General features: G+C 39.3%; 6 protein-coding genes across 8 annotated transcripts; 4 read left to right on the top strand and 2 right to left on the bottom strand.

The window, feature by feature from the left end:
- The first annotated feature begins 28,091 nt into the window (after positions 1-28,091).
- Positions 28,092-33,440, top strand: LOC135471542 (inactive pancreatic lipase-related protein 1-like). The gene is made up of 9 exons (XM_064750810.1): positions 28,092-28,192; positions 28,803-28,947; positions 29,552-29,720; positions 29,961-30,189; positions 30,574-30,825; positions 31,798-32,028; positions 32,198-32,303; positions 32,600-32,785; positions 33,304-33,440. The coding sequence occupies exons 1-9, from the start codon at positions 28,150-28,152 to the stop codon at positions 33,371-33,373; spliced, it is 1,431 nt and encodes a 476-aa protein (XP_064606880.1). The 5' UTR covers positions 28,092-28,149; the 3' UTR covers positions 33,374-33,440.
- Positions 33,441-46,495: 13,055 nt separating this feature from the next.
- Positions 46,496-102,630, top strand: LOC135469990 (regulator of G-protein signaling 17-like). Of its 2 annotated transcripts, XM_064748670.1 has the most exons (7): positions 46,496-46,703; positions 80,841-80,906; positions 95,157-95,338; positions 96,979-97,053; positions 97,850-97,911; positions 98,124-98,287; positions 98,554-102,630. In XM_064748670.1, exons 3-7 carry the CDS (start codon positions 95,157-95,159, stop codon positions 98,722-98,724), a joined length of 654 nt encoding a protein of 217 aa, XP_064604740.1. In that variant the 5' UTR covers positions 46,496-46,703; positions 80,841-80,906; the 3' UTR covers positions 98,725-102,630. The 2 variants fall into 2 exon arrangements, with proteins under 2 accessions (XP_064604740.1, XP_064604739.1); XM_064748669.1 differs by lacking the exons at positions 46,496-46,703; positions 80,841-80,906 and adding an exon at positions 93,591-93,727.
- Positions 102,631-107,795: 5,165 nt separating this feature from the next.
- On the bottom strand, positions 107,796-120,886 carry LOC135470549 (uncharacterized). Of its 2 annotated transcripts, none has more exons than XM_064749560.1 (13): positions 120,754-120,886; positions 120,125-120,307; positions 115,913-115,988; positions 114,287-114,395; positions 113,461-114,070; positions 113,063-113,176; positions 112,308-112,468; positions 111,933-112,034; positions 110,699-110,818; positions 110,200-110,295; positions 109,017-109,270; positions 108,733-108,815; positions 107,796-108,585 (listed from the first exon to the last, which is right to left on the bottom strand). In XM_064749560.1, exons 2-13 carry the CDS (start codon positions 120,290-120,292, stop codon positions 108,565-108,567), a joined length of 1,914 nt encoding a protein of 637 aa, XP_064605630.1. In that variant the 5' UTR covers positions 120,293-120,307; positions 120,754-120,886; the 3' UTR covers positions 107,796-108,564. The 2 variants fall into 2 exon arrangements, with proteins under 2 accessions (XP_064605630.1, XP_064605631.1); XM_064749561.1 differs by having other exon boundaries at positions 109,077-109,270.
- A 4,308-nt stretch (positions 120,887-125,194) lies between these two features.
- On the top strand, positions 125,195-125,512 carry LOC135470861 (histone-lysine N-methyltransferase PRDM9-like). The gene has a single exon (XM_064749907.1). It carries the CDS (start codon positions 125,195-125,197, stop codon positions 125,510-125,512), a length of 318 nt encoding a protein of 105 aa, XP_064605977.1.
- An 8,526-nt stretch (positions 125,513-134,038) lies between these two features.
- Positions 134,039-135,927, top strand: LOC135470860 (zinc finger protein 343-like). Its single transcript, XM_064749906.1, has 2 exons — positions 134,039-134,488; positions 135,916-135,927. Exons 1-2 carry the CDS (start codon positions 134,039-134,041, stop codon positions 135,925-135,927), a joined length of 462 nt encoding a protein of 153 aa, XP_064605976.1.
- Positions 135,928-136,206: 279 nt separating this feature from the next.
- On the bottom strand, positions 136,207-137,400 carry LOC135470859 (uncharacterized). Its single transcript, XM_064749905.1, has one exon. It carries the CDS (start codon positions 137,398-137,400, stop codon positions 136,207-136,209), a length of 1,194 nt encoding a protein of 397 aa, XP_064605975.1.
- Positions 137,401-144,179: the final 6,779 nt, after the last annotated feature.

Genomic DNA, 144,179 nt, shown 5'->3' with positions numbered 1-144,179 from the left:
GTTGAATAGCAAACCATGAACAAGTTCTATATTTTTATGACGATGGTGCCTAGAGCTATACAAGTATTAGTCACAAAAACTTTTGTCAAAACGTTTACTTTAAGGATGAACAGTGAATGAAGTCAACGCGGAAGAGATTCGACAAGATCTCACTGCAAGTTGCCGGCGAAAATATTTTTTTCTCTGTGAATGATGTAAGGGATTAACAAAAACATGTAATAATGGGTTAAGGAAACCAATGTTTTGGGAGACGTAGATATATAATACATGCATTATGAAAAAGAAACAATACTTCTGATATTCACTATGCTAGAGTCTGTACCATGTGTCTACTATTTTCATTTGTTAGACCACAACCAGTAAAGATTTAAGATAGTAACACGTAAAGCAGCTTACAGTAGATCAAACGCTTTGTTACCTGGCAAAGTGCTATGGTTTTGGTTGCTCTTTGTCCATTTTCTTGTTCAAATAAACTTGGCAGAGGTTATGTGAGCGAAATCATACTTATCGATTCAATCAAATGTATACAAGGTGAATAAAATGTTTTAGATTAAATCTGTATCCTTTCAAACACCAACGGCCGTTTTTAGGCGGGGCTGACATTCTACCCGTAATAAATGTATATTGCATATACTTATACGTTAAAAAATATATGATAGTGTGAATATATAACAGATAAAACTACTGAAGTTGATTATACAGACAGTGTTTGTTCGAAGAAAGGATGAAGATCTTATTTCAAGCTGCCCAGCAGAGAAACTGTACTTACGGTACGATATTGGTATGACGGTGGAAATATGCAATAAAAGGTGCTCAGATCACATAAATAAAGTTGCAGCGCGAAATGAACAAAAACAGCAAAAGAACTGCTTTAAGGTTTTCATGCCGAGTATACATTTCCATTTATTAATTATTAAATTACATGTTAAAACCCTTATTCTACAATAATTGCCCATAAATTATTCCATATAACTTGAAGAGACATACTGCCGACGGCGAAAAAATTATGCTGTTATTTGAGACTTAATCTTCATGAAGATGAGATTTTCAGATGTTTACTGACATGTGAGTGAACAATCGAACGTATATGCGGGGTTTCCGTTCTACCATCAACTCGCTCAAATCTATATTTAGAAACATAGCCGAAGACCGACTTTTTGACTGGGTTACCTCCCCTCTTTGCTAGACGAAAGGCGTTGCAAGACACGGTATCGTGTTGTATTTATGCGACCTACCATGTAACTTCAATTCTGCCGCACAGATCGTTGAGAATTACGAACACTTTATAATACATTATCCATAGAAATGAAGATCACATTTGGTTTACTATACTGATAATCAGCTATAATCGGATTTACCTTTATAATTCTTTTAATTGACATTTTTCAGAAAATATAGGCCCAGAACGTTTAGTTAGGAGTCAGATGCAACCCATTTTTGTATTAGGTCAACCAACTAAAAAGTCTGAATTTTTTTCGGCGGCATGTCGGTTTAAAAATATGTTACATCAAAGATATTTTTTTTTAAATTGCTCTAATTATAAGTATAAATCAATCAGTTGGAAAGCCAGGTATATACATTCTGGTTATGGTTTGACGAGTGACTTTGAACCTATAGGTTTGACTTGCATCAAGATTTGTCTATAAAGTCAAATTAATTGTAATGTGAGCCATGGTGTAAGGTAAAATTGTACACTTATCGGTAATGAACTTCTAAACAGGATATTACTATTTTAGTAACAAACCAATTTTTTCCTAAATGACCGTTATGGGTCTAGTGATCTCCAAAAATAATGGTCAAAGCTATAGTATAGCGTTCTGAAGTGCAGGGCACTTGGGCTAGCAAGCATACATAAGAGATAACTATCTAAACATCTAAACATAATAAAACTAGTCATTAGAAAATGATACGTCCTATCGAACACCCCAAACCCGGTGGCTCTTGCAAATAGTTAAATCTCTGGGTCGCTGCCACCACTATTAGGCCCTGAACCAGCAACGTCGAAGGTCGGCTGTTTACTCCGGAGAATCTGGATTCCTCCGCCCATATGACTGCAGTCATATACCCGAAAAATTTTTGAGCACAACTCCAACAAATAAATAAGTAAATAAATAAATCTTTTCAATGTTAATTGTTGACGAACTTGTACATAAATTTACGAGATCAACGCAAACGAGAATAGGTGTGAACGTGAAACTGTAAATGTCTATCTACGTAATTGCGCACTCTGGGCTTTCAACGGTTTATGTGCCACGATACTACTCTCAATAACTGGGGTGTGTACACGCTACACGAACTAAAGCTTTGATATCGAATTCGCTTGAAGATTTGGAAAAGAAGAAAGAGTTAGTGTCTAGGTTTTAGGACAGTCCCCCTCATGAAACTCTACACCTCACCTATTATATTGGGGTTTACTTTGAGTAGAGTTTTACATTGTAGTGGGAACAATAAACCAACCCACGCATTATTACTACCCACGGCCTCTAGGTGTAGGCTTGTCCATGGCATCAATGTCCACATACTGCACCTACAGCACTATTCTTTTTAAATGAAAGACTGCTAAGAAATATATAAATGGCCTCATTTATACTAATCACGAAGAACACTTTGTGGTAAAGGCTGTAATTTAAGCTAATATAGTCTCTATCCCACATTCTCAGTTTTTACACTAAACAACCGACGGAACTAGTGGCTAAAGGGAAAGAAACATAATGAAAATACACGCCACTGTATACGAATCAGCTGTACGCGGGTCGTCCTTTGGGACAAAACTACTGTTTACTTCTCTACTAAATATGTATACGATTTATGTCACAGATAAATCCATAGAGTATTTAACTTCCTGTGGATCGTGAAAAGGAACAATCAAGTGATTTATCAAGGGTTAATGAATGTGTTACCTGTACGTACAGCAACAAAGGCATATTAGAATTTCTGCAACTTGGTGTTTTATCATCAGGTCTGTGTACACCCTATGTTTACACCCTGTTAAGATATGTAATACAATTTGTACAAATGATTAATCGTAAGGCATAGTTATTTTGACTCACGCCGAGGAATTTAGCTGAATCACGATGATTTCTTGGTATACTATAACATATATATTAAGCCGATATTCCATTTCATCGGGAAGACGATACTCCATGTGTTCTACTGACCATAGGATGTCCCCAAGTTTATAATCTGACACCGTTTATTTCATGACCTCAAACCTGAGAAAAGTATTTCTTTGGCAGTGCTTGTTAAAAGGAACATATCACTTGATATATATCAGATGTTATCTTATTGCAGTTCATGGGTAAATTTGACTTCTACCCCGATAACTCTAATAGAGCTTGAGTGACCTTCTGAGTTGTAAATACCCTATAGTTTCTGACAAGATGGAGTGGTAAACACTGCACCCATACTGTGTCCCTTTCTCCAACATAACAATGATGTAATTAGCAAACTCCCTGGGATAACTTGAGCAAGCAGTTAAATTCGCGAGGTTCAGTCGTATTACAGTCAGGGAACAAAGATTACCTGTTTAACTCAATGAATTAATATAACAGAGGCTTAGTAGCAATCAGTCAATGAGTATCACAAACTGCCTGAAGAAAAGCATTAATCTTAACTTAAAGCATTCCCTGCTTTCAAACAGCAACCTGAATAAAACGTTAAAACATTTCTCTATATTATTAAATGTGTATACAGATAACAAAATTAGCCAGAAGTTTTAGCTTTAGTTTTAGCAGTCCTTTAGTAACAGTTAGGCATATATGCATATCCCATGTTATGCAACACTTGCACTATTTAATTTAAAATTTTAAAAGTTATCCGACAAACTTCAGCCACAAAGTTTACCAAATGGACAGGCGTTGCGTTGCAGAAATATATCTTCGGCCGAGAACGGTGTTGAATAACCCGTCAAAATATATTAATTAAAAGTGTGTTAGGGGGTTATAGTTTTACCAAAAGATAATTTTTTGAATACTAGCTTTAAATATTTACATGAAATTGGAGAAACACAATAATTTCTTTTCTTCGCTCGGGCCAGTAGTCAATGATCTTGGAAGGTATGCACGTGGAGAGAAATATAGTTGTAATAAGTCTAAGAACTAAAGAAGAAATAATATATTTTATCTTACCTGTGTCAGGGAATGGGCAACACACCTTGGTTTTGCACTCTATTCCGTGAATATGAAACATCATTTTATAAAAAAGTTACCCATATGTATAAAGTCGACCAATGTGGAAAAGCAGAGTTAAATGACTAAAGTAATTCTAAAGACAATATTACCGCCTTTTACTTTCGGTTTAAAACCGATAGTAAAAATTACATGTACGCTATGACAGCAACGACATCCTCTTCCGTCACCATGTAAACTCCCAGTAGCTTTCTGCTCGGAATCAACTCAGGTAGACTTACATGTACATGTGTATGTTGCGAGTGTACTGATAACTACAAGTCATCGGTGTACAGTTCTACCAAAGCGTTTCTAATCACACTTAAACATGAAAGTCTCACATAAAAGCCTGTACCTTGTTGAGCAGATGACATTGTCCTGAATTCGGTCTACTATATTGAGCGTTTGTACCTTCGTATTATTATCCACTCGATACACACAGGACTTGCAGTTGACAGGGGAGTGTTGTAAACGTAAAAGAAACTGTTAATAGGTACATGCCAAAACTAGGTATGTTTGTCCACCACACATATCTATAAACTACACAAAGTCGTGGTTGCAAAGGTTGCCAATCGTAAACCGCGACAAGTTATATACAGTGGGGAAATACGAGGGGGCGATATGCTAGCATTTACTGTGTAGTTGGCTCTATCCCGGCCCACTTGTGATTTATGGATAAACCATTGATTTTGTTATCTCACCTATATCCAGGACCCACGCAACAGGTAGGCGCTGGTGCACTAAGTCAAGTCTCTGGAATTAAGTCGGACATTCCAGAAGTTTACTTATTCAAACTAAGTAACCTGTTGTACTCCTCCCCTGGGTCCAGTATGCCGTAGAATTACTTATTATAATTATAGTATTTTTTATGTTTTCATATAGGGCTGAAGGAATAAAACCTTTTTCTAATAGTAGGTTTCGTTTCCAGCAAAACTAATGATCGAGCGACTGTCTTCAATTTATTTAACAATTTAAATTAATATATTGATCTGTAGATCATACTAGAATGCCAGTATATGAAACAACACAAACAGTTAATATGTTTAAAGTGTGCACGACTTGAACATCGTGTTTCTAGCACTAATATAGCTATCACCACAAGCACCTCCATATATGAACAGTTGCAATTAATGCACAAATGAGATACCTACTTTGATTATACACAGCTTATAAACTAAAATGGTACACTATTTGGATACTGATTTCATTCATTCCTTATCAACATTCCTACTGTTTGCACGAATCCGTCGTAATTTCGTACTTTATATACTTTCTTAGTTCTTTAGTGTTTTGTGTTGAACGGCGTTTTGGGAATTGGTCTATAGATTATAGACACGGAACGTCCATTTTGGTTGAGAGCTGGTATACCAATGTCTGTTTCGACGCATAGATATACATTGTCACTGCAGACCGTATTCGGACAACTTTCGTTGCATTTGGTGACGGTGACAAATAAAGAATGGAATAAGAAACATCTGCACTGTATTTTGTTGTGGCTTTTCGCACGATGTATTGCTCAGTCTTCAGAGTTCACATGAACGACTTTGGTTTACCCTGTTCTGAGCTCTGGCCTATATGTACCGGGGGTGATCGAGTGAATCTTTTTCCCCCTCCCCATCCAGGTTATGAAGAGGTCATGAATACATCCCCCTACCCCCGCCTCTCCCCCCCCCCACCCCCGCCCCCTGAGATTTTGCTTAGGAAAACTAAGCTGGTACTAAGTTAGACGACCTCTGCCACCATGGGTTAACCTGTATCAGGCAAAAGAAGCAGGCATTGAGGTTAATTGTAGTGTATTAGACGGCACATGAATTCGTGAAACTGGTAGCCTAACTCTTTCACCCTTCTTTATCAACATTATGAAGATAAAACTCTAAATGTCCGCAGTCAAATTGACAAATGTAGTGCTATTTAGACTTCTTGTTTATTAATATTCCTTAACCATACAAAGACACATTACTTCATAAATGTGATGTCCAGAATAGGTTTGCCAACGTTGAATTACATGCAAGAACTGGTGTACAAGAAAATCACGAAAAGAAAGAGAGCTACCCATAACAGGTATTTATCCCTAAAGTTTACTTTATAGTCTAAATTTACACTCACTTTACACATGACTAATACGAAATCGAGGAGATTACATCATGCCAGCATTAGCTTAACTGACTAAGATAAGTATAGACTACAATGGATTCATCAAATTCTGACACACCGCAAAAGTCCCCGTTGTCTTTCCTACGGCATCAGCATTACAAGAGAGGAGGTCCTAAAGGCCAATAATATCCGTTATGATACAACTTATATGAAGTATTTCTTATTTTCAAAAATAAAATACATAAATATGGTTAATTAACTAGATTCACGACTACTACAAGTAATTTTTGGACTGGGAGTTCCAAAATTCTTACAGAATGAACTCGTTATTCCTTTTCATGTAAAGGCAACCTATCGTGGAGCATTATCCTTATCACCATTGAGCTTCTACTGGTTGCTATATAAATTGTTTTTCGTTAAGATGACACATCCAAATTGGTTATCCGTCGAGTGGACAATATCGCTTTGAGTAATTCTGCAGATTACCGTCTTTATAACAGCTCCAAAGCTCGTTGCCTACATGTTGCATTTTCCTACAGCGCTAATGACAGTGGACATGAGCGCGCAGGGGAGCACTTTGCTGGGACAGGATAACACTTCATGGTCGAGAAGTTAAAACCCCATCTCTGCGAGTTTGATATTAAATTTTATCCTGTTTCCTGACGAAAATGCCACATTCAGGATCAAAACAAGCAGGGATTGGGTAAAGAATTTATTTCTACGATTTACGCTTTAAAATAAACACGGTGTAGGCTATGAGCATTGCGGCGCTAAAATGTAACCTAAAAGATCTTGATTTCAGAAAAATACGGTTTAAATTGTTGAAATTAGCGTATAATGTATGTTCAAAACTGTAAACTGCACAGAAAAGGGACGTTACCAAAAAACAAAGCGGTATTTGAGACATTTCACAACGTATGAACTGATAAACTGATTTCAAACAGCACACTTATTCTCGTTAAGCGCTTCGCTTTCATGAGAAATGGAGTAGAGTACTGTACAAGCAATCAAAGAATTTACCCAATCTTAGTAAATCTATGTCCATATATTAGCCTGACCTGTAAATTAATCGTCAAGTTCAACTTCTGCGAGATACAAATGTAAAAGGATAGCGCACTTTTTTGTGTCACAATTTTGTGGCCGTGGATATTCAATTTAATGATGTTACATCCGAAGACTAGCAGCAACAGATGTGGTTGTCTCGGTTGTCTCAGAAATAAAAAACAGTAATCTGAGTAGAGGTAGGTCGAGGTACCCATGCAACCGGTAAATTTCTTCAAAACTGCTGCGTTTAGCTGAAGTTTAAAATTCGGCTACTTTTCTTTCTTGTACTGAATTGTAATTGTTCTATATAATACAGGCATATTTTAATTGCTTTGGATAATGTTTTTGACTTGAGCACACTTTATTTTCGTCTAGATTTGGAAATTATTGTCACTTTCAAATGGATTGACAGCTCCTTTTGAAGGAGCCACGCGAGTACAGTTTGGTATGAACATTTACCCCCCCCCCCCCCCCCCACTGCACGTGACTTGACTGCTCTCAACCAGTGGCAAGCCTAGAATCTTCTGCGTGTAGAAATATATAAAGTTGACACTAGGTCAGACAGGGTGGTATTAGTTCTGTCACGTAAAGTTCTGAGATGTATTGGGCAGCATAGGACGATACCGAGCGGTACTAGAGTGACCGGATGGTATGAGATGGATTTTAATCATATCGCTTCGTGCGAGCCTTCCCTTGCTCCACCTGTGCGAGCCTGGTAATTTTGAGCCACAATCTCTTGGAGCTCTTGCTCAACACCCATAAAATGTATCCCACGATTCTGTCTCAGCTGACAAACAGGTTCAACAATACTCAACAATCTTGATCCAATCTTCATGTCTTTTTAGAACTGCAATCATTGACTCAAACACCGTTGGCCTTCAACCCATTGGTCGCTATTTTATGACCTTGATGTTGTAAATAGCAACACCAATGTGGTTATAAGATGATTCATAGGGGATAATGCTAGGGTATCAAAGATTCGACGTGAATGCTAGCAGTTCCAATGAAACACGAATTCGTAGTAGGCCTTTAACACCCACCAAGGGATACAGTCGACATGCTGATATTGTAATTTTTGTGTTCTGTCCGGTCACTTTCTCATAACTACATACTGATTCAAAGAAGACTAACTTTTTTTACACCAACTTCAGGATAACATTTTCTGTCTTATCGAAGTTCTCAGTATTTACTGTTTCATCAACAGCAACATTGACCCTCTTTTTAACATTGGTTAAACTTTGTCTTGACATCTGGATTGCAAGACAAATAGCAACAGCTCTCTTCATACGATATCTAATTGAAAAGCGTTAGCACCTATTAGGATGAAGAGGGATCTGCGAATATCGTTAATAACATAGCCCAACACCTCTTTGCTATCTGTCAAAAAGCATTCCTGGACATTCTCCAAATCCAGCTGACGTTTCAAAAATGCACTAATCTTGGTTGATACGAGAGTTGCAAGGGTAGGCACATGCTTTAAAGGCGCCAACCTTGCGTTACCTATTATAAATCAGCTATACACCTGTCGTTCATCATTTGTGAACCGCAGGCTCAAAAACCGTGGAATTCTATCAAACAAATATGATAAAAGTTTGCTGACATCAAATAGCGTTACATACGTGTTCTAAACAAAACAAATTGAATCATTGTCTTCACGTGAGCTTTCTTAGTTGATATGCATTATAAGCTCTTTAGTCATTTGTGTTGAATGTTGTGTTTGGAAATTGATTTTATGATTATTGACCCAGAGGGTCCCTTGACGTCGACCACTGGTGAACGAATGTCTGTTTCGATGTCTACATCCACTGTATATGCATCAATCCAAACAATCTTGATATAGCTCGTGTAGTATCTGTTTGTCATAGGGTTACAGATTAAATCGTTGCGCGCTACCAAATAATAAAGATTCTGTATTCCTGGAGAATGCAGGTACGACTTTGAGTTGGAGACAAACGTGTGCAAACGCAGTTCTCCTTCTCTGCTTCTGGTCACAGACCCCCATTAATTTTCCATAAGCGACAATGTTAACGTTTAGCACTGTAGCTCAGCCTGTGAGAAATAAGCCATTAAAATTTTGACATAGGTTGACAGTCAAAATCTGGACATTTCCATGCCGGCAGCTGGGAGGGGTGCCCAGCAAAGCCAAGGAGACGACACTCGCAGCCTCATCACCATCTATCTCCTTGTGTCCTCTCCTCCCAGAATTTAAAACTTTCATCAGTAAAACTCATACCTGCCCAAGCTTAGACAATTTCCATCATTTTGATACCAAGCATACACCTGTACACAACAACGGCTGGCTGACAGCAAAAAAAACACCCTAAAATACACAGAATTACATTAGTCACTCCGAAAAACGGAAGTTGCAATGGCGGTCTGTGTCCTTCTGCAGATCACTTCGGTTGCTCTTTCATCGATCGTGGTCGACATATAAATAGGCATAATGAAAGCAACAGGGATGAGACGAAACGGGATCACCACTACAGAAATGGTAGAGAATAATAACTTCATGTCCTGTTCCAGGTAGTCCAAGTTGTTCTTTGTTTTGTTCAGAATGTGATACATGGGATAATAATGTGGGGAATTCTCGTGTTAGAGATGTGGATGAAATGGGATTTGTAATAGCAGTGTGTTCATCCTGTATACTAGCTTGCTTATTACGCATATTGCAATCTGAGGTGAAGAAGGATGTCGCTTTCTGCTCTTTTATGCACGTAATCCTTTGTTTTCAAAAGTTAACCCTGTGAATCGTCGAATCACGACATCCCAAAGAACTGGCTTGGAATTGTTGTCCGAAGGTTTTGCATTCTTCTAGATGATACGGATTTCGCCTCAGACAATGCTTCGTCCCTTTATCCACTTTAACACCATCCTTGTCCCGACACCAGTACCAGCTCGCAGTAAGAGTATGGACACTGATTTATTGTTTCAACTGTTACCGTGAGACATATCTGTTGTACTTCCTTTATTTCCTGTGTGCATAATATGCATTGAAAATATGCCCGTTGTAGTGGTGACGAACTTTTAAAACCTATATCTGCACTACATGCAAACCAACCGGACTATTTTATATTGTCAGATGTAGCCTGTTGAGAATGACGGACAAAATCACAAACACCTGCTTCTGTTTCAGAAATGACATAATGTCTGGCTCTGGCTATATCTAACTCCTAGGACGAGAAGATTGTCTAACTTTAATCATTTGTGAACTTATGAATCATTTAACAGATAAGTAAAAAAAGATATTATCTTAGAGACTCGCTTAATTCGTCATAATATTTAGTCACACGCTCGAATACATTTCTCAGAGAGTCGCGTTCGTTTCTATAAAATTACCCCACAAATTTTCACCGGAATGGCAGACTTTTTTTTAGGTTAATACTGTTGTCTTGCAATTGTATTCCCGGGGCATGTCAGCAAATTCCAACTATTTAAGTACGCTTACTTCGAACATTGCAGATGAGATGGACATTCCAGAAGAAAAATGTACGGCTCTTCCATTTCCAGTTTCTATATAGTAGACTGGCTTAATTGAGGCCATTGAATTGAATATAAAACTAACGCAGTGCACGTGTCCTTGTTCAGTGTTCAGTGCTATGTTTCAGGTTCCACGATCATGCACTGTCCAAAACTCTAACTGACAGGTTTGATTTACCTTGAGTTTGTTCATTTACATCTACCGTACCTAAAACGAAAAGAAATGTTAAATGACATTAAAGAGGTCATATAAAAAACCTTTGGCATAAAAGGTAATAAATAAAAATGAATTTGAGGGAGATGTGTCAATTAAATATGTCCAAACCCAGTTGCATTGTCGAGTTTCGTTGTCAGTTTGACACTAAATTTATTCCTTTTCTCTGTCTAAGCACAATTGGTCATTTCATGAGAGAGCGTATCTTAAGTGATGCGAGTAGGCGAGGCTAATTGGGACTCGACGTCTTAAGACGGACAGCTTCCTGTACATCTAATGCACTCACTTCATCACCACGTCAACTTGTACAAATGATTCCAGTTTGTCAGACATCTCTTCTATTTGTTTATAGCCGACTTGTTTATATTTGCCAATGAAGTGACTCAGGCGGCGTATATAAACTTGTGGCACCTCCCTGCCGTCTTGCTATATTTTTTTTTCTCCGTGGCAATTAGCATTTTCTATTTTCACTTTGCCAACAGCACCTAGAGCACGTTTCTATCGTTGAATTAAATGTATGTGGAAGACGATACTCTGATAAAGGCCAGTCACTTAGCCGTAAAGACTGGACCCATTCGCACGATCTCGAATTAAGCAGGAAAACAGCGGGTTCTGGAAAATACAAGAACAGTTTTATGTTGTAGAAATTCTATAAATAATTAGTGTCATTATTCTATCGTTAAAAAAGAACATAAATCAATATAACCGTCTACGCTGTTTTGAAATTCACCATCAAAAGTTATCATCTTTTGTTCAGTGGAGCGTTTAAGCAAAAGGTATTTCTCACAGTTGTACCCCTTGAAACGCCTTAGAATAAACGTTTAAAGTTAATTATGACTGGCGTCTGTATGAATCATTTAATACTCATAATGACGCAATCCAGATTTTTAAACAGTCTGTCACAATCGTGTTTCAACAAAGGAAAGTAGTAAAAAAGATTTAGTACAATACCACAGAAAGCCTAAAAGCTCCTTTTGCGTAAAACTCGTTATTGTATACCTTAAGTAACATGCAGTCCAGCACCAATCCCCTCCTTTCACTCGACAATTGGCCATGCTTTTATCAAAAGATCATAAAGGAAATAAATGAATTTTTGATAGATATGTTATTTTGATGCTATGATTGGCGTTTATCGTAGTAGACGAAATTATTTCATCTAAGCCAGGACGGGGTCTGAATCGTGCTTCACGAGCGGTTAAAGATAACATCGGATTAAACCACTAGCTTGACCAATGAAATCGCTTGTTAGCATCCAGGTTGTTTGATTGGTAGCGTTCTTATACCAGGAAGCTTGGCATTTGCTATGAGCCTAGAAACACTCATATAAGTGAAATATTCTTAAGTATGTTCTTAACTATCCATAAAATAGAGGTAGTAAGCAAGTGTAAACTATGAGAGTCTGAATAATTGAGGTAAGCCGAAGAAACGCCCGGTAGTACTGCTGGCCAAGTGCCTGACAAACTTCTTGGTATGAAAGTACAAAAGAATCATCTTTAGTTCCATAAATGTTTTATATATTCACTTCAACATTTACTTGATGTTTTACATTTCAAATTCTGAAAAATTGATCACTTGCATGTCTATTTAATTATATAATGCTTTTAGACACACCATTGTGATATACCATTGTCGTAGGTTTCCCCGAGCTCTGTGCGGTTTCCTCCCACCGTAACGCTGGCCGACGTTCAGTAACTGAAATATTCTTGAGTACGGCGTAAAACAACCATGAAATAAAGTAAATAAATAAATTTGTGATATACACGATATACTTCCTGCCTTAAAAATGCGGCCGAGACAGCTTAAATTGGATTCGAAAACTCGACCGCATTGGCCAGATGACAAGTCTAGATCGATTTTTTTGTTTGTTTGTTTGTTTGTTTTGGGGGGTTTTTTGTTGCTTTTGTTGTTGTATTCAACCTAGTTGCTGCTAGTATCTGTTGATAAGTAAATCTTCAAACCAGCTGTTAGTAAACACATGAAAAGACAACCATTTCTTCCAGACTGTTGTGAGGAATTCTTTAGATTTTGTTTTCCAACTTACATTTCCTTGATCATAGATCGCCGTTTCAGTCGATAGCTATCTTTAAGATTTTTATCCTCTATGTTCTTCCTAAGCTTTCTCAACACACTGTATTGTTTTAACTAAGGCGAATAAGTTCCTAAGTATGTTCCACCTAGAGAGGCTAGAAAACCTATGCCTCCCATCCTTCAAAATCCTGGACATTTGCATGCACTGTCTATAAATAATCAATTGTTATTACTGAGTGTCATAGGAAGGATTAGACTCAAGTTCCGATGAGACATTTTTCAGTAAGAAATCTTTCTTTGATTTTTAATAACAAGGTAAGACATTAAAAAATGGCTAGTGCGCTGTGCTAAAAATTAAGTCAGATTGTTTACTCTGAAAGGTCAAAGGTAAAATATTTTATGTGCCCCTGTTCTGTGGACGGCCTATTGTCTTAAGTGACTCGCGAAAAACTATTAGCGTGATGAAAATAAAACACATTTAGTTCAATTCTTTTTACCTCCTCGGCGCCTAAATCAAGCCATAATAACTGTAGCTGTCTGACAACACCCAGGTCCTTTTTACGAATGAAGAGTAATTTGTACTAAAATTTAACCCGCTTGACATTACACATAAATCATCGATAACGTCTCAATGGACGCGTGTTGGCAAAGTCCATTCTAAGAGTTCTATTTCGATGGAGAGATTTGATTAAGAGTAAAGTACTGTGCTTATACCATGATGATTCACGGCAGAACGTCAGATAAGTGGCCATAACCTCCTACAAGCGGCATCTGAACACTAAATTTAAATATTTTTAAAAGAATAGTGTAACGTGAAGACTGCTAGGAGTGGTCCCTATCACCGTAGCCTTGACATTATCCAAATTGCAATAACAATGGAGAAAAAGTAGTCCGTAATGTGTAAGGAAGGGCTCATCAGTTGAAAGGCCTATAATAATAGGACCGTCTGAGGTAGAGAGCTGTCCTACTCATATTTTTTACTAATTTTTTTTCTTTCTCCTCTAAAACTTGATTATGAAAACGTTGACGATAGTAAAATTCTTCTAATATAACGATAGGTCAAGTATATTTTCTAGAACTTAAAGTACCCTGGAAACATAAACAAATGCTCAAAATACTATACGGAGTCAAGTCATGTTGAATCTCTCACATCTATATCCAGGGACATTGTCCTTGATACGGCATTACAACAACTGTCATGTTGTTTTTCTGCAGATTGATTAATCATTGCCACCGCTTCCTGTCTACCGAGAAAGACTCTGGGGAAAAACTCCTACGATAAATTACTTTATAAACGATTGTTTACTTCGTCAGGTTACATCACTGATGAGCAGCCTGTGTTTGACAGCGATTGCGGATTGCCGGAGATGGACAATTTGGGTGGTCAGTAAAAAACAAGGCCAACAGTTAGGCTCAATATCTAAAATCCGAGAACAAAAAAGTGGAGCTAAAGTATTTTGACATTCATACTATTAAAGGAAATGCACTGAAAATAAAACTGGTAAAACTATACTGATACCTCTCCTTCTCAGTCAGTCATTCTACCAGAAGATAACACTGATTTGTGAACGAAACTTCGTTCAGACATACAGGGCGTTTCAGTATAATGTCATTAAACTAGTGAAGTCTCCATAATTGTGGCTTTATTTGTAAGGATCGTGGCTTTGAACGCGGAAATGATGTTTTGTTTTCATCCGTCCCGACATAATGAGATCAAAGGAGAGGAATTCAATTAAGACATATATGTATACTATATGAACACATATGTAGACCATAAAAAGGTGTGTTCCCTGGAGATGTGGGCTTTAGTGAACTGAACAGACCTTTCTAGAACGTCCTTCATTTTTCTATCTCAGGCATTCATCTCTGACGTATGTAATAAGTGAAATACATATTTTTTCTCTTCAGATAAGGTTGAATTGCCAAAATACTTCACAGCACATCGTACACAAACAATAGTGTCAAATTAACTTAAATATGATACATTTCGCTAACTCAGTCTATCCAGTTACACAGATAAAACTATTTTTTTATATAAATAGCATCACGTTGAACCTGGGAAGATGAGTCAAAAAAATGATAAATCCTCAAAGATGACGTTAAATATTGCAACGTACCAAGTTTGTTCTTCTACAATAGAAAACAAAATAAAATTAAGGTGGAAATATATCGACTCTCATTTTAATCCCCGTAAAATCACCTCAGCATTTATTGTAAATAGCAATAAGGTGACATTGTGAAATGGGACACATACTGTTTAGTCTCTCTGGTTCTGATGGGGAAAGGGCTAGTTTGACCATCAGGTACAAAATGAGGAAGCGTGTTCGAATCCAGTTATGGGCCATAATTCAAGAGAATTGTCATGTATCTGTTAAAGGTATGTGGTTTACTCCGAACTCTTCGATTTCCTCCAACCATAAATCTGACTCTTGTCATAAAAGCGGAAAATCTTTGAGCATGGTGTCGAACATTAATGAAATAAATGACTTATAAAGACAAACGGTTACACCCCTTATCATCGTAGAAAATGTGATACTGGTAACCAAACGTCTTGTGCATTTACCTCAGTGTTAAATTACAACTGTTCATGTAAATGCTTTAAAGTAGCAACTTAAAGGCTACCTAACACCATTGCTTAGGCGAAATTAGGTAAGGAAAATATATGCTGTGGTTTTGATTGCAATTTATACATGTCACAGATCTAGAATCACTCAAAATACATTTTCAAAAAAAAATGATGGGAAGGAACAAATCTAGGGGAGTTCACTAGCAGAATCCTGATTTATGCAGGTAGGTCCAGGACATAAAAGATTACAACCAAGAGGGTAAATCCAGAGCAACGACGACAGTTTGATAGTTGGTGGAACTCAGCCTATTGTTGTACTGGGCTTTATTCTAACTGTTCATGTAAAGGTAACAACTTACAAAGCATAATGGCTTAGGCAGAATGAGGTTTAAACCATGGCAGACCCCACAGCGAGAATGCTCTTCATGTAATTCCGAGTCAGTTAAGACCAAAGACCTGATAATCCACATCCTAGGTATTTCCTGGCTTTATGTTGAGCATAAAGAAATAGGCTATAACTAAAAGCTGCTGGAGGAGTGATGGATAAACTTGTTCAGCCGCTTAGACTTGCAGAAATGTAAGCACTGGTGACGAAATGATCGAATACGACGTCACAGATATGTCATACACTATTGTGTTGAAAATCGGAAGCACAAATGAATGTTAGATCACATGTAGATACACTACACCTGCAACCCCACCAACATAAGTAGTCTTTGCAATATTTTTCTTTATCTCACCCGAAAGACACTTGTCCATAATAAAACTCTTCATAGCTACGTATCACCTAAAGATAGAACGCCGCTTTCTTAAAAGATCTCCAGTGTGTGTGTTACCTTGCAACAATCAATTAACATCAAAATACACTGAGTTTGTGCTGACAAGGATTAGAACACACACTGACCTAGATTTCTCAGATGAACAGGTTTTTCGTAGTAAATAATTAACTCGATGATTTTCTTCGAATTCTGTGGTATCTAAATATAGTGGAGTACTTTTATATGCCAATCACTGATCACATGTAACATACACAAGCCCGGGGGACCTTTTGTTTACGCGGTCAAATTTTACAGTGGAGCAAATCAAGATCTTTTTTGTTTGAGGAATATTTCATGATTGTCGCGAGATATACATGTAAGCGACTAAAGTGAAACAGAGCAGTGAAGACGGTGTGATACATGTAGTTGAAAATGGTCACTTGTAACGGGTGAAATCTGGCAGCTCAGTTAGGTTTTTATTCTAACTTTTCATGTAAATGCTTAAATAGTAGCAACAGATTCGCTCTCTATAGCATTATGTCCTGAGAAATATTAGACATATATAAAACGTGATAATGTTAATCACAAGTTATTAGACTATATTAGGTCTAGAATTACTCAAACTGTTTTTTTGTTATCATTTTAAATAATTAAATACATGAAAACAAAAACAAAGGTACAGGTCTTGGCGATGCTGTCTACCAGCTTAAGATTTTTGCATTTCGTTTAATACATTAAATAACTCTCCACAGAATGGCAACGTATACCTAACATTTGTAATTCGCGGTATGAATAAACAAGAGCGTATTTCTCATGAGAGTGATGGTTAACAAAATCTAGCCTAAGTCTTAGGCTTGGCATTTCGAAGTTTTTCTTTTATTCCATCACCTTTACGTCAGTCTTGGAATAAAATGTGTTAATTTTTAGGTAATACTGATAATGTTCAGACATTTCCTAAGTTGTCTTTGGCTAGCAATGGTTAATGTAAGATCTTGTCAAATTTGCTTCGTGCGTTTGGAAAATTGCACATTTTTGTTGAAAAGTCTGAAATAGTACAATGCTTAACGTCAATGTTAAGTATCAGATTTAAGTAAGAAAGGTTACATTTTATCACAAACCAAACAATATAAATGCTCGGGAAATACTTTTGTTGTATAGTTTTGCGTAATGTATGGTACGATAATGTTTTCTTTTGTGCTTCTCTGTGAACAGGTTTAGGGCACTCTAATGATGTGACTTAAATTGTACACTAAATTAACTGGAAAGGTCAAGGTCATCTGAATCATGATCGGAGAGTCAATAAATCAGATGACTCATTGGTCGCTCTTAATTATCGCTTAAGAATATGTGACTAACCACTTACGGGTCACGAACTTATTTGGTCTGTTTGGTGTGGGAATTAGAACACAGCTAGTTAGCTTTTCAAACACACCTCGCTTAATACTCTGCGTGGAAGAGCGATTTGAATCTTTAAATACATTTAAAAATAACTTGCTTATTTAAACAGTTCGTCACTTTCCCAAGCGTTGGCATAGATATATTCTGCCAAACTTTTTAGACATATGAAAAGCAATTGCTTGTAAGAGTTTATCTAATTTCACGCATAGTTATTAAAAACAAGTTTAAAGTTTAGCTTATACTGGCAATATGTATTAATTTGTTATCTGTCCCAACAAAATGCATTCATTAGCGTTATGCATAGTAAAGACATGTGACATGATACTGTAGGGCTAAAAGAGGTGTGTTATTAATGAATTAAGGTTTGCAAACTATGAACTATATCATATTCCACTTGATCTAGTATTAGGAAGTTCAGCAACGCTGGCGCCAAGAGTGGTTGCAAAAACTAATAGTGTTAAAAAACACTCGCATGCTTTGTTTCAAATATAACTCAATTAATGCGCCAATAAATGTTATTAATGACCAAGACGGGTGTTTTTCATACTGTCAGCATATTTTGATTGTGTAATTACTGTTCTTTTTGATGCCTAAATTCTTTTTCCTCCCAGGTTGTCAACAATACCAAATTAACTTACATCTCCATGCTTTTTGCAGAGTCTTTGTCTTCCGTGACATCTCACTATCACATTAAAGTGAGACTTTGACAATCGGAGTGTTCCTCTTCAGCATTCGTAAACTGGTAGTGTAAACCAGTTTATGCAATTATCCGATAAACATTACATATCTTTCACCGTATTTTATTAACTCGCTCTGCATCTTTCGGAGGTTTCTTTTTCTCTCCACAAGTTTTTCTTTTTTCGCATATATATCTGTCTATTATGTCCGTGCTAATCTGCTTTGCTAGTTTTCGTTTCATCATCTCTGTGCTATTATATGGCTCTTTTGTGCGGAGTTGTAATTTTTTTAGGGAAGAGCCTTTTCATTTTTAAACAAATCCGACGAACGTGGGCGTTTAGCAAGCGACCGATTAATTATTAACCGGCACGCTTATAAGGTTTTGTAAGAAAACTTTCTACATGGCATTTTGTAAGGACTTCTTGGTTAATGTCTTACCTGAGACGTCTTAATGTAGTTAAATATGCAAATGCATTCTAGAGACGCTAGTCCTACCGAAGCAAAACCTACGTCACACTTTCACCAACATTAATAACATTTTGACATTCACGAGCCATAATGCACTTATGTACATTTATGATTTATTTACGTCATTCACCTTTTGTTTTCCTGTATGTATTTGTGCTTTTTTTTTTCTTGAAACATATGACAAACAGCCTTTTAAATTGTCTCTGAAGTGCTACAGGGAATGTGTGTAACGTCGGAGTCTCTTGATAACTTTCGAGATTGCCTGCAGTTTATTTATACTCTCAACCAAAATCTCTACTCCAGTACCGTTTAAAGGTCTAGCGTTACCTATCATCACTTTCACATGAGGGGAGGGAGGGGGGGAGATTAATTTGCAATGGCGTTTCCCCATCCAAGTTGAATGATGCCCTTTCACAGGAACATCGCGGAAAAGGTTTTAAATGACAATGGAAACAATGACAAGAAAAATTCGAAAGTTTTGTACATACAGGGCGGACAACGATTTATCTGGACTAATGATTTTAGATGCCTCTGATAAAGTACATGTGCATCAACTTAAAGCCAGTGTGATCCTCTTACACTTCCATGCAGTTTGTACACACTGTATTCATTTATGGTTTTCAGAAATAGTGCGTAAAATGTGACGGGCCTGCATGGTGATTTGGGATTATGATGAAGGACGCTCATTACAATCGAAGGCATGTCTCCATCGTAAACTCAACCGATAGCTAAATAATTGTTTCAAAACGCAAATCAATAAACATCAGAGCGTATATACTGGTGAAAAACTGGTCTACACTGAACCTTTGAAGCGATTTAGATGTCACTCAGTAAAAGAAGGGTAACAAGATATGTCGTCATCATCCATTGTGTGTATATCTTTTGTCATTTGTAGCTCTTTTTCCATTTCTCCATTAAATGTGGTCACAGGACGACTGCGTGGGTGGATTGGGTGAGCAAATATCGGTAGAGCGACGCGATCATACATTTTATCAATGTCGTTGAGTCTTCCTCACAGACGACACAGTTAAGTTTTATTGCTGTCTTTGAAGACAGAATTTTTAGAGACGCGCTTAGGGTGCAAAAAGATGTGTCCAACATTAACTATGTCAAAACGGAAAGGGAACATAAGTATTACGCAAATACAATGTCGCTTGCTTATCCGTTCCATATAGGTATAAACATGAGAACGAAGTTTGATGGACTACCTTAAAGTTCTTAAAGTCAAAATTTGTCACTTTATAATAACCAGGAATTTGTGCCTTCAAGAGCTATCAATCTGTAGAAGACAGAAGCTCATTGTTTGAAACTTCTCTGGAAAAATTGATGCGGATTTTATAGCAAAAAATGGGCTCCTAAACCATCCTTCATTCTTTGTTGCCTTTTTTTCACCCGTACTTAAAATACTTAAATTTGATTTTAACGAGCATACTTCTAAGCACTGAGGAACCTGAATGCCGTAACGCCATTGCGGTATAGTCATTAGATATATTTACAACAGACACGCGCTAGTGTTGTTTTTTTATGTGTATGAGAAAAAAACAACAATAAATCTTGCAGAGAATAGTGTCATTTACAATTGTAAACAATTCATAAATTAAAGTAAAAGAAACCTAAAATACGAAGTAAGGTTCTTCATGAAAACAGCTGAAAAGTGCATAAAAATACATTCATTTATTTTTTTCGGATTTTTTTAACGGTGTTTAAAAGCATTAAAATATTTGAATACTTCGGTGGGCTTTGTGAGTCATACTGACTGTATCTAGGAACTCTGACGTCATGTAATTTTTTCCCAGAAGGAAGGAACTTTGGGAACATATTTTGATACCCTCTGATAGTATGATCCATAAAGCTCACCTTAGAATTCAAATGTTTGGGCACGTTTAACTCTTTTCACAAAAATATAAGAAAAATAAATGAAAGTATATTTATGCATAGTTTGAAGCGATGTATTTAGTGATGCATACTTGAATTTTTAAAAGTATTTTCCTTTATGGGCACCCTTAAAAGAAGAACACTCATACACCCCTGATCAAACTAATCTTCAAACAAAGGAATAGTTTTGCCTCATTTTTCATCACAAAATCATACGAGCTTACACAATGTGTTAATCTGCAATTGGAGGCAGCCATTTTGGTAACAATGGCGCTAAGTCTTTCTTATTAACATCGACAGCTTATGTCATATGTATGTTGGGTTTAAGTCTTCCTTGAAAAGACACTCTCTGTATTTGTCGCTTGGCTCTAAAATATCTCACACGTGTATCTCCATGTACCATTCGTCTATCTCATACATACAGGTACATTTGCTGTCAGGTTTCTATGTTGCCTTCAAACAATGGTAACATTCACAACGAAATATGTCTTCATATATAAACGCCAGGCTGAAAATATATGTACCATACGACTTCACTATGGGTCTACCGTCTACGCACATCTGAGAATAAACGTATGAGGTAATCTGCGTTCTGTTCCTTTATAATTTTACCCACACGAATATTATCCCATTAAGTCGAACATAAAATTTGGATTAATTTCTGTCGTTAAATTTGACATAATCTTATTGTTAAGTCTTGTTCGTCCAGCATTGGGGAATATGTGGTCAACCAATCCCAAGATTTCGTTAATTAAGGGCTAATTTCGTGGAGAACCGCCTTGTCTGACAAAATTAACAGATTTTAGTAAATACGCATTCAGTCGTGATTTATCGGTGACATCTACGTAAAATGTATAGTTTGTCGTCTGGCCACAAAGCCACATGATACAAACCAAGCATATCAAAAGATAAATGTCACTCGTGCACTTATTTACCCCGTTATGTGGCAAAGCCATAACTCATATAACTACATGTCGAAGGTCTGGGGGTCAACTTTTCTTCTAAATTTGATTCTGAAACACACACTTCTGACGTGCGTGAGCATGAGATAAAGTTTGGCCTCCTTAGGCCCTAAAACAAGTTTTAACAACAAAAATGTACATACAGGTATACATTTTGAGGGGTGTCTCAGATGAGTATATTAATAATAAATGTGAAGAACTATTGTGACAGATTCCTCTATTAACATAGCCTATAGAACAACACACACAAGCAGTAATCACTGCTAAGTCAATGCTTATATTGCCTAATGGTACTGGTTATAGGTTCACCGCCTGCATGGTTAAAATACCTGTGTGTACGGCGTATGCTAAAGTCTACGTTTTGCTACTTGATAGGCCTGAGTGTTTGAGTCGCATTATTGTAACAAAATCGAGTGGCTCGCTGGCTCAGATGATGAAGGCTCTGGTTCACGGCGACAAGCAGAACCTTGATCATTGAAGTTTTCGAATCCAGCACTCCATGTTTCGGCCGCGGATTTGAGCCAGGAGGTTTTTCAGATATTTGTCGAGGTCGGCGGTGGCTGTCTTCAAACAGTCTTTAGATAAATATGGTAATCATGTTCTGAACACTTAGCTTTGTTTGCTCTAAAAGTTCCAGACTGCTTTTTTCTACTTCCTAAACGGCAACTGAGAATTGGTCATATTGCCTGAAAAAATCTTTTTTTCAGAAAGTTAAGTTAGTGAATTGGCCTACCCCCGTATTTTTATACGCGTAGTTATCTCTTGTGAAATATGATGAATCATAAAAGTCCTGTAAGTTATACCAGCGTGTTGTGTTAGTATAAAGCCTGATATTTCATCGAGATGATCAATATTTTTACGAACGCGAAGGGCGATTGGAAATATTGATCTTCGGGAGAGAGGATGGGAGGAGGATTGCTCAGATGGTTAAACCGGCGAGTCCCTGCAACCACAAAGCGCTTGATCATACACTCGCTCGATGCAGGCACTTGAATCAAGCTTTCCCTGCATCCGTTGAGGCATCTAGTCAGGAGGTTTATCCGGTACCGGTATTTAACGAAGGGCTACAGTTTACTCCTCGACCTATAAACGTGGTCACCGTCATCTAAGAGAAGAAAAGCTGGATTGTAGCATTACGCAACAAGCAAATCAGTTTAAAGAATCTAATGATATTCGATCGGGTATTTGATCCGGTTTCTAACAACTAGTTTTCTAGTTCAACTACATACACTGAAATATTTCCACGAAAACATACTTTACAAGCTAAATTACTAATGATTAAGTTTATGTCTCAGTATTTAAAGGCGTTTGATGCATGCAAGTTTACACTTCAACGACCTTTTCTCATATTTCTTGCTTGAAAGTTGAACTGGTAAGGAATGATGACACTATACCCTCCCGTCTCGTGTCATTTAGTATTTTTGTTGTTGGAAACCAAGTCACTTCTGATCTTGCCTCTTATAAGACGCTTAAATAGGTGCATGTTGCTTTAGAAATGCTGAGTTTTTTAGAAATATGGAGGATTATGCTACAACTGTATATGGAATACATCACAATAAAAGGGATACAAGAAGGCCCTAGAGTATCAATTGTCACACTCGTGTCTGATTTTGCCCAAGAATCTTTCCAAATGACCTACCTCCGATTCTCGATATCTAAATTCCTCTGTTAGATTCGAAAAAGATATTAGAACAAATATAGAAAACTAGTAAAAACCATATGTACATTATGTTAATGAAAAATCATCGCTGATTGTAATAAAACTCTATCTGCTTTGAAGCTATTTTGAGTGTGCGTACTTAAGGTTTATGCTATAATTTAAATAATGGCATGCTATGGCGGGTTTCATATGCCATCCATAAAGCTTCAATTTAGCTGGAGATGGTGTATTTCTAATAGGTATGTAGTGCTGAAGTGCATGTGTGCGTGATGCCCTAAATCAGAGTAAACAGTTACAACCCAGTGACCACTTTACAAAACTTTCATATCTCATATAATTTATACTTCTAGTCACTCTTTTCGTAAACGTTATGAAATATTAATTTATGAAAGTGAGCTCTTTTGTGAAGGTGAACCATGACTGCGTTGAAGGTTTGTTACATGCAAGTAGCATCACTTAATACGTTATGTTTAGTGACTAGATATTACTTATGCGTTTTACAAACCTTTTGTGATGTTAGGTCAAGCCCATTTACCATGGTGAGGTATGTCTTCACCAGTTACACGTTTTAATGACGTTATACTTACGACATGTTTCACAACAAATCCATGGATAGCCTTACATTAACCTAAAAGCTACTCTAGCATACGAAGCCAAGTATAAAAGTATAGCCTTTATGCATATTATGAAAGCACCAAAATTATTACAGTTGAAATCGTGTTTAAAACAAATTTACTACTAGCCGTTATGTCTTCCTTACATATGGTTTATACACAAATACTGAGTCGTCAACAAACCTCCTTGCTATTCACTGGAAACACGAGGTCTTAAATACGAAAGCTGAAGGTTATAGCATCAGCCTGCGGCGGGTTTTGTGAAATATTACATATTAAAGTACCGTACATAATAAGGCCAATCTCACCCCCCTCCCCCCCCCCCCGAGCACGAAAACACTGCGAGATACTGACAGGGGCGGTGTTTAATTTCGGGAACATTTAATTGTATTATAATTTATAACTGTAATAGCTACAATCGGTGTGAATGTTCGTGTAGGTAATTTTACGCTCGGTGTAATCAAGCAACGCTTTATTAAATTAACTTACAGCTATGGGGCAAAGTCTGATCTTTATCATTGGAAGTCTGTACCAAATATTGTTTCACCGATTATTACAATGTCTGTCTACCGTTTACGCCGTTTAAACAAGACCGAGGTGTTTATGCCGGCAGCTCTAGAAGTAATAACTGCTTCACTTTGTAGTAATTATTTAGTTTTGTTGACGTCAGCCATGATAAACGTACTTGTTCACGTAACCAGCACTATATATTCAACAAATGTTTTAACTGTGAGACTTCCCCATCTTCTCTTTCTTGACTGTTTCCGGTATGTAAGATATGTTTTAAAAACCGTCAAATCTTACCTGTAAGCCTCGTACGTCTGCCCAACTTTAATAAACGTTTATCAAGTAAAACACTACCAACACTATTACGACTAATGGGAGAAAATTCAACCCAAATTTCGAACTCCGACGAACAAAATGCATGGTTATTTCCCTTGAACTGAACAGTTCCCACGTGTATCAGTAGCACACATGGCCATTTTAGCGGATAAGTCAGGTACATTATTATTATTGATGACCTTCCGGGGGTCTACGGGTAAATATTTGGCTGAGGTCGATAATATTTTTCAGAGGCCAAGCCGAGGAAAAAATATTAACGGATCAAGCCAAATGTCCCAGCGGAAACAGGATTCATCCCACTGCAAAGTTGTCTCCCTTTTTACTCACATTTTGCATCTGCGCGTCTGGTGTTGACTCCATGGATATATTCGCGCATGATGCTTTCACTCCGGGAAAATGCCCGCAGTTCCGTCATATTCGGTCTCATTTGTTTGGCATTTCAAACAATCAAATCAGTAGCATTTTCTCTGATTGGTGATATGACAATTCAGTCATGACAATAATGACAATAATTCAGTCAACAAAAGCACTCATTTAACAAGCCCTTCGTTGTTTTACAACATCTTGTTCAGCTGCCTTTGGCAAGCTTTGCTCTTGGTACATCCGCTGAAATTTGTGATAATTGTGATTTCCATATTTTACTCATTCTAAAAGTAAAACACTATAGCATAGAGAATAAAACCAGAGCAGCGGCGACAGTGTGATAGTTGGCAAACGGTCACACGCAACCGGTTAATTATGGTGAATTATCAGTTTACCTCTGTTATGGTTTTTATTTTTACTGTCGATGTATATACTTCAATAGCAGCAATTTACACGACTTCTCGCACCTTAGCTTAGCTTAAGTAAAACAATTCTGGTGATGTTAATTGCAGTTCATTAGACGTTATTGGTCTAGAATGACTCAAATCGCATTTAACATATAAAAACATTAAAACCATACAAAGGGACCAATCTTATGGGTGGTTTTTAGATAAAAAGATACAAAAACTTTATCTTTTGAAAAATTATCAGCAAAATATCGAGTAGTATTACCTAACGCAGTAACTGTACCTTATCACAGTTGCAAGAGGATATATTTTCATCCTGCTGAATAAGAGCATTCGACACATGAACAGTTGCATCTGCAACAATCAACTGAGATACATGCTTTGATTAAGGGCAACTTATGGACTAGCATTGTACACTATCTGGATATCGATTTAACATCCCTTGCATCTTTCTGTTATCGGGTGAAAACTGTCTGTTGCTTTCATTTGTGCAAATCCACTCTAATGACTTATACTTTCTTAGTTCTTTAATTGTGCGGTATGTGTTGAACATTGCTTTGGAAATTGGCTGACGCCTGGCAGACGAATGTCTTTTTCGAGATCCAGATTTAGTTAATGCAGAAACTGGTGACCATAATATATGTCAATGTAAAAAAGATAATACGATTCTACATGAATATATACACATATGATACAAGCTTGATGAAACTGCTTATTGGCTTCAAGAGATATCATGTTTACACATTCTCTCCAATGACTTCTAGGGAATGGCCAAGCTCACAGAATGGGGCTCCTCAAAATATCTAAGTTTGGTGAACCTTTTTACATGTGTTCTGCACGATAGTGTTTATAAGCCAATGGAGACCATTGCTCACAGATTTTAAAAAAAACTAGATCAAGGTCAGTGAAAAACAACAGATTCTTCTACGTAAATGCATGCATACGTGATAGAGGTTAAATGGAAATTTCTTAAAGATATTGTGTTTACAGCCCTGGTTGAATTTATAACTTAAATGATCCCAAAGACCGTAAAGGTCGCCGAAAAAAGCATTCTTCCCACTGATTAAGTGTACATGTGGCATGTTTCGTAAATGTGGCTATAAATGTCCAAGAAATAGAGTGTTCACAAGCTATGGACTGACTGACAGCTGAATAAGCTGATGGACGAACAGACTGACGCCACTGACCACTACTACACAGGGTCAAAACTGGATGGCGTGTCTCTTATGTTTTCTTTGCGGATAATAAATTTAAAAAATAGCTGTTTAGTTGCCTGTGTTGCTGAAGAAAAAACGGTATAGATACATTCCGAGCAATGTCAGGAAATAAATCAAAACGATATTTTGACTGACGGGAGATAACTATTCTTAAATTTCCAATACGATTCCACAGATGGGGTGGTTGTTGCCCTCGAAAAGTGTAGATCTTGCAAATATGTTACACTTTCTTTAAAAGAAAAGAAAACCCTGTTTTGAACTTTGGCCATATAAGCGATGGGCACGAGTGACACGATATCGCGTTTCCGGGATCTCTGACGTGGAGTATACAATGGCCTCTTGAGAATTCCAGATTAGAAGAGAGTTTATAGAATAACCAAACAACCCAGAAGATATGGCTGTGGCCGATTAGGACAGTTTCCACCTCTCTACTCAAACAACTCCTTCCTCTTTACTCTTTACTACTTTTTTTCTTTATTTAATTCCACTATCATAGATCGCCGAACAGGTCATCCCTAGCAGGCCATCTTGTGGGATAAAAGAGGCAACATACACAGCAAAATTTGTTCCGCTGTTAATCGTTGTGCTGCCACATACATAGAAGGTCAAGAATTCAGCAAAATGAGTGTAGAGAAGAACTTTATGTCTATCTACACTTTCAGAAACCCAAAAGAAGTGATATCTGGCAAGGATTTGCTTGGTGGGAAAGACACCATATGCCAGTACATGGTGTGAGCAGAGGGTATAGTAGGTATAAGTTACCGTGTGAGATAAGAGGCAGTAAGTGGGACGGCCTGTTTTACCTCACCCATGTGAATAATATGTCTCAAAGGCTGTAAAACCTGCATTCCTAGAAGTTTTGAGATTCTGGTGGTGAATATAGTGTATAACTTGAGATTTTAAATCGTATGCAGAAAAAGGCGAAAGCAACTATCTGAGGCTGTCCCAGGTCCTCGAAAAAATTTCAAGAATATTTTTACTATATTCGTGAAATATATTTTGAAGATATAGATTTTTTTCAAGTTTAGAGCATGTACATGTCATCAGACAAGCAATATTTTAGATGTACTTTGTAGTATATGACTACGCAAATCCATCAATACACAGGAGCTAAAAGCAGAAATACAGAAGATGGCACTATTCAATTAAGTTTTTTATACTACTGATTTCTCATGCATTTGATATGCTTGCATAAAGCCCTCACCAGATGCTAGCCATATCCAGACGAACTGCGCAGCGATTTATCGCAGACGTTGACCCATTTTCAGTACAGTAAAGCTTCTCACGCGTGTGCTTGTCCGGAAGCCTTGATCCAAGATGACGTGGTTTGCCTTTGTCTGTTTTCTTGGCGTTTCACATGGTAAGTAAACTGTTTCACGTGAATGTAAACGGAATGTTCACCATTTGACTAGCACTCTGTGAGGAACTCTCACATTAACAAGTGAGGATGTCTTCCCATTGTTTGTCAATATCAAATTAAGGCATTATTACCTTTAGTGTTACACGACCAAGTGCCACTGCAACATGCACAATAAGGTGGTAAGGTGACATCATTCCAATGGCATGATACTTCATAACAGATATAGAACTGGTGTTGTATATGTCTGTACTGTTGATTTCTAGTGTGAGGTGTTAAATTGTATCATTCTGTGGTGAACTTCTCTAGGTATATCATAAAAAAAAATAGGTAAAAGCATTACAATTTTGATTGTTCTGCTAAATTCTATTCAACTTATCTGGGATAAATCAAAGGTCATATATCACAGTTTATCGTTCAGTATCACCAGACAGATACTGCAACTTTTGCAAGTGCAACGAAACGATATGGCTGTATCCCTAAACTTTCGATATTCTCGGTTTTCTAAAAGTACATCAATTTATGTTTGATGTCTGGCCTATTCTTTTGTAATTGGAATCTCATCGTTGCATCAAAGCATTTGTTATGTTCTGCTCTAATCTTTTCCTTTTAGCTTTCCTTCTGGAGACAAGTCGTGTGTGTTATGGTGAGCTGGGGTGTTTTGAGGACGGGTCACCCTTCTGGAGCACCCACCGTCCCCTTTCCGTTCTACCAGCCAGTCCTGCTGACATCGGCACCAGGTTCTTCCTGTACACCAGGTCAATATACCCCATGTCATACAGTAATCTCGGTCACAAGCTCTAAGCTATCCCCAGTGTTCACGACCTTTGAGGAAAAAGTAAAGCGGCATATTTATGTGAGACTTTCTGAATCTCTTAAATCAGGGTGGAGGAACCCTGAGTTATATGGTATGTAGAAATATGTGACGAAGATTGTACATGTGACGTAGAGAAGTGATGATATGAACATCGACCGCTTGTAGTCATCAAGGCCCCAGAAAGAGTAAGAACGTGGAATCTACGAATTCGTTGTCCAAGGGTGGGTTTGAGCCATGCAGGCCCCGCTTGTCCTAGAAAATGGAAGAAATTCTTAATCTCCCCATGTGATACAGAAGGACATTGTGTATATAGACCTATCAGGTAAATGAAAAGAAACTCGTTATAGCTGAAATGCAGTCATATGAACTGTAAAACCAGATTAAGACTCAAATAGGAAATGTAAAATCGAGATGATTAATTCATAATTGTGAAACAACTTCTTTAAAAACCTCCTTATACTCAGCAATGTATTTTCCATTTCTATATTTACTTCTGTTTATAGAGATAACCCGACGGTTTTATGTCGTTGTTTACTTTTGTTCAGAGATAACCCAACGGTGGCGACAGAGGGAGAAGTATTTTATGGCTTTCCCGACAGCATTACGAATTCTACATTCAATGCCAAACTTCCAATCAAGATCATTGTACATGGTTATACAGACAACGCACATCTGGAGTGGGTTATGAACATGGTGACTGAGTTACTGAAACAGGTGAATTGTAGATTTATTGCAATTTGCTGAACGGAAAATTATGTACTATATATGGTCTCGAGAGGGCATATAAAATTTATTATGCATTGAACATGCACACGAAAAGAACTTGTATGTAAAGTTAAGTGTATGAACTCAGAGATTTCTTTTACTTATTCCTTAATTCTTTGTACTCATTGAAGAGAGGTGTTTTGCCAAGATAATGGTGTCCCACAGAGAAAATTACACCTTGATTTGTAGGCCCCGATGAACGTGATAACAGTTGACTGGGAAAAGGGCGCGGCAATACCGTACACGACCGCCACAGCCAACACGCGTGTAGTCGGGGCGCAGATAGCACAGCTGATCAACTACATCATGAAGCTGACTGAATGCTCAAGTTCTCAGTTCCACGTGATCGGACACAGTCTCGGCGCACATATCGGAGGATACATTGGTGAGAGGGTCACTCACCTGGGCAGGATAACAGGTGAGTGAACAAAACCGGGTCTCATTCAAAAAACATTCCGATTTATTAAATTTCTCGTTTTTGTATTTCGTAAATGACGTTCTACCGCCATAATGCGAAGTGATTTACAAAGACAATTTCCAGATATTAACTTACGAAGTTTTGTGAAAATATATTTGGTATTAAATCTGACTTCTTATGCATGTCCTGAGCTGGGTAAGGCAGGTTTTCGTCTATTTTTTCTTAATATACAAAACTTCATAGATAAAAATTTGAATCACATGCATGTATATGTCAGCCTTAAAAAAGGGGACACTTTTCGTTGTGGATCTAAATACAACACATTACATAAAGAAACATTCAAGATTTTCATCGTAACACAAAATTTATCATCCGCTTTCTAAGGCTTGGATCCAGCTGGACCATTTTTCGACAACACCCACCCTGCCGTTCGATTAGACCCCTCCGATGCCGACTTCGTTGACTGTATCCACACGGACGGCTCCAGCATCTTCAGTCTTGGACTCGGCACACCGGAACCTATGGGCCATGTGGATTTCTATCCAAATGGTGGTTTCCATCAACCTGGATGTAAAAATTCTCTGGGCGATAAAATTACGGGCACGGCATGGAATGCAATCACCATTGGCCTTCTTGGTAGGAATACTACTTGTAATGGTTAAAAAAAGCATTTTATGATATGTATTCAGTTAAGTATAATAGAGTTAAGACGAGAAAAGAAAGCAGCGACAAGAGTGTGATTAAATTAGATTCGATTGAAGTTCGAAGTTTATGTCCAAATTTCTTTTATTAGTTGATTAATAATTAAGCTATACTACACATTTTGCTGATTATAGCCTTATATATGAAAGTTTTAAATTCAAAATATATCTGCTAGAAAAAAAACATACGTTATCCATACTCATCTGAACTTGAATTCAAAAAAACGACATACAGGATAGAGAGTAAAATGCGAGCAATGGCGATAGTGTGAAACTTGGCAAATAGTCACATATAATCCGGCAACTTGTCAATTTACTTCAGTTATAGTTTTATTCTAACTCTTAATGTGTATATATGACTCAAAAGTATAACAACTTACACGCCACCTAGCTTCGTGGCTTAAACAAAATTAGAAAAAAAGCATTGATGATAGTTACTATTATACAAATTATTAGAGGTCACTAGCGTAGAACTAATCAAAATGCAATGCTGACATCACCTTTAACATACAATAAATGCGTAGAATGCTGGTTTATGCAGGAATACGATATAAAAAACGACTTACAGCATAGAGAGTAAAGAGAGGGTAGTGACGGCACCAATATCGATTATTTAAAAATATGCCCTGATGTATTTCCAACACGGTTGGGCTTTGAGCATTTTGACGTCTTTCAATTATTTATCTACTATATTTTCAAAAAGCATGTAATATTTTAACTCCGTTAGTTCAGTCAGAGATGTTAAAGATGTTAAAGACATTTTCTTCGAAACGTGTTACATGTTTCTGACTGAACTTATTTTGTAAAACATTTTACAATATTTTTTACTATAAGGGTGCATTTTCATAAAGAGCCTAACTTGCATTTGAAGAAGCCTTAACTGATACTGTTCACTTTGAAATTTCAGGTGCAAAAAAGGTTGCTTCTTGCAGCCACTTGGCTTCTTTTAGGTACTTCACCGAATCTATCAACACCCACTGTCCTTTCAAAGCTTATCCATGTGCTAGCCCTGAGAACTTTTTGGAGGGAAAGTGCCTGGAATGTCACGGACAGTGTTCTGCCATGGGTTATCACTCTGACAAGGGTCAAGGACGTGGGTCACTTTATTTAGCGACACAGGGGACTGTTCCGTATTGCAGTAAGTTCCACCATTGCAATATTTTGCAGAGCGAAGCTTAAAAATATATGCATGGATTACTGAAGAAATTTGTATAATTTGTCATAATAATATATGCATGCTTTTGGCAGCAGCCCAAAGAACCTCACACAGTTTTGTTGTCAGCGAGCTGTGGATTTAAACTTTACAGGTTATCATTACGACGTGAAGTTAATGTTTGCGGAAAATTTCAACGGTAAAATGACAGTGACACTTCATGGGACGACTGGAGATACACATCGCATAACAGTGAGCAAGTAAGGAGACATTTTGTCATAAAAGAGACCTAATGCATACCGCTTACTGACAGGTACAAATCTTTTTAAAATGTCTCCGGCGCAAAACTGTGTTCTTTTAATGTTGTTTATAAGCTTACACCCCCAAGTATAATCAATGTTATATAATCAATAGTTTGAAATTACTCTCGAAAGTAGACAAATTCTAACCCATACTTTCGTAAATTGGAAACAGTCGTTGAGATGCTATTTTTCCCAAGGAAATTTTGGTAAAGCAATCGTCAGTCAGTACATAGCTTAAACTTTCATTTTGTCAGGAACGATGAAGTTCTCGCGCCCGGGAAAGAAATGTCTCACATGGTGATAACTCCGTCATCCATTGGTCAGATTAAGTCTGTAACACTGAGCTATGACAAAACAGCCAGCCTGTTGACAGCTTGGCTATACCCGGACACAATCCACCTTACGGTCATTCACATTTACCAAGGAGAAACTCAGACCATGTAAGTTACACATCTTTGTTTAAATGTACTCACATTTAGATCAAAACTATGTATGTGACAAAACTAATTTGTACATACCCTAAGGATATGTACTATTTACACATCTGGTCTGTCATCATCCTGCGGATGGTTGTGACTTTCCCCCGGGCTCTGCCCAGTTTCCTGCTACCATAATGCTGGCCGCCGTCGTATAAAAGAAATACTGTTGAGTACGGCGTAAAACAATAATCAAATAAATATTAACACATTATGTATAAATAAACATGGTACATGACTAGTGTAACTCCTAAAAGTTGTGAATCTCGCTTTCTTAGTCAAACTGTTCGCGTATTATGTTAAGTGGGTCGAAAGAATGTTAATACCTTTCTGTCTTTTTCGATAGCGAAAAATTAGTGTAAACTTTTATTGAAGCGGGAGATTTTGTAATTATAAAACATAGTTGGTGCCGAAAGCCTAGCATGGCACCACACTTAAAGCAATGGTCCTAAATTTGAATTCATTTTCATTTTAAATAACAGGGCATCATTCTGTTCAAATGGAAAGCAAGTGATGTCTCATGGAGAAACAACGTTCACTGCAGGATGTTGACTAAGAGCTGATCGCGTATGTAAAGATCTTGTTTGTCATAGATTTCCAGCTAATAAAGCATAAAATAAGCTGCGTGTTATTTTCATTTATTCACTTGTATCACACCATTTCTTGAAACGTCTGACTGCCAGTTTTATTGTGCTCCGCATTAGTGACCATGCACCGCATTCATTTCCTCGTTTCTTTCGGCGTCTTATCACCTTTCTATCTGCTCAGTGCAAATTCCATTGAACAGCTTTCGGTTTCGCTTTACAGTACAGTTATGTACGCTTAGTGTTAATTTCACCGTTAAACCTTCGGATTCACTCCAGAGGAATGTATATGTATCTGACTGCTACTGCAGGTTTCGGACAACAGTTGTACTTGTTGTCATATAATAAAACCCGTCAGTGACGACACCGTACATACTTGCTCATTACTGGTGAATGCCACCTGTTCTATTTTGTGGTCGGGGTGATGGTAGGATAGCTTTGAAAAGAATTTAGGATTCTCTCCCCACAAACGGCAGAAACTACTTGTCTACGGTACATTGGGGAAAAATTGTTAGAGCATTTGAAGGAATTACTCCCAAGAAGTCAATAAACACCATCGTGGTGACAAATATACATGTATAGCCTTTGTATATAAGTTTGCTCATGAAAACTTGTAACCTACATATGTAAATTTATATTAATTTACGAATTTATTAACAAACTGACTGACATATTTAATGGTAGATAATTGACGTTTAGCAGCACTAAACCATGCATATACAACTGTATCGGAGTCAATTACAGTCGAACCCGGAACAAATTTTTTGGCCAGCAAATAAACCTAGAAAATTATGGCATCGATAAATATGAGGTATGTGTGTCATGGATATTGTTTAAATGTTGACGTTGTTATCTTTTGTCCAATTAGTAGTTAATTTTGTACAGTTAGGTAATCTGCATTGGAATCTCAATGACTTTCGATTCCCTTATTATCATGTTTTCCGAAAATTACTCAGTTTTTAAGTATGTATCATTATGCTTTTTCTCTATTATTATCTCACTTATTCACTGGCCTTTCCCTGACATTTATTAGTTACTTCATATATTTGTCAGAGTGCATACACTATCGTCTTTGTGTTCGTCTTTCATTGCATTATAAGCACTTTTTGGGGTTTCCACTTAAATGCACGTGTTAACACGATAACATTGGACTGTGCGTGGAAGCACCTGGGCTTTTAAGTGTTATATTACATGTCCACGAGAATATTTATAACATAAAACGGTCATACACGGCCGCTACACAGAAAGTGGTTAATCTTATGAATGCAATTGCTTATGTTCATGTTCTTAATAATATTAAGTAATCCCTTACGCTGGGGAGGAGAAAGATCGAAAAGGTCTAGGCTAGGAGGAGTGAGAGTTACTTAGCTTTTCCAGAAGTATTCCCCTGGGAAAGAAATTCGGATAACCCAGAACCACTACAAGCGACGGGAGAGAGGAGTCATTACAGGTTTTTAAAAAAATTATGTGTGGCGTTTGAGTACTGAATTGTGGGTACGAGCTCATCGCATGGCATGTGTCATACATGCTCTCGAAGTAGACAAGCTAAGTCTAAATGTGCGTGACTAGGTACATGTAAATGTGGTTTTTAGCAGAGAGTTGTGATGAATTCGTGAAGTAGGGATGAGTCAGTGACTGGGATAAAGACCACAAGGTGTCCGCACCGAAAGTAAAACAACATTAGTTTCGTTGAACTGACTGGTTATTAAACATTATTTCTGCTAATAACTTCTCATCAATTTGTATGTTTTGCCAGAAATTCCAGTACCGGTACAACATTTTGTAGACTGGTGCTGTTATGCTATTATTCCAGCTTGAGGTAATACTATGACCGAGATTTGTGCTTGAAACTACAAGTGAGTACTTGGGTGAGGTGTATCTGGTAGATTAACTTTACCAGCTCATAAGCTCAATAAAGTGAACATTGTCACTACATCTCTTTGCATGAGAGAATAATATGGGTTGTTTTTTATCTGAAAAGACTGTCCATAATCATTCACATACACAGTACATCCAAGTGTTAACAACTGATCCACCACAAGCGAAGGCATAACAAGTTGCCATTCTTGGTAACACATCACCATGAGTCGATGGACTATAATACGAGTAGATTCAGTTTGGATCTAAGCGTCGTAACAGACATTCGAATAGTCGTTAGCCATTCCGGACGTTCCGGATTAGTAATTGCAAGACCAGTTTCTAAACTAACGTTGAACAGAATCCACCAAAGAACAAAGGAAGTATATAAAGTGAGAAATTATGACAGATTCACGCAAAGAGCAACAGTGAACAATTTTCATTGATGAAATGTTCTAGGCGAATAATTTAATTAGTATTCGGTACTATGCTAGTTGATAAGTTGTCCATGATCAGAAATGTATCTCAGTTGCGCTTTGATTGCAACTGTTCATATATCCAACGTGGCGATCTAATTCAACATGATGAATAGATCGATGGCACTGATTCCTTATAAATTTTGAACATTAACCTTGTTAAGCCATTTTAAATTTAAGAGCAGATACATGTACATGAGTATGTTCACTAAATGCAAAAGCACTTTAATAACTTAATAAAAGCAATGTTTAGAATTTATATGAATTGAATGTGGTCCATGTTTGGTTAGTTGACAGATAATGGCAGAAATACATGTACACAGACTCTGGATGTGGTGACTGATATATAGCTATTGATGGTCAACATACTAGACGGCTTTGCCCCTTTTCTTAAGTATCAGACGCATAAATAATTACATTAATGACAGAAGACTTCGTAATTAATCGAAATATAACATTTGTATCTCTTGGCGAACAGATTTCGTCTCCTATTTTGTTTCTTTGAAAACGATTATATATAGATACAGAGATAGGAGATAAAAACCAAGTGATCAAAAGTCTGTATGACAATCACTATACGCTGCCAAATGGCTGCTTGTTGCTGGGTTACGATATACTCTGCCCGCTTCGGGCTATAATCGGTGTGATAGGCTCTTGACCGATTTGTCACTATGCGGTGATAAATATAACCCCTTGTTGTTTTGTCTAACTGAATTAATGCTTTAAAGACGCGCGTTATCAAGAAATGGCGGCGTGACAAAAACCAAAATTGAGAAAAGATTGAAGGAAATCAGAAAGACTTGAACCAACAGGCTAGGAGATAAATCGCAGAAAGCCGACATGTGCCGTTGACATTGTGGAACTGCTTAAACTTGGCTAGTGCTCTAATAATAGCTCTAGACGATCCAGATATAACCTACCCGTATACATGCTTTCGATCGTCTCTCAGCGCTCAAATAAAAATCGTTGCGACTCAAGCGTGTATCCGATTATTTTCCGGGTCCTATTTTGGGACACTACCTGATGGAAGGTCAACTTTGTGGTCAGAGGCAATTGCCAACGAATGCCAAAGTGATATTTATGAAATTAAACGAAGTAAAAAGAATGATTCATTCACTCTTCGATAAATGACAAAACGAAAGCTTAGGAAGGCCTCCAAGAACTACAAATAGACTGCTAGTCAAGTTGGTTGTAAAACTGCTTACACCTGATCAAGCAAAAAGGCGTATATTATCCATGCGTAGGAGGCGAAAAAAAATTCAAAAGGTACAACCAAGATTTCAAATCCTTTATCCGACAAGACTTCCATTAACGGAAAGGCTTCTACCAGTCCCGGGGGAAATGACGTGCGATTTTTCTATATCAGGGTTCATATGTACCCTGTTAGGTGTCAAAATAACCCCAGGTCATATTCATTAGATATAACGCCTACTTCGGTCACTGTGTATTCACATGACATTCATACACTGCCCTTGATTTGGCTTGACTTTACAAAGTACTAAGGGACAAGCGCGAAAAACGCTCTAGTTGATGATTTACTGGGGGGTGGGGGGAAGAGGAAACGAATATCCGACTATAATGCTAATAATGATTAATAATGACCGACTCAAGAAGTTTGACTGAATATACACGCATTCTCGTGACTACTGAACTGTGTTTTATAATAACTGTATAAAACTGGTAGAAAAAACAAGAAGCGTCACCACAGTAACCATTCATTACCACAAATAGCATGACTGTCCCTTACTGAATCCACATGTCGAAGTAGACACTCGTATGCAAGCCGTCAAAAAAAGGCACGTTGTAGTCAACCATATCAAGTCAATACCCAAAACGATATTTAAGAGACTAATTTAAGATTAATGGATTTAATCCCCACGTGAATGCCAGCAATAGAACCACTGTCCCTTCCTCAAGGCTAAAAGAATTAATTATACCATTAACACTAACCGAACCACAGTCCTTTCCTCAAGACTAAAAAAATTAATTAGTCCATTAACACCAATAGAACCACTGTCCCTTCCTCAAGACTAAAAGAACCACTGTCCCTTCCTCAAGACTAAAAGAATTAATTAGTCCATAAGCACCAATAGAACCACTGTCCCTTCCTCAAGACTAAAAGAACCACTGTCCCTTCCTCAAGACTAAAAGAATTAATTAGCCCATAAGCACCAATAGAACAACTGTCTCTTCCTCAAGACTACAAGAATTACTTACTCCATTAGCACCAATAGAACCGCTGTCAATTCCTCAAGACTAAAAGGATCACTTCCTCACTTAGCACAGATAGAACCACTTGTCCCTTCCTCAAGATTAAAAGAATTACTCAATTAGCACCAATAGAACCAATGCCCCTTCCTTAAGAACAATACCACAGCTGTCCGTTTCTCTAGAATAGTGGTATTACTTATCTCATTACTAAACCTGCCTAGTCCTCAAGAAGAATAGATATTAATACCACCATGATTCTTTGTGTTGGTTCTTTCATTAACACCACAAACAATCACTGTCACTTCTACATGAAGAACAGCACCAGTTTCCTCATTAACACCACAAACCAATACTGTCACTCTCTCACGAAGAATAGTATCATTTTCCTCATTAACACCACAAACCACATCTGCCACTCCCTCATGAAGAACAGCATTAGTTCCCTCATTAAGACCACAAAGCACCAATGTCACTTTCTCACGAAGAATAGCATTAGTTCTTCATCAGCTTCACAAAACACCACTGCCACTCCTCATGAAGAACAGCATCGGTTCCCTCATTACGACCACATAGTCACTCTTTCACGAAGAATAGCATTAGTTCTTCATTAACCTCACAAAACACCATTGTCACTCCCTCAAGGAGAAAAGTGTTAGTTGCTTCATTCACACCTCAAACCACCACTGCCACTCCGTCATGAAGAATATTGAAACATAGCGTTAGTACTTCATTAACACCAGAAATCATCATTGCCACTCCATAGTAGTAGTTCTTCATTAACACCACAAAGTACAGGTGCCACTCCCTGATGTACAATAGCATCAGTTCGATCATTAGCACCGCAAACCACCACTGTCATATTGGTGGTCGACAATTTGTCTTCAGCGAAGGTTAGACTGTGCAAACGGCCACACCAGCACAGTCAACCTCCTATCGTCACCAAGTTCCCGCAAACAATTACAGTAGGGTAATCTACAAACTTCCTGCATGTTGTTTGTCGAAGCATTTCTATAGCAAGTATCCCCTTCACTATCCTTTGAACCAGGTAAAAGTTATTTATATGTTTGAAATTAAAACTTATATATGAAATGAGCGTAAGAGTGACCTGCTCTCCTGTAGCAAGAATGCTTTAGAAAAAACAATAATGATTTTGAGGAATGGTAACACATATATTGAGATAGAGATTGTAACTCATTTCTTGGCACACCAGAATTTACTTTAAAACTAACACCATTGTCTAGCAACACCCTTAAATCACTACCCTGATCAACGTGGACTTAAATACCATCGCAATAATTATCTTCACAGCAATGTCAATAACTATCAGCATTATTATCCTCAAAATAATAATCCATTATACAAAGTACTGTCCTTATGAACAATTACCACTGTCTCACCATCACCGGTCATGTGTGACTACTAACCTTGGCAACCAATGTAACCCGCTGTATACAGTGTACATGTACTTTGACTAATAAACCGCTACTCTGCACAGGGCATCCAAAACCACCGCTGTCTTAATCATCACAGTATTAAAGTGTGACTACCCTACCTTGGTTTCAAGTTCCTCACTTCCAATCCAAAATTAAAAATCCACTCATTATCACAGTTAAACGAACAAATGATATGCAAATAACCGCCCACTGGGTTCAATTCTGCTCCCTGTTTATCCAAAAGTATCATTATATCCCCATTAAAACATTGAATAATATAACTAACATCAAATCAACTCGGATGTCACTGGTTCATCTGACATCTCACTGCTAGAAACAAAGGTACCACTTCCAACATCACAGTAAACAGACTCAACTAGTTTCTGGATGTCTGAAATACCCCCATCGATCCCACAACTTTTCCAAAGATAAAGAAAAACCTTAAAAGAAATAATAGGACTTAATGTTGTTTAGTTTGGCTTTATATAGATTGTTTCATGGGCCATTCGTGATGTGTATTGATTCCTTTACTGGTACATCCAGTTTGAATGCAGTCGTGGAAATGAGGTGTCAGTACTTTAGGTTTTTGGTTGGAGGGACAAAATCTTATTACAAGGAAAAGCACTGTTACGTAAAGTCCTAAATAGGCGTACTTATGTATAATAATTACCCGATTGTCAGTGAATTCAAACATGCATAAGTTCAGATGATAGCAAGATGTGTGGTAAGTTTAATCCAAGTATTTGGAAGAAGATGCATGGAAAAGTCGTGTCTACAGACAGACAAACACAAATGGTTACCGACAACCAATGCCCAATGGTTAAATATTGACAAGTACTACCCGACTCACCATCATCACTGTAAATGTTGTACTATCAAAACATATCAAACTAGTCACTATAATCCACAAGGAACATTAATAAGTTCACTGTCTCATTCCGATATTCAGAAGATGGCTACCAAACACTATAATATCCCAAAGTACCACTTGTCTTCATCACAGTAAATGGTGCCACTAACCAGCAAACTACCGCCTTTGGTCCTGCTGTCTTCTTCAATGATATCCCAAAGTACCACTAGTCTTCATCACAGTAAATGGTGCCACCAACCAGCAATCTACCGCCTTTGGTCCTCCTGTCTTCCTCATGACATCCTAAAATACACCTAGTCTACATCACAGTAAATGGAGTCCACTAACCAGCAAATTACCGCCTTTGGTCCTGCTGTCTTCTCATGATATCCTACAGTGCCACTAGTCTACATCACAGTAAATGGTGCACTAGCCAGCAATCTACCGCCTTTGGTCCTGCTGTCTTCTTCATGATGTCCCACAGTACCACTAGTCTTCATCACAGTAAATCTAGTCACTAACCAGCAAACTACCGCCTTTGGTCCTGCTGTCTTCTTCATGATATCCCAAAATACCACTTGTCATCATCACAGTAAATGATGCCACTGACCAGCAAACTACTGCCTTTGGTCCTGCTGTCCTTTTCATGATATCCTACAGTGTCACTAGTCTTCATCACTGTAAATAGAGCCCACTAACCAGCAAACTACTGCCTTTGGTCCTCCTGTCTTCTTCATGACATCCCAAAGTACCACTAGTCTTCATCACAGTAAATGGAGCCACTAACCAGCAAATTACCGCCTTTGGTCCTGCTGTATTTTTCATGATAACCCAAAATACCACTAGTCTACACCACAGTAAATGGTGTCACTAACCGGTAAACTACCGCCTTTGGTCCTGCTGTCCTCTTCATGATATCCCAAAGTACCACTCGTCTTCATCACAGTAAATGGTGCCACTAACCAGCAAATTACCGCCTTTGGTCCTGCTGTCTTCTTCATGATATCCTACAGTGCCACTAGTCTTCATCACAGTAAATGATGCCACTAACCAGCAAATTACCGCCTTTGGCCCTGCTGTCTTCTTCATGATATCCTACAGTGCCACTAGTCTTCATCACAGTAAATGGTGTCACTAACCAGCAATCTACCGCCTTTGGTCCTGCTGTCCTCTTCATGATATCCTACAGTGCCACTAGTCTTCATCACAGTAAATGGTGCCACTAACCAGCAAACTACTGCCTTTGGTCCTGCTGTCTTCTTCATGATATCTCAAAGTACCACTTGTCTTCATCACAGTAAATGGTGTCACTAACCAGTAAACTGCTGCTTCTGACGGTACCACCAGCAACGATCCTGTTAAAACAAATGATCGTTCCACCTTTATCAAACCCATAGAAACGAACGGTGTTTCTGTTGACAGTGCATATCTGGAAGTAAAATTAGTTAGTTGTACTGAAATTTAAACAGTCATTGAAAATACCAGACAGTCAAACATATGGATGATTAATCAACCAAAACGTGCTAAACTTTAATTAATTAATTTCCCGTGCAATTTTGACAATTATTTACACTATCTATACATGGGTGTTTTCATGTGAGAGGAATAGTAAAGTATTTGATGTAGCTCAAAGTATTTGATATACTCTAGCATCTATCCTCTCCCTTTGACCTTTTTTCATGGTTTTATCTTTATTTGCTGTTTTACTTGTCTTTCTTCTGTTAGCTTTTACGGCTTCAGCTTTTATTGTTTTAATTAGAATTTATCGATATCTACAAAGTTCAGAGTGATATCGCAATGGCTATCGCTGCATGGTTAACTCATACAAAAGACTACACCATGGAGAGTAAACAAGAGCAGTGATGACAGTGCGATTGTTGGCAAATGATCACACATAACCGGTGAAATAAGGCCACTTGCCAATGTGAGGCAATTACGGTTTTATTCTAACTATTTATATATGTCTGAAAACGTGCACTCTCCCTAACTCCATGGCTTTCGCAGATTGAGATAAAAAAATATAGAATGATGTTGATTCAACTTATAAGACGTGAATGTGCTGAAGGCCGATGAGCAATTTCCATATTACCAGTAAATTTTGTTGTATGACTGTTATTGCGGTGTATATTGTGACGCTTCACTTGGCCAGATATAGAGCCTTAAAGGTGCATCTTACTACCATGACATGAGCTTTGTGCACAGTATCAGTTGGAAAACACAAACAGTTTTCAGAAAATGGATTTGAGAAGCTATGTAAATATTTTTAATGCTACATAATTTTACACTAGTCGCGTTAAATTGCATTTAAATGAACAGTTGAAAAAAAACCCCTTAACTGAGGTAAACTGGCAAGAGGTGAAGATTGATGAAACAATGCCTATCACCAGCAAAATATACACTGTCTGCCTTGGTGATGCTACCCCAAATGATTTTTATTTACATAATGCAAGTCCACTTGATGTACAATCAGTTATAGCGGATCTTGAATCTGCAGCCCGTGGAGTAGATGATAAAAAGATGTCACTAGTTAAATTAGTTTCGGAACCACTATCTCAACCTCTTGCCGATATTAAGAGTTATCATTTACTTCTGGATAAGTTCCAGACATTTTAAAATCCGCTAAGGTAACTCCTTTGTATAAGTCTAATTAATTACAGAACTTCCAAAATTATCATTCTATTTCAATTCTGTCTTGCTTTAGCAAAAGAAAAGTTATTGAAAGAGTATCTAATGTTAAATTTCCCGATATAATCTTTAGCGACAAGTTAAATTGGAAAAATAAATATTCATATGAACTATGGAAAATTTTGTATAAACATTGGTATCATTAATTGCATTAAATTCTCAATTATTTAGAAGTGTCTGTTTATTTTGTACTATTCCCTGATTTATTAGTACCTTTCTTTTTACGGCAATACCCTTTGAGGTAACAGTTTTCCATCTCATCTTAGTTTCTCCGGATATTTTCAGAGGCAATCAGATGTCTACCAATACAATGTGCGTGGTCAGCCACTAAACTCACGTAAGCCTATTTTAAAGTCTACCTTTTCGTCTTACTAACGTAAAATAGTTGGACCGCGTGAATGGAATGAGTTGTCTCTGTTACTTAAAATAAAACAATTTTCTTCCTTATTTAAATCTCTTGTCTAAATTCGTCCTTATTATAATTATTATTTCCATGCAGATTACTTTCCCCCAGGTTGTCACAGGTTAAATTTCTCTGCTACCAGCTGGCGAAGGTCACTGGTGTACTCTGGGCACTCCGGTTGTCTAAACCTATATACCTGATCGCCGTCGTCACATAAGTGAGCATGGCTTTAAAGACAAACTGAATAAATACAATGTTTGATGCAGTTCAAACAAATTGGTAAATAAGAAATGTATGGTTGAGTAAACTGCAGCCGGAAGATAGGTTTTAAATAATGCTGACTCACGAAAATAAATTAGGGGGTAGCATTCTATTATAACATATTTTGCAAGACTCTGCGGACAGCAGTGTCTTTGCATGATACATTTGGCGGCATGCGTTTTACTATATTCATATGCATATACAACTTTGGGTAAACACTACAGTGAGGCTTTAAAAAACAAGTAAAAGAGAGTGGTTCATTCGTTTCATCATGAAGAAACTTTCCATCATGACAAAATCTTGGTTGGCCATGAAGCATTGAGCATAGAGCACAAAATGTTTTTTTAGTAATTCTAAAAGTATGTTACTTTGACCGCCTTTTGAACAAAGCTCGATAGGCATGACTTACTAAGTTTGTGAATAAAGTACACATGTAGAATGTGCACAAATGTACCCATCTGAAAAGTGATGCGATTACAGAAGTCGTTAAGTTTTGCTGATAAGCACAACGTACTTAACATTTAAAACATGTGTTCTTAGAGCAACTAGCAACTCTATACCAACGTGCATTAACGTCAAGTCATACTTAAACATGTGTTTCCCATTGTTGGTTTTGGTTTCTATATAGTGTGGACATATCATGAACAACTTTTGTTGGAGCCAACTTCGTGTAGTATCTTCTTGTCCAACAAATGTTGAATAAAATCTGCGAAGAGTTTTCAGATAAGTAGTTCGTCAGTAAAAATATTTTGTTAATTTTGGATATTTTAATATATAAGTATCTTTAATATTTCCAATGGTACTGATGCATTTTACCCCATGCAAATTCAACAAAAAGGTAAATTCAACAAAGATGGCTGCATCTGTTACCCCTATTTGGGAATATATAATTGCCTTATTAATGCAATTAACAACGTCCTGAGTATGGACGCTTCTTTAGTCGCTTGTGAATTCAAGTTTACGAAAATAGTGATGCAATGTGCCTAGTAATCCCCTATAAACATCATGTGCATATATGGCCACAATGTCCGTTTGTCCCTCCCTATGTCTCAAGAGGAAAGTACTTTCTTTACGAAGTTAAACCCTTCAGTAAACATGTTGGGCTTCCTCGCTACTGTAATATCATTAATCCCTTTTGCGAATTTGGATGCTTCTGGGTTTTTGAATTGTACATGCAGATTTATGTCGAGTTAATTTACGTCCTTATTTAAAAATGGTTAACACATTCCTGGTGTTCATGAAAATGCAGTATCAGTAATAGTGATTCACAGAAGAGGTGGACAATAAAGAAGCCATATGACGTTTCAGGGTGGGTTTTGAAATTTCGGACATATGGCGGGTTCACATATTGCGTTGAATTGTACCATTATTTGACAACTTTCTTTCAAAACAAATGTCTGCTTCCATGACAATATAAATAGTTTAAAAAAATTTATAGGATTGCAGAGAAAGATGTAAAAGCCATGGCATTTTGAATAAAGGTCGATTTGATTTTTTTATTGTGTTTTAGTGGACATTTCTATGTGAACAAGTCGTTCAAATCAGATCTTTTTACAAAGACAGTATAGGAGGAGCACTAAAAGTGAAAAGGGTCTTTTAGGTCTACGTAAAGTAGATATAACAGTCAAACAATCTGATATATGGCTTTCAACTTATTTAAGTAGATTTGTGATAATGTAGTGTTTCCGGAATGACAACATTCCAGACAAGTTTCTGGTTTCCATGTCAACCATCACTCCCATTCTGGCTATTTAACTCTAGGCAGTGTGGCTAGAGTACATCTGTAGGAATTTCTTTGTAGTGAGCGTTGAGCCTTAATTATTGCATCCATTTTCCCAATTAATATATTCTGATGGTTATATGTTCTCTATGATATTTCCACATGTCATTACCTCAGTTCATCAATGACATCCGTCATGTCATTTTTTAACTGAGAACACGTTTTCCTGATTTGTGTAAGAATGTCGTTGACAGAGTTAAGAGCAAACCGATTTCACGCGGAAAGCAGCGACATAAACGGTGTTTGCTGAACAAATGGTAAGTTGTTTCGCCTGTCCCTGGTACCAATTCATGTCATTCTCATACATACTGGAAGTGCAGTGAAATCATTAGTTACTGATGTGAAACCCACTCTGACAGAAACTGGGCGCTATCCTCTTTGCAATAAAGTCGAAAAGTTAAATACTGCACTCATAGGCTTACATATAAAAAGTTTACGAAACAGAAAGCTATCTTATGAAAGCCACATGTTGGACGAGTCAACCGAGAGAAATGGGTAGGGGAAAAGAGACATTCCGAATCATGGTAATGCAGCCTTGTACAAAGCTCTATCATACGAAGGTGTATCCTGCATCTGTAAAGTTTACATTTTCACAGTTATGTTATATTTGTCTACGTGGTATCAAATTTTATGTATGTATGGCTTAAACATTTGAAAACTGGGCGTATATCGTTAGAAAAATGCACAGTGTCCGGTTTGTGGTGGTGTTCGGGATGCAGTGAACGGTTAAGTTCAGTAGTAGATGAAGCAGTCTGAACAGTAGAGTGAAGTGATGAAATCCAATATATTTTGATCAGCGGACCCGGTCATGTTGTTGTAACATTAGATGTCATACAGGACACGGGTGTATAAAGTGACCTGGATAACGGTGCGCCTGGGCGGAGCAGTCCGATACCGACTCACAGCCGCACCGTTGCAGACAGTAACCGCCACTAGTCCTTCTGACGACGAAATCACAGCCTGCTGCGTTAACCACTGGGCGCGAGGAGGCCAGCAGATGCGTGTGCAGGGTGTATGTGTACAGTACAGAGCTCCGCACATCAGCAGTGCATGGGAGTCTGCGCCTCTGGTACCGGCTGCGGCTACAGCCTCGTTTTCGCAGTCTGGCTGATGATTTATTCAGGGCCGATGGTCTCACAGCTTCACGAGATCGATGGCTGTTTCTAGTCGTATGGTGAAATCGGCTTGATAAGGGAGACCGTGAATAGTCGGGCCTCCTTTGCGAGACCCTTGCCCATTCTAGCTGGATTTATGTTTGGCTTGGATCTACATGTGCCAAAATGAGATTGGATTTAAACTCAGTAGGATAGTCGCAACACGGATACTGCCTTCTCATTTATAGGTGAGTTTTTGCTTTACATTACGATCCTTATTGTAAACGTTTCATGTATGCGCTACTGTTGAGTCCATCACTAAACGTACCTACTACGAATAAGGGCGCTCATCCCCTCACTCTGGGGTCAGTATTTGAGTAGCGTTGGCTCATCAGACGGTCGTTAGATTTTGGGGTATCAGTGCTCATTATAAATTAAAAGCGCTATTCCTTTCTGGCACTGAGAAAGACCTGTCAAGCCTGGCGTACCCTGACACCAACAAACGCGACACTACTCCATTGCCAGCCACCGACTGATGTCAGATCGGAGTGCCACGGCTGGGGATAAACCCGAGGTTAAACCATTATGCACTGTGCAATATTATCCCCATTGGAAAACAGCAGAGTAACACGGGTAGACGCATACACAATTGTGATTTCGTGGTACCCATTTTCGTATACCTATATCGTCACGTTTTGTACCCCCTATACCCTTCAGCGAATACCGGATATAACCGAGTAAACTGGCATAGAATCGAGTACATATACGACTGATGTAACGTCCCTTCATGTGTCAATGTGGCATGTTACTTTCATCTTCTTGTTTCCATTTCCTTATTCCTGTTTTAATAGTGGCATAATTGTTTGAATTATTCGAATCTGCATTGCTTATAAAACTACTTGCACATACATGTGCACCTGCACGTAAGGCAGTCACTAGCTTCACGGGGTCATTTGCAGTTTTAAAGTGCAGATTTTGGTATATCTTTGGTAACATTTGTCTGTGTGCTATTCATACAACACAGAATGTTATGTCATAATAAATAAGTGTGTTTGAACATCATGTTAGGCTACAGTGCATTGTTGTACACACCATGATTTACAACACCTCCACGCGCCACTCTCGCGAAATCACATGTTCCCGGGTAAGTCGACACGCTTATGCTAATTAGGTATTAGCTCCACAGCTGATCAGGGTCTGTACCGTTGAGTCAACCTCGCTAGCTTCAGATGCTGACATACAATTAAGATAATGATCGGGTAGGATTATATTCCTTTTTAACTGATTGGCATGTTATCAAATAAAACAAAGGATAGAAATATTATTGAATACCAAAGAATATACCTGATTTTACAAAGCTGATCGACCTGTGTGTGATTTAAAATGCAGTATAGCTATATTTATATATACACTGCACTGAAAATAGACAACAAACAGTGGCACTAACACACGATGTGTTTAATTCTGAGGGCTTTGTGATTTCAGATGACAACTCCGGTGATTATTATCGGCATGAGCTGATGTACACAGCATGTATGTTTTGTCATTATGTCTGGGTTATCGATGGCGTCTTTCAACGCGGTCGGTCGGACCTGACACACTCGTCTGCTCTGCTTGCACCGAAGGTTGCAGCTGGCTGGAGTCGGGTCTAAGCCGGGTAGGCTTGTAAACGGTTTGCCACAGATACTCGATCAGCCCCGTGCCATCTCACTGCTGTCATTTGCTATTCAAAATGGCGGTTCTGTGTCGTGTCAATAGACCAGTCTTTAACATGGCTGATAGAGAACCAGTCTGTATTTCCTCTGTGCCTTTACTCCCTCCCCCAGCACACTCTGTGTCCGAGGGTCAACTACCTATCTCTCCTTTGATGGTTCCTTGGTGCATAGCGTACATCGGCTTACCGACTCTGATCCTCCATAGTTCTTTCCCAGCAAATCGATTCAGGTGGTTACCAGGACGATGCACGCGGATGCTAAACAGCTGGAGGTCAATATCAAAATATATATGGCATATTGTGCTTGAGAGCGTGTCTGTCTAATGGTCACGCGCTCCGTTATACAGATGCACATGCCATCGGGTGAGATTCTGTGTCAGTTTGCAGCACAGTTTGATACATGACATGAGGCAGCGCCATTTCATCTTAAATGTTGTATGAAAATCCACTGTTATGGATCCTGTTATATTTAAACAGATCGTGTCCACTTGATAATAAAATTTACAATCACTCAAGCATGTGGATCTATGGAACAAGTAGATAATCAATCCCTCATTCACATGCATTAACCATGTAAAATTTTTCTTTTATTACCCTAAATACGAGGACAGATGAGTAAACTTAATCACTGAATGAATTCAATAAGAGTAAATAACATAACAGTGTAGTTATGTGAAGCGCAGTGTGCACTGCAACACGTAAAGGTTAGTTCGATTACTCACTTCGACTGGGTGGAAGTGTTTTAGAACGTTCGCATGGGCGGCAGTATATGTTGGAGACTCATGCTTGTCATCCTTTAGTCATACAAAATTAACTTTAAACTTCCCTGTTCATGTGTAACGCAATCTAATGGATTATTTCTGAAAACACATACAATATAGGCATCTGTAGATCTGTTCGAAGTATCTTTGTCCCATGCGGCGTTGAGATTTTCCCCTTATCAAAGTCATACATTAAATATGTTTCGCTTACTGAAAATTGTATCCAAGGTTAACTTAATTATTATATCTGCTATCTTTATTGAGAACAGTGGTCCGGGGTGAAATCTCATCATATAACATGTAACACGATAAGCGTTTAAATGTGCTTGACGGTCATCTTATTATTCTTTATCTGTTTACACATTCATGTGCTAGTTGATCAGGCAAAAAGGCTGTCCTATAGAGTGGAAAGACAAATTTCCTGTTTAGCAAGGAAATCTGGTTAGGGAAATAACCACTTACAACTGGTGTTGTGTATCCAAAACCAAGCCCAGCCACTACAGTATACATGCAGACGTTTTTGTTTCATATACTAGTGATATGTCTCAATACAAGTACTGTAAAATTTGCTTGAAGGATATATTTGCTTCTGCCATAGCAGCATCAACAAACAGCGAACAATGTCAAGAGAACGGTTGACTATGTAAGGATATATATATATATATATATATATATATATATATATATATATATATATATATATATATATATACAAGATGCAGACTGGCAGATTGTTGTTGCGTATATGTCATATTTTTATGAAACTTTTGTATGTAGGTTACATGCTGGGGTCTTAATAAACAGAATGAAACTGCTTTGTGAGTGATGTACTCGTACACAGGTAGTCAGTCTAAGTTTTGATACTGATTTGAGTTGAAAAGCACACAATACTCATTACGCAAATCTAAGGGTTAACTTACACGGCTATAAAGCTGTGGCATCGTTTCTGAAGACTGTTTTGATAGACGAGATCGGGAAGTCGGTATATTCTCTCCAACTGGTACTTAGACGAAATTAGCAAAACGTTTGTGACAAAACTCCTGGAGTAGCTGACACACAGTGCTCTGCCAATGGTATTTTTAAATGTATGTCTCTGTCACCGGAGGTTTGAACCTCAACCCCTTTTGTGTAACTATTACCAAGGACTTATTGTTCTTGATTGGAAGATATGCCACTTATTAATGGCAACGTCTGTCCACGCATATTATGGTGGTATTAAAGTTTGATGTTCTGTTCGAAGAAAATTCACGTTGGGCGGTGGGATTTTGCGTTATATGAACTGAACGTCGAATTAAGTCTCTGCAGTTGTGTGGGCTGTCAAGCATAACAAGACACGAAAATGGAAGTCGGAAACTTCAGTGCCCCTCTCGCACGGTGCCATTTAACTTATTGACTTTTAAATTCGAAACATGTGAACGATCATTCGATTTTTAGTCAATAGCTTGTATGAAGTAAAATTTGTCATTTTTCAGTGACTATTGTAATTTACAACAAATCACAACGCTTGAATAAGCTTTGATTTTTTGATGAGCTTTGATGAGGCTATTTAAATTAGACCAGTGTGTAAGTTTACGTACAGTTGCAGAATAATTGGTTTATTCAGTTCGTTTGAGTTTAAAGGTGATGAACGTTAATATATTCACTTCAACATGCGTTTCTTTTTGGAATGTGAATAAGGTGCAATTTTATTTTATACTTATATATCACAAACCTTTGCCTGACTCTACAGACTGCCATACAAGATTTATCTGTGACAAATTACAAAACGTAACAATTGCCAGCTGTACTAATGACTCAACACATCTGTCCTGTCGGCACGTGTCTACGTATGTTGGGTTTGATTGGCAGCTGCAACTTCAGCATTATGTAGTCCGTGTGAAATGATCAATATTGTTATCACATACAGGAAACGTTTAATTTGATTGTTCTCTCCTTACAAAGGCCTGTCCAAACTCTTAATCAGGATTAAAATTTCCGCATTTTAGAGAAATAGTGACTGAGGTGTGATTAAATCAGAATGGCGCATGGAAACCAGTATTCCTCGTCAAGGCACTAAATTATCGTGGCGTAAATCCGCAGCAACGGGAGCTTATGTCATTTAGTGCGTGACCCAATTGGTCACAGTGCAGAGCATTTAGCCTGTACAGTACTGAATGTATGGTCCTGTGGTAGGAAGGGTCTATTCAGGTGTTCAAAATGAGAGGCAACCGCGCTGATCGTAAGCATTGGCTCGTGTGTTTCTACACGGTTGCCTCCCCTTACGTGGGCATTTGTTTGTTACAAACATTTATCCTTATGGTTACGACTCAGCAGTTTATAAGATGATCGTATGATGAATCCTTGGTACTAGTACTTGGTATTGTAAAGTGTATAATTCTCGACCTAGGTTGCGCTAATCGTGATATCTTGCGTTGTTCATACAGAGTTTTGTTAATATATGTCTATGTAGGCCAACACCACATGGAAACTTGTGTCTATCGACTTCATGGACGGGGTAAAATTCTGAAGTATTGGGCGGGAAAATGTCTCTGTCTGTAGTTTGACACCTCATTGGCGTGGGATGATGCATATTTTGTTTATTAGTTGATGGGATTCATCTAGACATTATTAATTACCGTACTTATCATACATTTTGCTTGGTGTTGGTGCAAAATTACAAAACGATGCGTTTAAACCAGTTCCCGTCTTGTGATTGCTAGATTGGTCTGTTTTTCACCTTCTACATGGACACCATGCATTTTTTTAAAATTCCTGAATAGAAACGCTTTAGAAAATTAAATAAATGTATTATGGAATCAAAGAAATATGTTGTGATGCTTCTTGTTGAGTTAAGCAATAAACAGGAAAAAATCTCTGCATGTCTTGTGAGATTATAAATATTTGGGTATAAATCATGCTCTTCTGGTGTGTTCATTATGGAGAAAATACCCCCTCTTTTGACAGAAAAAACGCTAAGCACACGAGACAACAGCTGTTTAAAGGAGTTACTGATCAGACAATGAGCACCTGGCGCTGTGCCAATACGTGTACATGTTGACCTGTGCGTGAAATATTGAGAGCTAATGGAATGAGTCATTGTCTTCCAAATTGGGTTCCATAAAACTGCAGTTTCAGGACACCGTAAAGAATGTTCGCATTAATGTAAATTTACAGAGATTTTAAGGTAAATTTTGTATGTGCGGGTATATTTTCTTTAAAAATAATAAATGGTACTTTGTTGCTATAAAAGCGTTGAATGAGCAAAGTGTCATCAAAATAATGATGAATAACGATGATAGTCATTATAATCGTAAGATTTATGAACAGAAAAATCAAATGAATCCAGTGTTAACTAAAGCTGTTAATATGCATCTGTGATAAATATGTATTTTGCTACCGATAGTGTTAATAGTGTTAACACAAAGGCTACGTCTGGTACTGCGAGTGCATTAAGTCATGGATCATATTAGTATCTGTACTAAGTCTGGTACGCCTTCCCTAGTACTAGAACTGCGCTAAGTGATGCCTGGTACGAGGACTACGTGCTTTAAGCCATGTCTGGTAATTGGACGGTGCGAAGCCATGTGAAGTGCTAGGACTTTGCTAAGCTATATGAAGTGCTAGGACTTTCCTGAGACATGTCTAGTACTAGAACTGTGCTAAGCCATGTCTATTGCTAAGACTGTGCTGAACCAAGGCTAGTGCTAGGATTGTGATAAGCATTGCCTAGTGATAGAACCGTGCTGACTGAACCTTGCCTAGTGCTGGGACTGTATTAAGCAATGTCTAGAGCTAGGACTGTGCTGAGCCATGTCTAGTGCTAGGATTGTGCTAAGCCCTGTCAAGTGCTAGTACTATGCTAAGCCATGTCTTGTATGAGCTCTGTACTATCATGTCTTGTACTGGGACTGCATACTTTAAACCATGCCTGGTACTTTGACTGTGCTAAGCCATGTCTAGTGCTAGTGCTATGCTGAGTGCTAGTACTATGATGAGTGCTAAGTCATGTCTAGTATTAGAACTGTGCTAAGCCATAGCGTATACTGGACTGTGCTGATAGTATGCTTTAAGCCATGTCTGGCACTGGGGCCATGTCTGTATGCATTAAGCCGTGTCTGGTAGTAGGACTGTGCTAATCCATGTCTGATACTAGGACTGTGCTAAACCATCTCTGGTACAAGGACTGAGTCATGTCTAGTAATAGGCCTAAGCTGAGCAATGACTTGTACTGAACTGTGCTAAGCCTTGTCTAGGGTTGCTTGCCTTAAGCCTTGTGTGGTACTAGGACAGTGAAAAGCCATGTCTGGTACTAGGACTGTGCTAAGGTAGGTATGGTATCGGGGCTGTGCTAAGCCCTGTCTGGTACTAGGATTGTGTGAACCCATGACTTGTACTGAGCTGTGCTAAACCATGTCTGGTATTAAGACTGCCTGGTTTAAGCCATGTGACTGTTCTGATTCATGGTTTCTACTGGACTGTGATAAGCCATGTCTGGAACTAGGACAATGTGAAATCATGTCTGCCACAATAACTGTGCTGAGCCATGGCTTGTACTGGACCGTGCAAAACCTTGTCTAGGACTGCATACCTTAAGCTTTGTCTGGTACCAGGCCTGCATGCTTGTAATCATGGGCTGTATTAAGACTGCTTTAGATCATGCCAGGATCTAGAACTGTACTAAACCATATCTAGAATTAGAACTGTGCCCACACAGGCCACGAGAAACCAATATCACAACCACGTGATGAATAAATAAATAGTGGTACTTATACATTAGTCAAATATACTTTTAGAATTAACGTGCATCCAGAAGCCTGTGTGTATAAATTAAAATAAAACAATTATTTTAGATTACATGTTAGTCATGTGCGTTGCTTATTTATTTATTTATTTGTAGGTGGTGTCAGTGTGCTGAGTGAGTTTGGGATCCAAAATTGTTAATATTAACATAAAATCTTGAGGAAATTATTGTTCAGAAATACAGAATGGACGTCAACTGACTGTTTTGTGAGATTAGATCTTTGCCAAGCTTACTTCTTGTTACTCTATAGTAAATGCACAAGCGTTGGCTTTCGCCGTTTGAAAGCAGGTTTTTCTATGCCCAGAGCAATTCTAGGCCTATTTCTGTTTTAGTTGACATGTTTGAAAGCATGTCTTCATTAGATGTACACATTGAAACGTTTGAATTTGATAGGCCTTCCGTGGATATGTTAAGCACCTACAGCTCCAGGATACTCTGTGAGACTCCTGTGCATGCTGACAACCTTTGTTACTCTTGCTCACCACCGGATACTGTGGCTGGTCAGTACCAAGACTTGTGCATAGAGGGAACAATCGATAAACACTGGTCAGTCGATGATCAGCCCTGAACTTAATGTTCATCACAATGGCCAGTAGGGCCTAGGATGTAATTAACAATCCGTACCTGGGAGCGTGCAATGGTTCACGAAAGGTGTGGATTACGTAACTCTCATGTTGAATCGTCTACACACCAACGACACTTCAAGTAACTTCCTTTTCAAACACGCGTTAGAATAATAAGATATGGACGTCATTTGAACGCAGTTTTGAATTTGCATTTAACAAGGGCGAGAGCCTCCCACTTCCTATACCAAATGGATTTATGCGATGTCGCTGGAGACCATTATGCTAAGCCCAATTATGTTCAGTTGCCAACTCGGACGTTCAAATCTAGCCCTTGCTGGCTGTTTTGTGGTTTCATGGTATTGCAATTTGAGATGCAGCACACAGGGAAAGCAGGGGAAACTCAGGTGAAACAATGTTGGTCTTTGGATACTAACACTAAAGTTATAGCGATGTGTCAGTGCCTTTAAAGTACGGGAATTCATTCCCTATCTGACTTATATGTGCCCTACTATAATCATATTTGATAAAGCTTTGTACGTCTTTTGTCTCTGGTGTTTCTGTCATTGGGCCCGAGCAGTTTCTGTACAATTGAATTTTGCTCAACTAAGTGCTGAAACGGAAACACACAATACGTCGAATTATGTTAATTTCTAACGGAAGCGTTTAGGCTAAACGGCAAGATTTAACACCAAGGATGTGATTTTTCTAGATTTAGTTGGGAGTATTAACTGTACATAATTAGATGCTATCTAAGGTAGAACAAAATGGTACAGTTCTATTATTGTGGTTGATTTTTTTGGATATCGACGTCACTAGAGCCACACACACCAGTTTCGTATTAGATATTAGGGGACACAACGTTTACTTTTAGTGCATTCAAAGTATTCCTAAAAGCTACTTTTGAAAAGTGATTAAGGGTACTGATAGTTTGAGCAAATCCTTGGTTATCCTTATGCCTGTCTGATTATTATACTTACGGCCTTATAACCAGTTACTTTTGTTCATTATTATTTGTTAGGAAAAATTAATTTTATTAACATTATGGCTAGTGCTTAATAAGGGAATGTATCTTGGGCCATAGTTGAATGTTAGGGCCGGAATAGCCTTAGGACGCCTTAAATTCCGTCCACATCCATAACACGTAAAGTAAATTGAAGTGGTGTCCTATGGTGTGTCTCTAAACTATTTTCTGAAAGGAAACCTAAGATCCCAGATTGAAGTGATGAGGTCTGCATGGTCTAATAATGGCAATTGTAGCATTTGCAAATGAAATAACAAGGGTAAGTTGACATAACTTACGTCTAGATAGATAGATAAAATAATAAATATATCCTAAACAGATTTTTGTAGGCATTCAATAGCAGTGCGAGTACGTATGTTTCTAGTTGTAAAATATAGATATCTTCTTGCTACCGGCATGTACTGCCACAAGAAGACACACTATATATGATTGAAAGTTGTTACGTACGTCGTAAAACCCCAAGCAAATGTTAACATACGTATATAAAGATAGCTTTGAATTAAAAATTAAAAAAGCGTTATCATTTTCCTGCATTAAAAGTTTGTGACCTTCATGTCTATGAACAAACATCTGACATTTCCAGGGCATGTGATTATGTTGTTAGTAGCATTTCATATTTTCTTGAGCCAACTGATTGTTTGAAATTTTCTTTTCGTGGAAAAGATGTGATTTTTGTTAAAATAATAATACACCGAGGAATCTCACAGAAAACTCAAGAGAACTCTTAGTTGATGCTGTCATTTGTACTAGAGCTGTTGTGGAGGATTCCTTTGGATAAAGGTGTGGGTGGATACACTACTTGGTGGCACTAAATGGGCACAAATGATCAACTTTACTTGCGATTTCAGCCGAATATATTGTGTGTAGCAATATGGCTGGTAATTTTGGGATCCACTGGAGTAAACCAGCTGAAGATGGCCTAGTTCTTCACACCATGCAATCTATGCCTGTCCACCGTGAACTTGCCTGCATATTAGTCATACTTCAGGTGCCAGATTTCAATGCCGTGGAAACTAAGTTAATTGGATTTTTGGACATTCGACTTGACCAGCTTTCCATTGGATAGCAACTCGCGTCGTCTGAATACATTCGAAGGCCGATTCAATGGAAATGGAAGAGTTGTCCTGGTGATTAATTAATAAATGGTCTAACCAGTTGTTGCTGGAAGGGGTTGAAGTAAGGAGCAGGTAGAGGGAAGGGGGTGTGAATGTAATTCTTGCCATTTTAGCAAGAAGCACCACCCCCACTCGCTTTTTACTGTTATTACTATGACCATATAACTACATATACGACAAATACAGCGCCAGTTTTCCACAGTGCTCACACTTTAAGTCAAGTGACTATAAATACCATGATGTGAAAACTGTATATATTTCCTCCTACTGAGTTGACTGTGTCCTGAACTAATAGATTATGTACAACTTAACATTCACATATCGCTGGATATAACACTTACCAAGCCAGTTGGGTTGTAAAGAGTTGTTAGTATGTTATGGGAAAAACCAGCTCAGTAGGGCTGTGATTACGTATACTATCACTTCATCTGCTGGCTTTAATATACTACTACTGGGCACTAAATAATCATAGTCGCTTCAGCTGTGAATTCCATATAGGTGTCATCACTAAAAAATCCACACAACCATGAAACTATTGGAAACTCTCCAACCGCCATGTTTGAATGCATACTCCCCACAGTGAAGCGAATCATGTATACAATGATCAGTGCCACTATTAGACAAGTTATACCTTTTTGACACGTATACTGGATAATTGTTTAGGATCATTCTCACCAGTAATGACATAGAGGGAAACCATAATGAACATTAATGAATAAAAAAATTTCTCAAACAATTAAAGAATAGATTAAAAAAGATTTACAAAGTATACTAATTGCTAGTAATGTCAGTAGTTATATCAGTAGTTATCTCCCTTGTATGGGCTGTGAGGAGTATGCATTCACACATGGCGGTTGGTGTTAGAATTTATTCAGTTCCCACTAGTTTCATGCTTCTGTGGATTTATTAGCGATGACACATGGGAACACCTACTTAGAATTGATACCTGAAATGACAAATTATTTGGTGCCCAGCAAGGGCCAGCAAGGGAAGTACAGAGGTGTTCAAGGTAAGCTCATGGAACCACTCAGGGCTGTGATAGTACACGTGGGGGCCTAATCACAGCCCTAAAGAGCTAGGGACAAACACTTTTCCACCCCAGAAGAATCTAACGTTTAAACTAATTTCGTGAAAATCTGGCCTTATGATTTCCATCTCTCAAATGGTTTGAAAATTTGCTAATTACATAATGAGCAAAATATTTTCTGTAGAATTGGTAGCTATCCTGGTACATTGACATACAGTTAAATAGTGTGGTACTGAAAGAATCTGTGACACTGATACAAAAATCACAGCATGTGGTACCTGTACTTTTTTAAGCGATGTTTGGAACATTTCTCTGTTGTTGTCGATGTGGTTTGGCAGGAGCGATGCACGCAATTATTGCTATAAATCGTAGGACTAGGCCCTACTGGCCATTGTGATGAACATTAAGTTCAGGGCTGATCATCGACTGACCAGTGTTTATCGATTGTTCCCTCTATGCACAAGTCTTGGTACTGACCAGCCACAGTATCCGGTGGTGAGCAAGAGTAACAAAGGCTGTCAACATGCACAGGAGTCTCACAGAGTATCCTGGAGCTGTAGGTGCTTAACATATCCACGGAAGGCCTATCAAATTCAAACGTTTCAATGTGTACATCTAATGAAGACATGCTTTCAAACATGTCAACTAAAACAGAAATAGGCCTAGAATTGCTCTGGGCATAGAAAAACCTGCTTTCAAACGGCGAAAGCCAACGCTTGTGCATTTACTATAGAGTAACAAGAAGTAAGCTTGGCAAAGATCTAATCTCACAAAACAGTCAGTTGACGTCCATTCTGTATTTCTGAACAATAATTTCCTCAAGATTTTATGTTAATATTAACAATTTTGGATCCCAAACTCACTCAGCACACTGACACCACCTACAAATAAATAAATAAATAAGCAACGCACATGACTAACATGTAATCTAAAATAATTGTTTTATTTTAATTTATACACACAGGCTTCTGGATGCACGTTAATTCTAAAAGTATATTTGACTAATGTATAAGTACCACTATTTATTTATTCATCACGTGGTTGTGATATTGGTTTCTCGTGGCCTGTGTAGGCCTTAATACAGTTACACACTACACCAAGACGAATAATATTCATGAAGCATGTTTAATTTTCAAAGTAACATTTAATAATGTCTACCATGTCAGTGGTATACACCAGTTATGTGTATTTTGGCCCATGCCAGGTAACAAAATGATTTAGCTAAGTTCAAGAGACCGATTCCTAAAGACGACATTTTGGATTCTATTATGCTTTGCTGATGGTGCCATCTGTTGAATTACGTGCGCACAAAAGAAAGAAAAAACGCACACGTACACGCACCAAAAACGCAGAAGTACAGAGGTGTTCAAAGTAATCTTATGGAACCAGACAGCGCTGTTATAGTACACGTAGGGGCCTAATCACAGCCCTAAAGAGCTAGGGACAAACACTTTTCCACCCCAAAAGAATCTAACGTTTAAACTAATTTCATGAAAATCTGGCCTTATGATTTCCATCTCTCAAATGGTTTGAAAATTTGATAATTACATAATGAACAAAATATTTTCTGTAGAATTGGTAGCTATCCTGGTACATTGACATACACTTAAATAGTGTGGTACTGAAAGAATCTGTGACACTGATACAAAAATCACAGCATGTGGTACCTGTACTTTTTTTAAGCGATGTTTGGAACATTTCTCTGTTGTTGTCGATGTGGTTTGACAGGAGCGATGCACGCAATTATTGCTATAAATCGTAGGACGTAAAATGGAATCGTCACATCCGGTTTGATATCGGGCTCATGCTAGGCAAGATGGCGACGGAACTTGTAGAGGCTAAATATACATTAAACGGAAGCTTTCCAACTAGCTAAATTAATCTGGTTTGTCTCAAAATCGATCCTTAGTGTTTGCATTTCGCCACGTTCCTACAGTGTCGGTTGTAGGTCTAGTGTGATAGGCCGGCGATGAGCGCTGCATTGTCGTTTAGACACACTCAACGTCCAAATCGACCAACAGGTAGTCCGATGCTCGTCGGCCCATCCGTGGGTTAAATATGTCTTTGAGAACAGCTAGCTATTGATCAATACGTTAGAAAATCTAGACCAAATTCCCGTCTGTCTCCGAATCCATTTTTATCTTTAATCACTGCATGGTTTTGCCTTTCCAGAGTGGCTTCTATGAGGCACAAGGAATACGTGCTCCGTACTGTTTACAAAGAATTCATCAGAGACCGTTGGCTATATCATGTGCCATATCCGCTCACAACACAATGCCATTGATCGCCGAGATATCTGCTCCCCTGTTCGCTGTCAGCCATTAGTTCAAATATGTCGGGAATGCCATAGATTCTAATCAATTAATATTGTGTAATAAATCTGTTCGTCACTTTATCCGACTCGAGGTGAACCCAGGAACTGGTAAAGCTGGTCAGGAAATACATGTGCTTTCTTGTGATAGAACAAATGCGGCTAGGAAGGAACGTTTTGTGATATGTAACTGCATAGTGAATCGGTTTATTAGGTGACTGACGTTCTGATAAAATGAACATTGCCCGAGTCAATACTGCATTTTATTACAATAACACTACATATACATAAGTAGTGCATTGTCTTTGACATAGTAACATTTATTTTGCGTAAACAAACCGTAACGTGCAACTTGAATCGCCCTTCATGAATTTACACCTGACAGAAGGCAGTTGTTAACTGTCTTGGGTATGAGATTCCCTTGGGTTGAATGGCTATGTACCATGGAGATTGTGATAAACAGGATTATCTTCTCTTGATCCTTTCGTGTCTGGTAATGCTGAATCATGCCATGACACGTCGAAAATGTCAGCCAATGGGGTACGCCCTCAGGCTTGTATTTATCTTCTTGTGAGAGCGAGGCTCCTGGGAAACATGTCGTGTGCTACTGAGACTTTCGCCGCTGGGTTGGAAAATAATGGAAGGCTTGCTGTCCCTTCTGACATGCCAAATGGAAACGTTCGATTGGAGTTACTGTAAAGTGATTTATATTCCACCTGTACGGAATCTGTCCATTTAAATAATCAGATTTTGGGCTGTATGCAATTTATGTATAACGAAGTTCCCATGACCACTTTCAAATGCAAATTACCAGTGGCCTACTTTATTAATTTATAACTGTCTGTTATATTGGACACAAAATGTTTAAATAGTCTCAGATCAAATGAGTTTCAGATTCCGTGGAAGGCGAATGTAGCCTTGCTTTACGAAGCATTTCAGTGATATAAGCCTTTGAGCACATATTTTGTTCGGGTGTTTAAACTTATTTTGATTGGTGATCTCAGTCTTCTATGATAAACATCACATCTGGTGGAATGTTTCATGGTGAGCAATTTGAATTTACGGAAGATATTATTAATTCGCCTGTGAAAGTAAAAGAGATCACTTATTTCGCGCTACTTGCAAAAACAGTGTGTGCTGTCCAAACATCGAAATCCTCTAGAAAAAAATGTTAAATCACATATGACAGCGATCGCCAATTCACATCGTTCATCCCAGTGCTATATCTTAGCCAAACCTCTAGAGGCAGAGATGCAACCAAGTAAAATCGGTTATTGTTTCAGAAAAGATCCAAGGAAAGACGTACAAGATAACAGATCGTTATGAATGACGATGTAATCCTTTGTGGTATTAAGAGACATCTAACTGCCAGCTAAAAACTTCACATCATTATTGGTATTCGTAAATATTTCAGTGGGAATACTAAGGACTACCATATTGTCCACTACAATAAACTACAACATTATCAGCCAAGACATTCCTCTTTGTGAAAGTAATACTGAAAGCCACATAGGTTGCTGAACATGTCCGATTATTTGCTATACCAACAAGCCGACGCCCTGAACACATGAAGGGAAATAACTGCAATAGAATAAACGCACAAGATCGCTAGATATTAGTAGCAGATCATTGGATTTTTAGAAGGAGATTGATTTGTGAGTGTAATGTAGCTTAGTTTGTGCACGTTATCGTTGTACACATCGTTGTTTTGCAATGACCAATGGAAACCAAGAATAATATAATAACAGTATGCAGCTAAAATGGTTACTCAGTGACAGGATATGGAAATTTATGGTGATAGTAACCCTCACAAAAAGCTCTGGTTTATATGTGGGTTTCTGACGCCATATACGTCAGGGTCTGTCAGCAACTTGCGGATGGTCGTGGGTTTCCCTCGGGCTCTACCATAATGCTTCTCAGTACCACGCATCATGCCTATGTATGCGCATAGACAACCTATTAGTGCACCCTACAACGAAACTGCATCGTCATCAGTTAATTGCTTCCCTGTGCAACGATCTTCACCATATTTAGAGTGTACATAACCGACAAGACATTTCTAAAATACCTTTCATCAGGGAACATTTAAATCATGTGTTAAGGCGCTAGTTACAACTATACTATTAAATACCACAGATGACACCCTCTTGTGCTCATATGTTTGTTTTTTTTACAAATACAGCAACAAGGAATACAAGCAACACCTATTCCATTTGAGTGATAATATGTCCTTGTGAGGAACCTGCTTAGTAGATAAGGCCCCTCCTTAATATTAATGCACCGGAGTAAAAATAAAACATAATTTAAAAAAAAAAAAAAAAAATTTCAGGAACACAACAGTTTATCTTTTTAATTACTGCTTTGCCCCATTGTAGATACGAGGAACAGTTATATCGGGACTGAAATCAGATATTTTAGTGGCATGATATACGTAAATGTATACGATTTTCTCGTTTATTAATCGCGAAACGCCTGTATGTTGTACACAGGCAGTTGTGGAGGACGGGTGATTAAAACAAGATTGCATATCAATGATGACGGATTAAGCAGTACGTGGAGTGTTTGGTAACCTTGATACTACCCCGCCTGGTGTTCAGTATAAGGGAAATACGCCAAGTAGACCAACTCTAGTCTCTTCTATGTCGTGTCTGGTGTCTTCTGCATAGCGTTCCAGTGAGACAGCACAGCGAATATGTCGACATTGGGCTCAGTCCCTGGTTGGAAGTGACTCTAAACGTGACCAAACAATCTTATGAAAGTGGTAAGTGCTCAGTATGTCGAAGAATAGAAGTTGTACTCGAAATATTTTTCTTGTATAATTGTTCTTGCTATGGCAGTATAAAAACGGTCGTACTTGACGGCACTATGTAAAATTTTGAGTCTTTATTCAATCAGTTGCAGAATTATTATATGCAGGTTTATTGATGCCCGTGTCTTTCGACTATTCCAACATCAGTTCTTCCAAAACCCATTTTTGTTCACTGGAGGAACTTGGTGAACAGTGCCACCTTTCAAAATAATGGGTCTAGTGACACCCAAATGTTCCCGAACGTATTAAACAACCAAATGCTTTCCGTGATCCTCAGCTGCTTTGGACTATTTGCTTAGTGGTTTTCGTTCTATTTCCATTTAATGGCGCTGGTTTCTGCTCCATGGAGACCCAAGGCTGCCCTCTCCACGATTGAGGTATACATATTTAAACTACACCCACGCTGTTAGGTAGAGAACGGTCCGTTGGTATACCCCACGTACGACGTGCCCGGGGCAACAAGACAAGTTCTCACGGAAAATTACGGGTTAATTTAGCAATGCCCTCGACTGAAGACAATGAGATAGGCCATTAAGTCTCGGGTAGTATCGCTGTGCCTCTGCTATCGGCGAAGATCGGCTTGAGTGCCAAAGAACGAAGCTCCTGTAGCTCTTATCACTCAGCCTGACACCGCCTGTCTACCACTTCCCGTTACCTTTCGCCATGTTAAGCTGATTACAAACCCATGTACGTTCTCCCGCAACGGTCTTTTGCGTACAGGCAATTCAAATAAAACAACTTCTGAAGGTTAGACATAGCACCAATGAATATGAGCATTACTGTATTTACTACACGGTGAAATTTTAAACTTTGGCATCAGATTAGTGCGCTTTTTTTACTTTAGTTGTATTATGTAGTTTTCTGTGTTATCTCTCGAAAAAACCGTGAAAAAGGACGAAGGCACCATCTGCATCTGGAGGGAATGTCATTCAAAGACGTATAGTGTATTGAAGTTAGCCTAATGTCCTTATGTTGTACCAAGTTAAATCTGTCTCAAATGTCTACTTGATATTAAACTCTTCTGGGGCACTGTTGGGTAGCGTGTGTTGTAAAGCATCTATAAATATAACAAAGACACAAAGACACATGCCATTATTTAGTGAGCGCAAAATTTATCCGTTGTCATGATAAACATTGACAACCTTCCGCACTTGTCACATTTTTTCGAAAACATCAAAAACAGTAGATGCGGAGATGTGCTTACATTCAAAGATGGCTTTAACTCTATACTAATTGGGCTGCTACAACAATGGCTTTAATTTTTTCTTTAAAAATGTAAAGATAATATGGGCACATAGAAGCCAAAATTTCACGAATTATCAAATCAAGGGGCCAATTGGTTGTTTCAGCCTATTAAAGATGATAACTAGGACCACAACACCTCCACAGCTTGCTTTGCAGGTGGAATTTTGAAATAACAGCGGCATATAAGGCGTATGAGACAGACAGTGCATGTACAATGACGATATTTACAAGAGAAATGGACTGTGAAGAGTTCCATCCCGTGCAATGGACCATACCTTCTGTTTCCGTTTTTTTCAACACTCAACTTCAAAAGCAATTGATTGGAAGCTCTGCTAATTCGAAAATAAAGAAGAACGTACTGCTGGACTGATATATGTGGCTGGCCAAAAAAAAAACGGCAAAAAAAAAAAAAAACACAGATCTTAATAAATACCGGTAGTCTATATCTAGATTCCATATATTTCACGGGTCGATGATGGTAAACAATTTCTCAGTTTACCATAATTCTGTGACTTTCATCCAGTCCCTAGTACTGTCCCCTTAGCACATCTATATACTTACACACATTAGTGCAGACACCTTCCTGGAATAGATTCTGCTCTGCAAAAAAGGTTGTACATTATTTCTGAAACTGATAACAGTGGCCGGTGTATGTCTTCCCGCTACTGTCATCTTCGTCTGTGTGTTGCCATGGTGACAACAGGTAACCGGCATGCTGCATGGTCTATTCACCTTCTTACCGATGAACGGAGCATATTGTTAGTGGCTCTAGCAGTGTTGATCTGGAGAAAGGCTAGATGTTATCGTCTAGAATGGCAATCTGTCTAGCCTGTTTGAGTGCATAGAAGATATTACAGAGTTAAGTATCATATGAAATTATACCGTAGAGCAAATGTACTTCGAGTGAAAGGAGAAATGATAATCCTAAGTGATGCGAACTCTACTGTCGGCTATCCTCATCGCCTTCGACAAGAGCAATATTTATATATTTATGCTCCAATTCTAAACACTTCAGTGCCTCCTATTGTAGTGAAGTTTTGCCGGCATAAAAATAAAAAATGTTTAGTAAAATGCTTCCACCTATATGTAAACAAAATGTATTCTCAAATGGCATGTTTCATTAAGCCTTTGTTGATTGATGGCTAATGTATCGTCGCATGTTTGTTTTTATTTTTCTGTGAGATTATTTTGACATGCATTAAAACGTGCGTTTAAGGTATTCTCTGAAAAGGATTATAATGTACGGAATGTTATTAAAGTAAAGCAAACCGTTGTAGTCCTTACAGTGAAATTCCGAAACACGAAGACGACATGACGCATAAGACTGGCAACAGCAAGAAAGCAAGTTTCGGGAAACCAAATCCAATTTATTTTTGAACATCGTAATCCTAACTTTTACTTATGATTAGACGTAACACATATTCATATATCCCGGTCTGGGTCACCAAATGCTATATGCATATAGGTTGGTATTTTCCATAGGAGAAATTTTAATGTTTGACCGTTGCACCTTAGCATATGAATATCGCAGTTGACTCAGATGTGAGTGAAGCAGAGCTAACTAACCAAGGAAGACATTCCTTTGGATAGTTGTACAAGTGTAGCTTACATTATCTGCATCGTATAAATCAACCAGTCAATCATTCCGTCGAATATTATACCTTTAATAGTATTAGCGCTACTAAAGGCCTACATTATTCAACAGTGTAGAAAACCTTCGCCTGTAAAGTGGACGAGCAATGTGCTCTCGACATGATTGCAGTATATGATTGCAGTCTGGTTTTATACATCCTTCTGATCTGCTGGAAAATTTGCTTCCGGTCGAGAATAATGTTTATAGTAGCGTAAACTGTTCTTGACATGTAGCTAGCTATCTCCGGGTCTGTTCAGAGTTGATCCTGCCGAAACGAAAAACGCCACAATGTTCTACTGCTGGCATAGCTTGTTAGCTGAAATGGTGTTTCGTGTGCCTACGGCATCCTATAAAATTTCTAGCAAATATTTAGTGAACTACTGGGTCCTCGTCATATCATTGACTGTTTGTTGCCTGCAGCTTTGATAAGGTAATAATGTGGCCGCAGCGCCGTAAATATTTCATTTGTCGCCTCAAACATTTACCTTACAGTTTATGTATCACGTAACAAACATACAACATATGAGAGAATAGCATCATTAAATTTGCTGCTTTTGTTGCATTCCATCATCTTGTCTTTTCCAAGAATGAAATTCCTGCAACTGTAATCCGGACAAGTAGAGTGAGTGAGTGAGTGCTTGGGGTTTAACGTCGTACTCAACAGTTTTTCAGTCATATGACGACGAAGGAATCATTAGGGCGCATGTACGTGTAATGTGCCTCCTTGTTGCAGGACGGATTTCCACCGCTCTTTTATTTAGTGCTGCTTCACTGAGACGACTTACCGAAGGCAAGTAAGTCGCCCCGCCCGAGCCATTATACTGATACGGGTTGCACTATCCCCTTCATGCTGAACGCCAAGCGAGGAAGTTACAACTTCCTCTTTTAAAGTCTTAGATGTGACTCGATCAAGGATTGATCCTGGATCTACCGGTCCCGAAGCGGACGCTCTACCAACTGTGCTATCCGGGCCAGTCTCGGACAAATAGAAGAATGATGCATCATCATGATAAAAAGGCAAACTGTTTCATTCCAACCTCCGCTAATATAGGATTTCTGATTTTGCAAAATGAAGATGCGTGAATATGCGTACTCAGCATTTATAGTCTATTGCACCCAGAACGTGTCTTCCCTTCATTTTTTTTTCTTGAATGTATTAAAGCTCTAATGACCTGGCATTTGTCTTTCTGTAGTAGCATGGAAAAGAATGCGAATAGTTTTGTGTTTCCATTGAATTTGTTAGTTACCCAGATAATATAATCTCTGAAGCCAGATATAGTGCACATTGCTTCATGTGGTATATCCGAAAGATACCAGGATTCGATTTGTTAGAAAGAAATAGCAAACAGATAACTTCGTAGCTTCTTAGAGAAGCATTGGTGGTTAATTATTCACGCACATATGCCTTTTTGGTGATATGCATTCTCGAAAAACCCTTGCAAATTAATTATTTATAAAACGATGCCCAGTGGAAATGAATGAAGCTATTCGGATATCAAAATACCCGAATATCTCGATAAGCCTAAGTGAAGCGTCGTGTTGCACTAAACAGAAAGAAAAACAAAATTTGAATATCACCTTGACTTGCAATGGCGGTCATATACTATTGATACTCCTATAATTGTCGTCATGAATGTGCATTAGTGGACATATGTGGTTGTGTTGCATTCCATACTTCATTTAGCGAACGTTTTTAGGCGGAAACTTAAATTAGCTCTGGAGTTGAACATTATGCTTTGGTCTCCTGTAATATATAAAGCGATCAAATGTGTAATGCAGATTTTCACTGTGCTTGAATATGAAACCATGCATTCATGGTGTTTAATTACTATTTGTAAGAGGGTTCATGTAGAGAGAATCGTTTTACACGGCATTTGTCTTTCTGTGGAATATTAGCTCTCCCCTCAGGGCGTTTAAGAGGAATAACCCTTTTTCATTTTTGGACCTTAAGACCTGTTTCACACGTGTTTTGCGCATGTCTTGTCTGAAGGGTCAACGTGTTTGTTACTTGGCCGCAGGAACTCCGGATAGTCTGATGTCCAAACGGCTTGCAATCCTTTGCAAGTGAAGACCTACCCATCGATTTGACCTTTTTACTCCCGCTGGTCGTTGATGACACTATGCTATTATTCCCTCGTTTTGTCTACGGGTCCCTATGGCGACAAGGCAAAGGAAAACTCCTTGCATCAGGGCATCACAATAATATGCTCGAATGGAAGCATTGCTCGAGTAATATCATGCAATGTATCCCCACGCTCATAATAACTCTCACAGTATACCACTGAAGATAATTTATTGCCGTGCTCACATTGTGTCGGCTTATGGAAGCAAAGAATTGCATTTCAAGTGCCATCTTTTGAGAAAGAGTCTTTTCCTACGTGAAATAATGCCTTTTTGTTTCTGACTCGAGTTTAGACAACGAAATGTATTTATATTGTAAGTATATATACTTTGGAATTCTTACACTATTTTATAATGTTTTGCCCGATAAAATAATGCATATCTATCACACGATTTAAATAGCATGCCTACAGTCTATATAATGCATAATGTCATCATGCCTAACTTGCGTACGTTGTTTTCTTGCGTACTGTTAACATATGATTTTATGCCTTTGCCTTTCTTAAATGCTTCTCGTAATGTAATTATTAACTTGCCAAAAGTCAGATGTTTACTCTCACTACTCCGGTTTGACAAAGTGACAAAAATTTGGTGAGCATTGCGTTAAACAGGCATTAAATAAATAAATTTATAGTTTCCTCTGTCAAGATCTCCTTTGAGTCTGCTTTAACTTTAGCCAGTCCCACTGTGGTGACATTTCGAAAACGTTTACCTCTTTGAATGTTAGTTTAAAGGATATGTTTATAGAATTGCAAATGCATATCCATTACACTTTCGCAAAATATGTAGTATATATTAAGCATGCAGGAATAAATGATTTGTCTTCGACACAAAATTTAAGTAACTTAACACCCGACTTGCGACAAAACAGTTTATTTTCTACATTTTCTGTGGCAGATAAAGCCATTGCCCAAACGTGAAGTCACACACAATGTGTAAACCCTCCATATTCTGAGAAACTTGCTCAAATTGTAATTCTGGTTCTCTAAGTATGTGGTGAAATTTAAAAGATTCCGGTTTTGTCAATGAAAGTGTTCCATGAATGGTGGCGTGTTGCGCGGCTCCACTTCCATTTGGATCTCGCAGACTCTTGCCAGTGGGGAGGTACAATTTTCGTAATGCACCTCTCAGGCGAACCTCCGTCATTGAGGGAGAGTGCTGTCCGCGGCTCTCAATTACCTCTCTCATTTGACTTATCTAATCGCTACCACTTTAGCGGTTGTCAAAAACTACGACGTCTTCCTCGCGAGAAGTGGGTAAGCCCAAGCGATTGGTGACGTCACATGTTTCAGCGAGCCGGCATGCCATCTGCTCTCTCTGCAATTTATCGGATAGTCAACTGACGTAAACTACACATGTGACCAAGCCGACGATCATCAAAGGGTTATGAAGTCTAGAGCATACACATGTTCACCTGACCGAGATACGAATAACTTTGCTGCGTTTTGGCCGTCTGTTCCCATTGCACTTTTCAAAACAATCTTTTTGTGTGATTACTGCGGACAGCTTTTCAGTGAAAAGGTCAGCTATGACGTTTGTTTTTCTTATCGCCTTGGAGATTTGTACCTTCCGACAATACAGATAATATAAAAAGTTCAGTGACTTTATAAGAATACGAACATATCACTATAGTAGTGACTTCTCGTTTATCTCAGCTTTAATATTTGGTTAATTATGAGGTATGTTTACACCTTATGTCTTCCTTTTGCGTTAGCGGTGAGCATGATGGTGTTACATTATTTATCTCCTACAAATTATTATAATTTTGTAAATATTCCCTTTCCCATACGCGTCAATGAGTCTTAAACGCCCACCTTTCGACACTGGAAAATAGTACACTAGGAGGCAATAAACTTGGGAAGGGCATTCAGAGTATCATGTTCGAATAAATCGACAGTTTTGCAACAGGGAATATCACTTTATTGCACTAGCGGGAATACGTTTATGAGTTACTTCGCTTGAACACATGGGGAAGTGACAGGCGAAACATTCTATTGCACCTATTGTCATAAATCGGCTTCCAAATTGTTTAGAATTTACATATATGAATTATTATCTCGTGTTTTCATAAAGTATAATAATGATTTTGCTAAATAATACATGTTTGTATACATTCTTCAGAATTATCCATATTTTAGAGGTGAATGTCTTGAAATATGATCATGAATATTAAACGTTTATTTATTATAATATATACATTTTCATTCAATATATATATTTATTTGATTGGTGTTTCATGTCGTACTCATGAATATTTCCCTTATACGACGTTGGCTAGCATTATGGTGTGAGGAAACCGGGCAAAGCCTTGGGGAAACCCACGATCATCTGCAGGTTGGTGGAAGACCTTCCCACGTACGGCGGGAGCATTCGATTAAAAAGTACTGAATGTTATGCTTGAAGCCTTTTGGGTTGCCTTAATTCCATGCAGGTTGCAATCACATAATAAATCTAAACTGATTAAGAAATTAAGCCCCTTCTGGACAGAATGTGAAAGCCATAACATTCTAAATTACCGCTTACCATGTGACATCCCACGATCCAAAAATTGCAGTTTGCAATTTTCAAATGGTTTCTGAACTTCGTAATTGACTGGCTGTAGATTTCTCCTCAGAGTTTCCAAGGAACTAAATTGTGCTGATCCCAGGATGGAATGTAATGTTAACGTTGATGTCAGTCCAGCAGACTTTTAAACTATCAAATAATCCGTTAAATTTTAGTAGTTTGAATTCCACATTAGCCGCTGTAACGTAATATTGCCCATTTAATGGACCATCAAGTAGTCTGCGCCGCGTTGTAAACACGGTATTAATAGTTTTTACTTCAAAATTGTCATTAAGATATACACACAGTGATAAAACAATAATACATTAAAGTTACAAGGTGAATGCACGCCACCTTGACTCACTAATAATATAATAATTGAATTACACTAATAATATTCGTTCTTTCATAGAGAATTTACTAAAAAAAAGTCTTGTGTTAAATGTTCATTAGTAAGACAGGATTCAGGAACTACATAAATCTTTCATCAGTGTATATCCACATTTTACCGTTGTCTCATGTAGAGGTCGCCTTAAACAAGGATCGGATTAATTAATTATTGGTTGATTTATTAGAGAGCATCAAATATTTCATTGATTTTTTTAGCTAGTCTTTACAAATCACAGGCGTAGCTTTTGTCATACCCTGGGCGTCAGTGTCGTCTATGGTGTGTAAGTTTTAGGGGTTGCATCTTTAAAAGTACTGCATAGTATGAACGGGAATACCTCACCATGCTTGTTCAAATCGCAGATAAACATCGACTTATTCTGCGCTGTAAGCCTACTTGGGGAATTCCCTGCCACATGAAAATTACAAGCTGCGTCAACCAAACGGAAAAGAAAAGAAGCGCGGCTACACGCACCGGCTGTGGTACGAAGAACAATTACCTGAATATTAGTACTGATTAAATCCCTAACTAAATTTCCCGTGACACCTACGGTTGGAAACTCATTGACAGCATGTTTGACCTTTTGTATGTTGATAAGGCTGACTATAGCAAGAATACTATAACAATTGTAGGCCAATAGCCTTTTGACGAACAGATTGATTGGTGCCCAGTTGTTGCTGTTGTCAGACATTGATGTTGTATTGACCTTGAGTCCTTGATGACGCTTTGAAGCACAGTGGCTATCGACGGCCGGGCACACAATCCTATATTTTTTCAGTGCCGCCTTATTTACCAGACCACCTTAGTAAAAGGCTTTAGGTTTGCAATGTTGGCATTTCTTTTTGAATCTCCTTTACAGTCCTCTCTAGTCAACCTCACTCGTGGAGTCGTTCATGTTATTATAGAACTTCAAATTAGATCACATGACGGCAAACATTTATGTATTTAGAGTCTTTTGTATAATAAAGTAACTGTTAATGTAAATGATAAAAGTGGTATATTGCATGCAGGAAAGGCGCTAGACGCCGATGGCCTGATTTCGAATGTGGCTTTTTTGGCTCGCAGGTGTTCCTCAAGGTTCAGTTCTCGGGTCGCTGTTATTTCTTCTGTTTATTAATGATATCCAGTGTGGTATGCATGTTCGTGTGTTATCTGTGACGATTTATCACATCCTGCCATTGACAATTCAATAAGTAATGAATAAAGAATAATCGATGAGTGGGCAAAACAGTGACCGGTTAATATTAACCCTCAAAAGACCAAATCTCTCCTTGTCTCCAGAGACTGATATCATTCATCACTTACCTTTAGTGATTCGCTTAATACATATAAACATCTAGGTACGGTATTGAAAAGCCAGGGATCATCGAACGATGATATCGATCAGTTATTTGCCTGAGCAAAAAAGAGTTGTCTTTCCTCCGAAGGCTAAATACATTGGAAAGAAAATGTCTTGATTTCATGTGCAAAAGTTTCATATGTCCGAGCATAGAATATGCAGATATCGTATATGGGATAACTTGATAGAATTTGTTGTAATCCGACTCAAAAATAACAACAGGAGGCAATTCAAGTGATAACCGGCCTAATCTCCATTAGAGGCACTAAATTGTTATATGAAGAATCTTTAGTACTACAAGCCAAAACACGCCGAAAAATACTCCGCTTTCATGAAATAGTTAATTCCCTAAACAAGGGTTGAACAGAACTCGTGTCCAGTTAGGAATTCACAGGAGTTCACAATTGGCAGCGCTACATTTGTTGATTGGATTAATAGTAATAACGACATAGCGTGGATTAAAACCACACAAAGCTTTACTTGTAAGATTAGGAATCACGTTGAAAAATCACAGTGAAAAAATGTATTTTGTTGGAGAAAGAAGTTTAAATTATATGCTGATTACAAACTGGATGTAGGTCACTAAATGGTCATCTCTTCAGCTACATGTCGATGAGCCAAAACGCATTGCTATATAGCAAGCGCACTGTCCCACCCCAATCTTATTTTTAAATTTTTAATCACTGTTTTTCTTTTCCATTGCAACCTTGTTACAAGTAACCTTTCTGTATTTGCCTATTGATTTTGTAGTTAGGCCATGCTACTCGTAGCTTAAGTCTCTTACGTTGAAATATGGACATAATCACTTCTCACATGCCTCAGGAGTCGCATTTGTTATCGGCCTTGATGCCTCAGTGAGGATCTCAAATCTTCCTACAGTCAGCCATTCCTTCTCGCTTCAGCACCGTTCAATTAAGACTCTCTCCTCGCCAGAATGCATCGTGCAAAGCCGCGAAGGCTTCAAAAGATTTACAGACGTCGGTGCACTGTCTTGCAAAATACAATCTAGCAGCTTTTAACCAAAGCTCTGCATGAAGTAGGCGCAATTCTGTTCTGTCGTTACAGGTGAAACTGGTGTAATTCTTCGGGATGCCTGACGTTTAAAAATCACATATTTTCACATGAGAAGGAGCACTGTTATAAAAACACAGTCTGGTAACTGCACTGATTATAGTGAGAATACAATTATTTTATTGAAAGAACGTAAAATTTCTGAATATTCTGAAGGTCCAAAAACATCATGTTGATCATAGTTTCCAAAATGTGTTTCAATGCAGCTATTGCGTACATACATGTATGACAAATGTATGTTCTAAATTGGATGGGTGGAATATTTGTCTGAGACAGACATTCTCAAAGTGTATATTCGCGGCTAGATCATTTAGAACAACAACTTCTGTCCATCAGAATTCCTTTCCCTGTTCGTAAGAAGTGAAAATTCTTCCTATTTGTTTATCTTAATCCCAACTGATTGAGACGCTAGCACGATGTCCGTTAAATATGGAGACTAGATAGGACGCTCGTTGGCTTTTGATCAAGGTCCAATTTAGGGAAGACCACGTAGCGTTACATGTGTGACGAATTGCATACGCTTATCCTGGTTCTACAAGTGGTGTGTCAAATTTTGGTGTTTCCAGCCTTACTTTCAAAGATCGCGTGCTCTCAGAATTTGGCCATAACTGTATGTTCCAGGCCAATGTTTAACGTTCGATATCACTGACATAAATATCCAAGTGAATTAATTATCAGAAGATGGCAAATTAGGATTGAGTATACAAACTTAGTCTGGGCGACGTTGCTAGAATCAGAATCACTTGTTGCAATGTCTGAAGAAACAATTCAACTTGCACGATGTTACACTAATTTACTAGTCAGTCAGTGGACAATTCCAGTCCACACGCCCTGGACTCACACAGACAAACTTCAGTTAACCATGATTTATGTCCTGGCTTAACTGACTGGTCTAGTTTCTGTCTCTCGTTCCGACTCCTCGATCGATCGTGTTTTTCATTGACACCAGTAATGAATGGGAGACCTTGTCGAATTGAGTTCGAGATCCAGTCATTTTTATCCGGTGTTGGGAGAGCCTGGTAATTGTTGCGGATTAACGTTTTTATTTATGATATGTATCTTCCCTCGAAGATAAACATCGCGTCCACTCTGCTTTTTTTCCCGCGACCCATCGCTCGTTAAGCGGTAGGTCTCCTCTTTTATTCTAATTTCACGCTCCAGCTGACAAAAAGCCGGCAAGCGGAACACGATTTTTTGACATCGATCGCTTCACTTTCTTACTCAATTCTTACTTAGTACAACACTTGTAGGATCCATTAGAAACATGATCACTCCATCGGTTCTATTCTAGAAGAAGTTGTTAGGTAATTTTATTCTTGAAGTGTAAGAAGATGTTGTTGTTTTTTTCTTTTCATACGTGGTTGAAGCGGAAATAACTAGACTTTAAAAGCTTGTGAATATTACGTCAATTTTACGAATATTATTGGGAACCATTTTATATATTCCACAGAAAAGTATGACAAATTATTCGATGCATAGACGTTTGTTTCTTCACTTTGAAGAATAGATGTTCATTTTAGGTCTATAATGTCAAGCATGAACTTAAAATCAGCTCTTAAAGTTGTTGTATTTTAAGTTGTTGTATTGGACAAGCCAACGAAATGATGTTTTATTCATTATCAGTTATGACCGAAAGATGTTGAAGCAAAATTTGGAAATGATGGAATTAATAAAACATGTTTGGATTGCAAACGGTTTCAAAATATCTTTCATAGATATAAACACTCCAATCAGTGGTAGGTATGTGTGGTAAGTCACAAAACTAATGTGTGTTGCTATATACCAGATTATCTTTTCCTCTATATGCATAGTCATATATGCATACGCATATTACAGAGGCGAGATCGCTACCTCGCTTATCCAGACCAATAGAAAAAATAGGCAGTTAATCGTCTCTTAGAAATCCATTAACATCTAAAGCCCAGTTGGCATGCCTGGTTGACCTTTGGTTTTGGAGGTCAAGGTCAGTCACGACCGTCAAAGAGAATAAAGGCCAACTACAGTCGATGAAGTGAGTAGTCAATATTTTATCTTTAGTTCCAAGCGGTGATTAGTCTAATAAAATAGATGTAGGGTCGGTATTGGAGCATGTGGCATTCAACTACAATGAAAAGCATTTCAGAATAAATTCTTTAACCATGAATTACCATAATGTGTCAGATTTTGATGTGCGGGTATAAATCCCCAAAGTATAGAACATAAAACCATAAATCTGAGAGTGTATTACGCGTTTGCCCTTTCATTAAATCCCTACGTAAGTGAATTAAATTTAAATAAACAAGTCACATAAAGAATATATCAAAGTTACATTTGGTACATGATCACATGCAGACGAACCTATACAAATAGAATGTTATGGCAGCTTTGAGTGTTTATAACAGTTCTAATATACTGACTTCAGTTTTATTTGTTAGTGAATGCTTTGAAAATATTGTCAGTATAACTGTTTGAAAATTGCCTGGTTGCGAAATGAGTAATTTAAAGTGCCCAGGAATGTAATCAGTGTTATATAAGCTAGGAAGTATCTGATGTTACTACAGTGTACCGGCTGACAGACAGTAGAATAACATAGACCTTGTCTTAGTCCCGGTCTCAGCAATCCCGTTACGCCGTTCTGAGGTTTAATCAGGAAACAAAAACCTCATTCCCCGAGAAGCAAGTACCCTATTTTACTGAACCTCTCCCTTGGCGAGCCAAGAAGCAATATTGACGTTCAGAATCAATCATGCCTCCCACTACTAAGTCTCGTGAGGATACTGTTTCATTGTGAATCAATAGTAAGGGAATGGTTCTGAAGCTTTTGTATTGGGGCGTAAGAGCCAAGAGCTCAAAATTCGGAAAGGACAAGTCATAACAAAATTTGCGAAATCTGGTTTGTTTATTTTTGTTTCGGTTAAAATTTGACATCATCAAGTGTAGAGCGATATCCTTTTTGACAATGGTTTTGAAAAGGCTATTTAAATGTATGAGCTTGATATTTGAACATAATATACCAGGGTAGGCCAAGTACTTACCTACTACAAATATACTTTATGCAGTGCTATAAATTTTTCAGAAATAGAAGGCAAACTAATAGTGAGGTTGCCGATGTGAATTGACAACATGTCGTGTAGGGTGATGCATTTGTTGTTTTATGGCTGATACAGACTTGGCCTTGGCATTGAATAACATCGGATGAAGTATATAGTAGATGATTATCACGCTTCGCTGAGCAGTGTCTTGAGGTCATTGATACCCCACTAACACCATATTGCACGCAGTCACCGGAATTCTTTGCAATCATATAGGCAATATGATAAATGATCCTCTTGGCGGAGAAGTACGAGACGGTGAAGTATTGAGTCACGTAGAATAACAAACCCGTTTTCAAGCAACTTTCCACCTAATACAAAGGACTTGTTGTCAAGAAAGAACTAAAAGGTTTTCTTTTTTATCTTTCTGTAAAAGAGTATGGATGCTTTTTTACGTTTTCGGCTAGATAGAAGTGCATCTGGTATACTGCCATTACAAGTTTTGGAGAATATTCGATGAAATGATTTATTTCATACTTATTAACACCATGAAAGAAGATGTTTTTAAAAGAGAGAGTATGTGAATTTGTTTCAGTCGAACATTTTCACTTAGGTGTAAAGAAATATGCTCACTTATTTCATGTCAGATTTCCTCCAAAGTTAACGAGAAATATGACACTCATTCTTCCATCTAACGGCGGACAACCTAGTTGAAGTGAGATAATTCAGCATATGAAACCATACTCACTTTCAGTAAATATTGATAAAGGTATTATATCCTCTCCCTTCCCATTTCTTGTTAACATTTTAACAGTCAACTTTCCCTTGGTATATGCTACTTATCTCAGGATTTGAAAAATGAAAATCGAAATGCAGCGTGTCGGTTATCTGGGGTGGATGGGTAATAGATTAGTTTTTGCTTGTCCACCAACAGTTTAACGGCGGTCTATGCCCTCTTTGTAGTCATTTCCTAATTACAACTTTAACCTTGGTCACTTTGTATGGTTGCATTTATAATGAAAAAATGAAATGATACTTAACATTGTTAACTTAAATGTTTTCAGTTATTAAAAGCAACGCAAGGAAAGACGACGTATTGGCAAGTTGATTGTGCTCATATACTATATCATTTCTTAACGACCGGCATCACTGCATGTTATGCTACAGTCTTGTGTCAGATTGTGATGCACTAAACTGTCGACACGTTCCCTTGAACACGTAGACTTTGCATTGCGCAACACGCTGATGCCGCGGATGATTGATAATTCTTTTCGGAGCATTAGCTCTGGTTAGGCATGCAGATCAAGTCAGCAGAAAGTCCATTCGCTGCCAAATCCAAAGTTTACTAATACTATGTCAAGGTCTTGGAACTCTATAAATCAGTTCTCTGTCAACATGACAAGGTAACCCGGGCTTTATTTACTTTGTGTTTGACGCAGTGGGAATGCTCCTCGCCCCGTAAGTGTCCGGAAAGTCAGGTGGTACCTTGCCCACAAAGTACTAAATACCACAAGTCAATATATTTTACAACTGGCTTGCCAGTTGATTGCATATTCTAGTGAATATCGCGTAAAACCCCAATCAAAAAACTGATTGTAAAGGTTTAAAAAATATCTTTGCTGAAATGGTCAAAGACAAGAGTTACAGGGTTTCATTTAAGTATGTGGGAACATGTAAACCCGTGAGGGATTTTAAATGATATATTCATTATGGTGTCTGACGACTGGGTATTAACTTTTGACTGATGACAGTTTCGCATTCGCGTTACAATTTGCTACGTTTTATTTATTTACTTGATTGTGTTTACTCAAGAATTTATTAGCTACGTGTTAAAATCGACTACATATGTACCAAGCAATAATGACGACATCACATGATGTATATATAAAGGTACCTTGCCTTGAATTGGCGGAAGTTCGAATTCAAAACATGGCGGATATTGGTTCGGTTCAAAAGCTAGCTGAACTATGATTTAATCAGATGATAGAGATGTATGTGAAGTACATATGTAGGGCAGAGTTACTCAAATAACGGATATAATATGGATATAAGGGTATTAATTGTCAAATTTAATCGCTTACTTCATCAAAGTGCAAATTTTTGTTGACACGGTTTTGAAAACATACCCTTGTTTCAGACGTGTTAGTGGATGTTAAGACCCATGGGGAATGGCCTTCCTGCACTCCAAACAACATCAGCCATTCGAACTCAATGTCAAACACCTCTGAACCGTAAACATTGAAATCTCCTTACTCTGTGTACGTCAGTAAAAGCACCAAAAGCGGTCTGTGCTGGTTGGGGGGAATCTAAGTGATAAGTACTCAGAGGAAGCAGGATTGTTCAGTCTTATTCTAGATATATGCCTCAGCGGCGTGACCTTTGAATTTCACATAGGCCATGCAGACTCGTTTGGAGACGGCTGTGGCGAGTGTGGTCAGTACAATAGTAGAGAGATCAGTGAAATAATGTCTTGTTGTGATGGTCAGTTTTTCAGTTGATGCGTTCAGCCATCTCTTGTTGAGCTATAGAGCCACACGGTGTTTAGTGTTGTGTAATCGGAGTTCATCAAAGAGGAGCTTTAAAAAGTTACTTGGACTATCCAGTGAGACAGGGTTCAGGTCTAGAAAATTTTCCATTAGTTGTTGGACGTTCTAATAGGGTTAAGGTTTCATGGCATGATTTACAGTATTCAGACTGTCAGGAAAAAGAAATTAGGCCTATATATTTAACATTTGGTCAGGCAACCAAAGGGTACTGGAATGTCAAAAAAAAGCATGTTAATCAAATTTTTACATATACAATAAATAATAGTAAGTTTTAACAATATACACCAGTGCACTGCAGTAGAACGTGCAAATGCATAAATGACGTAGATGAACTCAGTGACATTCCACTGTAGTCAATAACTATTATTACACATTTATTGACTGATATCCTGATATTTGTAGTGTTCCAGATTAAGTCTTCATCCCATCCACGCACAGTTCAGCTTGTCCGTATTCTGTACTTTTAAAACTGTGGTTAAGCGTTAATTTCGCGTTATATTACTTACCTTACATGTATAGGTCTAGCACATTTACATAGACGTCCTTCATGTAACTTTATGTTCTACGGACATTTCCAACAGAAGATACATGCATTTCTCGCACTGTTCCTTAATATTTTAATATTTTATCAACACGTATAGGGTGAAAAAATCTTAATAAAGCCCTGACGTATTTTCATTTCTGTGCTTAGATTGGATTGGATTGTGTTAAATTGTCATTACATGTTAACGCGTTATTGGTATATAAAGTAAATAATACGTTGGATTTAGTTATCAAAACTAGTTAATTGGATTTCACTGGCGTTCTCGTCACACCTATTATTTCACTTATACGACGGTGGCCAGCTTTGTGATGAGAGGAAACCTGGCAGAGCCAGGGGAAAACCAACGACCAAGCGAAGGTTGGTGCCAGACCTTCCAACGTACGACAGGAGAGGGAGCCAGCATGAGCTGGACTTGTGCATTTAGTTAATCCGTGATATTATACAATTAACCTATATGTGTGGCATAGATAAGCACACGTGCTGCCATATAACCTTTTTAGTAGCCTCAGTTAGTATCACTTCATCATACAAGAATCGTACAGACTATTAAGTACTTGGAGAGCATTAAAATCTGAACCTGTAAAGGGCAGTGTGTTCCATGTTCGGATATCTTGCACAACTTAATGCTTCGAAAGTAAGACTTGGTGAAAGTGTGCCCTAAATTATATACGGATTAGAAGTTGATCTAAAATCCACACCTGAAAAAATACGTAGCTAGTCTGGCCCAGGGCCTAAGATGCCACAACACCACTCTCCCTCTCTTGCATAACAACTGCCACGGGCCCTCAACGAGAAATACTACATTCAGTAAAAGGAGGTCAGTGGTGTGATGTTTTGAGCACTATCCAATCAGCGCCAAGAACAATGCTTTCTGTGGTATCAGCCGTTACAAAGATTTCTATTAATCTCCTCACGTTGTGTCAAATGCAATGGTTTTCAACGGCGCAATTTCAACAGAAGTTTCTAGTAATTGGATTTCCCCTTGGCAATGTATCATAATAACCGCAGCCATCTTTATCGCGAGGAAATATGTTTTTATCACCGCTCTTCTGACAGGTGTAGCGGCCTGTGCGTGCATATGCTGTCAAAAGATGTCCTGTCGACGTTTTACCGCTCCTCTAGTCCACATACAACACATGAATGTTCTTCAAGAGCTTTTTCTTGTCGTATTTTCGGTTATTTTATTAAACTAACATATTTGCGTAAAGTGTACCCTCGATGTAAAACATACAATTATATTGTCGATGTCACAAATGGTCCACAGGTTTTCGCTGTTTTTTTTTCAGTTGATTATCCAGCTTATAACTTCTCATACGTTAATTTCTATTGAACACCTTCAAGCTCATGTGAGTGCAGGTTTGTGCTCGTATCCTTGCATTACAAATATATTTATTTATTTTTATTTATTTATTTATTTGATTGTTGTTTTACGCCATGCTCCAGAATATTTCACTTATACGACTTTGGCCAGCATTAGGTGGGAGGATATTACAAATATAGTGTTGAGTTCAGGCTTTGTTTGCCTTGACAAATATATAGCACACACTTAAAGACACTTATACTGCCGTTGTGAGATCAATATTTTGCTACTTTTTAAGTTCTCTTCTAAAAGTTCTTAATTATAAATCATAAAATATTAATCTTCACAGGCAAATGTCAAATCTGGACAAAGGGTGCAAGAATCTTGCTACAGTCTATGATTTATGATATTCTCTGGCATTGATGCTCCTAACTTCATCGAGTAAATTCTCGTATATTAGGGAAGAATGTTGAATTTAGGACTCAGTTCTCTCTATTTGACAACATTTACAATGGCATCTGATCTTTCTTTTGTTTCAGACAATGTTAATAATTATCAGACATCGAAAAGAGTGTGATGTGGAAGTGGACTTGAGATCATAAGAGGTAAGAACAGCAGGTTCACTTTTATGCCATTTCATATTTTATATGTGATTACATTTCTTCCTTAATACTTAATAATGAATACAAATTGTCACAGATTCACTTAATACAAGTGTCTCAAGGACCTCGCTGCAGATGTAATACATTGTTTATCTTAAGCGCGCTTAACAGGACGGTGTATACTTCCAAATGTAAGAGTCTTGAAGATTAGAACTGGTAGTTGATATGGCTTGACCAGTTTGTTTAAAATATAATCTTAAAATGTCAAAAATACGGTACAGTTACGTCACATAGGTAACAACAGCACTGAGACAATCTTAAAGGTAGATGTTCAGTATGATTCATTCGTTCTGAAACAGTGAAACTGTTATTGTTTGTGTACAAATGAGATCAGTTTGAGTGCATTTGGCATCTACTTAGCTACATGTATTGCACCAGTGAAATAGGCTAAAGCGCTATACTTCGCTATATGTTGTGGTATAGAGGAACAAGTGGTTCCTCGAACAAGTAGTTTGAAAGAAAACCATTTTTCATAGAGAATGGGATGAGATGTAAAGCATTTCGTTGAAAGAAATCATGGCGAGTGACTAAGATGGTAAATATAAAAGAGACGCCCGATAAAAGAACGTCCTGTTCATATACACGATGCTCTTGACTCCTGGTGTATTCTTCTATGGCCAAGACTTTCAATTGCTTTTGAACATTTGTTCTCCCAATAATGTATACGAATGTTTTTGTTTCGCCTTCGGTCTGGTTGAGATGATATTCTATGACAGGACCGTTAACATCCAATGATCCCTAGTCAGCGATAATTAACAGCTCACAGACATTATCAACCATCAAGGTAGTTGGCAACTTAAGCTCCGCAGATCTGCTTTTTCGATACGTTTAAATTGGCTAGCCTGGTTCCCTGGACGTGGCCTAAGTTCTTTCCTAGCTCAGCTTCTGACATATGTGCCTGGCATATCCCCCGTAAAATCAAGCCCATGTTTAACAGTGTATGTCGCTCTGATCATGCCATCGATCGCTTCTGTCCACAACATCTGTCTTGTATCTATCAACCGATTGATCCTACTACGGGGGCTTTAGCTGTTAGCTAAATGCGCACTTACCCGCATTACCAATGGCTAACAACAAATATATGCATAACCTTTCAAGTCGTAATGGAAGGGCAATCGATGACACTCCGTGTCACGCAGAAAACATCGAAAAACTTTTCTTTATTTATTTCAGTGGTTCCAGGGCCGAGGTCTTGATTATTACCAATTATGTGTTGCTCTGATAGAGATACAGCATATTATTATTAGATATCTTTTAGCTTATGAAAACAGTAATGCTTGTTTATCTGTTGTAACGGAATGGTATGTTTTTACCCAACTGAAATTACATATCTGTAAGTCATGTACTTTCAGTGTTATGCATCCTTGTCTGTGCGTCAAAACAAACATTGGTGTAAAAGCAGCCAGCAAAAATGAATGTTCCAGGTCATTAATCGCAAGGCTGTTTCTCAAAACGACGTTCAACACAAACTACCAAAGAACTAAGAAAATGTATGAAGTACGAAATTAGGACGTATTAATGCAAAGAGAAGAAGTCGATGGTTTTTAATGGCGATGGAAAGACGTAAGGAATGCTTTAGGCGAATGAATGAAATCAGTATCCACATCGTCCACCATACTAGATTATAATTTGTCGATAATTAAAGTACGTATCTCAGTTGAACTTTGGTTGCAAATGTTCATATAGCCGACGTGGCGACCTAATTCAACACGACGAATATACAACCCCTAGGACTAGGCTAAAGGTAATTAGACATTCAATGGAGCAGAGCGCGGGAGATTCTGAAAGCTCTGTCCATATATACTTACAATAGAATTATACTCATTGTAATACCTAAGAAGAGTTTTTGATTTAATAACCTTGACCTTCATTAAATAGTCACATAACTCATCTAACAAATCTAACAAATGCTACAAGGCATTTGTTACATCCTATGTTTCTGTTACCCTTTATGTTAACGGGAAACAATTTTTTCTCATTCATTGGGGATGAATATTTCCAGAAATCAGAATTCAACGTCATGAATTCACTTAAAGCTGGGTGAATGTTTACAGTCCTAAACTCTGAATCTTTGAAAAGATCGCTGCCATGAACTTTTGCTTTCTGATGACTGTGCTTCATATGTTATTAATTACTAATTTTAGGTAAATTCGTAAACAACAACACGTGTAGCTTTGGCAGTAATAAGGCAAAAACGTTCATCGACCATAAATTTCTAATTGTGTTGTCTAGACACCCGATCCTGTATTCAGTCAGTCTTATGTCCCATGATCTTGGAACAGGTGGCTGTGAACTAGCATTCGTCTAAGCCCCCAAACCATACAGCTTAGCACTGAAGCGTGCTGACTCTCTACCATTGGCTACTCGCCACGTCTTCAGAACTCTTTGCAAATCTAGGTCACGGGAATACAACTATGATCGGCATGTTCACATTCACTTTGTGTAACTGTTATACGCTGTGAGACACATCAGCGTGATTTGACTGTATCAGTTAATAGTTTTGGATTTGTGCGACTTCCATTAAGGTGCGGAAATTGGCTGTATGTTACAGTTAGCTATGAAATATAAAAATTCTGCCGCATTATTTCTCTAATTGCTCTACAGTAAATTTCAAAACCCTAAAGAACATTACTACTATAAAGCTAATATTCGAGCTATTTTAATATTGCAGTTGTTTAATTTTTGTAATATGATCAACCATTTTACTTTGAGGACTGTACCAAGCTCATCTTCAAATTACCCACAAACCGACACTCATGACTGACTTACACATAATTTCAAAATCACTTTGCAGCAAACCCAACGTCCAGAAGTGAGCAAAGATTATCGCTAGCAGTCCTGAGTATTGGGACAGAAATGAAATGTCACATTCCACTGAAGCACCCAGTTAAATGCCAGTTATATGTGCATTGAGAGATTTGTGTGGTTAGTACAATGTGAATCTGCGAAGTAATTTGTCCACACTACGTAATTTAATAAAACATCGACTTCCAAAATTAAATATCTGGAATTGGCCTGAAGTCATTGCACCCAAGGCTGAGTTGTAGTTGCTGACCAAGAGTGGTGGACAAATCAAAATGCCCCTGTCACTCTTTTCTCCTATTGACAGACCAATGCGTTGTAGTGGATGTACAGCAGAGCTGTGTCATGGAGGCAGTAATCTGTATCTACAAAAGATTGTCTTGGCTCTGTCCATTCTTTGATTGTCATGTTGCCATATTTTTGTGGAAGGCATTTCCTCCATGCGATAAATCAATACAATACCAATGAGTTACCGCTTACTGTTGCCGAAGAACCAGCCCGGATCGTTAGGCCAATAAATGCTTCTTAGCAAGACTGGACGGGCACAATAGCATATCACTGGCAGACGTTGATGTATCAGCCAGAGACTCGGCAGTTTATGCCTACCTTAAACACAGCAAAACCAATAACAGGCACAGGCAGCCAGCTCTGAATGAGGCCTTTTAAACAAATCAATTCCTTATCTTGCCCATCCCTCCTTCTCTCAAAGCAACATTGTAAGTCAAGACCTGACATCTTCTGCCTTTTGCCGCCGATCCGAAAGGAGTTTATGTGAGAGGATGTTCCCTGTGAGATGTCGGGGATATGTTGTGTTTGTCCACTAGATTTCTAACAACGGGCATAGAAAGCATCACGATTCACTAATGAACGCAACAATTCTCTCTGCTTTTTTGATACTGTAAGGTTGAGACACATGTCGCTTGTTTTAGGATTGTGTATGACCTCTGTTGGCTGCGTAAATATTTCTCCTGACAGAATGGCAAAGGATGGAATGAACGCTACTCACATCACTGCATGTTTCTTTTCTTGCTTCCGTCCTGGCGCACCTGCTTTATTGTATAACGTTCTTCGCATTCTTGGCCAAATAGTATTGATTTTTGACTCTCTCTCCTCAGGGAGGCTTGTGCTAGGTGTGCAAGGTTTCTATCAGAGGTCAGGCTTAATTACTAGCGTTGTCTTGCAAAACAATTTCACACGGTCGCTGTGCAGCACTTGTAAAAAATAACAGTTCATGCGCTTGACCCTGGCTATTAGGCACTGAAGTTGAATTAGAGAAAAATCGCATTATCGTCTAAATTTATGGTAATGTTTCCTTCGTCGGAGATCTGATATAGCCAGACTGAACAGCTGTGGGATATGATGGCAACACATCTTACCCCATTCTCAATTTAGATCCCTGATCTGCAGCCTATGACATCTATATTTCGGGTAATATTTGTTGGGTAATATTTGTCCTGTATGAGACTATTATATGACGCTTCTGAACTCAGATGCAAAAGTAGCGGAATCGTGTAAATCATTATTTGGCGTTTCTCATAAATCTAAGCCTGTCTAATTATGTGGAAATTTTTGCTGACGGAAGGCGGTAATTGTACATTAAGCAGCTTGGACCTTGTGAGTGTGTGTATATATATATATATATATATATATATATATATATATATATATATACAGCGGGTTGTGATGTGACCATTCCCCCCATATCTCTCCGTATCTTCCATATGACTGGCTGGGTGATGGTGTTAGATACGCGCGCCGCGTATTCCAAAAGTGCTCGCGGCGAAATTAGGTCGATTTATCTAGGTCGCTGGAACCAGTTGACCTAGAAACACCGTGCAGGCTACAGCCAGCGAGCCGAGGTGATAGTCAATGGCGTTATACAGTGCTTAAGCCACCTGCCGTCTTGCTGGACTTTAGCGATTGATGTCTTCCTTTCTGTTGGTTTTATGAGAAGTATGTCTTAAGAAATGTTAAACCACAAGTAGAAAGTTGTCAAGAACAAAGCCCGAGAGTACTCTTTTTGCAGACTTATCAGTTTTGTGTAGCACTGGTGTGTATAGGCATAATTGCCTACCTCACTCGAGTTATGTATATCGACACCTCTTCAGACATTCTAAATGTGTTTCGAATTTGGAGTGAAAGTTTCTCAACACAAGATTTATCGACATGTTTGCCTTAGATGTATGTTTACGTGAGGTAAAAAAAATAAGGCTCGGTACAGTTTATAGCCTAGATTATGGTAACTGTGAGATTCAACGTCTGTGCCTTGAATGAGCCACTTCGCTGATAAGCTGTTCACTCAGAGAAGACTGAATGGTGTATCCTGCCACTGTTTACTGCTCAGTTCTGACATAAATTCTTGACCAGTACGATGACAAAATATGTGCAGAGGGAGATTTGGTAACAAACAGCGCATCGTAGATCGGATTAGATTCGGTAAAATTACAGGAAACTTTAAATGGAAAGATTTACGTTCGGTTTTTGTTGTCGTCTAATATATTACAGCATTGTTTGCTTTGTCGACCGCCATATCCCTGGACTTAGTGAATGGAAATCCATGATGTTTGTCGACATGGTCATATAAAACTGCATAAAATATTCAAGACCGAGGATGGCTGTAGTTAAGATGCCATATCTATTATTCGCATCAGTTTTATGTTGTATTTACCTTTGATCGCTTTTGAGGTGTAACAGTAGTGCCTGGTCACGTATTCTCATAACCTATCTAAATCTGCTCTTTAATAGCCTGTCTATAGAAACTCTTATCTGTTTTTGGTGTTATAAAGCTGACACAGGGTATAGTAAGTTTTCGCCGTCAACTGTAATAGTCTAGGATGTAATGCTAAAACTTTCTTTTGTGTTTCTCTGTCGTATGTGTGTTCACTTCTAAACTAGAAAATAGATATATACTAGATGGCATCAATTCTCGGCTAGTTATTTCTTAAAAATTTGTAATGCTGGTCTCCGTTGTATGTAAGGGAAATTCCTATCAAATAAATAAATGTATGTATGGTGACCATTGTGCTGTACCGCAACAGACTGGGTCATTGCCTATTATACCATATTCATTCGTACATAATTCTAGGAAGACTATAGTATATTTAGGGAAACCTTTTAACTGGCGTTTTTTAATATAAAGGTAAGACCAGTTACAAAAGTTTCTGCAAGTCAGATTCTAGTCAGTCATTAATCGAGTTGCCCACATTAAGCCGGCTGTGTAAATGAGCACTCGATCTAGTGGTAGCCCTTTTCGTATTTCCTGTAACCAGTTGTTCGATTGGCTGTAATTATCGTACATTACTTGTCGAGTAGAGTGTCAACTCGATAAACGCAGTCGGGTGACTTGAGTTGGACCACAATGTGAATTGAAGAGATGCAAGGTCGTGGGTTCAGACGTGTCTCAGAGAGCCGACACTACACGAGATTTGTCTCCCCTGATTCAAATAATATCGATCATGGGACAAACTATCGATTCCTTCTCCACAACTAGGAAGAAAGCATCTTTATTTCGCCTAGATAAACACTGGGCATGATTGATTCGGGACTCGGGGCGTTAAGGGCTCAGCTGTGCTAACTGCACTGGGGACGCACGCGGCCTGCCCCTTACATCAACATTTATGTCAAGCATCTTACTGGTTACTCGTTCAAGGGAGCGAAAACACCCGCTGCTATTTCCTTTCATCCGGTAGACTATATCATGCCTGCCGTGGGTTAAACGAGTCGTTGGCATTCTAATCACTCTAGTGTGGTCTTCAATACAGGCAGACTAAATTTGCTCCATGCAGGTAGCAGATATTGAACATTGTATTCTTAGTAAAGATGGTTTCTTATATAGGCATTTATGGGAAATTTTGTATTTGCAATTATATTAATAAAAGTAATAATGGATCAAACTAATATTTATTTTATTACTGATTATACAGCTTAATATATTCAGGTTGAATGTGGACTTGATTTCATTTCTTACAGACTATTCATATATCTGTTCTTACAAAAACAGTGAGCTATGGATTTGTTAACATGATTCATTTTAGAATTTCATGGATATTTTACAGCCATGTCAACACAGATTGCTAAACTAAACCCCTTATAAAACTGTAAATACGTAATTACTTATAGTGAATTGACACTCAGTGGTAAAATAACTGGATGGCCCGCTTTCAGTATGATGTGACTGGGTGGGGTGTCATGTCTTGTGCCTTCAACATTAGGCTTGAATGGCGGCAAAACTTTGGCGTCTTGGAATCGCCTTGCCGCAAGAAGACACAATATGTGTACATATATGAGTGAAACATATATGAGTGAGACATTGTTAAGTATGACGTTAAATTCCCAAGCACACATGCATACAAACACACTAAGAAAGTAAGATAGTCATGCGTAGAGGAGGCACAGTTTGCAATTATACAATAAAGATTTAAGGAAAGATTTAGTTCCGTAAGTTTAATCAGTATTCAAATTTATACTGTGCTAATTTATAAGTTGTCATTAATCAAAATATATATTTTCGTTACGCTTTGATCTCAATTCATTTTATTCAGCGTGATGCAGAGACGGCCCTAAAACCCGGGTTAAAGCAGATTTAGACTCACTTGTAAAGCAAATTCTGGACTTTTTCCATCATTGACCTCAGACCCTAAACATTGGAGCGTATGGCATTCTTCCTGGAACAGCGTGTAATCTCTTTCCCCATGAAGAATAAAAAAGGCGTATCCCAGAACAGACCTTCGCATGAACCATGAATGAAAACCAAACATGGCCTAGTTGGCATCCATCGCATGATTTGTAATGTTGAGTGATGAGCTCAATAAGTCTCCAAGGGCTCTGACTGGTTCAGACGGTTAAAGGGCTGGCTTACTTCAACTGCCTGGCCATTGACCAATGAGAGTGCGTGTTCGATTCCAGCTCCCACAGCTTCGTCTGTAGATTAAACTCAGGGAGTTGGACAGGCACGGCGATCGGTGGTTTACTGGTCACATCGGTTTCTTCCACCCTTAAACCTGCCTGATAGTATACATGTCAGTGACTGCAGCGTTGAACACCAGTCAGGCAAATGAACTGGGCCTCCATACACCGCCATCACTGGAAGATGGGTGAAGAGGCACCACCTGTCCTCTCTCATTAGACCTGTTCATCAAGATGTTTCATCTTCCCTGTTCAAATCAACCTTTCTAGCTTAGCCGGAAGTGGTATCTTTAGCATTCCTCCCACGTCACAGGGTTTGTTTTTTTTTTTTAAACATTCCTTATATGGCATGGTTAGATATAAGTTTCCCTGCCAATGATACGCAGACCTGAAATTGGAGAAAATTAATTAATTAGGTGAAACAATGTCAATCGAAAAATTTCAGAACAGAGTGGTCTTTGAAATGTAAATACTCTTCAGATGGTGGATTTATGTGTGCAATTTTTTTCTCCACCATGTAAAATAAGCTAGGATCATACAGGATCATATTTATGTGATTTGAGCAAACAATGGCCCATTTAAGAAATGCTGTTCTCTGCAGGGTACATATCTTGGACAGATTTAAAGTACTTTAAGCACCCTGCATGGCCTATAATTTCATCCATGAGAGTGTATTTTTTATTCAGATTAATAACATAATATGTTGTCCTATGTTCATTGCCTTATGTTCTCTTGAACTGTGCATCGATTGCTACCATATTCCAAGTTTTAGAATGTCAAATGTATACATTTTGAGAGAGGCTTGTACAGCATAATACAGTACTGAAGTTCCATTCGTGGCATCAAAAATCACATTCCTGTAATATATTTTGGGGTGTCTATTTCAAAGGCAAGGTCTAACTGAGAATCCGCTTTTTGCTGGAATAACACAAACCGCAGCGAACCATTGGTTGATATGGTGAAAAATTCATCGCGGAGTACTTTATGTTAGTTATTGTTACCGAAAGACAAGAATTAAGAGTTATTCTGCAGTAATCATCCTCTTAAGACTATTAACCTGAAGGAAGTAAAAAAGGAGAAAGTCTCAGTCAGTGAAAGTTTGGTTTGGAAGACTTACAGTCCTATTTACAACATTTAACTAAGAGGATGTAGTTTTAATTTACTGACTGCAAACATTTAGAGATGCCCCGCTTTGTTTCTTGAAATCAAGTCTATTTTAATTATTCTGGCTAGCATTTCAGGGATACGCATTGAAAATACAAATACATCTATCACTTTTGCATTCGCTCTGTTCTGTGGAGCTAGCAGTGACATGATATGTAGCGAGGCATTCCAAATTTAGACTTAAATACTCTGTCATTCATGGTGGACATGGCTAGTGCAAACAAATCGTTATCTCCACTCACAGTGGTAAAGAGCCATTTATTTCTCAGAGGCAGGTGAAATTTGGATGAATAAGATTATAGCTATCTCCATGGCAACGTGGTCTCAGGCGGGGCTGGTGAATTGCAGTTAATGCCAATGATAAAACGTCTCAGTATAGAGAGAGTTTAAACTACGAAAACACGGCATCATATGTGGACAGTATCATATGAAGTGCAAAACCAATTAACATGCTATAATTGTGACCTATCATTCGTTTTGTTTACATCTTTATCTCAGCACAACACGCAACCATTCACCAGACCTGGATTAGTGAATAGTGAAGTACTATGTTGTACTACATCTTATTATTCACTTTCTTGAATAAGTTCGGCGTACTGAACTTTTCGCTTAAACGCTTAAACGACGAGGTTGTCTTTTGTTGGTTGCCGAAGCCGGAGTGCCTGGAGTTAAACCACAGCCCTTTGCTAAGTGCCTGACTTAAAAGTGCAGCCGAACCAGCAAAAGATGCATTTTATCATTTGATCTCATTTGGTCAAGAGGCATTCTAGGTAATGTTTATGTAAGAGAAACACATTAAGGAATACTTGACAAGAAAGGATAATATATATATTTAGATGAACCAGACTGACCTGTTTCGAACTCCTCTCCGAAATGATGACATTAGCAATATGTACAACACGTATTTTCAGCTGATAGGACTATTCTTTCCCACTTATATCATTTCGCTGTATAGGTTGAAATAATATAGATATATATATATGCAAATACTTAAGAGCCAGTTCGCCTATATTCCAGCCATATTGTGGCGTTTCCGTATACATGGTGACTTGTTAACTCTCAAATTCGCATTTTTTCTCCATTAATAGTATGAATTGTTTATCATTGATCAAACAGTAGGGCTTATAATACTTCTAACGCGATGTCATCTGTCATTTAGAACTGTATTTTGGTGCCATGATTTATAGAAAATGGGTGTCGATTTTTCAGCGATCAATCAACATGACCTATGTAATACAGGATATGTAGGTAGAAACAATATATGTATGATTTAGCAGACGAGACAAGTTACCTGGTTTTGTACTTTTTAGTTTAGTTTAGTCCAGTATATCAGGATTTATCATATTCGCTTGTTGTTCTTGGATATTGTCCTTGGCTTAACAGAAATAAATTACCGAGCACTTAATCCATTGCTTTTCGCCATTTGCTTCATCTACCATATACGGCAGTTGTGTGCGTACGCGACTCATTCATGATTCTTGTGTTGACGTCACTAGACCGGTAGGCGATCCATTGACTACAAAGCAGTGGCCAACTGTTGCCTTAGTGACGCGAGCTCCCGAGATACCAAGCTTGAAAATGATAGAATACACGCACATTTAAAGACAAGTAATCCCATAACTCGCCCTGCTTCTGTTAACATGGCGTTTTTTGCTTCTAGTTAGCTATGGCATTTTTTCACTCGCTATTTGCCGAGGAATTAAATCCACATATGCCCTCAATGGTTCGCACGCAAACTTATTGACGTGGTCGGAATATTGATATATTTCGTTGCGTAATACCTCTGTGTTTACTAGCCGAATTACGCAGGTTGTGTTTGCGAAGCATTAGAATGAAGGGTGTTAATTGAATGCTTACTCGGGTATATCTCTCATGTTCATCACTATTTAATTCATCTGACTAATAACTTTAAACCAATTGGCACCATCTTCTCCATAATGTAAATAAAAACATGACTTTTTGTGATTTCAGCAAACAGTGTATATGTAATGCTTTGCTGATTTTTGTTACTTATATCCCTTGTCCTGCAAAGCAAATCACTGAAATAACATTACTGATATAGCCAACGTGTGATCTTCAGTTCCATGCAGTATATACAGATTTATCGATTAGGTAGGGCAGGGTTTTGGTTACTGGCTGCTCTATAAATATATTTGTGTATCAGATGTGATATATTGCGATATAGCTTCCTACTTCTTCTGTATAGTGTCTGTGAATATTAAAACATAACGCTTATTTTAACTTCTTTTCAAATAAATTTCGGGTATTGTAAGGATAAGATGACAAGGAAAAGTATGTACAAGCTATATGTTATGCGTCTCGTCGAAGTATGGATCCCACATGTGTCGAACTCGTGAAGATTTTGAATCTTGTTACGCCAATGACCATCAGCTTCGTTGGTGCCTGGAGACCTTTCTCCAACAGGAATCATAACAGTCACAGTGTGCACAGCCACAATAGTAACCGATAACAACGACTTTTGACCCCCAAGAAGGTCATAATAATACTGATAATTTCACTGGAAAAACAACGTTGTAGGTATAGTTTCAGGTTTATTTATAATATGCGATGTGTTTATCACTAGTTTATGTTTAAAAAGAGAAGACACAACCTGTCATACATGCAGATGAAGTGGATATGGGAGAACCATTAAGATGACCCGAAAAAATACTATTTATTACGTCACTTTAGCAGCAGATCAATAAAAACCATAATCCTATGATCGTTTTGACAAAATGTTTGGATTACGAACGACATTTCACTTCTTATTGTTTTTTTTACATTCTTGCTATGCAGTGCAGATCTACAGTGCATTTTGAACTTTGTGATAGAGCACATACACCCAATTCGTATGGTTGGAGCGCAAAAACCCTTCCATAATTGTATACTTTAAATTAATTAATGAACGCAAAGTGTCGAATAGTGCATTTGTTTATGTTTTGGTGAAGATGCAGAGATCAGTTTTATAAGATGAACTTGTTTTTTGTCTCAGCTCTGTGTCGTCTGAAGGCCACACTCAACCCTCAAAATGACGGCATTATCGTTGTCTAAGCCCCAAATGGGTCACAATTCTGTATTCATCAAGGCGTGTCTGATTCACGGATTAATTTGGAAAGGGAAGTGGCGAATGACTGCTTGCCTTCCTAGATGGTGTCATTTTCATTCTTTTCAACTTCAGTCCACAAGCTATGTCCCATACCTTCCTCTTCACTCCCATCCCCAACCCTGAGCTTCCAGACGCCTCCATTTCTGCAACTCAAAGGCACAAAGGCGCACTCACTACCCACATCACCAACCATTCTAGTGCAGGTATAAAGGAATATGCCATTCTACAGTATCAAATAGTCACCATTTCTGAATGCCTATGTTATCGAAACTGCGGGCAGTATAGCGGGAGATATTAAGCGAGAATTGAGCGTACCTTGCTGGATTTATAACGGCTTTAGGTATGGAAAGACTGGCTTAGCCTCGGTGTGAAGGGTCAAAAGAATCGGTCCCTTGGTGTTGAAGAATCGATCCGACTGTGTATCTGCCACGAGCTGAGGCAGAGAGTGGGCACTCAGTGTCCGCCAACCGCCTCAACCTTACAGCCAGTGGATGACGTAGTCGTTGGGTAGGACGGATGGACGACGAACAATGCCTATTATAGCTCTAGACATAAATATATATGTGTGTGGTGTGTGTGTATATAACCTCATTGTCTCCCGCCAGCCACATTAGTAAGACTGTCCAGTGAAGCTGATTTCGACTGCGTATAAAAATCGATGGTAGCCCAGATAAGAAAAAGTGTAGTGAGACGGTAAGCAATTGTGGCTAACTCCACGGACAAGCCGACACACTCGTGTCCACAGTTCGCCTTGGACTGGATGATGCGCTGGCTAGCCAATCTTCAGGTAAGCCAGAAATATGTGAATCAGTTTGTCCCCCCACATATTGCCGTGTTTGCTTGCTTTCAAATGAGAGGAATCCTCTGCATGCAGCGGCGGCGATCTTTGTCGTTCATTACGAGACCTATAGGCACTCCACCATCTTGCTGCGCCATATAGAAGGTAGCCTTTGCCTGCGTTCGTGGGCAGCCAGTTTGTAATGGCGGTGTGCTTGTCTCGTGCCGCCACTCACAAGTTCCTGTGAGAGAAGGTTTTCTGGGATTTAAACTATATTATATTACTGCGTGAATGGTTTCAGCGGCTAATATAAATCACCAGGGCGAAAACCAGAGGTCCCTGTTTCTGACATGGAATAATCGGTACCAATACTGTGCATGTGAAGGTCCAATATTGCATGGTGCATATTTATATATGCGCATACTACAGTTATAGGCGTTTCATGGGAGAAGCTAATAGCTTGCCATCAGTGTTTTAAAATAGATATGTTTATACCCGATTTTAATGATTTATCTTATTTACGTACGAAAAATGTAAGTATTGCAGTTCAACATCCCGTGCTGACCAGATTGCAAAGAATGTTAAATTTGGATACGCTTCTGATCTTCTGTTTGCGCATGATATGTATGATCCTACTTATCGTCGCTTGTTATGATAACAAATTTCCCAAGTGCAGACCTTATCTGTAATCATTGAGACCACAGCTGAGAGATTTTATGCTTAATCAACATACATGTATTCAAAGATCACTGTAGGTTCATACACGGTTATCTCCCATGATCCAGGTATAAACAGTCATTTTGATGTTAGTGACAAGAAATGTAATATATGCTGCGACGTCTATAAATTGCTTAACCACTGTAAATCGGGAAATTCAGACTTGACACATTAAAAACGCAATGGCACTAAATCAGTGGTCTCTATTATTCTTCGAATATTCAGTGGTCTCTGTTATTCTTTGGTTAATCAGTGGCCGATGTTGTTCTTTGAATAGAATAAGATTTTGTATAAGTTTAATTGATTCTTTAGCGTACTACTTTGTACTGTCTTTCGGTTATACCATGCCTGCTAGTTTTATGTATGGGAGGACACCACCAACCTTTGGCTAATTACCAATGAACTTTCCATGTGTGACGTTCGGATTTGTACGCCATATTGATGGAAGGGAAGATACCTTCAGCAATCATAACACTGCACTAACATCCACACGAGTTGGTGGTTTATTATGACCCAAGAATATAAGGACTAACGAATAATAGAAGCGAGGGAATCTACATATTCCCAGTCTAAAACCGAACAGATTGCATTTGATGTGTTCGGGAGCATGCACACAGAACATTCTTGAAAAGGATTTGAGAAAACTTAGCTACTAAACAACATTCACCGTGAATGAGATCTGTGTGGGTATAGTGATATATGTCACGTTTTGTTTTTGCAGATGAGCGTGAGGATGCGACGCCAGTCCTCCAATACTTCAGGGGAGAACGACATAAGGCTACGAAATAACCGGTCGGGCAGTCATGTCCAGCAGGAGAGTCCACCCTCCTCCCCCTCCAACACCAATGACCGAGGGTCCCGTGCCTGCTGCTTTTGTTGGTGCTGTTGTTGTTCTTCTTCATGGTGAATGCATGGTGTTTTTTAGATTGTTTTTTTCCACGGCATTCTTAGACTGATACAGGATTTACGCCTCGCAGTGTAATAAATTTCAGAATATAAAAAAGTGATTTTTTTGTATCATATTCCCGTAAAGCCCTCGGTGGCCTGTTTATTTTATCATACCTCACAGATTTATGCACTAGCCAAAAAAAGGTTTGAATGGATAGCATAAGATATGGAATTTATTATTATTTAAGCTAAGCAAGCATCCGATAAAGGTGGATGTTTATATCTGTATCAGTCTGAAAATATCCGCTCCGTTCATTTCACAATATTCATTTGTTATTTTTTTTCCAAAATGGTGGAAACTTAGTCACAAATCTGCCCAGTGTTTCATGCATACATTGACAGAAATCTGCTCAAGTTTTCCACTTAATGTAAGCGGTAATGAAAAGACCTAAATGAGAACTCCAAAACACATAATTTGTATATTTTATTAAAAACCCTGTTTATTTATCACTTCTTTCGTATAAGGTTTCATGTAAAAAGTTTGATAGTGTTGTATTTCACTTTAATACAATTGTATTTTTTTTTTTGTTTTTTTTTTTTGTTTTTTTTTTTTTGTTTTTTGTTTTTTTTTAATTCGGGCACATGCTTCTCCATTTTTTTTACTACCCACTATACAGCCTCTTCTAGTCTACTGTATAATTGCTTCAGTGTTCTTGTAGTGCAGTAGATTTTCTCTCTTAATGTCCCCTTCTCTTGCCATGTTTCGTTTTAGCTGAATTTACGTACCGATATTATTTTCAGTGAATTGTTTGTAGAAAGCAATGTTGTTTTAAGTTTACTTGAATATTACTCTTATCATAAAGTGATATCTCGTTGGTCACCATACAATGAAAAGAAAGAATATGTGATTATTTAAAGAATAACATCGTCTTTCTGAAGCAATACTACATATCTGACGATTGTACATCGATGGCTCCGTTTAATTTAGAATTTGAGAATTGTTTTTCTTGAAACCTTTGATTAACTACGATGGGATCGTACATTTTTATTTATCTATAAATATAGAAAGTGGAAAAGCGGATGGATTTTGAAACTTAAGTTAAGGCCTAGATAATTATTAAGATTGGACTCGAAACTTGCCCTTCGCTTTTATTTAGGACATACTTGCGCTTTTATTGCAATATATTTTTCTTATATATAGGTATTACATTGCTTTCCTTCACCAGACAATTAAGATTTAGGGTATTGTTAATATGTACTGTAAATAAAGATTTTTGAAGATATTGATTATGACAAAATTCAAAGATGTCCCATCTCGCAGATTTTGGTCATTGCAGGATTGCGTCAGTCCTGCATGTTGATAGGGATACTGTGTTAGGCGTTTACCTCCTTGGTCATGTACAAAAATCATAGAGCTATTGATGTCTTGAAAAATTTAATTCAATTAAAATGGACGCAGTATGTGAGAGATGAAGGGGAGGTAACTCGGAACTCAAACGTTGCTGGGAATGTTCGTTTAAGAGCGGTTTACATTATGAACACACTTGCAGACTAGAGCAAGGTTCGAGTCTGCTCTTAAAGATAACTTGAAATATTGTGATTGAGACTGCACTCTGAGCTAGCTGTCTCAACCCGTATCTTATTTACGATTACAGCCTTACAGTCAAAAATGGCGACGAAGGACCCGAAAGTTCAAAGGCTTTAGGACCAATTAATGAAAAGGATGATCCGTAAGTATATGTAGATGTTTGATAGATAACAATCAGCAGTAATGGAAATATTTTATGGTGTCGACACCCCCCTCCCCCCCACTCATGTTAGCACAGGGATAATCAATATGCGGATACAGTTACCAAATGAAAAGTTACACCTTTTGTAGGACACACTTTAAACATGTACAGAGTACATTGGTTTTTGAAGAAAAGATTGATATGTTTTCCATTTTTTCCAAACCTTCTGCATGTTACAGATACGTGGTTGATCCTTGCGTAATCAACTCTTAAACAGCTCCCAACAGAAAGCTATATGTGTTTTACCGTTGTTGTAGTGGACATTTTGCAAACACGTTCAGTACCCTCCTTTTTAAAAAAAAAAACGGTTATTTTGTGGTAATTGTAGAAAATACTCTAATGACACTGCCGCGTATTCCCCATAAACCCCGAACAATACTGGATCAACACCTATGTTTTAAGTTAACTTCACGTTTAATATATATATATTTGCGCCTTGGCGACAAAGAATGATATTGCTTAAATTTTCAAAATAATTTGTAAGGGTTGTCGTTGTTTATTGGAATTTCCTACTTTTTGAAACTGTCATACTTTTTTGCAAAGCTTCGGCGAAGGGCCTGCACTTGCCTTGTAAAATGTGAAGGACTGCTTTACAAAAGAGTCCGTGTCTTATGTTCAACATTATTGCCTCAGATGTTTTTTTAATTATACCTACTACTGAAATGTGCAGCGATGGCAATTCTTCCTTGAATTAAAAATGTAACAGAGTATGTTATGTTTTATGTTCTAATTTCAGACCCACGCTAGAGGATATCAAGATGTGGGGAGAGTCCTTTGAAAAACTCATGAAGAGTAATGGTAAGTGGAAGGATAGCATGACTGTAGATTCATATTAGAAATCTGAAACTCCACTTGTCTTCGGCCCTTATTTCAAGCTTGAACACCTAAGTGAATGAGTTTAAATCTGATGTAGAAGTAAGAAGGACAAAAGAATTTAGATACTTATGTTTATTGTGGCTCTTTTGATTGGCCGAGGATAAAGCATATTTCCTTTGTTCTCTTTTAAACAGGTCGAAAAGTCTTTAGGGAATTTCTACGATCAGAATATAGCGAAGAAAATATGCTGTTCTGGCTAGCATGTGAAGAACTTAAGAAAGAAGAAAACCCTGAGGTTGTAGAAGAAAAGGCCAGATTAATATATGAAGATTACATATCTATACTTTCTCCTAAGGAGGTAAGTGCCTGATGTCATCTTTCATGCTTGTAAAGCGGCTGTATAGCATGAATGGAAAGGTTTAAGAAGTTTTAGCATGGCCAAATTACACATATATGTATGAAACAATATGAAACTGATCACACGTGTAAACCATGCAACTATTGTATGATGTTACTGTACAAAAAATCAGTTGATAGATTTTGCAACTCTACGCAGATCTGCTAATTTGAAATGTTCTTAGTTATAATATATTCCATATCAGTTTCTTTTTGTCTCTTTTTCAGGTTAGTTTAGATTCAAGAGTTCGGGAAGTTATCAACAGAAATATGGTGGACCCAACACCTCATACATTCGACGAAGCACAGCTGCAAATATTCACCTTAATGCATCGCGATTCCTACCCTCGATTCTTGAACTCACAAATCTACAAGAAATTACTACAACAGTGCTCATGAGAGTCCCATTACCTGTTATTTTGATACTCGTGTTATGGCGGCATATATTCAGCGCGGGGAAACGTTTATAACTATTCTCCCGGGGAGGGGATGGGGTGCTGAAGCAGACGATTACACAACTACGGCCCGAGGACAAAATATAGGCAATATTCTATTCTGCAGTGGAGGTGTAAAGGGGCATGGCATGTGCAAGAACGGCGCTGCTGTAGCTCACTCCTCAGTTCGGGAGAGTAGAAAAGGGAGACGGGCCTTTTCAAGGAACCAGTACAAACAGAACCCCAGAATTTGGACATATTTCCCCGCAGACAAGTTGAGGAGTCGTCCTGTCGTCAGCAGACTGGATGAGTTTGTGTTTCTCCCACAGACTGGAAGTGCAGGCTGCTGGGTGAATGGATGGTGTATAGAATGTGCCCACTGTCCACGGGCTCCTCGTGGCTAACCTCCTCTAGGATAATATGACGTTGGTTGTTTTTAACACTTTTATCACTGGTGTCCCACATAATCAGAGACCTCACAGGCTGTGTTTTTCCGTCATGTGGGAAGAGAAATTTTCCACGTGCCCAGTAATCGAAAATTCTCGACTCATATAGTAACCGTGTTCGTTAATGTGATTACAACATTTTTGATGTATTCTTTTCTTTTACTTATTGTTATTTTTAAGTTCGTTTTTAATGTTAATCTTTATTTTGGATAAATGCTAAAATACCGTTGCAGATGGGTAATAGAAATCTGAACTTTACAATGCTCTCCTCAGCAGGAGGAAGGATTTTTCCCGTGTGACGTCATCTCCACGTGTCATTGCATCATGTTCGTATGTGAAAGAGGATCTGTAGATGAGTGCGACTCACTAACGTTCTTAAAAGTATAGTGGGACCAACGTGCACATACCAGTGAAATATATTTATCATTTTTGTATGAACGCTACTTCAGATTGTCGGCTGTCAAATTTTGGTTCTTGGTTTGCTTCTTAGAAGTACTGGGAATGTAGAAGTCCATAGCGTCATGTCAAGTTTTTTCAAGGCGCTTCTGAGTGATTCCACCGCATATGTAAAGAGTTAATTTCGTCTTGAGTAGGACACGTGTACATGAATAGAGATAAACCTGAGCTTCGTCTGTTTCATGACAGCGCAGATATCGTAATTAAATATTTCCACATTCGAGTAAAGACTCGTTTTGGTATGACAAGCATACGATGAAAAAATATTCTATTTCACGCAAAGAAATGTTATAAGTAAATACAGCGGAGATTATCAGTTTCTCTATACCAACACGTATGAATAGTGCTTTCTCAGTAATTCCATCTAAGTAATGTTATAGACCAGGCTTACTAGCACTATGCAACGGAAGAACACGTGTGTTATTATCTCGATGTTTATCATAATTTACTCTATTTCTCTTGTACACGAAATGACTATAGGGGGCCTACCTGGCTGCCACAAGGCCCTGCGCAGCTGTATTGTACTTAATGCCTCAAGCGTATAATTTCGAATGTGTTATACTGTTCTCGTTATTCCAAGGATCTTTTGATATGTAGCAATAACACAGTTATCGTGCTATTTTCGTTCTGGTTACTTAATTTTTTTTCACAAGCTGTTTATTTTATGAAGAGTATTTATGTTTTCATTTCGGTTCCAGATAAATTTATTTTAATTTTTTCTCTTGGATGTACTGTTTACAGAGATTACGATTTGTATATATGCTCAAACGCATAATCCGGCTGGTTAACGTATGGACACAACTGACAGGCCAAAACGTCATGGCTTCTATGTAAATGCATAATCCTACCACAAGGTCCATAATACAGAAGCGCATCATTCTTTATTGAAGTTTCGTTCCATCTAGTCATTGTTGCACAATTTGAAAATATTATAAAACACACAGTCCCATTTTATTGTTAGCTTCTTAAGCAAAGGAGATAGTTATTTTTGCATATTTTATTTGTTGAAACTGTAATATTTGTTATATTATGGACGGTGTGTCTAAGCGTCTTAAATGAAGAAGCTATATGTACCTTCACAACTACAGGGCCACAAAGATAATGAATTTTATTTTTAATGCGCAACCCATTAAACCCAGACTACCATGTATGCGATATATTTTTCAAAAAATAGACTGAAAACAAACATTTCATAGCCGCCCCAATGTCGACACCAAGTTCAAATACCATTTCACACAGAATTATTGACAAGAGTGTCTTAAATGCTTTAATCCAAATTTCCAACAACTTGGTTTTCTGAAAGACATCGCGTTCATAAGGGATATCTCTTCTGGATCCTGTTATGAGAAATAACGACCCAATCTGAACTCGTTAACTAATGCATACTGCGATACATCTATGTATGTTCCATATTTCATGAAATCTCTGACTTACGGGCTACCTTCATAAGTCCCTCAGTTTATTTGCATGATCTAATTTCAGGCAATGATTACTGCTCATTTTGTCACTTATCTTAGTGATTTTGTGTGTGACTTTTTTTCAAGCGTTTTGACGTTCGATAGCCTTGTAAAATGTGGTGTGTATTGTCATGCCCTTATTCGCACAAGTTTAGTTGTCAACTGTTGTCGCTGTTGTGTGCATGTGCAACCTACCATTTGGTCCCAAGGACTGGCTTTTGGTAGTTCTAAGTTAATTGTTAGGGCAATCTGGCCCGCGAGCATGTTGATTGGGTGTTTTGGAAACTTAAACACTTGGTTGAAGCGTGTTTACCCTTGGGAAATTTAGTGCGAGATAGAATGGATCGGTTTAAATGCATGCATGATTGCAGAAGGGAATCCATTTCATGATATCGTATGCTACTTTTCTGGCCTTCATACCAAAGAAACTCAAGGGCTTTTGATCTTCGTTTCCCAGTCTTCTGACAACATAATTTGTTAAATTGAAAGTACAGTGATATATGACGAAATTTGTTACAGTATATATTCTTCCTCTTTGAAGATGGACACTGAGAGTAATCTGAAATCAACTTGATTTTAAAAAAGTTAAGAAACAGCGTTAATAATGCTGGATATAGGGTGTAATGTGTAATTACACACAATCCAAAGCCTAATGTCGTATAGAGGCTGTACACTAGCTTGGTTGATAAACTCAGAAGAAAAAAAACGGCGCCAACTGATCAACTCTTTAAAGCGGAAAGCAGATAACTTGATATGAATTTGCAACAAAAACATAACTAACACTCTGTTTTCCTCACACCGCACTCCCCATGGATAAATGTTGTGACTTTCTTTACTATATGGTTTCCTTGCTGTGTGAATATTAATGGACCTAGTACAAAGGCCTTGGTGGATTTTGTCACCAGATATGCGATAAAAATTAACTTTTACCGCACAGCATTAAAAGTAGTTGGAGATAAAATATATTAATCCGTCTTTAAACAATATCTTGTGTTTCAAAAGCGCGTTTATGTTTGTGAAAAAAACTTCAGTAGTCAAGAATTTCAATGCACCAGATATGTGTTATTTCCTATACCAGAAAGTCAAATGGCACCGCCCGGCTTCCGAACATATTTTATAACTGACTCTTTAGTGTCAAAGATATACATGTGTGTGAGATGAAATCAAAGCGAATGAATGTGATTTGTATGGAAATGAAGTGTAGTAAATGATGAACTAAGTAGTTGTTTAAAATTTTCTAATTAATATACACACAAAAAAACCTGCGGTGATATTGTGTTCTGTATGTTATATAGTTACTCTACGTGTAATTTAAATGGTTGACATTATTTCACATTCGAATTGAGTGTTGTTGTTATAATAAACTACTCAACAGTGAATGACAAAACAAGTTTTTCTACTTGTATACCGAGAAAAGTTAGATTTCTTTCCTTATTGTGATATACACTTACAATGATGTGGTGTAAATGTTTTATTATTTATGTCTGTGTCTTGTAATTGTTTACCGTGACCGTGTTTAAAAGCTTTGCTTTGTCTTTTTTTTTTTTTTTTTTTTTTTTTTTTCGATAATGTTCTTTATAGAATGGAAACACGGTGTATTAACTGGCTCACAAAATTGGATCAGATGAAAATACAACTGATCGCACTATTAAAGTGATAAAAATGTACATAAGGGAACGAAAACAGTTGCACTTCATTTTCCCATAGAAACCATTATCTCTTATAATTCTCGTCATAAGAAATTTTCGTGTCTCAATCTTTGTATAGACTACTGTTTGTTTACACATGTAGTACGAGTTATAGTTCAAGCACTGAAGTTTTGACAATACAGAATTCCGTATAATTTCTGTTATATGTTTATGTCACCAGGATTTGTCTCATTTCTAATATGTTTATTTTAATTGAACTGTTTCCTTTCCCTGAAGCTCACGGATTCTTATACATTTTTTTTTTGCATTTCCTCGCAGTTCATTCTTACGAAACTGTTGGTTTTTGTGTAGATACGTCTCATTCCGAGGACACCAGTTTTAGTGCGGCTGTCTCCTCCAATGGTGTTTAGTCTACTGAGGCTGTCGCATTTCCATGGAGCTAATTTTTTGTCTCATTTCCAGGTGTCTACTCAAATGAGACACCCTTATTTTTATGATGTTCAATTAAATGGGGCCGTCCCAACCTTGGATGCCCAATAAGATAAGTCTGTAACACTCCCACAATCCTCATTCTACCGCCTGTCTCATTTTATGCATGCGCTGTCTACATTAATGGGGCGCTCATTCTGCATAGGGAAAGGTTGGTTATGCTGTATTAACCGATGGCAGATGCGATTTCATCTACTGGGCTGATAAACTTCAGGATGAAAGTCAACCCTTAATTGAATTGAAAACCTGGTCTGAAAATAGCATATGACAAGATGCGTGTGACCATGTATGGGGAGGTAGGCCTAAACACATGGAGACGTTGGAGATTCCATGTATGTGACAGTTCTACGGTTATAAAAACATGATCAAACCTCGCGAACGACAATCTCCTACCCACTGACAAGATATTATTTCATTCCTCAGCTCAGAAGGCTTTATTCACCAGGAACCTGTGAAAGTAATGCTTTCTCGCTCATCTGTCCTTAAAATATTTTCAAACAGAAAGTTCCATATATGGAGGAGATAGGATGGGGGTTAGGGGTGTTACTTTGATCACATATCTCCGCTCTTCATCTCTTGTACAGTCACCTCTCACCAACACGCATGTGCACATCGTAAAAATTTCATGTCAGATAACCTCACAGTAATCCCTATATACGGGTCCACTCTTCAGGGGGTTACATGCTAGTGTCTGTGGCAGAGGTAGTCAGGGGAGGTAATATATTGTCGTATAGAGTTAAAGGGAGACAACTGTCACGAGACGTATCAGGTTGATCTCGTATGTACAACAACTGCGTTATACATGTACCAAACACGGTGAAATAGATAATGCTAGAGTATTGTACGTTTTATATTGTTTTAAATCTATTTCATCCACAAAAGGGTATTGATTTATGTATTTATATTTCTATTTTATTGTTCAAGTGTTGAATTGTGTTGGTTTTAGATTTTCAAACGACGATATTGAATATGTAAATCACCGTCATCGATTAAACTATTTGAGAAAGAAACATCAGAACTGTGTTTTCGTTGTTAAATGCTTACGATTATGAGGGACACTTTAAAGACCTGACAGGACGGGCTTCTACTAGTACTTTGGGGCTATCTAAAAACTTAAAACCAGCGATTCTTTACACTAGAGGTAAGGGATTTTACCCAAAAATAACTCATGAGTAGGCTTCTGCATGTCGTTTATCTGTAAGCTCTTTGACTTGCATATACTTATCTGGAAGCCCAAGAAAACCATTCTGAACTTTCTCCGTTTTTTATGTTCTCAGGGCAAATAACATGGTGTCAGAAGGGGGATGGATGTTAATCTACGTCGTAGCTACTGACATTGATAATAAACCAGAACGTCTTAAAGCCAGCGTGTTGGTTCACGCCATAGGTTCAAATTCTTTGGAAATATACATAAGCTTTACCTTGACTAATAGTCAAAATTCGAAGCCTACTATACCCTCGCAAAAAATGTTTCTTATGGGCGAAATGTGTTCAACACATAATAATAATTGACTAATGCACATTGAGGCCTTATGCATGTGTTACTGTGGGTAAGACGTCTGTGTTGTTGACAACACACAGAAAAAGCTGACAACTGTTATTCACATTCTCTGTTGATACTGATACGGATAAGTCAGTGATTTAGCTTCAAATATATCATGTACATTTCTCTTTACAAAAAACACTGAACGCGCCGGTGCGTAATCTCCGAGACCTTGATCACCAACCACTGGATACTGTGGGGATTTTTACTGCAACACTTCAGAAAACACTGCACGTCTGTTACTAATAAAGGCCTCGAAACAGCGTATCAAAGGGTCTCCATCGCCTATACGCCAAAATTATCCGACAGCAAAATTACAGTGTTTGCCCTGTTTCATAAAACATTTCAATGAAGATAATAAAACAACCAAGCAATTGTTTTTTGGGGTTTTTCTTGTTTTTGTTTTGTTTTTAAGCCATACCTGCATGTTTCACGTACAAAGAGCCTTAGAAGTTTATTTGGTGCTTGTATAATAATGCGGGCCTGGAATTCTCTTTTGTAACTTTGCGGATGCTACCTCCATAGCTCACAAATTATTAATTGGCTGGTCTCCATCCATATTATGTACCTTGATTCGTGAAGAAAAACATTTAGATCCAGTCTCCGGACGTCTGGAATCTTCAAGCTTCACGGGCATCTGGACTCTCGCCTATATACATGAGACAGCTGTTCCACTTGTCATTTTGCATGTATGACTCCTCCCCACCCCGCTTCGTGTGAAAGCTGGAAGTTTGGCAGAGAACATATTTTGCAACCCACACAGAGCGTTTTCCGGCTGTACTGTTGAATGAAAAGTAAGTACATAAAGCAGGGGAGCAAAAACTAAATTTATGTCAAAATGTGCAGGGCTTAATCACATCATTGAGAATGGATATCTATTTTTCCCCTTAAAACATACCCATACGATCCAAGAGCTTCCAGGGCCTTGGCGCCCCTGCTCCAGCCATAGCTCCTCACATTTAACTTTTCCACGTTGCGTATCGTGAACCATTCGCAGCCAACACACTGTCGCACGGTCCAAGTTGTACATCCGACCATTGCGTTCACCAGTTCAAAGACAGCCCATGTAAGTGTAGTTTTACAATCTTAACCAGCTTCTGACCCACGACTTGAGGAAATTAAATGTCACCAGATACAGGACACAACATACAAGAAATTGAGGTACTGTTGGGAAAGTTGGCCAAATTTTGTCAAGGGTCCACCAATAAGTACCAGTGCTGTAGCAAGCCCAACTATCCATTCAAGGAGAATTATCAGCGTATGAACACGTTGTCATTCTTTTCCCTCTGAGGTCAGACATTACGTAGAAACCTCATGCAGGTCATCAAGGTATCACTATAGTCTGTTTCCCTGAACTTGTCGGCTATATTCTGGTATGTGTAAAATCAGTCATACTCGTTGCCTTAACTGCCCACAAGCTCTACACATCTACACGCCCATATCATTGCAAATAATTAGAAATATGATGATGGCAAATTTTATGGATGGTGGAAACAGGAGTGCCAGGAGTAAACTATCGACCTTTGGTAAGTAACTGCCAAGCTCCCCGCCTGTGACATGTCAGTAGCGGAAAACAAGGCGTGTCTAGCGAACTTCATGTAAAAACACAGGCACAAGAACAATGCATGGATGCAGGGGAATTCATACAATTTCCTGTATGCAGATGGTATTGAACCTACGCCATATTATTACATGCACGTAAACATATAGATAGCGAGAGACAAGAAAAATCATAGCTTCATTAGTTTCAGTTAAATTGTCCAAAAATGTTTACATACAAGCGTTTTTGTGACAATTCATGGGATATTACCCATGGCTATTCACGAGTATTTTGACCCTGGCAACCCCTGGTAAAGATTGCAAAAGGTATCAGGTGTTCTGGAGCAGAGGAATACCATGATCATAATCATGCACAGCATGAAATATTTGTAGAGTAATACAAGAAAGAATATTTTTTGGCCAATATCGTTAGAATCAATATCCACCTCTAGAGGTGTCTATAATTTGGTTTTTAAGATATCATGTAAATACACATTGTTTTGAGCAGTTGGATACCATGGTCTCCACTGTGGTAAGAAATTTATGCACAATTCAACGAGTCATCATTATATCATTATGAACCAACAGTTTTCGATGCCACAAAGCTTGCCAGACATTTTGAGGACTAAGCTTATCGCGCCTGAACTTGTCAATAAGTCTTTCTTTAAACCTTGATAAAGGCAATTCAGGTAGTAACTGTTCATCAAACCAGTCACATTTTTTTTTTTTTATTATTTGAAAAGGAAAGAATTTATGCAATTATTTAACTGTAACATGACAATATATAATGCTTCATACATGGAAACAAAAATGAAAGTTATAACAGACATAAACCGACATAAGTCAAGCTACCCGACTGTTGAACACAGTAGGTTTAAACACACAAATATCGCACATGATACTTAATGAAAATAATACTATTTTAATACACAGCACTATGACAACCTTTAACATCTTTGATTTTCTCTCAAATCTTCTCTCAAAAAGAACTGTTGGCGATAGCAGGAAAAAATATGAGGGGAGGGGTGGGGGGTACTCAAAAATTTATACTATAAAAGTTCTATGTAAAACATACTCAAAGTGTGGCAACTGGAACAACATTGGCCACAAACATATAACACACTATAACTTGAAAAACGAATTTACAGCCAACAGAACCTGTTTAAAGAAGATTGCTTCAACAAATATTTACATCATGATATAAAAAACAGACAGTATAATTAACTGTTTGTTCCGAAAACCCAAAGCACTTTCTCAGCACTACAATTTAAAATATACTTTAATTATAAACTTGTAGACAAATGAACAATTTCTTGTCCAGTAAATCTGATCAATTCACTTCTTTTTCTAATCAACCATTTTTATACTACTTATTTTCGACAGGCCAACATACATGTCTATTTGAAAAGGGCACACCAATGTCTTATTCATTTAACAAGTTTTTACAAGTTTTATATTTCTTGAAACAAAGCCAAAAGCTGGAATCAATTCCTTGGAATTTGGAGAAACAAATTGTTAAAACTTACTTCTACCATGTACATATAACACTCACAGTTCACTTGCAAAAACCAGTTTACAACCTAAAATCTTGAGACCTTTTGAAATCCTGGGCTAATTATACTGAAAATGTTTATCTCTTCAACTGCCCAGCTCAAGACTTTCAAAGCAGTAATGCTTTTAGCTTAACACTCGCCAACACTTGCATAACAGATCTGGATTATCCAGCTCCTTTGTAATCCATGCAGAACACGTTCACATTTGGGGGAAAACACCAATCCCTGTAAAACATTTTTCTAACAACAGGTGAATATAAAACAGTTAGCTTGTTGTACAACATACTGAAACGCACATTATACAGGCATGGCAACAAAACTAGTGTCACTTTACATTAAAACATCAAAATGTCTAGAAATGGTTTCACAGGATTACAACATATGTGGAAGTCCACAAAAAGAACATGTTAGATGTAAGCATTCAAGATTTTGATAAGCTAGTGCAGCACTGGTTTTAGATTATGGAAAAATGTGCATTAATCTGACATAAATGTACAAATATATCGCTCATTACTGTGAATTATTTTTAGTAAAGTTTAAACTTCTTAAATATTTCTAAAAAATTTAATAACTAGTGAATATCCAAAACAATAAATAAAATTTGCACAGTACAGAACAGAAAACAAACATACTTTATAGCAAGCATAACATTCTTTGAGTTCCCTTGATCTGGTCAATTGTCCACAGTATTTCCCTGAAAAGACAGGGTTTATCAAAACATACATAATGTTTACATGACTTTTACAGTAGATTACTAATGCCAGTGTATCATACATCTTGATTAACAGTAGACTTTCTTTGTATGTTAATTGCAGGAATTCAAGTCTGATGGAAATCATACCTGATGAATGTTTGTAAGAACATCCTCCTTTGTATCTCCCTCTTTATTTGTCTGCAGTAATTCGCAGGGAACAACCTGAAATTCTGAAAAGAAAGTTTACGTTTAATGATATGTTTTCTTATCTATAAAGTTAACAGACATAACTTTGAAGCCTACCAAATAATTTGAAAAAAAATTGCTGGCCAAGGGATAGAGCTTCAGACAATTGTTTTGAAAATAATGCTAAGAAATAATGCTTGTGTACAAGTCTTTGACATTTACATTATTTACATGAAAACTAATACCTTGAATTATATCAGCATCTGACGTTATAGGTGTAACAGAAATGTCAGATAAATCCTCACTGAGCTCTGTTGATGTGGAAGAGGAAGAATTTGAATTCTCCAATGCTGCTATGGTTACCAATGTTGTCTTCTGGTCCTCATTCATATCATTCCACATCTGTGAAATGGTTTCAGCAAAAGTCGGACTTCGCATCTCTTCCTGATTCAAGTGATTTTCCAATGCACCAGACATTTGGCGGTAGAAGTAGAAGTAGCTGTTGAAGAAATAAAGATGTTGGAAATGCCTATACGGTAGCAGACATAGGGTAGATACTGACAATCTGGATATGATGGTGACCACTTCAAAGTAATTCACCTCTGCATCTTAGTATCCATGAAAACTTCAAACTGCAAATGTAAAGGAACTGGAGTACATTGGAAAATCAGCAATCATGTTACTATGGCGACTGTGGAAATGAACAAGTTTGTTGTGTAACACATCTTCACCTTATGTATCCACCAAAAATTAAAAGTTTACAAGGAAAACAATTTGACCCAATGCAGAAAATTATACCCATACAGTAGATAAAATGAAAATATCAATCAGGTAACTTGTCCTCATGTGGAAATGAACAAATGTGAGGTAAGTCCTTAGTGATTGCCTCTGTGTCTATGTAATCACCAAAAATTAATAGCACAGTATGGAAAACAATTGCAGATATAGCTTTAAACACTGATACAGATAGACAAAGAGACAAAATCGCCATAACACAACATAAAAAATATATGTGTAATGGATAAGTCCTGGTATTTTTTTAAACAATGTATCATTTTTTACTAAAATATTATATTACAGACACATTAATTTAATATTAGGCACAAAATTTAATATCAGATATTACAAAATTTTAAATTCAAAAGTAAGATCTTCATGTAACAGGTTCATGTAGAAAGAAACTGTCACCACTGGAAGTGGTCTATATAATCACCTCCGTTTCTGTTATTATAAGATGCAAGCTGGTAATAAAAGATTTTGCGAAAATTTATGTTTACATCCTAACAACCAAATACATACAAAAATTATGCTTAGGGAATTTTGCCTGGACATTAACCACTTGTTCTTAACCATTCCAGGAGTAAGAATGTTAACATTTATGTTTCATCTATACTCACACAAGCAACAAACAAGCATTCTTTAACTTACCCATCAAAATTGGAGCATTCACTGGTATCACTTGGTATAGATATAACATTCAGAGGCAACGGAGTAGGAAAGATATCATTTTCTTGGTCGTAAAGGCTGTAACAGATGACATGATGTCCTAAATTTTACCACTAGGAATACATTGGAAACATTCACTAAACAAATAGGTACAGCCAATACCCAAATATCACCACCTGGGGCAGAAACTTATTATCAGTAAAATATAGCACTACTGGTGAATATTCATCAGTGGTTATTTACTAACCAAGTCAATTTAATACAGGTAACTGTCAAGTTCAAGATTACATTCAACATCAAACACCAGTAGAGATCTTGTTTGTATCACCGTTTGCTATATGTGGTTCAGTTGTGAAATTTGTCTTTCAATAGTCGTTTTAGTTTGACTAATGGTGGTTTCTTGACAGTTTGAAATCAACCATTTTCTACTTGCGCAAGTTTAAAGGAAGACTTAAGTATGATATATGTAAGCTCAACTAACCTCTCTAACTGCTTGCGACACTTTGGTTTGTCTCCAATCCTTGTATATTTGGCTGGGGTCATCTCATTATCCGATGCTACCGGAAAGAGATTCCTTTTCTTGACATCAGCCTTTTTGGGTCTAATAATAGATTAATGCAGTATGCCACTCATTTTAGAAATTAGGACAAACATGAAGATATATTGTTGCACAAGCATACTCATTTTTAGTGAAATAATAACAAAATATTCAGATGGTGTGAAAACATACACTGGCTTATGATATTTCTCCTTCAATGGCTCTCATTTAAATACACTGACAAACACCTCAGAGACAAGAGATAGGAGACCTGTGTGACAAAGTATTGTAGAAGATACCTTTTGAATGAACATGGCTCTTGTAAATTATTACAATAAGAAAAGGGGGAAAAAAACATTTAGAACCTAAATTATCCCAACAACTGTTACTGGTCTTTACTTAAAACACTCTTACAAGTCTTAACCTTTATACTTGACAGGAAGCAGTATCATCATAACCTGTATGATATTATAGTTCGAATAAAAGTGTAGAATATTGTTGTCTAGACATTACACTACAGTGTATCAAGTTAAATGTGGTATTAAACCGCTATAGCTGCTGTATTAAACTGCACATGTACTTTGCAATGACTTAAAGCACATCTAGATTGAAATAATATTTAGCATGACTGTCTAATAAGAAAATGTTCCAAAAACTCAACGTGTTAATCTATCTTTTATATTAAAGCATCCAATGCTGCAGCAAATGGTTTGCTGTAATGCATTATTTCCAGATGCAAACTCATATTTTTTGTTGAACCTGTAACATTATTTTATCATTAATCAAACATATGTGTCACAATATCATATAATACAGAGCAAAAAGATAAATATATTCCTCAGCAGGGTTTATTTATTTATTTATTTATTTGATTGGTGTTTTACGCCGTATTCAAGAATATTTCACTTATACGACGGTGGCCAGCATTATGGTGGGTGGAAACCGGGCACAACCCGGGGGAAACCCACGACCATCCGCAGGTTGCCGCCAGGCTTTCCCACTTACGGCCGGAGAGGAAGCCAGCATGAGCTGGACTTGAACTCACAGCGACCGCATTGGTGAGAAGCTCCTGGGTCATTACGCTGTGCTAGCGCGCTAACCGACTGAGCCACTCAGTAGGGTTTACAAATGGCAAACAACTAATACAAAGAGGAGGATCAAGGGGAGTAACTCTTACCTATCTTGAAGCTCTTGCTCTGATGGACAACATGAGGCTTCCGCTCTGAGATCAGAACATGGTGTTAAATGCACGTCTCCCTGGTTTGGGTTTTTCAGGCCTCTAAAAATAAAACAGTTCTTTTTAAATATCTCTTGTATATTGTCATACACCATATTTCATATCAAAATGAATGTTATAATCTTAATTGGATTACTACAGCATATTGATTTGGTAAAGCTCAAGAACTGTGTTAAAATACTAGCCATTTAAGCTAAAATGCCTGTATAACGTATGCATTGACATGTACATGGACTGTAATAATAACTGAAAACATATTTTGTCAAGAAATAGTGGATTATTGATTTTCTAAGGCTCTAATATTTTACTACTCACAGAAAGCATTGTTCCTTCAGCCGTTCTGTCTCATCACCTAGTTCCATGGTTTCAATGGATTCAGTACACAAAAGACTGCTAGTGTCATCTCGTCCACCATCTACTACATCCTCAGATTTCAGAGTTGGAGTTGATGGCACTTCCATGAAGTTGTCCCCAAACTATTGTAATAATGAGTTGAAATGCATGAACCACATCATATGAAGCTACATTAGCTACAACAATAATAGTGGTAAATTTCCCCACATATTTCCAGAATTAAAAGAGGAAAATATTTGACGTAAACATCTGATCATCACCACACAAGAATTTTTGGATAGGACTTTGCTCAACAGAACAGACAAGTGTAGATTTAACCAAGAGATGTAGTTGTAAAGCATACCCCAACCAAATAAACACTCAGATTTACGCTACATTAAAATGTATCATTCAGAAAATTTCAAAATAATAGTTATTCATTTAGGTATCAGCTAAAAATGACCTTAAATTATGCACTTCAAAATACTGTTTACATGTACATGCCATCATATCTGTACACATAAGTAGCTGAGGTAATACAATCAAAACACTATCTACAATACTCATTTACTTGATGTATAATCTAGGTTTTAGCAGATGGTCCAAAAATACTTCCTTAATAATATTGTTATTTTCATTAATTTTTCAAATTTCAGCAATATTATTTTGAACACAATACAGAGAATTTAAAATTGTTAAAGTCTTTGTTATATCAAATCAATGAATTGTGAATCTACCTGAAAATGGAAAAGGGGCTCTTTTGGTATCGGTGTAACAGGAGAGCCTGGTAAGAGCTTTAACTTTGGAGAATTCAATGACATTGAGCTTGGGCTTCCAACATCAAAAGGCAACTATGGAACAAAATATATTCAAATATAAGAGCTGTATATGATTCAAAACCTACATCAGCCGTTTAATATATACCCTACTATTTGATATCCCATACTAATGTGTGAAATGATAATTCAACCTGTTCTCTGTGGTGATATATGTCTGTTAAATTATCAACAGGTCTTCTCATTATCAATTAACTTGAACAGGTTTTCTTTCTTCATTTTGAAACCCACATCAAATTTTCATGTTACACACTGGAACAACTGACAGTTTGAATAAAGCAAAGTAAACACAGTAATACCTTTCTAGTGACCTTGGAGGGTGTCAGGAAGGCTGGATGGTTGTGGATGGAAGATGTCATAGCTGCTGCATGCCATGGGCTACAATGGTTGATATTATCTGATTCAGGATCATTTTTGTTTGGAGTCATCTGAGGAAGAAACACCTCTGCTTTTTTGTCATCTAATCTAGCAAAATGTTGAGTTACTCTCTCTAAAAACGACATATCTGAATTGTCCGTGGCTGACAATGAGGAAGATGATGAATGGATACTGGGAGAACAGGGCATCTTGGAGATGGAAGCTGTATCCTGGCTACTGAAATAAGGTCCTGTTATTGCTCCTGGAGTTACAATTGCACTGGACTCATTCACAGTCATTCCAACGATTTGTTTGGTATCATAAAGGTGGTGGGTTCTTTCAGATTTTGATGGTGTGGCTCTCTGAAGACAGAGAGTTTTGCCACTAAGGTAGTAATATTGATCCCCTTGGAAAAGTGTACAGATGATCTTCTCTGGTTCAGATGGTGGTGGTAGTAGTGGTGGTGGTGATGGTGGCACTCTAGATTTACACTTGTACGGTGAGCAGCACTCACTCTGCCTCTTTTCTGCCTTCACTTTCTTGGACTTTGGTCTACAATTCATGCAAGATAATCAAACATAAAAAAATATATATCTGGTGCACAGGAACTGTAATAACATTAGCATCTGAAGTAAAAATCAAGATGTAATGCCATATGTGTTCCACCTACATGTACCTCCATTTATCTCAACTAGCAACAGATCAAATTTAATGTAATGATTCTGACTACTGCACATGAAAAAGTGAATGACAAATTACTGAACTTACATATGTTGGAGTGGTGGTTGACTTTTCATCACAAATTCATCTTTAATTTCCTGAAATGTACTTGGAGACATCTTTGAGGGAAGGATTAGACCATGATCTATTTGTTTTTCTGAAAATGAATGGTGCCCAATATTGAAATTGAATTTCAAAACTTACATTTATATAGGAATTTATATAAGCTTAGTAACAGTACATTTTTACATACATGTATGTCCCTTACAGGCAAGAAGTGTAAACCTCAGTGTGAGGTATAGATGAGGTGTACACCCCATCTATGTTTTCTGAGGTGTACTGTGCCTCAAGTACACTCAAGCCATATGCCTATACCTCAGATGTACCTCAGGAACTTTGAAAAAAATCAACACTCAGAAGATATACCCCAGCTACACTGTAATAGTTAAAAAAAAAATGATGTACCCCAGGTACAACTTAGAAACTTAGAGAGTTTTGGATTATAATTTAGTGGTCAATGATTACTGAATTATAATCCAAAAATCTCTCCAAAACTCTCAAACTTTCTAAGGTGTACCTGAGGTGCATCATTTAATTTTTTTTAACTTTTAAAAAATTTCAAAGGTCAATCACTACTAAATTATACTCCAAAACTCTCAAAGTTGCTGAGGTGTACCTGAGGTACATAACTTTCAGGTACACCTCAGCCTCTCTTTGCAAGTCTTAAAACAAGAGATCAGATTTAGACATTTTACTTCAGGCAAAATGTTGAGTGCAATTAATTAAAAATATTTTTATGCAAAATAAAAAATGTTTACGAAATAAATATAAGCCTTTGTTGCACCATATACTGACTTGCCCTTCAGTGTGCAAGTATTGACCAATCACAGAGCACAGAGGGGAAAACAACCCAACCATGCACTGATTGATGGTTCCTGAGAAATAATTTGTAACATGTTTGGGCACATGAACAGTTCTAAAGGGTATAGAAAAGGAATAGCACTAAATTTTGATCAAGCAGCTAGAAAGCCTGATGTAAGTGTATATCACTGTTGTTGTTCTAAGTCAGGTGAGATTCATAGATACTATAATCAGAATAAAAGTGAAAACAGTGTATATCCCCCTTGCCTATAAGTATCTACCTCAGCTATACCTCATCTGTACCTCAGATACACCTCAGGCATCATATTTTATACCTAATATTTACACGGTACACCTTCACTGAGGTGTACTACAGGTGTACTTGTTGTACTAATTTGCATAATTGGCAGTACCTCAGATACATCTTCACTACACCTCACATACACCTCAAGTATACCTTAGACACACCTCAGTTCAGATATGCTACACCCCAATGGTACACCTCAGATAAACCTCAAGTATACCTCTAGTAAACCTTCTAAGCCTAAAGGGTATGGGGAGTTGTACTGTTTAACAGAATGACATATATCACACAATATATACACACAAGAGTTTCAATATACAATGCAAGAAGATGATGGCTTCCAACATCAGGAGTGAACAATGTCAACTGTGTATGACAGTATCAGTGAAAGTCACAGACAGCCTTAGGATAAGCCGTAAAAGTCTGTATTAACGTGGACAAACACATAATACTGTTGTTTTCGTCTCTGCATTGCAAATATTTGTACAACACATACTTCTTAACCTAACCTTTCTCTTCCAATAAAGTGGTCAAAACATCTTCTAAGTAAAGAATATGGCATTCAGCTTCTTGCAGAATTACAGCCTGCAAAAGACACAAACATGAGAGAATGACGACATGGTACATTTCTATACACAAATATTTTGCAAAAAACTGTTCTTCTTTGGCTGTGAGTTATTATATATGTGAACACCAAATCTCATGGCAGATACTGGTTATACACCTTGATTTCATCACTATATAAAGGCAGAAGGTGCCAACGCAGCCAGTGAAAATAAAGACATCCCACATATATATTCCAAAATGATTTGACAATAGTCCATCCTCCAAAGATGGACCATGTAATTAAAATCACCAAATGAAAAGAGTAGCAAATGCACACAGAGAACACTTGTCCTTACAACTTCCATTACACCAGAGTAATATTACACTTCTGACAAACAATCTCAATGGAGGAAACACGCAACCATGCTTATGTTAACGAGAGATGATTCCTCGGTATATTATGTACAATCAGGGGCTAATCTGGGCTGATTTTAAATCCATCGAAATCACTTGAGGAAATCACTTGAGGCGTTTTTGATCCCAAAAGAGCAAGCAACTTTTTTTAAACCGGTGATTATAAAAGACGTATACATAACGTAAAGTTCTCACAAATGGGACTATCAAGCAGTTTTTGAAATTTTATGGAGCACACAATGATCACTCAAAAATGATTACAATAGTGAAGATCAGAGTGATCACGGGAATCGCTCGCCAGCGTTACAAAGGGTGATAACTCATGATGGCAAATAGGTCTAGATGAAATAGTGTTGCTTGAAATTTAATCTATATCTTTAAGTTGTCTCTAAAAAGAAATAATTTAAAGGGTCAAATCACCTAAATGAAGTAATGTTTGTAAATGTTGGGTAATGGTGTACAAAAATTTTAATAAACCTTCAGTTATTCACAATCAATGACTAGATATAGTTTTTGTAGTTTACTGAACAGGGATTTGAGGGGTAGCCTATTATATTATTTAAAATACACAGGGAAGATACTGAATATGGATAACATAAAGGCTGGTAAATGACTAAATTGCTCGATATGAAAACAAACAAAAAACATTTATTCAATTTTTGGTTAGTGTACTTAGCAAGATAAATACTATTAACCCCTGGGGCCGATTCCACAAAGACATTTCTGATTTCAAAATCAAAAAAAACTTGGTGGTATTTTATGTACCGAAAGTTGAAATTTGGAAACATTTGTATGAAGGGAACATTGATGAGGTGGACATTCCAATTTCAATTCCTAAAGCCTAAAAACAGGTTTTAAGACTGTAAATAAAATTTTGACTTAATGGCTTTGTGGAATCTGCCCCTTATTACACGTTCATGATCAGGTTTTTGTATAGATCATTTTTACACTACACTAGCAGTCATCAATTTACATATACATAAATTTTCGTAACCTAACAATTGCCAGCTTCCCCTGGGCAAAGTGAAAAGACATGTGGGCAAGCAAAATGTTCCTGATGGTTGCCCTCATGAGCAAGGAAAAATTCTTTTAACAACTCACCTCAATTGTCATTTTGTTTATTCTTCTGTCCATTGAAGACTGTGATCTCACAGGCATTGAGTACAGACTGCCATGTTAACAGCACATGCTACCAGACAAAGGAACTGGTATGTATTGTAATTCGTTATTGTGTTTGTAGCAGTCTAGGGACCACTTTCGCAAAACTTTGTAAGTCATATTCCTCGTAACTTTTTTCGTAAAAAACACTGTCCAGGTCACAGTGCCATAATGCGACATCATTTACAAGAAAAGTTACGATAAATTGATTTATGAAGTTTTGTGTGATATTTACATCAGTTAGTTTTGCCTGTATAACGTTCTTTGTGCCCAGGTTGCGCCCAGCTTATTGTTGACCACAGCATGAGTATGTCCACAGCTGAACTATTTGAACTCCTCAAATGGACCCCTCTAAGTCGAAAAAGCCATCACTCCACAAATCTCTCAGTGATTTCTACCAAGATTTTTAAATTGAAAGAGCCTCCTGAAAGACAACTTTTCTCTGCCAGTAAACAACATTTAAGACTACCTTTCCCAAATTCTGAATTGTATCAATCAAACCTTTCATTTTCTGGCCCAACTTTATGGAACTCTCTGCTTTTTAACATTCAAACTGCTTCAAATGTACCGACATTTATAAGGAAAATAGACAAACAGTCAGAACTATTAACTTGTTTAATTTTTTTTTCAGGGGGGGGGGGGGGGAGGTACTCACATACATGTATATGTCTGACTACTGTTTTATATGTTTCGTCCCAAATGCATGTACGACCTATTAACATATGTATGATTTTTTTTTTTCTACTGTTTTATATATTTATCCCAACTACTACTCTGCATTTACATGCACAACTGCTTTTTTTTTTCTTCCTCTTTTTTTAATGTTTATTTTAATTTATAGATAAGTTTGAGATGTGTGTTGATGTGTGGGCGAGAGGGACTCAGGGTAGATCAGCTGTTTGTTGATTGTTTATCAATTCTCTGTAAATAAAGTTTATCGATCAATCAACCATAGATACAAACACATTATTTTCCTGCTGATCTTCTGGACAATTCCATATGTAGGAGGGAAAAATCTTTGTCACAGGTGTTGTCAACCTCTTAAAAATGTGTTTACCAATCATGATTAAGCAAGGAGGATATCTGATGAAATGAAATGAAATTTATGTTGGCTAACATCCAATAATGCATTTAAAAGCATAATGTCTTTTGTATTTATTGTAATTGTTATATTTATTATGTATATTAAGTTCTCATAATACTTTGAAATTTCAATGTGATTGTGATGAAATATCCAGATATACTATGCATACTAACTCAATACTGTCATAAAGGCAAAATTCGATGGCAGGTATTGGTGCACTCAGTTACTGAATTGCATATGCAATGACACCCCAACAACCACTGCAGTGCCTGACGTATTTCCGCATACATGTTCATACCTGTTTGGCAAGGTGGGGAATACAGCGCCATATAAATGATCAACCTTTTTCCATTTTCTGGTAAGTTAGCTGTTTATCAGGTCAATCAATTTTAGAAAATCACTATCCTTTTGGGACGACTATCTCAACAAGTTAAGTTACAGCAATGGTAATTGATAATTCTGTAAAACTCCTTTCAGAAATCGTCACCAACTTTATACCCGAACCAAAAATGTTATTCTCGATTAACTGAGAATTGCAGTCCCAGCCTCTAGATTAGCCCCTGACTGTATAGTAAGTGTCTTCAAGACTAGATTTTGTTTCTTTTTGTGCACCTAATCTTGCCAAGCCATATTGATAATAAAACATATACAGCATATACCATTCAGTTTAATTTTGGCATCACATCACTGAAGGTTAAAAAATTGTACCCTCAGCATACTTTGATACTTAAATTAACAGAGAATGACATGCTCTGCATTTAACTAAACATAAAACACATTTGGGGAACTGATCTGAGATCACTACGAGTTCTTATGCTTAGTCAAAATTTCAAAAATTCTGAGCATTTTTCTGATGTATTTTTGGAATAAAAAAAGAGGAATTCCTCCAAAAAGAGGACAAATCTCATGCCTGTGGAAAGCAATATACCAAAGTTAATAATTAAACTTTTCACTTAAGTCTAAGATTGCTTTCCCAGTGATCACCTGGGTACTGCTTAACCACCTAAGCCTTTCTGAAAAGTACACAAAGGGGCACAAGAGTCCATTACCTTGAGCAGAATGGTGAGATGTTTTTCCGAATGCTCCATCTGTGGGGTTTGTAATGTCAGGGCAAGTTTTTTATTCTGCTACTAAATTTTTAGCTCCCAGTTTCCTCCCACAATCATGCTGGTCGCTGTCGTATAAGCGAAATATTCTTGAACGCGGACTAAAACACCAATCAAATAAAAAAATAAAATTTCTAGCTACCATTCCCTCTGCATCCTAATAAGACACCATTAGTGCTTCAATATGACAAAAAGCCAAAAGCAAAACAGTTCCAACTTGGTACCATTAGTAGTTAAGAGAACAAGACCATAGTGGACATATTCACTGACATTTATGTAAAACATACATGTAACAATTCAATTAGTTAACATCAAATTAACCTGACTGTACTTTACTTCTCACTTCATTTGCAACAGAACTTTATAGAGTCGGTCTGAAGTGTTACAAGACAGGGTGAGGACAGAAGTTTTACCTTTGACAGCTTTCTCTTATTAGACCTGCGTGATTCTGGAATAATCAGCTTGAGAGATTCATAGCAGCTTTGGACACTTGCTCTCCACTTAGCATCAGACTGTCGTCGACGCACTTTAGTGGGAACACTCCTGCTCTTGAGCTTTGGATAATGTCTGGACGAACTCATCTATAACAAGTTTCTCTGAAAGAAGTAATGCAACTATTCAAGTAACTGTAGGTATGATAATTACTTTGCATTTGCCAATGCTATATATTGTATTAAAATTGTTACACAGAAAGGACTAGGCAATATAAAGGAAAAAGTGACACAATTAACATTCCAAAATTGATTCAGTCATTGTAAATGAGACTGTAAAAAGCTATAAACATGTAACGATATATTTCGGCAGACACTGTGATAATCCTGTATAGAATAGGCCTGAACAAATTTAGCATCTTTCAATGAGTACAAAATGATTTCCCAAACTAGACAAGAATTTTTCGCCTGCCAAGGAACATCTAGCCATTTCCGTTTTTGCAGGCCTACTTCAGAGTACAGTAGTTCCCACAAAATGTTTTTGAACATAACGATCGTCACTTAGCAACTGGTAAACTTGACACAAATGAAAATTTCCTGTTAAATCTTACCCTCCCTTGCGAACATAACTTCCTGCTGCGCAAACTGAATCAAGTTTTCTCGGGAAAGGTAATCTTAAAAATGTTAACCGGCGTCTGGTGTCAGAAGTTATACCATTATGTAAAATGTTCCTTGTCAGTACTGCTGCCCAAAAACAAGGCCACGGTATCTCCGCGCGCGTGCGAAGTTCCCGTGACGTCATGAATTTGGAGAATAACTTTCTCCTCTGCAGATAACATGATGTACGCCTACTTTGGATTGATATTCCGTGCTCAGAGATCTGTTTCAGTTGTCACCTTGACCTAAAATTATCGTACAACAAAACATGCGCACTAGATGTCGGTTAATGTTTTGAAACTCCAATCAAGGGGCCACAAAACCTTTCATAGAGCCTGGCTGCACTAAAAGGGGGGATGATGGAGTGGGGCGCTGGGTCATAGACCTGTATTGCGTAGAATTGTCAAGCTGAACATTTGCTTGATTTAAAGTAAAACGTAATTTCCCATTGCCATGGTATTAGCATAGGCCAAAAATTGTCGTACCGGTACATAATATGCTATAGGCCTATGATTGGATGATAGTAAAAATAAAATGTATATGGCACTAACTTCGTCTTACAAGTTTAACGTAACTATGTGTGCATTGCATTTTTAGCTCATATGCTTAATAGGATTATAAATATAGCGGTATATGATTCGATATAATAAGTTTAACGTAACTGTGTACATTACATTTTTAGCGTATATGCTTAATTGGATTATAAGTATAGCGGTATATGATTCGGTAAATCGTTTTCATTTGTACTCCTTTTCCCCGCCTGTTTGGTCCATGTACAATAAATTAAGTAAGTCTATAGCTCGGGCAGATTCCACAAAGCCCAATGACTTAAGTATCAGGGTATATGATTAGCTAATTTGCTGTTTATTTTGTACTCAGTCCCACGTCTGTTGTTTATGGCACGATGCGAGTACCGGTACAATAAATTCAGTGAATTTTATCTGAGGCAGATACCACAATTAAATCTATTTCTGGCTAAATCCTAGTAACGATGCTTAGTTTTTGGTACCAGTTGGCAGTTGAAACTGAAAATTTTTATTTCTAGGCCCCCAAAAGTAAGGTATAAAACCGTAGGCCCATTTCAAATCGGAAATGGCTTTGTGGAATCGGCAAATAGATCTACCATCGAAGGCCTTTGTTTGAGCAGAATGTGTGATAGGCCTACGTAGCCACTTTTTCGGCTTAGGCCTAGCACGAGTAATGTCTTGTGAATGATATATATTAGTCCCAGGTCTTGCCGGTATCAGTTTTTTGTTTTGCCGAATTTGCGTGAAATAGGACCTAAGGGTGATCGATCCTGTATAGTTATAAGCATAAAATTTATTAAACCAGAATGGAAAAAAAACCTTTGCTTCGAGCCTCCAGTGAGTTTGATAAATTTGATACGATACATAGGGTCAATAGTTGGAGATTGTGTTTTTACCATAAATATAAAATCGAAAAGAATGCAAAATTAAGTTTTCTTGTTGCTTTGTTTATTCCAGCGCATGCAATGTGACGTCTGTCATTCGTAACGAGGCCAAAACACCAGGGGATAAAATATTCGCCACACTAAAGAGTTCACCTTCAGGACTGCCTCTTAAGCTTAGACAAATTTGGCTGGAATTCTGACATTATCCATTCAGTTAAAACTGAGTAGCACATGATTGCTTTCGAATAGTTTACGGGCATGATTGTCAGCATAAAAAGTCCTCGAGAAATCATGGGGAAGATCACTGACCATGAGTCGGACGACACGGTAAGGGAATACAGAATCGAGTCTGATTGGCTGCTGTGAAAGATAGGCTAGTCCAGGTTATGTCTAGCCTGATCTGAATTTTAGGTATTGGTAGGCCATCGTTATGGTACATTTATTTTAGCGTCACCAAGTTTGTTGGGTTTAACCCATGGAATCATATCTCCACTCTCAACCACTCAACGTCGATTCTGTATCAACAAAATGTGAAACTGATAAAGGAATCTCCAAAGTATGTTTGCACTCAATGCAGACGACAAAGTCATGTGCGCTAGCTAAACAAGGTAGGTCAACGTATATGAAATATCATATCATAGCTTTTAACTAGCTGGTTGATATCCATTGTTATTAGTTCTGAGTTACCTTTGTGGGACAAAATAAAAACACCAGAGTTGATGGACTCGAACACCTTTAAATTAATTAAGATCTAAGGACAGACCTTAAAGAAAGAAAAAGGGGGGACACTTAATGCAACAGCAGACATGTATTCCCACTTTAGCCCAGATGATTCAGTGCTTTAGTCTCGGTTAGGTTGGGATGATCGACACTCCCACACTCGTAGAAAACTTTCTGATGAGTACTTTTGCTTTATGAAAAAGTATATATGCGGAGGTTTTTAGTGTAGTACTATTTTGTTATATATTTTTGGTATGCATCTTGAAGTATAAACACTTGGCGTCCCTGTTATGATAAAACCATTGTACACGTAGGCCTGTTGCTTTAACCGGGTAACCATAAGCTTCCAAATATATATTAAGGAACACAATGTTTCATTTTATTATCATACATTGTATATGCTTAGTACACAAGCACTCCATCAATCCTAGGTTATGTACAGGCCAATGTGGCTAATGGACATCCTGGCTACAGCTGTCCCCATAAGTCAGGCATGCTGTGACTAGAGATTCGCTCCTCGAAGTGGTTTTTATGATATACTGGGATTATCTTCACTATTTGTATTCGCACAATGATGTTTAAGGCTACTGAAAAACTTTCGGATGAAATCACTTAGTGGAATTCGTCCTTAGACGATCGTAAATAATTTGCATGAGGTATTAGTGTAATGAATAATATAAAACATAATATTACATAGGCTACATGATCTACAGCTTATGTTTTTATGTTAACTTATGAATCTATGTTGTCAATAATTGTTTACATGCGTGAAATAAGGTAATAAATACCCGACCTGAAACATAATATTTCTTGACAGTTAAAGAATGTTTTGAATTTACACTTTGATATAGACGTAGGCCCTACTATAGGTGTTCTAGTCTGCCATTGATAGGGACTACCACGTACATATATGTACATGAAGGCCTATATATGCCATTCTCAATAAACTTGCAAATGCGTATACTATGCTTACATTTACTGAAGTTTTCCTTTTACTTTCTGAATCTCAAATCTGAAACCTTGATCTAAAAGGACCTTGATCAATTTCGCCACCATATTCTTGATTTGAAAAGGAGTGCTGTGAGAAAAGCAGTGCTGAGAAAATCGGTGTTTCGGCATCCAGTCATTGTTGACAAATCATGTGTAGCTCTCTTTAACCGCATCCACAAAGTGTGTTATAAATGGGATTCAGTTAAGAAAAAGGGCATCTTTCAAATCCTGTTTCAGTGTTAGTTGACACATTTTCAGTATATCCCATATCAGTGACGGATCCAGAGGCGCCTCTGTCGTGGGATAAGAGAGATGGGGAGAGGGGGACGGAGATGTCTAGCGAGGCGTATATCACACAGGAGGTGGGAGCAGACATAGCACTTTTAATTTTTTCAACATCGCCTCCTGGCCACTTACCTCTGAACAGAAAGCTTCTAGAGTACATGCAAAAATTTTATTTCTCAAAAGCATTTAAATGAAGCTTTTACTTGCTACCTGCATGTATATAGAGTCTTTTTAACGTTATCTCAGTTTACGTTTAATGGTAAAGTCTCCAAATCGGAGCACAAGAATCCGAATGTAAGAAATAATATGTATTACAGAATTTAGTATAATGAACGTGAAAATGTATTTTAAGATTTACATTGAAGAATCCTTGCGCTCGCATTAAAAGAGCACCAGACACAATTACCATTTTGTTTTCCGTGACAACTTTATTCCTGTAACCGATTATTCTCTTGTCCCATTTAGCTACGTCCTGTAAATAAAAAGTTATTCTTACCCAAAGTCTGTAACATGATACTAGAATCTCTTCAAGATCCAAAAGGCTGACCGATTGACCAGTAAGATATATTACTTGTTTCATTTGATGCGATAGTAGTTATATATGTGCGTTTCGTGTCGCATTGGGGAGGCGGGATTGGGGAAGTGGGAGTGAGAGAGTGAGCTACTCTACTCGACTAAACTATACTATAGTATAGTATAGTATAGGGTTATGTAAGGGGTTAGGTAACGGGTTTATGTGACGGGTTTTTTCCGTCACGTCATGCATTTATGTAAGTGTGAGTGGACCAATCAGCGAGCGAGAACGGGATTATGTAAGTGGTTAGGTAACGGGTTGTGTAAGTATTGAAGTGTGGAACGGATTAATTAGCGTGAGCGGATGGTGATGTGAGTGGTTAGGTCACGGGTGTTATCGCGTGCCTAGGATAAAAAGACGGTCGCAGCAGCAGTAGCAGACCACATCGCCTGGATATCACCTTGAGAGGACAACCATGGAGAGCGATGCGGGAACAAAAAAAGCAGGCGGAGATGGAGAGACGCAGAAGAAAAAGAAGACGACGACGTTGACCTGTGCGACGTGTAGGCGAGGGTTTACCCGGCGGGATAGCTGGCGGCGACACCAGCAAACACAGCAAAATGGTGCACGTCAGGGGACGATATCCAAGGCTGGGGAGGGAGATGAGAATAAAGGAAAAAAGAGGCGGACGAGGCCGTTCACCTGCCAGCTGTGTGCCAGGGACTTTACCCGGCGGGATAACTGGCTGCGGCACCAGCGAACGCACCCCCGCCCTCACCCCACCGTACCCTGAGACCTGACGAACGACAGCCTGATGAGAGAGAGAGCCGGCTCGCCTGCCCGACCTGTGGTCGGGTGTTTTCTCGCCAGGGCAAACACCGCAAACAAACAGCGTGTGTGGCATTGTGAAGACTGTCAGAAGTCTTTGTACCGATTGTGGGACTGGCGTGTCCATCAACGCCGGGAACACGGCAAGGTAAGCTCACCGTACTCACAGCTGTCGGTCTTTTTTTTTTTTTTTGCCGGGGAACTTTATTTATTTTGAAGAAGAGCCCTACAGCGCCATCTATGATGTCCAATAATTATTGTTCCATTCAAATTTACATAGAAGGGCACCAAATCCAGAGAATATGACCACAGAAACGTGTTAGGCAACATATGGGGAAAAAACATAAGCTGATAACTTGGAGGCATACGGTTATGTAGCACTCGCTGTGCCACTGCGAAAGCAGTTCACCCGTGAATCTCAAGTATCGAAAAATGGACCATTCATAGTACGAAGAAGCTACAAACGAATTCCCGAACTGTAGGCCCGACAAGCTCGCAAGCATGCCCCAGAGTTCGGCGGAATACCCGAGCGCTATCGTCCCTTACCACTGCCAAAACTCTAATTTGTTTACTGTTTTTTTTTAAAATGATTACCTGTTTCATTGACCTCAATGGTGATGTCCCCAAGTAAAATGAACAAAACAGACCAAGTTTAACACAGCCTATAAAATCTACAAACCCATTTTTCACACTTTCCGACATTGAAAGTGTCGCAACACGCCGTTTACACTTGTGGGCTTAGATGAGCCACACAGCGCCATCTATGATGCCCAATAATTATTATTTTATTCCATTCTACATAAAAAGACACCAAATCCAGACTATATGGCCACAGAAACGTGTAAGGCAACATATAGGTGAAAAAATAAGCTGATAACTTGAAGGCACACGGTTTATGTACACTCGCTGTGTCCCTGCACAAGCAGCTCACCGTTAATCTCAAGTATCGAAAAATGGACCATTCATAGTACGAAGAAGCGACGACGAACTATTGCCGAACTGTAGGCCCGACATTCATGTCCCAGAGTTCGGCGAAATACCCGAGAGCTATCATCCCTTACTACTGTCAAACTCTAATTTGTTTACATTTTTTAAACATGATTACCTGTTTCATTGTCCTCAATGGGTTTTGCACATGAAAAAGTGTTGCAACACGAACCGACCACATTCCGTTTATACTTGTGGGCTTAGATGAGCCATACAGCGCCATTTATGATGTCAAATAATTATTATTTTATTCCATTCTACACTATATATTACTCCCATGATAAGAAGGTTACAGATTATTGGAAATACGATGCCAACGGGCCAATATTACGGCATGTGAATTTCTTTGATTTGTTTATCTATTTATTTTATTGCCGTACTCAAAAATATGTTGAGATACCACAGAGCGCGGTGTTACGCAGTGTAGTGCAGTACATAGCGCAGTGTTGTATAGTGTGTGATGTTATACAGCACAGTGTCCTATTCATATTGTTTTGTCTGGTATTCATTTCACTGCATCCACCACTATCACCCCTGTCACCTCTGTCACGCCAGACTTTTGTTTGTTTTTTACAGGGAGGGGGTGACGACTAGGGTGGTGCGAGTTATAAACATGGACCAGTGCCAGGACTTTTATACTGGTGATTCAACCGTCATTACGCGGCATGCCTTACCGTGAAAAATAATTGACACATACATCGTTCGTTCATTCGTTTATTGTTCGAGTTCGAGTTCGAAATAAAAGTTTTCAGGTTGAAATTTGACCCCGGTCTTTGCTTTTTTCTGTTTCTGTACTTCAGGTGAGTGGAGTGGGTTGTGTTTTTTTTTTTTTTGATTGATGTTGATAGGGTTCGGTCGGTGACGGCGCTACAATGACGACGGTGCCTTCTTTTTGTCTTTTCTAGCCTGACGAAGCTGCGTACAACACTTAAATGGAAAGACTGGGTAGCTGTTGTCACCGACCTACAAAGCTACACGGGTGTACTTCGTAGTATGTTTGCGGGTGGTAGGGTCAATGAGGGATGACTGCAGGCGCTGCCAGCGTACACTGAAGACGTCTGCTGGCATGTCAAGGATCCCCGACCCATTCGGGAGTATTATGTAGAGATTGTTCGCCCCACGTTAATGTACGAAGTGCGACTCCCTCCCAACCACACAGAGGTATATCGACGCTCCGTGTTAAATACCTGTACATTGCTGTAAATAGTAATAATAATAATGATAATAATGATAATACTGTTTTTTTTTTTAATATGGATTCAACCCCGGTCTTGGTGTTTCTTTGTGTTGGTCGTGTCTCACCCGCACCGCAGCCGGCTGGCTGGCTGGCTGGTCGGCCGGTGACGGCGCTAGAATTGACAGGATACTGTACGATACTATATGTAGGCGGTCTGAGCAAGGTTCACTCAGTACACACAGACACCAAGCAGCAAGGACGACGTGTCGGACTATGCCTCGCATCACTCGCATCAACCGACGGCGAAAAAAAAATCACTCAAGGCGGGCAGTGACTCAGACCCGATCGATACCGCTCTCCATGCCTTGTATTATAACCCAGACAGTCCAGCGCCTTACAGCGGGGTTTATCCTTTGCTCAAGGCAGCTCGGCAACAGGGACTCAAAGTGAGTCGGGCCCGCGTGTCGACTTTGCTGGCTCAGCAGGACACGTACACACACTCCACCGGCCTGCACGACGGCATTACCCTCGTAACCGAGTGGTGGTTGGGGGTGTAGACAGTCAGTGGCAGGCAGACCTGGTCGACATGACAGCGTTCGCCAAAGAGAATGACAACAACCGTTACCCACTTACCTGCATCGATGTCCCCTCCAAGTACGCCTGGGTGATGCCACTCCGGGCTAAAACCGGTACTCGTTTTAACAGATTTCCAAGACGGGTCGCCGACCGTTGTATCTGCAAACGGACGAGGGGAAAGAGTTTCTGAACAGACCGTTTCAAGCGTTTTAAAGGACAATAGGGTGTTTTTCTTTCACACGTTTAACGAAACCAAAGCCTCCGTGGTAGAACGGTTTAACCGCACTTTAAAAGGTCGCATGTACAAATATTTTACCACTCACAACACTCGGCGGTACCTGGACGCCTTACCGGCGCTGGTCCACGGTTACAATCAAGGCCTACAACCGGAGTATACGTCGAGCCCCTATCGACATCCCCCACCCCCCCTTCCCGCCCAAGACAAGAAAGAAGTCCGGCAAGCCTTGTACCGTCCACCCACAACCAAACACTCGGTACACCGTTATCGGGCCTGTGATCTCGACACTGGAGATTTGAACGGGGAACGATTGCTAGGGACGTTTTACGAGACCGAACTCCAACCGGTGACAGCCACGGTCGATAAGGTTTATCAGGTGGAGAAGATCTTTAAAAGGGACCGTCGCCGAGGAAAACTGTAATATTGGGTGAACTGGGTCGGTTACCCACCCAGCTTTAATTCTTGGGTGAAACGTATTTAACACCGAGGATAACGGGGTCACTAGCATTTCCTACTTACCTACCTTAAGGGATGGATCGGTGTATACAAGGTTTGCGCGAGAATAAAGGGACCGTAGCAGCCGTACTGGGTGTTCTCTTGTACATCGGTGCTTTAGTGGGTGGATTGGCCGCGGAACTCAGCCTACAGCTTCTCCAAGACCAGTCAACCCTTCAATATCTACGAGGGCAATTGAACAAGACGCGTCTCCGTTGGATCGGGACGCCTTTACTACCACCCCAGCCCCAGCCAGCGTCAATCGCACGTCGGTTTGACAACACCAAGAACACCACCACCACTAGCACTACTATCACGACTACCCCGAGCTGGGATCGAACTCCCACTCCGCGACCAACCACAGCCACCAAAACCACCACAGCCACCACAGCGTAGACTCCCGAGCAGGACACTACAAACCCACCCAGCACGGCCCGGTTGGGGTTTTTAACGGGATTCCCCAGACTTCGCCGGCGTCACCCACCCTCCTCAAACCCCTCACTCCCTACTCACACCACCACGTCAATACCGATCACCGTTTCCACACCTGTCTATACAACCCCTAACACAACACGCCCCCCCCCCTACACCGACACCTGCCGTAACCTCCCCCACTATCCCCCATCCCCACCCGTACGGCGACCCGAATCGCTGACTGACCTAGTTCTACCCATGGATACGGGATGGGAGCATCTCTTTACCTGCATTGTCAGCGAACCGACGGGGTCTAGAATGTCCGTGTTTGTGAAACGGTTAGTGGAGCACGCTCAAGCTCTCATTCACCCACCCCCACAACGCATCGTCTGGTGTTACGGGGAGGGGCAGCCGTTGTACACAACGTTACGTCACGTTCAGTTTGAAGAAGGTGTTCCCATCCCATCCGCTTTCGACCCGGGCGAGCTGAAGCAGACGATCGCGTGACAAAACTCTTCACCAAAGGCAGTCACCACCGCAATTTTAGCGTGGTGTACATCGTACAGAATTTGTTTAACAAAACCAAAGACCATCGGACCATCAGCCTGAACGCACACTACTTGGTGTTGTTCAAAAACCCGCGTGACGTATCTCAAATTACCACGATCGCTAAACAAATTGCTACAGCGCGTACACAGTACGTGCGCGAGGCCTTTGAAGATGCCACTGCCGAACCTCACGGGTATTTGCTGGTGGATTTCAAGCAAGCCACACCTGATCACCTGCGACTTCGCACCCACATTTTCCCCGGGGAGATTCAACATGCCTATCTCCCCAAGTCATAATAAAACATTGAACATACAATCTGTCACACCAGTTTGTTTTGGCTGGCTGACTGGCTAGCTAGCGGGATGGCTGACGCGCCAGCTGACGGACTGGTAACAATGTATTATTATTATGAACGGTGACTAGGTCAGTGTGTCAGTGTGTCGCACTATGGCTGGCCTGGCTGGATATCTCCCCACCCTAAGTCATAACAAAACTTTGAACACACAATCTGTCGCATCAGTTGTTTCCACGACGACTACCTGTGATGTCACGCCGTCTCCAACGTTAAGGTCCCTTATTAGCCCTGCTAGCTCGAGCCACCCCCACCATTCGTCATGCTGTACTGCTGGGTAACGATACAGGATTACTTCGGTGTTTGTGTGAATGTGCTAAGAATGTGTTAAATGGAAACGTTCCACTCTCGCCGGCTCAGAAGGTGAAGTTACAGCGACACAAGACGGGTCTTCATACCTTGGTGAAGAAAAGTGTTCCCCTACATAAGAAAGGACGGATTATTCAATGTGGTGGATTCCTCCTACTGCTGCTCGCCCCTCTCCTCGCCAAAGCCATTGCACCAGCCATTGTCGGCGGTGTTGTGGCAGGTAGCTGGTGGCAGGTAATGCAGCACGCCAAGAAAATGGCCTTGGTCGAACCACGGCTCAGAGACGTTCACACGACCTTCACCCCCAGCCTACCCCCATCTCCCCATACCCCGTGCCAACTACGGTGAAAGCCCTCAACACGCTCGATCAAGAGATGGCCTCGATCCTCCACGACAGGACTCTCTTGGACGAGGAGAAAATATAGCGGTATCGCCACACCCTTCAACGGTACCGGACGTTTCAAGATCAATACCAAATCGCGCAGCAGCCGAGTTCGATCCCACCTACTTCCAAACCTACTCCCAGTCGTCGTTTGACGGGATCGCTACCGGGATTGGGTGCGGGAAAACATGAACACACCAACCAAGACGGGGAGTCCCCTGACCACATCACGCTCTCTTCCTGCCGGAACTGCCCCTCGTCCTCCTCCCCCTCACCCCTGACTAAAACCACGGGAACCACGGGTGACAAAACCCCAGCCAGCAAGGAGAAAAAATCCACGCGCCCCACCATCACAACCACACCACAGCGACCCAAGAAGACACGACGAGGACGGCAACCCGAACTCCGACCTGCTTCATCTATCATACGCCCGCTAAAGTGGAGTCCGTATTAATTAAATACCTGCGCCATATGGAAAAACGATCAGTCCTCCCGGGGGAGATCGCCTCACTAACATCATGTTTTACGTGACGCTACCCAGTAACAGCTCACTCGACTACCCAGCAATACCTTGAAGCGTTTCACCACCCAATTACCCCGCCCCATCCATTTGACAGGTGACTGGGAATGTGGGCTGGTCGAAATACAGTATCGTGCGGGCAGGTGAAGTGTGGAATACCATAGACTCCCCAAAGGACTCGCACCGCGCTACGCATAACCTAATATTACCAGCCGGCTACTACCCTACACCCGAAGACCTGGCCTTGGGGCTGACCAAATTGTTAAGCGAGACAGAGATCCGTGATCAGCAGCTAATGAATTTACCGTACGAGTGGATCACGGGACCGGTGGATCTGGTGTATGTCGGTGCCGAGGATTTAAAGATCAGCACACCCACGCTGTACGTGTACACGGACATTATCAAACCGCGTGTGGTGGGAGACACGTTGGCCCCGCTGTTGCGGACGGTCACCACGGAAGGGAAGTACGGGGAGCACGTCTCCAAGGCTTTCCAATACGTTGAATACATCCCCATGCGGCCCAAACATTTCTCGACGGTGGACATTGATATTAGGGACGACACGGGTCAATCCGTCGCATTTGAACGCGGTAAAGTGGTGCTGGGACTTCACTTTCGGCAGCTTTACCATTGCAATAATGGCATCACAGCAGGCTTACATCGACTATTGCACCAAACAAGCCGGCGTACGTGGGTTACCTGTGTTTCGGGGTGTGGCTGTCCAGCGCGGTCACGGTTTGCTGGGCGGTCTCAGCAAACTGCTACCACAACCCTTGTTAACGTCGCCGGCTGTGAAAGCACTGGGCAAAACGGCGTTACGAACCGGACTGCAAGTCGTGGGGGTGTGATGAGCGGGGGCGTGCCGCCGCGCCAGGCTTTGAAACGACGCGCTGTGGCGGCCGGAAAACAGCTGCTGGTCAAAGCTAGTCGCTACGCCCGGAAGAGGTTGCTAAAACGGAAGGTTCGACGCACTGCTCCCACTCGTCACCAACACGTGGGACCTAAAAGACGTACCGTCAGGCCCAGAAGAAGACACACCAAAACTCGAGCCGCACCGGATATTTTCAGCTAAAACACACACACCATGGCTCTCCCCACCCCGAGTGTTGTTCGTCCGTCAGCAGTGAGTTTGATTTGTGGACCTTACCCCCGACCGACACCAGCGTTCGAGAAGGCCGCTGGGATGCTTACAGCCCCATCGCCAGTCTGAGAGATGCGGGTCCCGTGGAATTTCTCATCACTAACGCTGACGCAGACACTTACTTGGACTTGGCCAACACCATGTTGTACGTGAAGGCGAAAATCCTGAACGGAGATGGTACGGATGTGGCGGCTGACAAGAAGGTGGCTCCGACTAACCTGTGGATACAATCCCAGTTTCCGGCAGGTCGACGTCTCCCTGAACGATAAACTCATAACCCCGTCCACCAACATGTACCCGTACCGCGCTTACTTGGGGACGTTGTTGTCTTACGGTAAAGAGACCAAGAAGAGCCAGCTGTCCGCTGCCTTGTGGTACGCCGACACCCCAGGGAGGTTTGACACGACGGATGACACCAACGCAGGGTTTGACGATGGGATGGGCTGCGCGGCTGAAAGTCGGTCGGTTGACATGCTGGGTCGCCTGCATTGTGACATGTTCCTGCAACGCCGGCACCTGCTCAACAACGTCACAGTCCGCATCCGTCTCACCCCGGCTAAGGATTCGTTTGCTCTGATGTCCGGTGAGGCAGCTCCCGACTACAAGACCCGCTTGGAGGAGGTATTGATGTTCGTACGTAAAGTCAAAATCACCAACGGTGTGCAACTGGGGCATTTGAAAGCTTTGGCCAAAGCCCCGGCGAAGTACCCGCTCCGCCGCGTGCTGACCAAGTATTTCTCCGTCCACAGAGGTCAGTAGTTGAGAATGTGGCTTTGGTGTCGTTTTGAGGAGGCGGTTTTTGTGGTTTTGAGGAGGTGTTTTTTTGTGGTGATGTGGTGGTGACGTCACACCAGCCGCCAGCCCGAAGGGCTGGGGGCAGGTGTGACGTCACCCCCTTCCACGCTTGGCTGGGGCAGTTGGGTGGGTTTTTTCTACGCCGCGGGGCGTATGTGTATAGACTAGTGTAATATAGTGTATAGTATAACCGTATAACAGTATAGGGCAAAAAAGAGAGAAAAAAAGAGCCAAAACGTCGGCTTGTAAAGTTGAGTGGGACAGCTCGAAAAGAGCTCCCGGGCGCCAAAACGGACCAATGGGTGAGCCGGATTTGCCCCAAAACTGCCCAATGGGGGGCCCGCAAAACGGGCCTATCCGTGGGGCGACGGGGGGAAAATGAACCAATCGGTTTATATAAGGGGACTATTTTCGCTTATTTTGCGCGGATGAGGATGGGCGTGGTGCGGTCATGTATCACTACGCGTGTCTCGGGTACAAAAAGACAGGTGCAGCAGTAGCAGACCACTTCACCTGAAGACACCGTGCGAGCGAACGAGCGAGCAAACAAGCGACGATGGATCGAGAAGATTTCGAGGGTGATACAGACAAGGAGAAGACGTTGGAGGAGAAGGCGTTGGAGGGGAAGAAGACGGAGAAGCTATTTACCTGCGAGGTGTGCGAACGAGGATTTACCCGACGCGATAGCTGGCGACGGCATCACCAAACACAGCACGGTGATAAGGAAAAGAAGACGACGGGGAAGTATTTTTGCCGGGTGTGTGCCCAGCACTTTACCCGGCGGGATAACTGGCTCCGGCACCAGCGGACGCATCACCAGCCCCAGACAAACAAAAGATTCACCTGCTCGACCTGTGAGCGGGTGTTTTTTCGCCGAGAAAATTTGATCCGACATCAACAGCGACATGGTAACAAAAAAGAACGTGTGTGGCATTGTAAAGACTGTGGGAAGTCTTTCTACCGGTTGTGGGATTGGCGGACCCATCAACGTGGGAAACACGGCTCGGTAAGTTCTTTTTTTTTATTATTTTATTTTATTTTCGGCCTCCCCACACAGCAGGTTGAGTGACCTACTAACCCAACGAGTCGAATGTATTACGCTGTATGTTATGACGTCGTCATATGTAAACAAACATGTACAAACATGTACGGTGACCGAGTCATTGTGTCCCGCTCGGGAAGAGTGACCTACTAACCCACGAACCTCCCTCACAGCCCTCCCCCTTTCTCCCTCTCTCCCCGCCTTGGCCGATGACAATGCATTATAATGTATTATGATGTATGTTATGACGTCGTCATATGTAAACAAACATGTACGGCGACCGAGTCATTGTGTCCTGCTCGGGCTGAGTGACCTACTAACGGGTCGGTTATATACCTTTTGATTCTCATCAAGAATGTTATTTATTTTCTGAGCCGTTTATTCGCGTACCTCTAGGCCGGAATATTCGACCTTATAGACGGGTTGATTATATGAAAGAACCCACAAAGAACTAACAAAACCAGTAGAGTATAATAATCCTGGTTTGTTGTCCGTGTAGACAAGGCGAGTGTATACATCAGACTGATACGGAGTTTGCTTGACTTCAGTTTTGGATCCACTGTCTATACATCAAAACCTGAGTCTTAGAAAAGATAGCGCTGTAGAGTGACGTACCACCGAGGTGATCGACCTTTTATAAGACAACCCCGGCTTGTAAAGTTGGAGGGAAACGCAGGGCGCGGGCCTAAGTGAGAGCACTAAAAGTGATGTATCATTGGCGGGCGTGTTTTCATATATCCTTCTCGGTTACATTTTCCCGCGCGTTTCATACAGAATCCTTCGCCTGGCAGAGCTGTGCGCGTGACGCTACATTGTTGTCAGCCGGGGTTGTGTTCACCTCGCCTGCTATGTATATATGTAATATATGTATATATGTCTAATACTGACAACCCTACCCTGCACCGGCTGCACCGACTGACCTGCCTGCCTACCTCCCAACCAGCCTGCATTGGAAATACATAAGTAACAGCAATACATTATACACACACAAGAAATTTTGGTGGGTTTTTTCCACGCCGCGGGATGTATGTGTATATACTAGCGTGATATAGCGTGTAGTAGACTGGAGTACAGTATAACAGTATAGCAGTATATGGAATATAGATATAGATAGATAAATAGAGAAAACAGTGGTTTGTTTGTTTCAGGCTGGGTATAAATTAGGCAGAGTTTTAAGTAACACCAATACATTACGTATATACACAAGACAAGGGGATGTAGATATAGATAGATAAATAGAGAAAACAGTGGTTTGTTTGTTTCAGGCTGGGTATAAATTAGGCAGAGTTTTAAATAACACTAATACATTACGTATATACACAAGACAAGGGAAAAAAAAATGGGGAGACTGTGTCTGGTGTGGGGCTTCTTTTTTCTTTTCTCTTTTTTAGTGCTTAGATTGAGAAAGTACTCTTTGGGGAAGAGTTGGGTGGCCCTGAAAAGGGCTGTTGGACAGTGCTGCTGTTTTCTTTCTTTTTTTTTTCTTTTTTTTTTTTTTTTTAAACAGCCATTTTTTTCTTTTTTAAACAGCCATTTTTTTTTTACAGCCAGCTGTTTCTTTTTTTTTTTTCTTTTTTCTTTTTTAAAACAACAAATACAACAGGTTCACAACATGAAAAACGATTAAAACAAGATTGACAAACAATTAAAAAAAGAGACGAATAATACGTAATATATACAAATTACAAAATGGGCACCGCTGGGGTGCGAGACGACGATGCGAGGCAGATCGCTGCATGCCCACAGGGTAAGAGACACGCATCGGACACTCTTACATAACAAATCCGACACTCACGTGTCGGAAAACCGTCGGATGTGTGGCTCCTCTTCCTCCCCTGTGGGGACGCAGCAAGTGCCTCACCTGCACCGCTCTCAGGTGATGGTGGGTTGGTTGGTGGTGGGTCGGCTGTTGTTGATGACGCTGGTGCTGGTGCTGGTGCGGGTGGTGCGGCTGGTGGTGGTGGTGGTGGGATCGACCCCGGAGCTGGCGTCAGTGGTATTGCTCCCACCGCCGCGGGGATTAAAAACCACTGCAGGGGAGGGTCGGCTCGCAATCGAGCCTCAGTGTGGCGAACTAAGGCTCGCCTATCCTCTAGGCTGATATAATTTTGGGAATTGACAGGCCTCACCTCCCCCGCTTGCTCGACTGGTATCTGTGGCTGTGGAGCTGTCGCTGTTGGTTCTTCAACCCCACGGCGGGTGTCACCAACCCGAGGCTGGGGTGGGACGTGAGCTCGGGGCCGACCCCGACGAGCGGATAGCCAGCCAGGTGGTGGTGGAGGTGGTGTTACTTCCATCAACCGCTCACTCTCGCCGTGGTCTGGATTTGAACTCCCACGTAGTCGTTCTTCGTCCTCCCCTTCGGTTATATCGTCCAGGTCAAGCCCCCGGGGTAGCCCCCGCCCGACGCCTCGCCCCCGGGAACTCCTCGGTCTGAAGAACCGATTAATATTCGGTTGGGTTAAACGCCCCTCCCGGGCGAGGGTTATTAATTCGGCTAATCTACCTCGCCCACGCCCGCCCTGGGTGTTTGGTGATGGTGGTTCGGTGGTGGTGGTGCTGGGGGATGTCGCCATAACTCCCTCCCTCACTCGACCGCACCCGGCGCAGGTGCAGGGCTCAGCTCGTCTTCCCCGGTTGGGGTTCAATTCCAGCTGGGGCTGTTGCTCGGGTCGTTCTGGATTTTCCAGCTGGTGGTGTTGTTGTTCGGTTGTTGGTTCGACATTTTGGGTAGTAGGTTGTTGTTGCTGTCCTGGTGACTCTGGTGACTCGGGTATGACGATTGTTGGGTCGGACGGGGGAGACCAAACCCAAACTCCTTCGTCGTCATTATCCCCATGGTGATTCCTCACTCTCTGAGGTTGTGGCCCACTCATCGTCGAGATCTCCCAAAAAAAGAGCCATAATAATAAACTGTCGATACAAGCTGTCGATAATTTGTGCTCAGTCTGACCAACTCAAACCCGCGGTTATGCTATATATACTTCTAACCCTGGCCTGGGCGAAAGCACGACAAAAGGAATTATCAGCCCACTGATTGGATGATGAGTGCGAGCGGGCTTTTATGTTTTCTCCCGCCCGTTTCATACAGAATCATCAGCCCGGCAGAGCTGTGCGCGTGACGCTACATTGTTGTCAGCCGGGGTTGTGTTCAACTCGCCTGCTATGTATATATCTTATATATATGCAATATGTCTAATACTGCATCGGCTGGTGGTTGTGATTTCTACGTGTATAAGTGTCAATTAAATAAGTGGTCATTGTAGGCTTAGATGTCTTCTTTTCTCCCCTGAACCCGCTTTACTTCTTGAAAGTTAATTTAAGACAGTAAGAGCTATCTCATGTTACATGTTTGTAACAGTATATGAAAAAGTATAAAAAAAACTTCTTTACTGGATCATATGCAATAAGACATGCTGCATTTCAAGAGTGTCATGCATGTAACGATGTTCACTATAGGTGCTCGATGACCTTTGCCAGAAGAATGGATGGGGAAGTCCTGTATACCAGCTTCATTCTCCCATGGGAAGGGATGGAAGTGGTGCCCAACAGCTCCTTTTGTACAAGGTACTACTATAGGTTTCAACAAAATGTTGATAAGAAACTTGTTTGAAGAGATAAGAATCAAGTTCTTTTGCTGGAATGTAACTTTTTTTATTATTTATTTATACAATTAATCATGTCCATGTGTACCAGAAAGAATAAGAAGTAAATTATCTTATAAAAATAATTGATTTGAAGTAAATCGAAAAAAGAATGTCGTGGTTGTGATTTATACATGTATAAGTGTCATTTAGAAGTTGATGTTAGGCATTTACATTGTTAATCTATGGTAAAGTACATTTGTCTTTCAGATCACCATACCAGCTCTCGGTACTCAGTTTCCAAATCGTAACCCATTTACCCCAAATAAACTGTGTTCTACTGTTGAGGGGGCAAAGGTACACTTTGATGCAGTTAGGTGTGCCTCTTGAAGGTAAAGTTAGTGTCCGGAGAAAAAAGGAAAGACAAACAAATGCTTCACCGCCCAAGCTCTACCCTTTTTCACTTATGATACATCATTGAATAAGTGGCCATTGTATGCTTTGATGTCTTCTTTCTTTCCTGAACCAGCTTTGCTTCTTGATTTAAGAAAGTAAGAGCTATCTCATTTTACATGTTTGTAACAGTATATGAAAAGTATAAAAAAACTTCTTTACTGGATAATATGTAATAAGACATGCTGCATTTCATTGCTGAAAATTACTATTCATAGCTGAGCTGTTTGCCGTTATGTAAGCACTTGTGACATGCATCAGGTATTCTGTGTCTTAGCAACTCGTTTGAAGAATGAATGGTTAAATACTCACATACATACATGCATGCGGTTACCCAAGTATATTTTGAATGAATATTAGCCAGGAAAGTAACTATTTGCATAACTAGAATTGTCAGAGTTTATTGTTTTTTGCTGCAGCCCTAGAGTACATTAGCCCACCATGTCCTTACACCCAGCCGAGCTATGCCAACCACCCCGACCCACCTGTGGAACGCTCATGTGAAAAGCCATGGATGACCTACTGGTAGTTGTCGTTTTCTCTTCGATGGTCATTTGACAATCTCTACTAATAGAGCCAGACATTTTGACACCTGCTTTGACCGGTCTTTTCAAAGTCAAATTAGCTGTTCAGTGCACCCATTTATCATTTATTTTCAATATCATGTATTTATCATTTACACGTATGGGCTCTGTTAGGTTCCCCATAGCAAGTACTACAAGTTTATGTTTCGGTATATCCTTTCGTATTTCAGATTTTTGATAGAAAAGAATAAAACATTGAAAAAAGAATTTTTTAATATAACCTGGTAGTTGTCGTTTTCTCCTTCATGGTCATTTGGTTGTCTTGTGTATATGTGTGTTAAGATTAGTGGATAAAGAATAATTGAATTTAACCGTTTAAGAAATGGCTGTTACATATCTTGCTAAAATATGTGGATGTTGGTGAAAATACAGAACATTTGACGTTTGTGTTGGAAAATCATTGTTGTATTTTGGATGGCTTTGCTGTGAGCATTTAATTCCATTTTTGCCTCATGTTTTGGAAAGCACATCTCTACTAATAGAGCCAGACATTTTGACACCTGCTTTGACCGGTCTTTTCAAAGTCAAATTAGCTGTTCAGTGCACCCATTTATCATTTCTTTTCAATATCATGTATTTATCATTTACACGTATGGGCTCTGTTAGGTTCCCCATAGCAAGTACTGCAAGTTTCTGTTGAAGATATTAGTATGTTTCGGTATATCCTTTCGTATTTCAGATTTTTGATAGAAAAGAATAAAACATTGAAAAAAGAATTTTTTTAATATAACCTGGTAGTTGTTTTCTCCTTCATGGTCATTTGGTTGTCTTGTATATATGTGTGTTAAGATTAGTTGATTAAGAATAATTGAATGTAACCGTTTAAGAAATGGCTGTTACATATCTTGCTTAAAGTCATACATTGTTACCAGGCCGTCTGCGGTATACCGGCAAGGCGCCGCTCGGCAACAATGTATGACGATGTAGCAGGCACGGCAAGTCGGGTCAGTGTGTCAGGCTATTACGGCTGCCGGCCCGCCGCCCCCCGCTAGGCGTTTTTAACTTATGTACCACCGCGAATGATAAAACACATGAAAAAAATTGTACAATTAAAAAAAAAAAATGGGAAGACTGTGTCTGTTGTGGGGCTTCTTTTCTTTCTTTTTTTTCAGTGCTTAGATTGAGAAAGTACTCTTTCGGGAAGAGTTGGTTGGCCCTGAAAAGGGCCGTCGGAAGTGTCACAAGAGCACAAGAGCACGGAGCCGGGTGTGTAGAGTATCCATAGCACCGTTCTACAGATCTAAATAGGTGGTGCTCACCCCGTCGGGGAGCACTTTTCGCTTCCCGTAAAAGTATGTCAATGCGTCTTTGTGTTGGGTATACGAGTACATCGTATTGCCCCGCATCCGCATTCCCCGATTCACACCACTCGCGCTTTGGTGATTGCGCAACACAGAGAGGTACACGGCCTTGTCCACACCTCGTGCGCTCACACCTTTGCAGGAGAGTTTGTCTTTGGCGTTGGATTCCCCGCCGTAACAATAATAAGTCTTGGAACACAAACTGACGATGGCATCACCGGTCCACTCGACTTTGAAAAGCCCCGGTGTGCGCTTATCGTGGTCATAATGGTCGCGACGGGGTAACCACGCATCCCGCTCGGTCTCGTACACGGCTCGCAGCTCGGGTTTGACGAGGGATTCCCAGTCTGGGTCAGACCAAGCCATGTAAGCAGAGTCTGTGTCCATCTCACAGTACTGCCAATCCGCCTTGTCGAAAAAACGAGCCATGAAATCGTAATAAAATTCCAGCATGCGGAGTTTGGCATACTGGTAGACCATACACCCTATTTGCAAGGGGAGACTGTAGCAAATGGTCTTCTTGATACTCGTCACTTCAAAGGTGGTCTCGTCGATGGGGTCGACGGTTCGACACCGAACACTCTCCAGTAATTTTCGTGTTTTTGCCAGATCGCAGATTTTGACATCCACGTGTCGGTCTTGATTGGTGACGGTTTTTCCATAACCTGAATTCCCCAACAGCTTCATCGCCTCCCCGATCAGGGCTTTGTTCCGGTCGACATCTCCCTCCCGTCGAGCTTGGGTGACGGCGTCTGCGAAGGCTTCGAACGCTCGCTCCGGTGTGTATTCCATCGCTTGGTAGACGTGCGTGACGACCAATCCCCGACCGAGATACCACTGGAGCAGAGGTGTGGCTAGCAGAATTTGCTTACCAAACATGCTCCCGATCAGCATACGCCTGGGTGTGGGCATGATGTCATTCACAGCCGCGAACTCTGCCATGGTGGGGCCTATATCAGCCCGACTCACCTCGGTGTTTTTAAAGATGGGTGGGCATTCAGCAAAGTCCGCTTTGAGGTGGTCCGGCACGTGGATGTCACATTCCACAAAGCCAAACAACTGGCCTTGAATGACAGCCTCCATGAGCTGAGCTGGTGTCTTGGGCTGTCGCTGTGACGGGGGTAAACCGTACTGTTGTAGGAAGTCCCGTAAGGCTAGGTTTGTCGCGCGTTGGCGGTGGAACTCGCACTCCCATATCGTTACCAATGGATAGCCCTGGGAGCGAATGTATGCGTCGTTCGCATCCACCTCCCGCCGTAAGTCCTGGGGGCTTAATCCCCGCCGCTCGTTGTAGCACACCTTTCCCGGGCGAGGGTGATTCAGGTGACAGCCGTGATAGTGGAAATAACACCCGTGGAATTGAAAAACAGTAGGCTGTCCGTCGATATAGGCGAACCCGTCTACGGGGAGTTGTCGGTCGCCGATCCGCTTCTCGGTGTGATTGAGTCGGTGACGGATCGATACCCCCAGCTGCTGTGACTTCCAGTCCAGCCATTTTTCAGCCAGACGGGTGGCGGTGCCGGAGGGAACGAACTTCTCTCCCCCGTCCCGACGGCGCCAACGGACGCAGTGACCTGTCGGCATAGGTGAAGCCAGGCAGTACAGGTATAGCGCGTTGGCATCGAATCCCACGATGCGCTGACACAGCTTTCCTCCCCGTATACGGGTCACGCCTCGTTCGTGGTAGCGGTGGAAAATGATGCTCGGCCCACCCACGATGTTTTTCTTGAGGCAATCGTGCATGTCTTTGTCTTTCTCACCGACGAGGGTGAACACGGATCGTAAATCATGGAATAAGTAGTTGAGGGTAAGCCCTGGTATGCTGATGCAGTCTTTGAAGACATCCACATGCATGGTTCGGTAGAACACCGACATCTTCTCCGCAGCCTCCATGAAGGGAATGACGTCTAGGTTATTATACCACCGCAGCAAGTCTTTGACGGTCCGCATGCCGTGCTCTCGCCACACCGTCTGTAAGGTCTTGTACTCTGCGTCCGTACACGGCTGGTGGGTGAGATCATTGTCGAAAGCATGCTGCGGTGGCAGTGTGGTTTCCTCCAGCCGGGCCAGGGAGTCTATGTAGCTGTAACAAAATTTCCCTTTGGTCACGTGACAGTCGTAAGATTTCACCCACTTTTCGTAACTGTAATTCGGGGCCAGGTAATTCCGAATGTCCAGAAATTTCAGCTGCGGTGTGGTGAGGGCCATGTGATTATTGTTCCGCTTAATCACATACTCCAAATCACCGCTCTGGACCAGGTGGGGGTAAAGCTGTTGTTTGATTAAGTTCAGGTCATAGTTACCCGAGTTAAAGCCGAGGACGGGGAGCTGGTCCATATAGGTCACGAATCTGTCCCGCACTCGGCGTGTGTAAGACGGTTTCTTCTCGTCGGGATCGATCCGCTCGTCTAAGGCGTCCAGGATGTAAGCATAACGCTCGTGGAGATAGGCGCTACTGATCTCGCTGATGTCGTTGAGGTAAGCCATCATGTCCTCGACGAGTGCCTTGGAATCGCCGGTGGAGATGAAACACACGGGCTGGTCGTAATTCGGTAAATTAGAGTTGACGCTGACACTCATGGGGATGTGTTGAGCCGTCCATTCCGTCGAGCCAGTCGCCGCATCGTCCACCGGGTTCACCGGAGCCAAGTACGCCTCAAAGTCGTAACACGCTCGGTACGGGAAGATGCCGTCGTCACCGTCCTGGAGTTCGATCCCCATGTCCGCCAACGTTTCGAAAATGGTGGGCCGATTGCGGAAGACACCCCCCGGGTACTTTCGTCGAATGGCGTCGGTGCACGTTTGACCGTGCCGTCGTAACTCCCGCAGTGTCGGAAAACTCTTCTGGCACACCTGGCAGGTGAAAGATCGAGCATAACGCCCCATGTTTTTGATATAGCTGAAATGTCGCTGGTACAGGTTTAACCGCAGGGTAGGGGGAGAATAGCGCTCGGCACTGCGGTGAATGAGTTGTGCTGAGTACGACCTGTCCATGGGGATGAGCTGGTAGACTTGAATGTTCACTTGAAACAGGCTTTCCACCGTGTCCAGCGCACTCAGGGGTACCCCGCGGAAATACCTCGGCTCCATCTCCATTTCCTCCAGATACCTGCGGTAATACACCCCAGCCTGGTGTTCGCAGTTATTGGGGTCGGCCTGGTCTAGATGGACGGCCAGACACCGAAACAAACACAAATAGTCCCTGTAAGGACCATTATCTCCACCCACCAACGTGTGTAGCCCCTTGTTTCCTTTCAGGTAAGAGGGTAACGTTACCCCACCTTTACCGATAGGTTGATGTGGCAGTTTCTGGACGAAAAACAGCACGTTGGTGATGAGGTCGACGGTCCATTTCGTATTGGGGCGTTGTTTTTGGGCCCAGGTAAGCGGGTCTTGGGTGAGGAGATGCTGGGTGTGGAATCCTCGCAGGTCAGCCCGGCTCGCCACGCGGTACGGTGCGTCGAGTACTCGGGTGTTGTTGGTGCTCGGGTAATAATACCGCACCTGGCCCGTCTCTTTGTGGCGGAGGATATATCCAAAACTGTAATTGATAGTGAAAGTAGTCGGCTGGTCTTCGTAAATCTCGTCTACATAGGCTGGGATAGCACCGAGATCACTCAGTCGGTAACTATAGCAGTCTTGAATTGGTTTGTGGCGATGGAAATGCGTTCTGATCGATCGCCAATGCCGCTGGTACAACTCCCGTACGTCACTGTCACCGCTCGGTAAGACA

Source organism: Liolophura sinensis, chromosome 7 (genome assembly GCF_032854445.1).
Source record: "Liolophura sinensis isolate JHLJ2023 chromosome 7, CUHK_Ljap_v2, whole genome shotgun sequence".
NCBI classification, from domain to species: domain Eukaryota; kingdom Metazoa; phylum Mollusca; class Polyplacophora; order Chitonida; family Chitonidae; genus Liolophura; species Liolophura sinensis.
Note: the sequence above shows the minus strand (reverse complement) of the source record. Positions and strands in the feature narration are given on the sequence as shown.

What these genes read in the sequence shown, in the direction of transcription:
- LOC135471542 (XM_064750810.1), top strand. Translation starts at nt 28,150, where the DNA reads ATGACGTGGTTTGCCTTTGTCTGTTTTCTTGGCGTTTCACATG. An exon ending in TGACTGAGTTACTGAAACAG is followed by an intron (nt 29,721 to 29,960) that starts GTGAATTGTAGA and finishes CTTGATTTGTAG; the next exon opens with GCCCCGATGAACGTGATAAC. An exon ending in GGGGACTGTTCCGTATTGCA is followed by an intron (nt 32,029 to 32,197) that starts GTAAGTTCCACC and finishes TAAACTTTACAG; the next exon opens with GTTATCATTACGACGTGAAG.
- LOC135469990 (XM_064748669.1), top strand. Translation starts at nt 93,701, where the DNA reads ATGATGCGCTGGCTAGCCAATCTTCAG. An exon ending in TGTTGTTGTTCTTCTTCATG is followed by an intron (nt 95,339 to 96,978) that starts GTGAATGCATGG and finishes TTACGATTACAG; the next exon opens with CCTTACAGTCAAAAATGGCG. An exon ending in AAAACTCATGAAGAGTAATG is followed by an intron (nt 97,912 to 98,123) that starts GTAAGTGGAAGG and finishes TCTTTTAAACAG; the next exon opens with GTCGAAAAGTCTTTAGGGAA.
- LOC135470549 (XM_064749560.1), bottom strand. Translation starts at nt 120,292, where the DNA reads ATGAGTTCGTCCAGACATTATCCAAAGCTCAAGAGCAGGAGTGTTCCC. An exon ending in CTGAAGGAACAATGCTTTCT is followed by an intron (nt 112,035 to 112,307) that starts GTGAGTAGTAAA and finishes TTTTATTTTTAG; the next exon opens with AGGCCTGAAAAACCCAAACC. An exon ending in TGTCGCAAGCAGTTAGAGAG is followed by an intron (nt 110,296 to 110,698) that starts GTTAGTTGAGCT and finishes CATCTGTTACAG; the next exon opens with CCTTTACGACCAAGAAAATG.
- LOC135470861 (XM_064749907.1), top strand. Translation starts at nt 125,195, where the DNA reads ATGGAGAGCGATGCGGGAACAAAAAAAGCAGGCGGAGATGGAGAGACG.
- LOC135470860 (XM_064749906.1), top strand. Translation starts at nt 134,039, where the DNA reads ATGGATCGAGAAGATTTCGAGGGTGATACAGACAAGGAGAAGACGTTG.
- LOC135470859 (XM_064749905.1), bottom strand. Translation starts at nt 137,400, where the DNA reads ATGAGTGGGCCACAACCTCAGAGAGTGAGGAATCACCATGGGGATAAT.